Below are 142,870 nucleotides of genomic sequence, written 5' to 3'. Positions count from 1 at the left end.
AGCATTTGTCAAGCTCCTCTTAGTTAGTGGTCAGAACTACCCTGTAAAATAAATACTAGTATCTCTGTCTCTATTTTATAAAATAACTGAGGCTTCGAAAAGTTAAGTCACACAATTAGAACTTGGTGGTACTAAGATTCAAAATCATGCTAACCACTTTTTGTACTATCTCTCATGTATGATAAACTAAAAATATCCTTAATATGTAAACAGCTCTTACAACTCAAAAATAATAACACTTTAAAAATGAACAAAATGTCATTTATAATAGCACTGAATCCCAAAAGTAACACCAGACCATAGAAGATAAAGTCAAGAAGAGCTTGAGAACTTAAAAGTCAATATGAGGGATTTGGGTCAAACTTAAGGAAGAACTAATTTCTTGCCTGGCTGTTGTGGACTGCAAAAGGCTAGGGAGACAAGCCCTAGAATGTCAGCTTTTTTTCCTCATAGTCAGATGGATTATTTTCCTGCTTTCAACACCCAGGAACTAGAGAAGCAATAGGGGAAGGCCCAGCCTAGTCCTGAGAATTAGGTGCATCCTTGGGTTCATCCTCCGTCATATCTGGCGCCATTTCAGGATCTTTCTAATAGAGAGGAAGAACTTGATCTCAGTGCCAATAGACTACTGTGTTCCCTGGCCCTATGAAATGCCAAATCTCTACAACCTCTCTCCCACCAAACATAGGAGCAAGCCCACATGGCAGGTATGAAGCCTCGGGTGGTGTCCCTGACTCACATGACATTCTTGCTTAGAAACTTCTGCAATCAGGGAAGGAGTGCCATTGGCATTTTCATCTGCTCCAGCCCTCAAATAAGCCAAACCAAAGCCATGCTCTGCCCATCCCAGATAGCCAAGCCAGCCCTGGCATGGGGCAGCTCCACCTGTTGCCTTTGGAAGTGATCTTCCCAAAGATAGAAGTGTTTCTCTTTCATCCACAGGGGCCCAAGCAGCCAGGGCTGGGCTCACTTCCTATGCCAAGCTGAGCCCATTTCTCTGGCAGGAAATGTTGACCCCAACCCTTTGCCACCTTCCTTCCCAGATGCCCAGAACTCTGCCAAGTCCTCCTTGCCATATAAAAAGGCCTGACTCATTACCCTGAATCCTGTCGATTAACCCAAACTTGGAAATGCAAAAGTAAAAAGGACTGTATTTGAGGATCTGGGGAATTGCAATTTGGGAGGCGCAGGTCTATGGATTCTGAATCGGTGTTATGAAGAAGGCAGGAAAGTCAGAGCTTAACCGGGAAGCAGGGCTGACTCATTGATAAAACAATAAAAAAACCACTTGGTAGGAATCATCTGTTGAACACTGAAAAAGAACAGAAGGTAGATGATCAAAGAAGATAAATAAAATAATCATATATTTGTCCATAAAACAAGATTCCAACAACCTCTTATATAATTGTGCCTCTGGGCACAATTCTAGCCTCTGGCATGTCCCAGAACTTCCAGATAACTACAGTCAATGCAGCCACCTCCTGACTCCTGTGTGTGTGTGTGTGTGTGTGTGTGTGTGTGTGTGTGTGTGTGTGTGTGTGTGTGTGTGTGTGTGTGTGTGTGTGTGTGTGTGTGTATACAAATGCATGCATACATGTGCAGGTCCTAAGGCTTGAATTCAGGGGCATGGGTGCTGTCCTTGAGCTTTTGTGCCCAAGGCTAGGTCTCTACCACGTTTGCCATAGCTTCACTTTCAGTTTTTTGTTTTTTTTCTCCCCGGTGGTTAGTTGGAGATAAATGTCTCATGGACTTTGCTGCCCAGGCTGGCTTTGAACTACAGTCCTTAAACCTCAGCCTCCTGAATAGCTAGGATTACAGGTATGAGCTACCTCATTCCAGCCTGTCTGGAATTCTGTCTCTATTTTTAAAAGTTCTCTCAGGCCAAGGATCTAGTTCAGTGGTAGAACACTTGCCTAGCATGTGTGAGGCCCTAGGTTTGATGCCCAGCACCTCCCCATTCCCAACACACAGAGAATGGAAAGAGAAAGGATGGGTGAATGTAGTCATAATACTCAATGTGTATACGTGAACATGGGACTAGGAAACTAAATGGGAGGAGGCGGGAGAATCATCCAGGAAGTGCCTCTGACCAAGATGCATTGCACGCACAAATGGACAGCCCAAGCTAATTTTTTTTTTACAGTAAAAAAGAAGAACGAAAAGACAGATGAGAAACACTGAGGTCCAAAGAGCAAAAGGACTTGCCCAACATCAGAGCCCAAGTCACTAATACAGGCAGAACTGGATCCAAAGCCCCAACACGAAAGACCTGCCTTCAGTTATTGCACAAATACCCCAACGGAGGCTCTTAGGCAGGGGGTGGGGTCACGACGAAGGAGACTCATGTCCCTAACCCCACCCCTGCTCCTCCTCCCCTGACTCAACCGCTGTAGCCTCTCTGGGGCTGCAGGTGTTCATTTGAGGGCCTCTGGGCCCTAATCTTATTAGGTGTCGTGGTAGAAACATGAGGATCCAGAGCTACTTCTTTCTGATGATTCTCCTGGCTTTAGGGAGCCAGCTGCCCGGGGTGTCAGGCTGGAAGAAGGGAGGTAAGTGTGATAGCTCCAGAGACCAGGTGGTTTGCTCTGAGTGTGTGTGTGTGTGTGTGTGTGTGTGTGTGTGTGTGTGTGTGTGTGTGTGTGTGCGTGCGCTTGCGCACATATGCTTTCAGGAGAATGCTTTTTTTTTTTTTTTTTTTTTTTTCCGGTTGGTCATGGGGCTTGAACTCTGGGCCTGGGCGCTGTCCCTCAGCTCTTCAGCTCAAGGTGAGTGCTCTACCACTTGAGCCACAGCGCCACTTCTGGTTTCCTGGTTGTTAATTGGAGATAAGAGTCTCACAGACTTTCTTGCCCAGGCTGGCTTTGAACCACGATCCTCAGATCTCAGCCTACTGAGTAGCTAGGATTACAGGTCTGAGCCTCTGGCACCCAGCTGAGAATGCATTTTTCTGGCTGGTCCAGATGCTGTGTCTCTTGGTAAATATCTTCCTGCCAGTATTTCTATGCTTGTCTGTGCCTGTGTTTAGGGGCATACCCCTGCCTCTGTGTGCATGGATGTTTGGGGGCCTGATTGTCAGTGTGAACCTCCACACACATACACTCGTATCCATGTGTGTCTGTGCATGTGTGTCTCTATGCCGCTGAGTGTCCACCCTGTGTCCAGCTGTGTCCCCCACTTCCACGTGGTCCTGTAATTCTCACCATAGGATGTGAGCCTTCTCTGGTCCTCTCTGGCCTGAAGAAGGGACTTGGAGTTGAAGGAAACATGGCTCTTGGAATGTAGCATCTGTTGGAAGGAATCTGCCACTTGGCTCTCTTCTCCCTCCCTCACATGCTGTCCCCACCCCGTCCCCTGACAAGACTCAGGCTGGCCTGTTGGCAACAAGGGAGGTGTGAATGCTTGAGTGGCTAGACAGGTGGCTTCCAGTCTGAGCGAGGCCACCCCTTCCATCCTCCGCTGGGGCTGGAATGCTCTGACCTACATCCACCTGTGCATCCCTGTCCCTGCCCCTGGAGGAGTGGGTAGTTATGAGAATGGGTCCTCTTTCTCTGCAAGGCCCCAGGGAGCAGGTTCTGCATCCTTTCTGCCCCTTGAAGTTCATGGAAGCGCAGGTCTCTGCCTGGTGCATGAGCTGGGATGGGGAGAAGGGATGCTCAGAGCAGCCAGGCTGAGAGAAGAACCACGCTGGCGGGTTCCAAGGCCAAGCCTTGAGGCTGTGACTCATGCCCGGCACCACACACAGGCTCTCTGCAATGTGGTGAGCCAGCACTGTTTTATTCCCATTTTTTTCAGAGGAGGAAACCATTTGCCCAAGGCCAAAGACTGGCTCTGAGTGAGTATCGAAGGTAGCATCTGAGTTTATAGCTTTGCAATCAGAAAGACCCAGCTCACCAACTTCCTCCCTGTGAAATGGGGCCCATGCTTCCCTTTTGGAGTAATAAAAAGCATCCTGAGGATTGAGTACAGCGCAAGCGGGTGATACCAAGAAGCAAAGCAACCAGGAGGCCCAGAAGCCATGTCTCCATACAGCCATGCTTGGCTGTTCAGGGTGGGTTCTGCGGCCTGCAAGTGCTTGGGCCTGCGCAGTACCTCTCTGCTTGCCCTCTCTCTGTGGCTCCTCTGATTCACCGGAACCCACTGTGCCCTGATTTCTTTACCATGAGACAGCTGCCTGGTCCTCAGCTAACAGTAGCACAGGATGCTGGGGTCGAGGGAGGGGAAGCGTTAGGTTGTTGTCTGTGGAAGGTCAGTCACCACTGTTTGTAAGACCCTGCCCCTCCTTGCATTCGAATGTTGGGTGCCTTTGATACAAAGAGCATAGTAAACAGTACGTGCCTAGTGAAATGGTTTCAGTGGTGATATAATATTGGGAGTAAACCTGTGTATGTGTAGCTCTGTGTATGTCAACTGTTGATGGTTCTGTCTACACACATCTGCATGTGATACATGCATGTCTAAGTGTGAAAGTATGTGTGTAGGCATGTGTACATAAATAATGACGTGTGTATATTTGACTGTGTATGTCCCGTTTTATTTTATTTTTTACATAATCTCCTTTTTTATTGTGAAAATACCATACCGAGGGGTTACAATTACATGCACAAGATAATGAGTACATTTCTTATCAAGCATTGTTGCCTCCTCCTTTGTTTCCCCTTCCCATCCCTTCCCATCTCCCCTACCCTCCCCACCTCCCCCACCTCGGCCAAAGTTGTAAAGTTCATTTTTCGACATAACAACTTGTACATCTCATTGTTGCAATGGGTCCACCTGTATCCCTATTTAAATTATTTGGTTTTTCCCTTCCCCTCCACAAATTATACCAACTTCAAATATAATGAAAGCAGGGGTTATACCATGGGAGAGGGACTGTATGTCCCATTTTAAATGTGTGGATGTTATTGCTTGTATATGTGTGAATATATATGGATATACATGTGTGTATGTATATATAAGTGTGTATATATGTATGCATATGTATTTATGTATAGGTGTGTATATACATATATATTCACACATACATATATAAAACTATCTTATGTGTAAGTTGCTCTTCTTGTAGAAATAAAAGGTTGGCTGTCAGTAATGTCATAGGTCAAGCTGACCATGAATTATGCGTGTAGATCTAAATGTGCTTGTGTGTTTGATTGTTGGTGTTATCTACCTCTGCAAGATGATTGTCTCTTTAAACCAGGTCTGGGTGTGGTTACTCACTCCTTGAGTCTACACATCCATGGCATCTATCTATGTATGTGCCTATGCTGTGCCCAGAGTGCCTCTCAGGGAACATAGAACCTGGTTATGGAGGGATGGTTAGGAAGGCGGAGAAACAGAGCTGGTGTGACCACCCAAACCCCTTCACACTCCTCTGCGTGCTGTAGGCCATTATGTCTGGCTCCACCCTGTAGCTTGGTAGTTCTTTCAACTTGAAGTACCAACTCTCAGCCCCTCTCCCTGTCAGCCTATTCCTCAGGGCCCAGCCCCCGGCCACTCCCCCTAGAAGTTCCGGGGCTCTATTCCCTACCCACCCTGTGCCACCTGCTCCTCAACACACAGCTCCCACTCATCTGGCTGTGAGCTCAGGTTGCTCTGTTTGGCCCATTCTTTGAGGCCTGAGCTTGAGTTCAGGACTAAACCCTATACTTAAGACAGTCTCCCAAGGCCCCCCAAGTTCCCCTTAAGAGAGGCTCATTAGAGCCTGGGCTCTCTCCCAGGTAAACCTTTTTATCCAGCAGGGGGCAGCAATTCAACTGAAACGAACTGAAGCTGACACTGAGCACTCTCTTTGTGGGGATCAGATCACCCGCTACGTGTGCAGACGGGTGCAGCCGGCAGCCAGCAGCCAGACAGGGACAACAGGGAACACAGGGGGCCGTGTCACAACCCTGGATCCAGCTGCTATGGAAGGCTCCCAAACGTCTTCTTTGGTGCTAGACGGAAGTAGAGCCCGCAGCCCAGTCTCATCCCTAAAGCCCCAAAGCAACCAGGTCATGGAGGTCATGGAGCTCCAAGGGAAGTCCTAGCTCCTTGGAAGTCCTAGCCTCAGGACTGTGTGGGGCGGGGCTGGCCACTCCCCCTCTAATCCTTGACGTCTTTCTCCAAGTGGAGGGAGATACTGGGTATGGGACGTCTGGGAACAGCCCCAAATCCCAAGAAGAGTGTCTAGGTACAGGACAGACCATTGCACAGCTGGAGAATATAGTAATAGAGTGAACACTTACATCTAAAGCTATGCAACAGTGACAGTGTGACAGTGTGCCAAGGCAGATGTGGCCAGCTGCGGCATGTGACGCTGCGCCAGGCCGGCAGCCAGGTGCCCCACGTGCAACACTGAGTCTCCCTTCAAAATCTTTTCTTTCCAGCAGTCACTGAGCCACGAGCATTGTGCACCCAGTACTAGGCTGGAACCCGTGGTGAGCTGAGGTGAGGGAGAGGTGTGACCAGTCTCAGCTCTGACCGATGCGACGTGCAGACAACTGTAGTCATATACTCTGAGGGGAGGATCATTTGGAACTGTGTAGTCAGTAGTCAGTGTGGGATCAGGGGCAGAGGGTCTTCTGCAGAGGTGATGTGGTGGTGAAGATGAATGTAGGGACTGGGTAAATGAGATACAGGGATCAGCATGAGGGAAAGGGGTGTGTCCAAAACAGAGGCCCTGCTGAGTAGATTGAGGGACACTGACAGTCACTGTGCATTGTGGGTGTGGCCTGTGAGCTAGCTGGGAGCAGATCGGGGGCCCCTGAGCAAGAATGGTACAGAGTAAGACCAGGGAGATTGACAAGGGCCAGACCAGGCATGACCATATTTCCCACATATTTTTTTTTTACCTGCCCATTGATGCCATACGAATCTCAGAGGAAAACTTTCCAGAGAACAGGCAGTGACTAAGGGTTGGAGACTGACCTGTCTCCAGCTACAAGATATGGGGGTTCTTTTCACAGAGAAATCAGGGGGCTGCCCACCAGACGACGGGCCCTGTGCCCTGTCAGTGCCTGACCAGTGCATGAGTGACCGCCAGTGTCCCTCAACCTACAAGTGCTGCTACCGAGCTTGCTTCCGCCAGTGTGTTCGCAGGGTCTCAGGTAAGCGCCTCCCCTACCCGGCTGACCATTCAAGCTCCAGGGCCAGTGCAGACAAGCAGGGCTCACCCAGGCTTCTTGTTGCAGTAAAGCTGGGCAACTGCCCCCGGGACCCACTGCATTGCCTCAGCCCCACGAAGCACATGTGTAACCAGGACTCCGACTGCTCCCGCAGCAAACGCTGCTGCCCCACCGCCTGTGGCCGGGACTGCAGGGATCCCACCAGAGGTACAGCTCCTGGGGCTTCCAGGTCTTCCCTCTTCCAGCCCTACCTCTGACATTTCTTCCAGTTCAACAAGCTCAGCAGGTTACCTCCCCAGAGCCAAGGCCTCCATAGGCCTGAGCTGAAGAAGCAGATGGGGAGTGTAAGAGGTCCTGGGGGGTGGGGGTGCATGTGGAGGAAATGAGTGTGTGTATAAATATATACAGGGGGGGGGGAACTGTGCCAGTACTGGGGCTTAAACTCAGGGCCTGAGCACTGGGCCTTAACTTTTTTGCTCAAGGCTGGCACTCTACCACACTGAGCCACAGCTCTATTTCTGAGGTTTCATTGTTTAATCAGCAATAAGAACCTCATGGACTTCCTGCCTGGGCTAGCTTTGAACTATGATCCTCAGTTCTCAGCCTCCTGAGTAGCTAGGATTACAAGCATGAGCTCTGGCACCTGGCCCTTCTTTTTTTTTTTTTTTTGGTCAGTCGTGGGGCTTGAACTCTGGGCCTGGGCGCTGTCCCTCAGCTCTTCAGCTCAAGGCGAGCGCTCTACCACTTGAGCTACAGCGCCACTTCCGGTTTTCTAGTGGTTTATTGGAGATAGGAGTCTCACGGTCTCTCCTGCCCGGGCTGGCTTTGAACCGCGATCCTCAGATCTCAGCCTTCTGAGTAGCTAGGATTACAGGCGTGAGCCACCAGCACCCGGCTAACCTGGCCCTTCTTGATTCTCTTAATGTGCTGCAACTTAGAATGGCTCTGAGCTTCACTGTGCCCTTTTGAAGGACACAGGGAGCCCTGCTTTGGTAGTCACCAGAGCTGGGATGATGGGGCCTGGATGGGGGATTGACTTTTCCTTTTTTTCCTCTCTCTCTCTCCTCAGGCTAATTCTGGTTTAAGATTCACGGCTCCATATCCAGCTCAGGGTCATAACAGAAAGAGATGACAGAAGGATCCATCCCTGCCAGGGGTAGATAAACATTCACTTGCTGTCACTTCCCAGCAACCCTTGCTTCTCCTCCTGAGAATTAAGGTTCATCATGGGACCTCAGAGGGATTTGTCTTTACCAGCCCAGCGCCCTGAAATGGCCACACTGAGCTTCCCACCCTGACCAACACCCGTGTTTACATCTTTTTGTGTATCTTGTTCCTCTCCTAAAATGTTCAATTCAGGTAACCCTACCCCCTAAAAATGTATGTCCAGCCAGGTCCCAGTGGCTCATGCCTGTAATCCTAGCTACTCAGGAAGCTGAGACCTGAGGATCATGGTTCAAAGCTAGCCTGGAGAAGAAAAGTTTGTGAGACTCTTATTTCCAATAAACTACTAAACAATCAAAAAAAATGGAGGTATGGCCTTTTTAAGTCTTGAGGAAAAAAGAAAAGAAAAAAGCTGCCCAAACTGTGAGTTCAAGCTGCAGGACTGAAACAGAAAAAAAAAGTATGTCCAGCAGAATTTTCCACACACCAGTTCATTCATAATTTCAGTTGTACCTGTAAAATAGCATGATGTATTCAGGCTACCTGTAATGCTGTGTTTCCCTTGAGATGATTCATTTTTGTACGCAATGAAACCCATTTCAAAAGCAAATCTGACCTCACTACTATGGAAGTGATAAGCAAGATCACTGGCCACACAGAGAGAATGTAAGTGGGAAATCAAATTCGACCAGAATGGCTCAGTGCCATTCAATTAATTCATGTCCAATTAAATAATATTATTAAACTCTAGCTAGATAAGGCTCCTTGCCAAGACTGAGCCTGCAGCCCACTCCTTGTCTCTGCTTTAATAAATGGGAGATTAGCAAGGGCAAAAGAGCTGTCAGTGCTCTAAGTTGAGAATCTCTGGCTGCCACAAGCAGGACTGAAAAGGGAATCAGTCTCACTCCAGGAGTTGATGTTGTGTCATCTTACATCCAAGTGCTCACTAAGATCATTTGGGACTGTCCTACATTAGGAGACACGATGCTTGGACAGCTGGGGTGACATGTTTAGAGTGGGTCCCCTCCTGATGTTGAACTATACCTCACTTACTTCAATTCCCCCAGACTCCTGCCTACAGTCAGGGCCTAAGGAGAGAAGGGGATGAGCCCAAGTAAAGTCCTTTATCCATCTGGTCTTCTGGTTGGGAGGTGGAAAGAATTCCACTTCCTGGCTGCTGTAGTCCTTCTCACAAGATTCAAATACTTGAACTGTGGACTCAAAGTAACCAGTGCAGCAACTTGGGTTCAAGGTGATGCCGGAGAGAGGAGATAGAGAACAGAGAGTCCTTTGTGGGAGTCCCTGAGCTGCTGGGACCTGGGCTCTATCTCTGGATCCTTCTGGGTCTCAGATTCCCCACCCAGATCCTCCAGGAGTTAACACGGAGAATGCTGAGGATTGTGTGTTCTATGACTGCAGTTGCCTCCTCCCTCCCACGTTCCCACCTTTCTGGAGCTTCCCCGGGGAGCCCTGTGCGTCCCCGCCCCACAGATGGAGGGCTTGCTTAGGGACCTGCTTTGGCTGATGGGCTGTGGGTAGAAATGGCAGGGTGCAGTTCTTCAAGACAAGGAATTGATTTACCATAGTAAGAGCCTCGTGCCAATATCGATTATTCATCTATAGCAATACACATCTTAATGCCTTCCACTTTAAAACACCACCTCATTCATCCACCCCCTAGCCCTGAGAAAGGTAGGCAAATTGTTATTTTGATTTGACAGTGGAGAAGCAGTAGCTCTGAAAGTACTGAATTGGCCAAGATCCCTAGCAGAAAGGAGAGTGAGAGTGAAAGAGAGAGAGAGAGAGAGAGAGAGACAGAGACAGAGAAACAGAGAGACAGAGAGACAGAGACAAAGAGACAGAGAGACAGACAATGAGACAGAGAGAGACAGAATTTCAAACAACATAGGTCGCTCACGTGTTATCTGTGGCATAGCACTGGCATAGGGGACAATTGGCAGAGGAACCGTGCTTCTTAAACTTGTCACTTCTTATCCGTGAGGTTGTATGAGAACAGCACCCTGCAGATGTGCTTGCAGCCTGAATGAGACGAGGCCCTATACTTGGGCCAAGTAACTTCTCAACAATGGTAAATATGCTCATTTAGACCAACAGCTGTCAACCCAGGGTCTAGTCTTCAGTACCCTGTCCCAGCACACCCACAACAGCCCTCACTCACAGATCACAGCTGTTTGCCCCCTAACCCTTCTGGAAGGTGGGACTCAGGACTCCACCTGCAGGTGAGGATGCTGACTCCTGGGGCACGCACCTGGCTAGGGCTGGACTGCTCAGGCACAGGCCAGGAGGCCCCTGGGATCTGAAGCTGCCTTGTCCAACTCCTTCCCCTTCATCCCGACAGGCTAGGCAAGAGCCTGGGTCTCCTCTGTACACTGCAGAGCACAGAGCCTTTGGCCCTGGCCAAGTCTGTGTCAGGAAATGACTGAGCTAAGTCTCCTGTCACAGCAGCAGGCACTCCATGAAGCAAAATACTGCTACTGCCACTCCTGGGCCGGAGACAGAGACTTCTCTCCAGAGGGGACACCATCCCTCTAAGTGGCCCATCCTTCTGCGCCCCTGATTTGTGGACATGGCTGGGTTGTTGGGCGCAGTCTCCAGACAACACCCCCCAGCTCTCACCCGAGTCAGGAATAGAAGCCACCGCCTCCGGCCGCCCCGCGGCCTCCCTCCCTCCGCTGGCAGCGATCGATGCGGCCTCAGCCGCGGGGGACGGAGGAACAAGAAAGGAGGGGGCCCGCAGAGAGACGCAGCGGGGCTGCGGGGCTGCGAGGAGGCCTGCACCGGCCCGGCGGCTCCCCTCCGCCTCTGCGCCTTTTGGAGACAGGCGAGCAGGGAACACAGATGCCCAAAAGGGGGTTCCCCTCAGCCCGCCGACTAAGTCTGAGTCCTGCTTGGGGAGAGGCGTGGTGCTGGTAAGGTAAGGGGCTGAGGGAGTGGGAGGCATGGACTGCCCAGGCGGGGGCAGTGGGCCGGCCAGGCTTTGGGGAGACTGGAGTGCGTCCTGCTTGCACATCTGTAAAATGGGACTAATAAACCTCCCTGGCTGCCCTGGTTAAGAGGATTCACGGAAGTGCAGCTGGTGGGGTGGGTGGCGCAGGAAAGTACTAGATAGACTGGAGGTGTTCGAAAATAAGCATCCCAAGGCTCCAGCTGAGGTGGGCTGTGAACCAGCTGGGTAATTTTGAGCTAGTCCCCCAACCTTTCTCACTGATCGCCAGATTCTTGTCAAGCCACATTTGTTTCACTAAGTACCTCTGCTTCCTAAAGCAGGAAAGTGAGTTGTAGGCAGATAGAGGGATTTGCCGGAGATCATGCTTCTAATGGATGATGGAAATGGCCTGGGAAGTTTTTCACCTCCTGAGGTGGAAGAGGCCAGAGTAGACCTGCCCCCCTCCCACTCATCGTTCCTGTGCACTGATTATGCCCCAGGACCGTGCTGCCGCTAGACACACTGCAGCATCAACTCCTCAGCCTCTGATAGGAAGAATGATGGTTTCCTGTTTGCAGATAGAAATGTGAGCTCAGAGAGGGCAGTGGATCCACTCAAAATCAACAGCTGGCCCATGACAGACTCATCAGAATTTGAACTCATGTTTGACCAAAGAGAAGCCCAAGGAATGGTTACTATTCCCGTAATTAAGGGAATATTAATGCACTGAGCTCCCAGTGTATTCCTAAGGCTCTGAACACCATCAGGAAAACGGTTTATCCAAAGTTCATCTAGGCTAACTCCTAGAACAGGACCACAAACCTGAGGTTGCACAAGAGACAGAGCTAAGGGCAGAATCAGATTCCAGCCCATCTAAACAAAGCCAGAGTTAAGTGAAAGGCAGCCAGGCTTGGGTGCTGGATGTACGGGAGATCCCCAGGCCCACCATGGATGAGCTTATATCGGTCAGGAGTCAAGACATCAGCCCTTGGTTCCAGCAGAGGTGGAAGTCTTTTTCTGTGGAATTATCTAGTATTTCCTGACTACTCATCAAAGCCAAGCACTTCCCATGGCCCTCCAGTTAGCCTTGGAGAGGGGTGCTACTGTCTGCATTGTTCAGGAATCAGAGACCCAGAGGGGGTGGGGGAGAAACTTATTCAAGGCTCAAGTGCATCATGGGTGTGGTTAAGCCCAGGTTTGCCTGACTCCAGTGTGAGTGGTACTGGTGGATTTTTCAATAAACTCTTTATGTGGGCCAGGTCTAAAAAGGACACTAGGACACATAATCATTGTAACCGCATTTTGAAGTAGATCTTTTTTTAAAATCTCCATTTCACAGAGGCTCAGAGTCACTCATACACACAGAGAAGGTTCAAGGTCATGTCTGAAGGACTCTACAGATGCCTTACATCATCTAACCCAGTAGATCACAACTTGACCAAGTATCAGAATCACTCTCCTTGTCTTTAAACACAAGGCTATTTGCTGTGGTGGAGGCCAGCCTGAAATCCCAGCACTTGGGAAACTGAGGCAGGTGATTTCAAGTTCAAGGCCAGCCTGGGCTACCTTAGCAATTAAGCTACACACACAAGCAGAGAGAAAGAGACAGACAGACAGACAGAGACAGAGATAGAGACAGAGACAGAGACAGAATGGAGAGGGAAAGAGGGACAGCGGGAGGCTGGCTGCTGGCCTCCACTCCATACCCCCGTTCTGATTTGGCAAATCTAGGGCAGACTACAGAATGGGAATTTTTGACCAAGTCCCAAGTGAGCTGATGCTTTGTCCAAGGAACATACTTTGAGAACCACTGTTCTCAACTGATTTTCATGACCATCCTAGGTGGCAAGTATTCCCATTCCCGTTGCCAGAGGAGGAAACGGACATCCCAGGTAACTCGAGTCTGGGGGGGCACTTGACATCTATTGAACACCTACTGCATACCCGGCGCTTTGCACAAAGCCCCCCTTCCACCCTCCCCCGCCCCAGGTGTCCGCGGGGTGGCACCCCGGAGTCATGGTGAGCGAGTCCTCAGGGTCGGGCGCCGGCGCCCCCTGGCGGCGACGAGACGAGGCGCTGCGCGTGAACGTGGGCGGCGTGCGGCGGCGGCTGAGCGCACGCGCCGTGGCGCGCTTCCCGGGCACGCGGCTGGGTCGCCTGCAGGCCGCGGCGTCCGAGGAGCAGGCGCGGCGCCTGTGCGACGACTACGACGCAGGGATACGCGAGTTCTACTTCGATCGGCACCCGGGCTTCTTCCTGGGCCTGCTGCATTTCTACCGCACCGGCCACCTGCACGTGCTGGACGAGCTGTGCGTGTTCGCCTTCGGCCAGGAGGCGGATTACTGGGGCCTGGGCGAGAACGCCCTGGCCACGTGCTGCCGGGCGCGCTACCTGGAGCGGCGCGTGGCGCGGCCTCGCGCGTGGGACGAGGACAGCGACACGCCGAGCAGCGTGGACCCGTGCCCGGATGAGATCTCCGACGTGCAGCGCGAGCTGGCGCGCTACGGCACGGCGCGCTGCGGCCGCCTGCGCCGCCGCCTGTGGCTCACCATGGAGAACCCGGGCTACTCGCTGCCCAGCAAGCTGTTCAGCTGCGTCTCCATCGGCGTGGTGCTCGCCTCCATCGCCGCCATGTGCATCCACAGCCTGCCCGAGTACCAGGCCCGGGAGGCCGCGGCCGCCGTGGCCGCCGTGGCGGCGGGCCGGAGCGCCGAGGAGGTGCGCGATGACCCGGTGCTTCGGCGGCTCGAGTACTTCTGCATCGCCTGGTTCAGCTTCGAGGTGTCGTCGCGCCTCCTGCTGGCGCCCAGCACGCGCAACTTCTTTTGCCACCCGCTCAATCTCATCGACATCGTGTCCGTGCTGCCCTTCTATCTCACGCTGCTGGCCGGGGCGGCGCTGGGCAAGCAGGGCGGGGCCGGCGGCGAGGACTTGGGGGACCTGGGCAAGGTGGTGCAGGTCTTCCGTCTCATGCGCATCTTCCGCGTGCTCAAATTGGCGCGCCACTCCACCGGGCTCCGATCGCTGGGCGCCACGCTCAAGGTAGGATGTTTGGAGGTGAGGTGGGGGGGGGGGGGGAGGGTTGGGATAGAGGAGAGTGAGGGGAGGCTGGGGCAGGTTAGCTGGTGGATTTGTCAAGCCTCCAATGTCCAGGCGCACATCTGGACTGAGAAGCCAGGCCAGGCGCAGAGCTAGATGCCAGGCGGACATTCACATCCAGTCTGACCTCTTTCCAAAGGCCCTGTAAGGAAGGGCTTACTGTTACCCCTGTTTCTGGAAGAAAAGACGGAGTCATTGCTTGGCTTGGCTTTCTTTTTGCAAAGGAGAAGACAAAGATCACTCCTCACCTCTCTATTGCCCACCCCCACTTTTTTTGTGTGCATCCTGGGGCTTGAACTCAGGCCCTGGGAGCTTGTTCCTGAGCTTCTTTGGCTCTAGGCTAGCCCTCTACCACTTGAGACACAGCACCACCTCCAGCTTTTTCTGAGTAGTTCATGGGAGATCAGAGTCTCATGGACTTTCCTGCCTGAGACCTCCATTCTCAGATCTCAGCCTCCTGAGTAGCTAGGATTACAGACATGAGCCACTAGTGCCTGGCACTCTCCCCCCCCCCCTTTTTTTTTGAGACAATCTCACCATATATAGGCCAGACTAGCCTTGAACTCCCTACATAGTCAAGTCTGGCCTCAAACTCTTTGGCTTTCAAGTGCCGTGATTACAAACATGGATTATCAGGGACAAAGTTTACTTCTGGTGTATCTACCAAACTTCAGTTTATAGAACAAAAATAGCCTTTCTTCTGGCATTATCAAAAGGCCCAGGTAGTCACCCTTAATAGGCCAAACCTAGGAATATAGCCCTGGAGCTAATACTTACTGAGCACAGAACCTATTCTGTGCCAATTTCACATCTATTATTGATTCGTCCTTAGGACAACTTCCTCAAGAAGATGCTGTTATTCATTTTCTTCCCGTAGATGAAGATCATGAGTTTAGAAGGCTGGGGTTTTGTTTTTTTTTTAAAGCCTAGTCACAACTTATTGAACACATTATCTTAGTGCCAGGTTCTGCCCAAGGGGTGTAATTAGCCTGGATGAGAAAGGAAGGAAGGCAATGTGAATAACTTGTAACAAGGTTTGGCCAACACACAGGATGAATGCTGGCAGAGGGGACACAGAGGGGATGGGGGAGGGGGGAATGTGGTCTAAGAAATGCATGGGTCATGGTACTCAAGGCATGAACTCTTGGCCCCTTCCCCAGAGCATAGAAAGCTTGTGAAGACATATATTGTCACCCCTTTGCAGATGTGGAAACTGAGGCTCCAGTGAGTGACAGGACTTACCAAAGCTTCTTCAGTAAGTAAACGGCAGAGGCCAGAGACTAGCCTCACTGTGCCCAACTCCAGCCTCAGGCTCTTTCTCCTAAAGCATCATGCAATTCTGTGAAGGATCATTGGAAGGCACTCAAAGGTCCCTTCCACCTTTGCTCAGTAAATCCTGTTGCCTGTCCTCCTGGCAGGGAAGTAAGGATTCAAGACACTGGTAGGTGATCTAGGCAGAATCCCAGGGTAATGATCCAGTTCAGAGAGTTCTGCTAGCCAGACCCCTTAAGTGCAGTGTCTGTCTAGGAAAGATCCTTATGCCCTACAACTCCAACTTGCCTCTACCATGGGAATGATGCTATGGCAGAAAATCATGGCTTGAGGATCTTAGCTTTATGTGCAAGGAGGAATATAATAGTGATCCAGGCTGTTAGGGTCAAGATTCAAGTGTAACGTTGTCCAGACCAGACCCTTGCCATGACTCAGTGTGAGGCCCCAGGCTGGAAATGGCTCTCTGAACACATAGAAGCTTGCCAGAAAGGTATTATCTGTGGCTCTACCACAGACCTACCTTAATTGAGTCAAATTAAATGGTACAAATTGAATTAGTTGGGTTCTGACTTTTAAACAAGAATTATATGATGTTGGCACACATTACAGTTTTCTCTAAGTTAAGTCCTCTCAGCCTGGCATTAATAAACATTTGGAGTCAAATAACTCTTTATTGTGGGTGCTGCCCTATACACTGTAGGACGTTAAACCACACCCTTCACCTCTACCCGTGGCATACCTGTTCCCACTACAATAACCAAAAGTATCTCCAAATAATGCCAAATGTCCCCAGGTGGGTCCAAAACCACCCCATTTGAGAACCCCTGTCCACAGTCTTGACTTCACAGTAGAGCAGATGTATATATCCGTAAGCAAATGTGATGTGTGTTTTGTCTGGGGAACCCATATCTTCTCAGTTTCCTTGAGGGGCAGAAAAGGTTTGTTTTCGTACCTGCCAAACATGATCGACCAGTCAAAAGGACACAAAACCTAACTAACTGCATTGTAAAACATAAACTATGATTCTTTTGGTTTTGCAAAGGAAAAAAAAAATCAACAGGATCTCTGAGTTAAAAGAAAGCTCAGTGGCCAGGCAAGCACCTTTGCAATAGAAATTAGGCCTGTATTCAATCCCAGAGAGTTTTGTTGCCCTATAATGAGAAGACCTTAGAGTTAGGTTACTTGGGTCTTGGTGCTAGCTCGACCTTACTCTGTGACTTGGGACCCAGTCAGTGCTATACTCTCTGGGCCTCAGTTTCTCCTATGCCCATCTAGCTGATTCAGGTTCTTGCATTGTCTTCCAGCACAGCTACCGCGAGGTGGGCATCTTACTGCTGTACCTGGCCGTGGGTGTGTCAGTGTTCTCCGGCGTGGCCTACACGGCGGAGGAGGAGGAGAACGTGGGCTTTGACACCATCCCGGCCTGCTGGTGGTGGGGCACGGTGAGCATGACCACGGTGGGTTATGGGGATGTGGTGCCGGTGACGGTGGCTGGCAAGCTGGCGGCCTCGGGCTGCATCCTCGGAGGCATTCTGGTGGTCGCGCTCCCCATCACCATCATCTTCAACAAGTTCTCCCACTTCTACCGGCGCCAGAAGGCTCTGGAGGCAGCTGTACGTAACAGTGGCCAGCGGGAATTCGAGGACATCCTGAGTAGCATGGATGGGGTGTCTGAGGGGTCGCTAGAGACATCCCGAGAGACCTCACAGGAGGGGCGGTCTGCAGACTTGGAGAGCCAGGCCCCCAGCGAACCTGCCAAGTCTCAGAGTTATTAAAACCATAGTTCTGCATCCCTGGTCCACAGCCAGCTGGAACCCAGCAGAGCCCTCCCTGCCTAAGTTCCTCTCATGACCATTTGTGCCCAGCCCGAAATCAGACCCAGGGACTGCATACTTACTTCCAAAGGCCCAGGGTGGTGGAGGACAGTGTGCCCCCACAAAGTGGCTCAGAGCCACCTGAGAAGCAAGCATGAGTCAGGAACAAGGGGAAAGCAGGGGGGTGATGGTCTTGAGTACCGCCTGTGACTCTGTGCTGGAAGATGAAAATCATCCCCATTTCACGCATGACAGAACTGAAGCCCAGAAAGGAGCAACGACTCACACAACATGTCATAACTAGAAGTTAGGGAGTCCAGTCTGGAGTCCTTGCTTATGGTCTGCTCACTCTGTCATCTACCCTCTACAGTTTGCATGTGGATTTTAGGAGGGGTATGGATCCTAATGGAATAACCATCTATCAGAAGGGATTGGGACACAGGAGCCCTGGACCCCAGCTGTGGCTTTCAAAGTGCTTCTGGAAGGAGTGAGCTTTCAAGGGGGAGTCCTTGCTGCCTCCTTAGCGGCTCTGCGAGTTTGCTGAGGGATCATCTCCTGCACCTCCCTCCTAGGGCTGACTTAGGACAGAGCAAACCTGACAGGGTGCTGCCTGAGTCACAGATCCCGCTCTGTACCTGCTGTGGGAAGTGAGCCAGCCCTGTGCTCCCACTTCGGGATCCCAGGCCATCCAGCAAAGGGTCACGGTCTGTGACCCAGAGGGAGGTGAAAGCCAAATGGAGCTGAGGAGGCAGCTCAACTCTGAAATGTCAGTGACACAGGACTGCCATGCACGAACCCCCATTCCAACTTGGCAAGGTCCCTTCTGCCCACTACACACACCTCTAGTCCTGCCTGAGTAACCATCCAAGCAAACGCTTGAGACTTAACATCCCTTTTAGTAAGCTATGACCCTGTCCTCCTTGCTGGGGGTACATCTTTAAATTCTCCTGTCAAATCTTCTGTCTGCTGGCTGAGCAAGGTGGAAAGGGTTCGCAGAGCCCTTTCATACAGCATGGCTAGAGCACCAATCACCATGCCGCCATGGCCTGCCTGGTTCCTTCTGTCCCGTCACACTGGGCCTCAAAATGGAAGGCACTGTGTAGCTGAACCCCAGACTTGCAGCAGGATAGGACTTTAGTACATGTTGTTTACATCAACCAGTTCCTACAACCTGTCAGGCTTTGAGGGCAAAGAGGAAATCACCAAAGACCTTCCCTTAAAAGGGAAAGAAAGGTTTATTCAATTTGGCCTCCTTGGCCCTGCTTGGTTTTTGAAGTTTTTTGTTTGTTTGTTTTTCTTACCATAACCCTCTTACAAGGTCTTCACTCAGTCATTTACGAACAGAGGTTTTATGTGTGGGTTACAGACAGGTTTTCGTGTAGTTTAAGTTTCTGAATTTCTTTGGAGGAGGTCTGTGCACTCTGGTTTCTCATAGCATCTCCTCTGTCCCTACAAAGACACATGCCACCATGTTATACCCACCCACCCACTTGTCAGATTTAGCCTCCTAGTCTCTGAATCATTGACTCTTCATTAGATCCAAAAGATAATAATGGCTGGGTCTGGTGGTACATGGCTATAATCCCAGCAGTTTAGGAGGTGAGGGCATGAAGATCACAAGTTTGAGGCCAGCTTGGGTAAAAATATAAAAGCAAACTAGGGATTTCACTCAAGTGGTAGAACACTTATTTAGCAAGTACAAAACCCTGGGATCAACACCAGTATCAGAGGGAGGGGAAAGAGGGAAGAGATGGGAGAGATAAGAGCAAGGAGGGAAAGAGAGGGAAGGAGGGGGAGAGAGAATGATGGTAGACAAATCAGATATTGCTGTACTCATGATGCTACTTGAACTAGTAGGAAATAAGGACTTTAATCCACTAGTTACAAAACTATCCAATAGTGAGCTCAACTAAATACAGAGAACTATAAGCACATACAATGTGTCACGATTTACTACCCAAGAAGATCAGAGACAGCAAGTAATACTGAACCTGCCATTGTAAGGATGAACAGCCAAGTAAGCAAAGGAGATTTGGGGTGGGGAATGGCATGTGGATAGTACATGGTGGGCTGCCAATACACACGTGGTGTCCAGATTGGGCAGGGGCAAGAGCTAAGCCAGAGCAGCTGTCAGGAGCCTGCCTCCCATACAGGCCTTCCTGCACATTCACCTCTTCACAACCAGTCCAGCTGTGACCAAAATGAGGAACAGAGGTATCTGAAGGGCTTTATGCATCCCCCCTTTGATTTGACCTAACACACTGAGAAGCCAGATGGCTTCTAGACTTCCTGCAGTCTCTAATGCTGCTGTGGGAACAGCTCAGGGAAGAATCATCCGACTCAAGTCCAACACAAAGTTGTGTGTAATACTGGCCCAAATGTCACAATTCTTTCCCACCCCAGTGTATTAAAGAAATGCATCATGCAAATAAAGAGCCATGCCTAAGTACCTGTTTCTGTTTGCATGGAATTGCTTCTGGGTAGCTGGGGAGGGAGGATATGCAGAGTGCCCTGGAATCCACATCTTTTGGGTCTGCTCTTAGATTTGGCCCACAAAGTATGTTTGTAGCCAGTGACAAGAGGCCAGTTGGAATTAACTCAATTACAGTAAATAGTGGAAATGAACAACTGTTAGAATTAGGGTTATTTGGCTGCAAGCAACAGAAACTCACTGAATACTTTCAGCAAAAGTAAATATTTTGAGGATTATGTTCTCTTTCTGTTTCTGCCATAAATAATTACCTAGCTAGGTTCTGGTGTCTCATACCTGTAATCCTAGATATTTGGGAGCTAAAACTAGAGGATCATAGTTCAAAGCTAGCTTAGGCAAAAATGTTCCTGAATCTCTTAATACCAAGAAACCATCAAAATGTTAGACTGGAGGTGTGCTTCAAGTGGTAGAGTACTAGCTGTGAGCAAAAAAATCAAGTATAGCCCCTGTAGTACTAAATGACTTTACGTGGCAGAAATTTATTCTCCTACCGGTCTGGGGTTCAGAAATTCAAAATCAAGGTGTTGGCAGCACCCTGATCATTTCCAGGGATTTAGGAGAATCCTCTCGACTCCTCTGGATTTTGCCAACAGTGGCATTCCATGGCACATAGCTCCATCTGTCTCTGTCCATGGTGTCCTGTTATCTTTGCCTCTGTGTGCCAAATCTCTCAATAAATCTTTCTCATAAGGACATTTGTGATTTTAGTTAGGGCCTACTTCGATAGACCAAGGTGGCCACTTCTCAAGATTCCTAATAATATTTTGCTAAAAGACCCTGTTCCAAATAAGGTAATATTTACAGGCTGTAGAAACCTAAATGTGGGTACATGTTTGAGGTCACTGGTAAGCCTACCACAAAAGGGTGTATGAAGTTCATCCAATCAAAGGAAGAACCGACTGACAAGGCTTCAGGAAGTACAGAACTTTTAAGAGTTACCTACACCATGAGTTCTTGCCTCATTCAGAGCCCTCTGAATATTATGGCAAACTTCTGAAAATGAAATGCCAATGCCAGGGTTCTTGCCCCTCTGTGTTCTTTCTCCACTCTAAAATTAGGAACCCACTTCAAATTGCAGCTTCTCCCAACCTGCTACTCCTGATCTAGACTTTCTTCAAACCAGGGAAAAGCATGCTGGGTTCACTGGAGGCCATCGTAAGAGAATTAGAGGGGAGAAGTCGCAGTATAAAACCAATCTAGCATCTTGTCTTCAGAAATCTTTTATCCTCTTCCTGTTTACATGAGGCCAAGGGATTTGGGCCCTGCAGGCTCCAATTTCTGTGGGCCATCATTTGGTCCAAGTTTGTATTAGCCAACTCATCAAATTGCCTAGAGCCCAGCCAGCTCTTGGAGCTAGCATAGAAGGCAGAATCCCTGCTAAGTGCATCCATCTCAAGAAGACCAGCCTGGTCCAAAATTCCACTTCCCCTGCATGATCAAATACCACAGAAATCCATTTCCACAAAATTTCCCCACGTTTCCAATGGCATTAATTAACAAGTTTCTACAATTTTGTATGGGTCCAAGGTTCTTTCCTGCTCAGTTTACTTTTACTCTCCAAACCAAATTGGTCCCTGGCTCCCAGCTAAGCAGCCCTGAGGAGTGGGACAAATAGGAAGTCATGAGGTTTCTTTCCTCTCTAGGGTAAGTTGTGAACGACTTACATCAGTGTTTAGAGAACCTTGGTTTTTTTTCTCACATGCTCTCATGCTGCATGAAGTGTAACATTGAACTTCATAACTTCAGCAAGACTGAATTCAGGAACCTGCACAATCAATTTTGGTTATTTGGAGAATTCAGACTGCAAGTCATGAATAGCTTTTTTTTTTTTTTTTTTTTTTATGGTCAGTCATAGAGCTTGAACTCTGGGCCTGGGCGCTGTCCCTCAGTTCTTCAGCTCAAGGCAAGTGCTCTACCACTTGAGCCACAGCACCACTTCTGGTTTTTCTGGTAGTTTACTGGAGATAAGAGTCTCACGGACTTTTCCTGCATGAGCTGGCTTTGAACTGCGATCCTCAGATCTCAGCCCCCTGAGTAGCATGAATAATTCACCTTGATCACAGGAATGAAAAATGCTCCACTTTTCATTTTGTGTTACTATTTGGGTTTGCTTTATTGATTGACTCTTTTACATTGCTCTATGCAGTTACTAAAAAAAACATTTTATCACACAAGCTGGGTATTCCTCACTTCCTTAAAATTGGACTGTGATGGATGCCACAACCACCCGCAGAAACCAAATGATAACAAATAATACAAGAGATAGCTCCTCATCCACAGTCTGCCACTTTACCAGGCCAGAGCATGAGATGAGCACCCCAAGCGAGGGGACATTGTGTCCATGACAATTTAGCAGTCACCAAATTGATCCTGTTACTGCTGTGAGCCCAGCAGTTCCCAAAACAGGAAGGGTAGGGTTGGAGATGGGGCTCAGTTGGTAGAGCATCAGCCAATAAGTCAAAGTGTCAGGTACAGAGTTGGAGTTCTAGTTTCTGACCCCCACCCGCACCCCCACCCCCAAAAAGAACCAAAAGAGAAAAGGAACTTGGCAGGTGCCACAATTACAATTGTCCGTTGCAGTCTTGTGAGTCTTGGTTTCAGTCTGTAAGATGGAGAGATGATTTCTAGAATTTCTAGAAATGTTCAGGATACTGAGTTGCATGGGCAAGCTCAGAATATCTGGATCTTCTGGGGGATATGGTGTTAATGGTGAAGAAATTCTGATAATTTCTCCCTCTTTGTGGTGACCTTCAGATTGGGACTTCCCTGATGAGTGAAATACAGTTATTACTTAAGGATAATCAGACTTAGTATCTGCCTCTTCACAGCCCCATATTGCAGCTTCAAACAGAGAGATCCAGGGAAGTCCAAGGTTACATAGAAAGCCTTTGGTTGAGAAAACGTTTCACCTCAATTCAAGGCCCTGATTTCAAACCCCTTATTACCACCCTTCCTTCCATGTCCCCCCCACCAAAAAAAGCAGATCATGGGTTTAAACCTAGAATATCTAATACAAAATTATATTCATGGAGTGTATTTTAGCCGTGGTGATACTGTATTCCTACCATCAGCAGTTTGGAAAACTTAACTCCATAGGCCCCACTAGAAGGAAATGCTTTGATGTGTGGGCCTGATTGAGTTGCTTCTCTCCTCAGCGCTGAGCACATCTCTCAGGTGTCAGTGATGGTCCTCAATGACTGTAAGTGCTCATACTTGAGGCCAACTAAGTCCTGTGCACGGGTGTGGAAAAAATTCTCTAGGAAATTAGGAAGCTGAGAAGCTAACATTCTTTGAGTTGAAAAGCTGTTTTGAATCCTGTTAGTAATAAGGAAGAAGACAGATGTTGACTGATGTTTAACCTTGTGTAGAAGATCAGTTGAGAACTCACAGGGAATTTGTTAAAGGAAAATTGCACACACCTTGGTCTTACAAGTCAGACTTGGGTTCAGATATTGGCCTTGTTGCTTACCACTTGCATGACCCTGGACTGGACCTGGGACTTGGAAGCAGCACCCTCTTAGGGCAAACCTCTGATACCCATAGCCCTCCCCATCTTGTCCTTACCTAATGAGACGGGGCAGGATCTCTCAGTGCCAAGTGACAGACCTGACTTCACTCAAGGTGGATCCAGAGGTTCACCGGAGGTCATCACCTCCCTCCCGCGCTTCTCTCTGCTCTGCATTACTGGGCTGGCTTCATTCTCAGGCAGTTATTAAAAAAAATATTTGAATGTGATGGGAGGACATGAGGGATGCCATGTGGTGTGAGACCAGATGGACTTGGGCCTGAGCCTCCGTGGTGGGATCTTGATTGGGTTTCTTGTCCTCTCTGAGCCTCAGCTTCTGCACATGTCTCTCACAGCGTGTTAATGTCAAGTTCAAGTGAGATAATGTGGACATGCCAGCACAGTAAACACAAAAAACAACACACACACTCTGGCAGGAGCCTCCGAAGCCTCCAACAAAGGCCTTGATTCCCTCACGACAGCTCAGACAACTGGACGGAGGGTGTTAGGAAATTGTTTGCTTATCCACAGATTGCAACTTTTATCTACATATTACAAATTAGACTCACATATTTGATGCTACCGTTGAATGAACGGAAGGTATTAGGAAATTGTTTGCTTACCCACAGATTGAAACTTTTATCTACATATTACAAATTAGACTCACATATTTGATGCCACTGTTGAAGGAGCACCAGAGTCCAGAAGCTTGGGTACAGGTTGGACTTGACATTGCCAAAACTTCGGGCCTCAGCTGCGTCATGCCAGAACAAGGTGCTGGCTGAGGTAAATGCAAGCAGGCTAAAAGGAACCACTCCTTAACTGACATAGGCCTGGAGAGGTTCCCATCCATGACTGGGAGACCTGCAAACTCAGCACTGGGGACTAGAATTTTCTGTTTATTCCCATATAAAATGCGTAACTCATGATGCATTTTCTCATCACCGAACAACCTCATGGAACAACCTCATGTACTGAGTACTCAGATAAAGAATGAGAATGTGACCACACCCCAGAGGCCTTCCTCATGCTCCTCCCTCTGCATACCTCCACATCCAACAAAGGGAAGCTCTATCCTCACTCTGCATATCATAGATTACATTGCTGTCATTTTGAATTTTATACAAATAGGGTTGTATGGCTTTTTTTTGCTGTAGAAAAATATACCTAATGTACCATTTTTAGTGTATAGTTCAGTAGCAGTAGGTAATTTGTTGTAGATCATCACACATCTCTATATTCTGTCATCTTCCAAACTAAACACTAGCTAATTAAACACTAGCTCCCCATTCCTCCCTTTCCTACAGCAACCAGCATTCTGCATCCTGTCTCTATTAATTTGCCTACTGTAGGTATCTTATATGAGAAAATGTATTTTTTTCTTTTCTGACTGCCTTATTTCACGTAGCATTATATTTTCAAAGTTCGCCCATGTGAATGTCCTTCCTTTTTAAGAATTGAATAGTTCTACACATAAACCATACTTGTCTCTTCTCTCATTATCATTCAAGTATCAAGATGTATTACCTCTTCCAGAGAGCTTCGTTGGAGGCCCCTGCAGCACGGCCACTCCATCAAGTGTGCTGAAAGCTGTGTACTTCCTTCAGCCACAGCATTCACAAGGTTGTAAGCTTCTGTGTTGTACTGACTCCTCACAAGTTCTGCACACACTGTGCATCTTTATGTCCTGGTCGACTAGCTCAGTCCCTGGCACAAAGTACATGTCCAACGAAAACTCACCTGCTTCTTCTCATCCTTGGATCCTGGAACACAAACTCTACACAGGAGTCAATGTCACTAAAGCTTACACCACTACTATGCAGGCACATATACAAGACCTCATTTTTTTTACAAAAGGAGTCATTTAAAAAAGAGTCCATGGTCCAAAGGACAAATTTATTTAAAACAAAGGTGACATGGTATAGGGAGGGAGGGAGGGAGGGAGGGAGGGAGGGAGGGAAGGAGGGAAGGAGGGAGGGAGGGAGGGAAAAAGGATAATTCTAACATAAAAACACATACGAATCATCTCAAATTTTAAAACCCAAACAAAAGGCAGTGGAGGAAGCTATGTCTCACCCATATACAAACTGCTGACCTCAACCAATTATTTACATCCAAGCCTAACAAAATAGCTTTTCAAGTCAGCACTTAAGCCAGTGTGTTTAGTTTTCATTACAAAAAAAAAAAATTAAAGCTACAAACTTCACATTTTTAAATTGTACATCAGCAACAGCATTTAAGTTTTTATTTTCCAAGTTGGTCCGAGTGCAAGCTGGTAGAAATTTCTTTTTTCAAACATAAAAATGTGGATTCCAAAGACAATGAATACAGTCATAACATCAATGTGGTGCTTAAAGGTGGGCAGGTGGGGCTGGACAGGAACAATTTCCCCCTAATAAGGAGCTTCAGTCTTTGGAGGCAACATGGAATGTTAGAAAGGACACCAGAAGTACCAGGATTTGAATTCTGACTCTTAAGTTATATTCTAGTACTATGACTTTGAGTAAGACTACCGCTCTGAGCCTCAGTTTTCTCATCTGTAAAAGGCAGACAGTAATGCCCCCCCCCTTTTTTTTTTCTCAGAGCTCTTTTTTCTTCTGAACTTTTGGTATATTTCCAGGAATGTATCTACTTTATTTAGGTTGTTGGGTTTATTAGCATATAGTTGTACATAATATTCTGTTATTAGCCTTTTAATAGCTATAGGATCTATAGTGATGTCACCTCATTTCTATCATTCCACTGAACAGTGTGGTTCCTCAGGGAAATCTCCACAGCCAGGTCAGCTACTAAAGATTAGGCAAGGCCAGAGTTTAGTCTCTGTGAGCAGCGCTCCTTGGGACAACATGACCAAAACAGACACAGATCCCACCCCTTAGGAAAGGGCTGCTCAGTTCAAGTGACCAAGGAGTTTTAAATGATATAAATAAGTTTTGGCATCTGGTAGGTGTTAAGTAAATGTTTCCTGGTTTGGAACCTATAGTCTTAAAGAGTCAAGGTTATAATTTTTTAAACTGCTTTAAATTGCTCTATCTATCTATCTATCTATCTATCTATCTATCTATCTATCTGCCTGCCTGCCTACCTACCTACCTACCTACCTACCTACCTACCTATCTACCTACCATCATTCAACCACTTCTCCTCACTCCCAACCAAAATCTCATTATCCTAATTGGTGGTTGGGAAAAAGAATACAGGAAAAATAAAAAACAGAAATTCAGGTCTCTAGGAGGAAGGCAGTCAAAATGTTTTAGAGTAGAATTTTTCAAAAGATGCAATTAGGTCATGGTTTCTCAGAAGCACAGAGCCATAGAGTTCCTTGGAAGCTTATAAGTCACAAATACTCAAGCTCAGTGAAAGCAAGCTCAAGTATCTTGAATGCAGCATTCAAGGAAACAATGACTATGGTTTTCTTTTCTTGCCTTTCTGTCTCTAGAAAATAAATATACCTTGCCAGGAAAACTATCTGAACCAAAACAAACTGACTGTTGGCCAAAAAGCTCTGTTGAGCCGGACTGATGAGCAGCAGACTTTGCTAGATCAGCCTGTAGGGTGCATACATGCTTGAAATAAAATTAACTCCAAATCAAAGTTCATGGCCTAAGAGTACTTACGGGAAAAACAGCTTTCCTTGACTTGGATCTTGCTTAGGAAAAGGAGAAATGGGCCCGTCCTTTCTACTGGGCCAAGAACAAAGTTTTATTTGCTTAAAGGGGAAAGAGACTGAGACAGAACTATTAACACACATGTGCATGTGCGCATGCACATGTGTGCGCACATGCACAAATGGTGTGCATTCTCATCCTTTGGTTTTTAAAACTTAATTGGCTGTTACAGTTGACTCTTGGTTTAGTTGTTTTCCACCTAAAAATTCAATTTAGAGTTAGTTTGTGAGAAAAGATGGGCACTTCGTTTAAAAAGATATATGAGTTTCCTTTTCCTGTAAATACTAGCCCCACACAAGGATGCTGTGAATCCTAATTCTATGACTTCCTGGTTGTACTGCTGAGGAAATAAAATTGTCCCCTTCAAGCCTATTTCTTCATCTATGAAATGAAGATAAAGTACTCCCCCCACAGGACTACTATAAAATTTGGAGCCCACCTAGCTTATTGCCTGAATATAACCCATGGTCAGCAAATGCCAGCTGCTGCTCTTACAAGATCTTCAGATTGTCCTTTATTTTCTTTAGGCCAAGCATCGGAGACCAGTTGTATCTTGCATTGTTAAAAACTTGCTGTAATTGCAAAGAAAAGAATCTTGTCACACAGAGGAACATCACTGCCTTCACACTGATTCTGAGGGCTAGGGAGTGAAAGCAATTATGGAGTCAAGTTACAGCATCCTCTGGTGCTACTCAATCATGGCTTCCCATCTGAGGGAAAAGACATTAGAAGAAAATAAAAAGACACTTGTCTTTCTCAATTGTCTTTCTGCTGTGTGACTAAAGGAGGCTTTGAGCCAAAGTTGCAGGAAGATGGCTCTTTTGCAAAGCCTCTCCTCTGCTTCGAGCCTAAATGTGCCTCCATGGGGGTTGGTGTGCATCTACAGAAACTGTAGAGGCTCATGGACTTGCTGACACTGAACAGTATGGTTCCTCAGGGAAATCTCCACAGCCAGGTCAGCTACTAAAGATTAGGCAAGGCCAGAGTTTAGTCTCTATGAGCAGCGCTCCTTGGGACAACATGACCAAAACAGACACAGATCCCACCCCTTAGGAAAGGGCTGCTAAGTTCAAGTGACCAAGGAGAAGAGCCCCAAGTTCCAATCTCTGTTCTTCTTCTAAGTTGATTTGTGCTATTCCCCAGGTAACTTCCCTTCTTAAGCCTCAGCTTTCCCATCTGCACAACATGGAGTCAGACCGGATGATCTCTATGGTCCTTCAAGCTCTGGCACTGTGTGTCCTTGACTGAGCTCCTAGATAATAAATCTTAGTCTGGTATCCATTTATCCTTTCCAGACCATGCCCCTCCCAATCACCCCCCCCACACACACACACAGTAAATGAAGAAGAAAATGGTCACATATCTGAATGTGGGTCACAGAAGCAATGCCCTCTACCCTGTCTGTAAGGAATGCAGAGTGAAATGACACATGCGTGATTTGCACAGGAAACAATGAGAGCTTCAAAAACCCTTCCCCTTCTGCTAATGGAGCACAGCCCTGTGTTTGCTGAGAGCTCCTGGTAGGCCTGTCCCTTTGTTGGATCATGGTCTCCTCTTAAGGCACTAGGCAGTATCTGGGATGTGACTTTAGGCAGTTAGGAGAGAGGAGATAGATGAAGACGTTGAAACAACAAAGGCCAATTTGCAAAGAGGCTTCCCCTGGGACTCCAAGAGCAAATGCAAATCCTCAAGGCTTTCCCTGTGCATCACTGACAGCTCCAGAAGTCAGTGAGGGCCACACAAAGCTGAAAATGTGAGAGGACTGTCCGGGTCCTACTTTTTCAATGCGGCCTTGCAAAGGTGAGGTTGGCTCCTGCAGTCCAGTGACTCCTTATGAGCCTCCCTCTGTCCTCTGTCCTCTTGTTCCACAGTACCATAAGCTTACAGAAAGAGGCAAAAATGTTCAAAACTGTACCTGTACAGAGATGCCACCACATGGAGTGGGAATCTATTTATAATTTATATATATGCATATTTATATTTTTTTAAAAAGTCTTCAGAAAGAACAACCAAAAGCTATTGGGAAAAGAAATCCAAAAAGATAATGTAAAACTTTCCCAGCTAGACTCAACTAGGAGTCTCTGTTCCTGGGATTTAAAACTCTGAGTTAAAAGCGCCCATACAAATCTTTTGAAATAGTAAATCTGGCCAGTGGAAATACTCACATCAAGATAACACAAGTAGCCCCTCCAGTGGCGCATGTTCCTGAGTTCACAAAGGTGCTGTGGAGAAATGACAGAGCAGATGCTGGCTAACAAACATGAGACATGTGATCTAGAGTCGGCCGCCTGGGCCCAGCCTCCCTCAGAAGTTTTGTTGTCGCCTCTTCTTAGCTTCAATGGCATCCAGGATTGGCTGCCGCTTGGACTGGTACTTCTGCCGGATCTCTTCAATTTCCTGTTCCATCATGGGGTCAAGGGCCAAGAGCCTCTTCTGAAGGTCTTCCACTGTCCAACTCTTAAGCTAGGAGAGAAGGATAGAGTAGTCATGACCAAGCCTAGGAGGATTCTGTGCTCAGACCAAGCATGGGCTGGTGGCAACTAGACAGAGAAAGCTCATTCCAGTGAATGGCACACCACAAAGCTGTCCAAACGCGCTAAGTCCTAATTCTTATTGTTTTGATTTAATGTGTCTTAATCAGGAATGAAAAAGTTTCACCTCCCCATCCTTTTAAATTTTATCTGTGTGTGTATATATATGTGTATATATATATGTATATATATTTCATTGCTAGGGCATTAAAATAAACTTGCTGTGTGCAAAATAATGGCCACCTCCCACTTGCCCAATTTGTAAGAAGAGCATATGTGCTCATCTCTCCTTGAATCCTCAGCCTAGAGGATAGTGCTGATTAAGGGCAGATGTCTCACCACTTCTAGCCTTAGTGCCTTAGCAATGTCATATTAATCACCACTAACAGTTACCAGGGGTGAATTATATGCCAGGCACCACTAACAAGTTAAGGGGGGGGCTTGTGGGGGCGGGGGGGTGCAAATGATATGCCAGGTACCACTTTAAGCACCATGTATGGATCAAACACATGGTTGTTGAACATATAGGTACAACAACCTTTGGGGAGACCCTGAAATTTCCAAGACTAAGTTTACAAACAGAGAAAACAGTACTTGATATGTAAAAATAAGTACTAGTACTTATACTAGAATTACTACTAGTATTTATATAGTGCCTGTGCACCAGACACCAAGTATTTTATATGCATTGATTCATTTAATTCTCACAACAAATGACAGGAGCTATCACTTGCTACAGATGGACATGCCTAGGAAGAGGGCAGCTCTGTAGCCCATCTACTTCCTACCTCCCAGTGGCAAAGTCAAGATTCAAACCCAAACAGCATAGCTCCAAAATCCATGTTCTTAACCTGCTTTGTGGGGAGCACACTGGCAAAGCATAGGCCTTAGTATACAACCTGTGTGTTTAAAACACAGCTCTATCTATTGCAAAGGCCATAAGACCCTGGCAAGTTACCAACTACCCCAGACCTTCGCAGTCACAGAAGCAGGAGAGTGCTGTCTGATCATGCATATTAGAGATCTTCTGCCATATGTGTGGAGGGCCACTGACTCCGAGCAAGGCCCATCTTGGCTGGTGGGGTTTGAATGAATGCTGACATTATCCACGGTGGGAAAGTACAGTGTTTCCAGAACACAGAGGTTCAACCAAGTCTCACAAGAGATCTACTGTGTCCACATTTAGAAAGCCATCATTTTCCTGTTGAGGCCTCAACAGGGAAGTGTTAGAGAAGGTGGATGAAGGGGCCCTTTCTGTCTGCCCTTCCATAGGGGTGGGTTGTGAATGAGTGCCACAGTGGCCTCCCTAGAAATGGATAGTGTGATCTGTCACCACAGGAATTTTCCTTGGCTGCTTTCAGGGAGGTTGTCCGAGAAGTAAGAAAAGCCTAACAGTCTAAAATGTAAGTGTGTGTGTGTGTGTGTGTGTGTGTGTGTGTGTGTGTGTGTGTGTGTGTGTGTGTGTGTGTGTGTGTGTGTGTGTGTGTGTGTGTGTGTGTGTGTGTGTGTGTGTGTGTGTGTGTGTGTGTGTGTGTGTGTGTGTGTGTGTGTGTGTGTGTGTGTGTGTGTGTGTGTTGAGAATGGAAAGATGTGAGGTATAAGGAAGTACTGGAAAGTTGAGCTGAAATGCACCTTTCTTTCCATCCTGTGGTTTTAAACCACCTTGGACGTTGATGTTCTTGGCCCAGAGATACCCCAAAAAGCAATTCTCACCTAGTCTTCAGCATTTTTAATTTCTCCTTCAAAAGGAGAATATCTCCAACCCAATGCTGAATGTTACTGGTAGCTAACCTTATTCTTCAGTGTATACTGGCTGTGAAGAAGTAATTTCACCTCTTGAGCATCCATCTCCTATAAAACAGACCATATTCCTGTTCTGCCAATCCTGGAAGTCAGGAGACTTAGAAAAGATCATGAGGTGGCATTCCTGGCTCTGAACTTCTTGTGTTTGGGGCTATTGTTATTATAGTTACTATGTTATTATAGTTACTATTAATATTATTAATATTGTGGGGAGGTCTTTCATTTCCCAAACACAAACTGTTTTTGAAAACCCTGATTCTAGCAGAATCAAACAAAGAAGAAAATATTCTACTTTACTTTGTGCTAACCATGCCTAAGAGCTGGAATTTTCCCACAGTACCTACTTAAGAGCAAAACAAAATATTTTTTCATCTATTTATTTACAGTCATGAAACTTGCTGTGGGTCAGGGACTCTTTGAAGCAGGGACTCTTCAGTGAGCCACTACCCCTGTAAAGTCTGTATTTTAGTGAGACAAATACAAGCATGGTAAACTAGAAAGTTAGTCTCATGTTAGGCAGTAAGTGCTTTGGAAAAGAAGAGAAAACACAGAATGGAAGAAGGGGAACTGGGAAGTGGAAAGGCAGGTTTGCTTTCCAGTCATCCAGCAGGACGAAGAGTAAGTAAGCTAGTGAACTAACAGCACTGACATTCCAAGTTGCTCCATGACTTTGGGCAAACCCCTTCTCCACGAGTGTCAGTTTCTCCATTTGTAAGGCAGGGCTGAGTAGATGGTCTCAGACATTTTTCTTGTCTCCCTGTTTTTCCAAATAAGATCTATGGATCACCTGTATCAGAATCACTTGTGAGCCAGGGAGACAAGAAAAATGTCTGAGACTATCTACTCAGTCCAGAAAGAATGACATTGCCCCATTTGTTAGGAAATGGAAAGACTTGGAAAAAATTATATTAAGTGAAGTAAGCCAGGCCCAAAGAAACATAGGTCCCATGGTTTCCCTTATTTGCAATAATTAGTATATGTCTGAAACAAGCAGAAAAGGTCAGATAAGTTGATGTTAGGTGAAATGAACCCCAAGATAAGTATTCAAATGTTTTGCTTTCATGCAATTATTTCAAACATATTTATAAGATTATTTCTTTGTTGCTTTGTATGTCCCTCCCCCACGGTGTAACCCCTGCTTTCACTGTATTTGATGTCGGTATAATTTGTGGAGGGGAGGGGAAAAACAACTCATTTAAATAGGGATACAGGTGGACCCATTGCAACAATGAGATGAACAAATCATTATGTCGAAAAACAAACTTTACAACTTTGGCGCGGGGGGGTGGGGGTGGGGGGGGTTGGGGGGTGTAGGGAGGGCCTGGTGGGGGGGGGAAGATGGGAAGGGATGGGAAGGGGAAACAAAAGAGGAGGCAACAATGCTTGATAAGAAATGTACTCATTACCTTGCCCATGTAATTGTAACCCCTCTGTACGGTATTTTCACAATAAAAAAAAAAAAAAAAGAATCACTTGTGAGAAATACAGTCCTGAGTGGGAGCTCATAGCTACTCTGACTCTCTGGGAAGAAGCAGTTCCTGAGGTATTTTTTATAAATCCTCAAATTTGATAAGTATGTTTTTACATCTTCCTTCTTAGCTTGTCTATTAGCAAAAGTCTCACAAAATAACTTGTGCTTGTCTCTGCAGTCTCTGTTAGATTTCTAATTCTAGGCAACTTTGTTGTCCTTGATTCTAATCTGGGGCAAAGGCACTCTTGCTTTATCTCAGCCACCTTCAGTCTAATTTACGATTTCCCTAGGCCTCTAGGGCTTAAGTTACACCTGACCTATTAGAACACAGCCAAGACTGCTGAGGACTTGCTCACGTCATCCAGATATGGATTTTTGTGAAAAACAAGCACAGACAATGGCGCCAAGTGTAGCATTTCACCTTCCTGGTCCTTGGTGACATAAATAAACTTCAAGTGACTCTCTTGGAGTAAACAGCTGTGGTTCTACAGATCTGCTGCAGCCAACATCCTGAGCAACATATCCTCGAAGCAGTCATGCAAACAACTTGAGCTCTTTTCACTAGGTGACAGTGAAATTTATCCTAGGGATACTAACCCGAGAGGTTGGGTACCTCAGTCTCTGAGGTCTCATGGAAATGTGTACCTTATATTTGAGACAAAATACTAGAGTCTCATCCTTTTTGCATATTCCAACCTCTTCTCTTTACTTCCAGTCTTCTCCACCCCAAGAATTGTACCACCAAACTCTCAATTATCCTTAACTCGGAATTATCCTGTCTTTCCCTTTCTCCTGCTGCCCTCCTGCCCACATCCAAGAATTAGCCATCCTAGAAATCTAATCTGACATATTGGTATGATTCAAAGCCAGTCATGGTTTTCTGTTTCCTTCTCCAACTGCCTAGATTGTAATTACACTCACTCACCATTGCCCTTCGTCCTGTTTAATGGTGTATGATGTCTGTTAAAGGATGTCTGAGAATGTAAAGGCAACAGCATGTGTGTGTGAGGTTTCTCTTAAAATTTAGGGCTGCTGGAATATGACAAAGTTCAGACTCACCCCTTTTCAGCAAGAGACAATGCCTTACTACTAGATTTTACACATACATATGGAAAAAAAATAGGTGAATGACTTCAGCAGTTACCAAGTATTCTGTACTGACTAAGCGTTTCATCTGAACTACTGTGTTTACTCCAACTATAAAGTGAGTACCAGTTACCTTCCTTTTACATATGAGGCCAATGAGAATAAGTAGGCAAGTCATTTGCTTCAAATTACTTCAAATCCTAAGTAATTGGAAGAGACAAGTAAATGAAAACAGCCCAAGGTTTCTGGAAATGGGGCTGTGTTTGGTAAAATATGTGGGAGAGATTAGAAAAATTAGGAATTTAACGGACATTAAATATGTTACATGGTTTACATATGTGTTATATATATATGTTACATATATATATATATATATGTTATATATATGTTACAGTTTAAAAAAAATGCCACTGGTAGCAGTGATAGGTGGCTGCTGGCAAGTTACCTGACCTCTCTGGCATTTATTTCCCCTATCTGTAAAGTAAGTACGCTGCTTGCCTCTTACAAAAATACCAAGTGCCTACTTCATGAATGGGATGCTGCTAAGAAGCAGTGACTCAGATGTACGTGGCTGAACATTCACAGCAAATCAACACATTTGTGGGCAACATGAATGTGAAGAGTGAAATATTAAAGACATGGCTAAGCTTAGGGGCAAGAACACTGGCTTTCAGCTCTGCCTTGGTATTCCAGTGTCAATGGGCAGGTCATGTACTGTGTGCCTCCATCCCTCACTTGTTAATACAGAGTATAGTGCTTGTCCTATAAGGGACAGAGCATCAGAGATACTGGGCAAGTATAGTGTCTGGTGCATATAAAAAGAGAATGAATAGGTGGGAGCTACCATGTTAAATCCCCTTGGAAACGGGGGAAGTATGTAATATAAACAGTGGCTGCTGTTGCTGGTAGATGACATCACAATAAATTGTAGAACAGACCATGTGCATAGAAGCATCGCTAGTAAACTGTGTAGGATCCCAAATCAGATGGACCTGGTTTATTTCTGCTGGGCTAGACCAAGAAAAGTCTTCAGATCTCAGTATCAGGAATACAGAGGCCGATGGGAAGATTTCTGGCCAGTTTAACCTTAGCAACTCTGATTGCAGTATTCTGAACCACATCTTGTCAATGTCACTGCACAACTGGCCCAGAGACTAACTGAGAAGCTTTGGCTGATGCCTCATTGCAAGAGATAACTGACAAGAATTACACTGACAGGCTATTGTGAATCAGCTGAGACAAACAAAACTAAACACATGACAATACACAATATAGCTTTATTTTGCCTTGGCCAACAAACCCCATGGTAAGCAAACAGATCAATCCAAGGTATAGGCTTTAGATCTATTTCAAAGCTCTTCTCTGCTGCTACAAACACTCACCTTACACATCTGTTAAGGAGCCACTTGCTAAAAATTTTAAGGATAAACTTCCATTCCTCACATACTTGAATATTTGTAATATTGTCTCTAATTTTATAGAATTTCTCAAATACATCATCCCTTCTGCAGGGTGTAAAAGCTGATTTTGTTACAGGCCATGTCTTTCTTACTTATGGACAAGAAGGAGGAAAGAATACACCTTTGGAATTTAGTGAGATAATAGGCAAGTTTAACAGAAGCAATATAAAGTTACCAGTATGCCATTCCATACCTTCAACTAGACCAGCCCATAGAAAGCCATGCAAGTACAATAGAGAAAAATATACAAAGGCCACTCAAAAGGCATCTAAGGCCAGGTGCTGGCATCTCATGCCTGTAATCCTAGCTACTCAGAAGGCTGAGATCTGAAGGTTATAGATCAAATCTAGCCTGGGCAAGAAAGTCCGTGAGACTCATCTCCAATTAACCACCAGAAAAACTGGAAGTGGAGCTGTGGTTCAAAGTGGTAGAGCACTATCCTTGAGTGAAAGAGCTCAAGGATAGTGTTCAGGTCCTGACCAAAAAATAAAAATAAAATAAAAAGGGCAATTTAGGGACTAATTTAGTTCTACCAAAGATACTTCCCTGTCTTGATCTGAATCTGTCTCTACCTAGAAGAAGGAGAGGTGACTCTAGTAAGATAACAACTCTCATCAGATGAGAAAGAAGATAGCCAAGCAGAGAATCAAGGAGGCTGATAATCAAATCACAGTGTGGATTAAGTAAGCACCATACCATCAATTTCCAAAGAGTCTGCTCCTTAATGAAACTGGTAAAACCATTAATGAAATATTTCCTCTGATTCAAATTATGGCCATTCCAAATAATATGCCATCATTTCCTTCTAAAAATTATCAGCCTGGTGGCCAATGCTTCTAATCCCAGTACTCAGAAGGTTGAGACCAAAGAAAGGATGGAGCGTTCAAGGCCAGGCTGGGCTACAAAGCGAGATCATGTGTACACATGCACACACACGCACGCACACACACACACACACACTCATTCTAGCCCTGATTGCTCTTTAAGAAAAATTCTATTTTAAGAGTAGTTCTAAATTGGTATATAAATTTCACACTTACAAAGTTAAACTGTAAAAGGAAAATCTTCAGGGAGTTAATAAACACACATTAAGCTTCCTAGAATAACTCTAAATGCCTAAAGAGGATAGAGTTTAAGAATAGATAGACCAGGATGTAAAGCTCTTCATATCTGATAACACTAAAGGGAGACAGAAAGTAACATCACTCTTGTAAGGATATTAATGTTTCAGAAGATGGAAAAAGCTAACCATCAAGTGCACCAACCTGCAGCTGTAACCAAGCTTAATAATTTAGAAAAAGAGCTGGCAAGTCACATGACAATCCCTACAAGATATGTGCCTTCTGTATTCTCTTGGGCTGGAAATTTCCAAGAGAGCAAAAAGATATCTTCTCTCCCTCCTCTCTTTTTTCTTCTTTTCTCTCCCCTCCTCCCTCTCTCTCTCTTCTCCCTGCCGAATAAAAGAAGCCCAAGCAAATTTTGTAATTTAAGATGAAAACTGGTATCATTGTATTTAACATAATCTTTAAAAGGCATATAACTGCACACCAGGGGCTCATAGCTGCAATCCTAGCTACTTAGGAGGCTGAGATGGACAGGACTGCAATTCAAGACAAACCTTCAAGACCCCTTCTCAGTCAGTAGTTGGGTGTAGTAGAACACATCTGTCTTAGCTACATGGGATGCTGAAATCAGGAGTATCATGGTTCAAAGCCAGCCAGGACAGAAAAGTCTATGAGACTCCATCTCAACAGAATAAGCTGAACATGGTGGTGCATATTTGTCATCCTAACTACAACAGGAAGCATAAAACAAGTGGACCATGGCCCAGGTACAGGCCTGTGCAAAAAGCAAGGCTTTATCTAAAAGGTAACCAGTGCAAAATGGGCTGAAGTTATGGCTAGCAGTAGAGCACCTGCAACAATAAGTTTAAAGCCCAGTACCACCAAAACAAAATGTTTTAAGGCATATTCAGACTAAATGGAATCCAGCTACAAAGATCGCTGGATATGGTGACTCTTACCTGTAATCCTAACTATTCAAGAGCTTGAGATCTTAAGGATTGAGGTTCAAAGCCAGTCCATGTGGACAAACCTGAGACTCTTATCTTCAATTATCTACAATTATCTTCAAAAAATCAAAGTAGAGGTATGACTCAAGGGATAAAGTACCAGCCTTGAGTGGAAAAAACTGAGCAAGAGTTTGAGCCCCACTACTGGCACAAAAACAAAACATACATACATTAATATGTATGTGTCCCAGATATTTTTGAAAGTTCTTTACTCTCTTCCACACATTTAAAAGGCATAGTCAAATGTGACTTAATTTATGCCATGGTAATACTTAAAAATGTGTATAAATTCACAAACCAGTAAAAATGTCTTTGAAAAGACCGTGTGTCTTCCCTTTTTGGTTCAGAAAGTATGACTGCCATATTAACCAGCAATAAATTCATCTAAGCTTAAAGTTGAAAACAGTTCATCTGGTATATCTATTCTTTAAAATGGTATCCCAAATAGCTTATAATAAGCATCATGAAAACAGAAACACCAATCTGGAGGCTGACTTACAACTTACAATCTGGAAGGAGTAGGAGGGAGGGAACAATGAAAATGCCACACTTTGTTTATAGAAGAAGCCAGGTCCCATTGGAAGTTAATTCATCAATAAACACTTACCTAAAAATTGTAGGATCACCTAATTTTCTTCTCCCCATTAATGGTCTGTTAATTGTATATTTACTGCTGCTTTAAATTGACAGTATTCTTTAAAAAAAAAAAACAACAACAGGGAGAACACACTGGAAGTGTGGCTCAAGTGGTAGAGTGTGTGCTTAGCAAGTATAAAGCCCTAAGTTCGAAACCTCAGTTCTACCCACTCTACCCTCCTCAAAAAAAAAAAAAAAAAAAAAAAAAAGAGGGAGAATGTATCAGTTATCATTTTACTGCCTTAAGCTCCAAGTACAAACTTTTACATGTGTTCTGCAATGCTTATATCATAGGAAATACTTCTCATATTAAATGTGCACTGTTTAATCTACTCCGTGTTTTCTATCTCCTTAATGGACCAGACCCCAGGGAGGAAGGATCAAGCACATGCTTCCCTACTAATGAAAACAACTTCCAAGACACCAAACCCCAAATAAAAAGTTAAAGTTTAAAAATGCTAAGATAATTTAAAATTCATAGTATGCTCACACACACACACACACACACACACACACACACACACACACACACACACACACATCTTCCCTGGGCATGGGCTGGGGGGAGGGTGGCTGACTAGTTGTCTGTCCTGGGTAATTAGCAAGGCCTGATGTGTGTGTGTGTGTGTGTGTGTGTGTGTGTGTGTGTGTGTGTGTGTGTGTGTGTGTGTGTGTGTGTGTGTGTGTGTGTGTGTGTACATATAAATATGTATGTATGTGTGTATATTTGTATGTATATATCCATATATAGACAGAGAGGATGGGGGAAGCCTAAATCTCTCATTTTCTTCCACTGAAATTTACTAGTGAATAAACAAATTCTGGAATCCATACAATTAAAGCCACTCAGGAAAAACAAACAAGAACAAACTCCAGATATATGCAATACATGAATGAATCTCAAAGCAGTTAGCTATGTTAAATAAGCCAAACACAAAAGGCTATATAGAATATGATTTCACTCACATGAGGAAAACTCTTCAAGGGTGATAGAATGTTCCATCACTTGATTATGGTGACATACTATAATTTTACCTTTACATCATATATGTATATATATATATAAATATATATATATATGAATGAGACAGTATTTATCTTTCAAAGCTCATCAAACTGTACACTTAAATTTTGTGATCTGTCAAATCAATCAATTTGACTTTCAAAACAAAAAAAATAAAATAAAAAATTGAGGGTGATGTTGTTACAGCTTTGAATAAATATATTAGAAAAGGATGTTTTAATACAAACTAAATTGTTCAGTGGGGAAAAAAATCAGAATAAACTCACAGAAAGTGAGGATAAGAATATAATAAAAGAAAACAGCACAAATTAAGCCCAGTGCTAGTGGCTCCACACCTGTAATCCTAGCTTCTCAGGAAGCTGAGATCTGAGGAATGTGGTATGAAGCCAACTCAGGCAGGAAAGTCCATGGGACTCTTTATCAGCACTAAACTAGAAAAAAAGCCAGAAGTGATCTGTGACTCAAGTGGGAGAGCAATTTCCTTCAGCAGAAAGCTCAGGGACAGCTCCTAGGCACAGAGTTCAAGCCCCAGGATGGACACAAAATATAAAAAAATTTCAAAAAGTAAAAATGAAGAATATAAATTAATTAGAAAACTAAAGTTCAATATAAAGGTTTGACAAAACCAAAAGCTGGTTTGGGCTACACATTTGTTAAATACCTGGTAAGTTTGATTTAAGAAGGAAGAAGAACAGACCAACACTAGAAAGGAAAAGCAAAGTGCTATTTTTTTTTCCTTCAGTTTTCCATTTCTAGAGATCAAACCTAGCTAGGTAAGCTTTCTACCACAGAGTTATACTCAAAAATCCTTGGTACTACAAATTTTAAAATCTAAAACTTTAATGCCAATATATGAAAAACCTTAGACAAAACTAGAATTTCTATAGGGAGTAACCTACATTAATGTAGCACAAAACCAAATAAAACTATGTCTAAAAATTGGAACATAGCACCAAGTGAGACTTTGAAAAACATGTTCTCAATGCAGGAGCCACAGAGGATGAAACAATCTTTACAGACAGGGAAAACATGGTATTACTGAGAGCAAGGTGTTTTCTCTATAAGCAGGAAAAAGTAATGCCTAACTTCCAGCTCTGGTCATATACCCCACTACTAACCTAAATGAGTTCCTCCTGTGAGACAGGGGTCCAGAGAACCTGTGTGCACCCAGCCCCAGCCTCCTCATAATGCTAACTCTGCTGGCTGTTCTTGGTAAATCAGATAACAGAGACACCAGAATAGCCCTACACAGAGAAAAAAGAATCAAAGGATTGAAGAAAGAGCAAGCAAGCCAGGCATCAGTGGCTCACGCCTATAAAGCTGCTACTCAGGAGGCTGAGATCTGAGGATTGCAATTCAAAGCTAGCATAGGCAGGAAAGTCCATGAGACTCTTATCTCCAATTCAAGCCCGATGACCCAACCAAAAAAGGGAAGGGGAAAGGGAAGGGGAAGGGGAAGAGAAAGGGGAAGGGGAAGGGGAAGGGGAAGGGAAAGGGGAAGGAAAAGAAGAGCAAGCAGAAACCCTGCCAGTGCAACCCTGGTGATTCAAGGACCTGGCTACGGGATAATTATAGGAATAGTAACAAAAACTCAAACTCAGGCTTTAAAAAATGCATATTTAAAAATATGCCTCCCATATACGTTAATTTTATTTGTATTTCACCAAATCTTACAACTCAAATGATTAACCTGATTGTACAGATGGAGAATTTGAGGTCTGAAGAATTACATAATAAAATCTGTCTGAGGTTTCACAGTAAGTAAATGGCAGGGACTAAAATAAAATCTGGTTCTGTCTGAATCTGGAGGCGGCATTTTCAAAGAGACATCATCCAACACCTACTGTCAGGTGCTTCCCCACTCACTGCCCCAGAATGTGCAAAGACCCCAGCAAAGCCCAGAATGTGCAAAGACCCCAGCAAAGCCCATAGGCTAAGCAGAACTGCAATACAAGAGGATCTTGATGTAGATGCTTGCCCTGGTAACAAAAAGCAAGACAAGGCTTCTAAGTCTTACTCAAGCCAGATTATCACAATACTAAGGACAAGAGAATGTCTTTTTCCAGCTACAAAGTTGAAAATCTGCCAGGCACTGGTGGCTCACACTTGTAATCCTAGCTTATTCAGGAGGCTGAGATCTGAGGATCGCAATTCTAAGACAACTAGGCAGAAACGTCCCTGCAACTCCAATAACTACTCAGAAAAAGCCAGACATGGAACTGTATTTCAAGTGACAGGGCGCCAGCCTTGAACACTAAGAGGCTTAGGGACAGTGCCCAGACCCTGAGCTCAAGCCCCAGGACAGGCAAAAAACAAAAAACAATAAACAAAACAAAGCAAAAAACAATTGTTATCCAGGTTAGCGATGGTAGCTAACCTGCCAACTTTGTGAGACATAAGCAAAATTTCATGGGATAGAGTTCCTAGGGGACAACTTTTGGCTGAAAATTTAAAATGTAATTCTCTTCAGAGCTCCTCAACAATGATATGAACTATCTCCCAACTTGCAGAATTCTCCCTCTTCTCAGAAATGAACGAGCTGGGTGTTGACGGCTCATGCCTGTAATCCTACGACTCAGGAGACTGAGATCTGAGGATTGAGGTTCAAAGCGAGCCCAGGCAGGAAAGGCAGGAAGTCCCATGAGACTCGTATCTCTAATTAACCACCAGAAAACTGGAAGTGGTGCTGTGGCTCAAAGTGATAGAGCACTAGACTTGAGCAGAAAAGCTCAGGGACAGCACCCAGGCCCAGAGTTCAAGCCCCACGACAGACAAAAAAAAAAAAAAATCAGAGTGGCCAAGAAAACATAGAAGGCAGGTGACCCTGTTGGAGACAGCAGGAGTAGAGCACATGTCCTTTAAGTCGCCTTTAATCCTGAAGTGCTATTGCAGATGGGATTGAAATACCTCACTGAGAGGGCAGTGACTTCTAGGGATTCAAGGCATATGCTCATTTGTCACCTGCACTTCCTATGAAGCATGTGGAAGTGACCTTGGAAGAGGCCCTCCAAGAGCCCAAGGTGGCAAGATACTTCTTTGTAACTCCTAGGATCCATTTCTTAGGATCCATGTCTGAGTCAGTCTGTCTACAGGTGTGAAAATGTCTCCATGTAACTCCCTTTAAGATAAACATATTAATTAATTAATCACTTTAAAAAGTTGACATAAGTGTTGGAAAAAAGGCGGGGGGGGGGGAGAAGGAGGGGGGGAACCAGGCTCAGATCAACTAGTGCAGTTCACCAACAGAGCCGGGCTATGAAGGTTCTGAGACAAAGACGACATTCATATGCCATGTGGTTTTCTCAGAAAGCATATCTACACAGCAGGTTTCCCTGGCAATTTTGGATACACATGTCTTTTTATAGACTGCTATTCTTGGCCAGTTTTCTGAAAGTAAAAGAGTACAAGATCTCATTATACTATGAAGTACAAATGAATTCAGTCTCAACATAGTTTAAACCTGGCTTTACAGGAAAAATAAGAAGTTGAAACAAAAATAGTATGCCCAGTCAGGAACAATTTAGGACAGTCTTCTCAGCAGAAAGAGCTCAGCATGATTACCTCTGTAAAGACCCATTAACATGCAATGGTGTTTACCCTGGCTTGCTGCAGGCACACATGGCACCATTGGGCCAGAGATCTCAATACTAATGACAGTCTTCATTCATCCTTCTTCTAGCACAGGAGTATAGAAAGAAAAAAAGGTTAAAAGGAAAATAAGCATGGAGAGACCCAGAAAGACAGTAGGAAGAGTTTAAGAGCAGATTCTTGTGGTTCAATTTAAATCTTGGCTTAATTCATTTAATGCAAAATAAATAATAAAATAAAAGCAAATATGAAGCCCCAACCCCTAACTTCTCATGGACAAGATGAAAACCTAATTTACTAGATTAGGATGATCTAAATTCCCTCTGTCAAAAAGAGCCCCAAATACTAAATGCCAAATAAAAAACAGAATGAGTAAGCCAAACAAAATAATATAATGTAATGGACAATAATGTGACCATTAAAATTATATATATATGTAGATATATATATATAGTTGTACACATCCTGACTGTATAACCTATGCACATCAGCATTTCAGTAGTTGAGGTAGGAGTATTATGAGTTCAAGACCAACCTGGGTTCTATGTAGCTTTAGTGAGACTCCTGACTATAAACATCTTATTAAAAAAAAAAAGTCACTGGGCATCAGTGGTTCAAGCCTGTAATCCTTGATACTCAGCAGGCTAAGATCTGAGGTTTGTAGTCAAAGCCATCTCAGGCAGGAAAGTCCATAAGATTCTTATCTCCAATTAACCAGCAAAAAGCCTGGAAGTAGAGATGTGGCTCAAGTAGTAGAGTACCAGCCTTGAATGAAATAGCTAAGCAACAGTGCCCAGGCCCAGAGCTCAAGCCCCAGTTACCAGCACCAAAAAAAAAAAAAAAAAAAAAGGAAGGAAGGAAGGAAGGAAAAAAATGATCAAAATATGGTAAGTTAAAAAAATCAAGAACTATTATACATTCAAAATTGCTTCAGCAGTATAAAATAATACATTGAGTATGTAAATTATGATTATTGGTGAGGGGTGGTAGAATTATAAGAAACATTTTCTTTAGAAGCTTTCCTGCAACCTAAGCTTTCCACAATGGGCTTTTTAAAATTTATCTGCACTCGGGGCTGGGAAAGTGGCTTAGTGGTAGAGCGCTTGCCTTGCATGCCTGAGGCCCTGGGTTCGATTCCTCAGCACCACATAAGCAAAAAGAAAAAAGCCGGAAGTGGCATTGTGGCTCAAGTGGTAGAGCACTAGCCTTGAGCTGAAGAGCTGAGGGACAGCACCCAGGCCCAGAGTTCAGGCCCCACGTCCGGACCCCCCAAAAAAATTTATCTGCACATATACATATACATGTATAGATACTACTATATATATATATGTATATATATATATATATATATATAAGTATTAGGAAGAAAAAATAGCATTGTTAACACCCTAGAAGTTCAAACCAACACTAAAATAGAAGAAATATCATTTACTGTAAGCTGAGAATTGGCAGCACCTTCCTATAATACTAATTACTCAGGAGACTGAGACCTAGAGGATTGAGATTCGATGTCAGCGTAGGCAGACAGCCTGAGACTTACCAACTAACCAACAAAATGCCAGGTTGTAGGTGTACCATGAGCAAGCAAGCTGAGCAAGAGCATAAAGTCCTAGATCAATCCCCAGTACCAGCATACACCCAAACAAAAACAGTATTAAGTGCAGGCCAGGGACACCTAAATGTTTTACATACATTATGTCACGTGATACTCATTCCAGCCTCATAGTGTAATTTCGTCCATAGTCGACAGATACGAGAATAGATAGGTAACAGCGATGATCAGATGAGCTATGAATCCTACAGAATGACTCCAATGGAGTCATGAACAGAATATCACTGTGTATTCTACCTTGACCACGATTGCAAAACCCACCGCCCTACCTACAAGTGTGACTGAAAAACAAGCCTCAGTGCCAAAGTCTACTGTAAGAGGCACTAGAATAACTGAGGAGATGTGACTACAAAGGAGGACTTTACCAAGATCCTAAGATACTCAAGTTAAGTGACACGGACTAAAAAGCTCTCACTGAAGCTATAAACAGAACCTGTCACCAAGTATCATTGTGTTTGAAAACATGACAGCAAAACAAGTTCAATCCACTAAATGTCACAAGAGAAAGCCAGAGATAATTGTCCAAGATCTTAGTACCCACTTAGAGAATTGTCAAGAAAAAAAAAAAAAAAAAAAGATAAAGACACTACTACTAGCATTTTCCAGGAAGGAAGGAATTTGCTTCCCAAAACATCCTCCAGAAACAAAAGGCATGCACCACTAGGAAAAAAGAACACAAGAGAAAAATAAAAGGCATTGTATTTAATGCCAAATTATATAATCTGCACCTAGTCTCAGAGGCCCTCTTTACTTTTTTTTTTTTGATTGTTTCAATCCAGTACTGAAGGCCTTTTGGCTAGAAATAATCAATTTTGTTTGGCAAAAAGGTATTAAGACACAGAAGTACTCTGGATCAAATTCTGTAGAATCAGCCTATTTGAGATACATTAAGGTCACTGCCAAAACCAATATGGTGTTGTGTTCACAGTTCCTTTCTAGAGGCTTTTAAAACAGAAAAATACAGAAACTCAAGGTCTGAAGTAGAAACTTTTAGATACAGAAGAAGCTATGAGATTTGGTAATTGTACATTAACTGCTTATTTAAAAAAAAGAAAACACCTTGGTTGCTAGCAAAAGTGATTGATTACCTGTTAAGAAAAATATAAACCTAGATTGCTACCTTAGGCTGTACAGCAAGGCAAATTCCATATAGATTACATATTAAAAGAGAAAAAACAACAACGAAGGGTTAACATTTTTACAATCTCAGGATATGAAATTTTTTTCTAAACATGACATGGAAGTCCAGAAACCAAAAAGAAAAAGCTAATAAATTAAAATAGATAGTTTAAAACACTATATAAACATGGTTTCTGAGAAAACGTCTTTATCACATTTCTGAAAGGTTCATAATCTTGAAAATCATTAAGAAAAATGAAATTTCTATTGAAAAATAGCACCAAACAGAAATTCACATACCAAAAACAATAGAGAAATATGACAATATGTATAATTTCAAACTAAATAGTGTGACCTAATAATTCTACTCACAGGAAGTAATTCTATAGACTTGCTGTGCAAAGATGTTCATTAGAGAATTAATAGGATTATAATACGCTATACACTGTATCAAATTTTATAGATATTACATATTATTTATATAGTATCAAGCTATATATTATAAAATATGAACATAAATATTATAAAGCCTGGAGTCACCTAACAAGTCCATGAACTGAAGATTAGTCAAATCACAGGTCACAAGCAGCAATGTTTTCAGGGGCTTGCACAGGCAACAGCTCAACAAGCCAGTTAAAAAACCATTCACAGGAGGTAATGGGATTTGTGGCCCATTGAAGATCTCATACCCATTTCTGTGGTTGAAATTACAAAAAAATTCAGTGTCAGAGACCACCAACTAGCTCTCACCTGGCCCACCTTCTCCATCCCTCTGGGGTATGTATGTAATCTATAGGCCAGGAACAAGGGCTGCTTGCCAATTTTCTCTGTAAACAGCGTGAGGAATCCCTTTACACTGCATGCTGAATGCTCAATGGTTCTATCAAGTCCGAGTAACCACAAGAGCTCTCTGATATGGAGTCACAGACCCTGAGGACAGAACCAAACCTTAAAGATCATCTTGTCTGCCAGGAAGCTTCCTTCCAGACTGTTTAGGCTTACATAAAGAACTTAGTTGGGGAAAGAAGGGAAAGTGATGGAGAGGAATTCCTGTCGGAATTTTGATTTTCATAAGCAAAAATTGAATTGGGAGAAGAGGTTGTAAGAATGAAAACAGGTAAACTCCTGCATATCATGGGCCTTCCATTTAACTAAGCATATGGCTCATACTGAGACCGGGTGCCAGAGGCTCAAGCCTTTAAATCCTAGCTACTCAGGAAGCTGAGATCGGAGAATCGCAGTTTGAAGCCAGCTAGGCGATAAAATCCCCATGAGATTCTTATCTCCAGTTAACCACTCAAAATTCAGAAGTGGCACTGTGGCTCAGGGGGCTAACCTTGAGCACAAAAAAGCTTAGAGATAGTGCACAGCCCCTGCCTGAGTTCAAACCCCAAAACTGACAATTTAAAAACAAAACAAAACAAAAAACCCTCACATATTGACTAAAATACTAAGAACTTAGCACTATTTTTATATAAGTGATGAATTCATAGTACCACTGTGTTCCTTCAGCAATAAACTTCTGGACACTGACACCTTCCTTAACCAGGCTGGCTTGGATAAAAGTTGCCACAGATAATATGATACATTGTATATGGTATTTTTATTGCAAGATCTTAATTCATTCCATGAACTGTTTTAAATTAATCCTAGAATGGTTGTGGTTTATAATTACAGCTTCAGCGGCACTTCCAAAAGTGGAAAACTTCCACTTGAATCTGGAATGGATCGCTTCTTCCCAGTGTACAAGAATAACCTCATGCTTTGTCCTGCCTTATCTGGAGTCAGGGGGCTTGGGAGGGCTTAACCAGTTTCCTGACTTTACTTGATTTTAAACACCTTCCCTTAAGACATCCATATCTGTTGGCTTTGCCATGATTTTCCTACAAAAAGTAATTGGAAGTGCATCTATAGTGAACATGAGCTTGCCTTCTTCTAGTAGTTGCTCACCTTCAGACCCAAGGGTGGTGCAAAATTCAGAAGTACAGGCAGAAGCATGGGACAGCTGACTTGTAGCCAGTCCCCTGTTCTCTCTTCCACTCCTCCTTCTATACACACACACACACACACACACACACACACACACACACACACACACACACACACACACACACACACACACACACACACACACACACACACACTTATTTGAGCTATCTTACATTAACAACTGTATCACTAGGATTCAAACTAGTTGAAAAGAGTATCAGTGTAGGAACTGTTCAGGTATTAGTTTCCAGGGTCAAGGATAGAAGGAAAGCAATTTGATCAGAGAAAACAGTCTGCTGAGGTTTCAATCAGTATACTTAAACCTAAGAATAAGAAAATCACAACAGAATTGAGCTCATCTTAAATACTAAATAAAAGCTTCTGTATGTCAGGGATACAGCTTAGTAGTACAGCATTAACCTAGTATGAATAAAACCCCATATCTGATTCCCAGCATTGCAAAATAAATAAATGTTTCAAAGCAAACAATATTTGAGTTAGAAAATAGGAGCCGCAATGTCAGGACCATTAACAAAATGTAAAATTAAGAATTGGGTTTCCTCCTACCTCTCTTTTTTTGGGCAGCCTACCTTATTAACCTCTTTTCTTTTGCTGGTAGTTTATCTTTCTTCTCCTACCGTAAGTGCTATTCATATACAAAAAAATGCACCAAATGCTCATTCTGTTAGTCACAAGGCTAAGTGCTTTAAAAGCATTTTAAAACTTAATCTTCTCAGCTGGGCACCAGTGGCTCATGCCTATAATCCTAGCTATTAAGGAGGCTGAGATCTGAGGATCACGGTTCAAAGCCAGCCCAGGAAGGAACGTCTGTCCCTGAGACTCTTGTCTCCAATTAACTACCAGACAACTGGAGGTGGCCTCCATCCTCAGATCTCAGCCTTCTGAATAGCTAGGATTACAGGTATGAGCCAGTAGCACACACACTTCCTTAAACTTTTAAAGGGCAGGAAGAATACGTTACAAATACTAAGCATCGTTTGCATGCTATCTGTTTTAGGCTAATATAAATCCTATGATTAACTGATGGATGGATGGATGGATGGATGAATAGATGCTCCATTTTAAAGACCAACAAACAAAAACCAAGACAGCTAGAGGGCTTTTGAAGACCTTTTAATACCATCCTTGTCTGATGAAGAAGCAAGCCCTAGAAAGGCCTAGTTAAGGCCTCTAAACTGGTTACTGTCAGACCTGAGACCTGATTTCCAATGCACTGCAGAACCCACATATTAATAATACAGTAGGAATGCCTGGCTCTCTGCTAATGCTTAATATGTTTTGCCCAATTTCGATTTAGGGGATTCCTAACACTGCAGTTCCAATTCACGATTTAGACTAAGATTGTTCCAGTGAAGGGAGGGAATGATTTACATTTCATCAATCATATTAAGTCTAATTAACATGTTTCTACACACATAGATGAGCAGATATTAAAGAATGAAAATCTGAAAGGATTTGGAAAAGTCAGCAAAGAATACACAAGGGGTTCAAATGACATCCTGAGCACCTGTGCCTTGTGGCTATTTGCCAAGTGCTGGGCATATAGAGAAAGAAATACATGACTCCTGAATCAGACACAAGCTCCCCATCAGTGTATATATAAGTCCCTGTGCAGACCAGTGGTGTTATATAGAGAACAATAATGATCCTGATATCAAAATATTCGATTTAAAGCCTAACTCTACCACTTATTAATTGCATGTTGTGGACAAAGCATGTGATCTATTGTCTCTAAGCCTTGCTGCATAGACAGGAGTTCTATCATGCATCTTATGCATGACAGGAGAAGTAAGGTGGACAAGAAATTCTGAGACCTACACATACTAAGTCTAAGTACTCATGCTGTCTTATCCTTCCCTTCCTGATTTCTACAGCCTAGTCTAATGGCTGCAAGTACTCCTGCCAATAGGACATAAGCCCAGAAAATGAGCAACAAGTCAACATGAAGATTATGTAAAACAGGAAATGCATATCATTAATACTAAAAAAAAAAAAGTGCAAACTAACAGAGATGCCCATACTGATTAAACAACAGATAACAAGAGGATGAGATGAGAACTTCAGGAACAAGTGCCTAAATGAGACTGACAGGCCACACTAAGGCAGATAGCAGCAGAAAACACAAGTGCTTCCTGCAGCCTTTGTTAAGACTCCTCTGAAGCAGATACTTTTGTTTTCAGAGGTTATAATAGACCAAAACCAAGAGTGTGCTTAAAATAACAATGCCCTTTTTGTCAGTGTGACATTATCTCACAATGACATAACTATTCTAAACCCCAAGGTTATAAAGTAAATAGTAAAAGAACAAGCCAAGCACTAGTGGCTCACCCCTATAATCCTAGCTACTCAGGAGGCTGAGATCTGAGGATCACGGTTCAAAGCCAGCCCAGGCAGGAAAAGTCCTCAGGAGATCCTTATCTCCAATTAACCAGAAGTGGAGCTGTGGCTCAAAGTGTTAGAGTGCTAGCCTTGAGCAAAAAACAAGTTCAGGGACAACACTCAGGCCGAGTTCAAGCCCTGCAACTGACCAACAAAACAAACAAACAAACAAACCCAAGAGAGGTGACTGAAATTAAATTGCTCCAACCAAGGAAATTATTTACCTTACAAATGAATAAATGTGGGGCTGGGAAGGTGGCTCAGTGGTAGAGCACTTGCCTTGTATGCATGAGGCCCTGGGTTTGAGTTCCCAGCACCACATAAGCAAAAAGAAAAAAAGCCGGAAGTGGCACTGTGGCTCAAGTGGTAGAGCACTAGCCTTGAGCTGAAGAGCTGAGGGACAGACAGTGCCCAGGCCCAGAGTTCAGGCCCCATGACCGGACCCCCCCCCCAAAAAAAAAAAAAAAAGAATGAATAAACGCAAAGCCTGTGTGTCTGTAGTATACTCTGAAGAAGCATAGGGCTGGGGTGGGGGCGGGAGGGAGTGTGGGTGGGAAGGAACCAATGGGGAAAAAATTGAGTCAATAATACTCTTCTAACTTCATGAAATTCCCAGGAAGATACCCTGAAATCTGCTTTTCCTGATTAGTCTTCTGTCTACCACTATTACTTTTAAATGATTCATTTTCCTGGCCTGGAAAACAAATTAAGTACCTAGTCTGAGGCTCACAGCATTGTGCTGTGATTTTCACCTGAGAAAACACCCAAGAGTTAACAAAGCTAGGAACAACGTGGGGCTCTGGGTTCTAGACATGATTCTGGCATGAAGAGAGAAAAGTGTCTTTTAAACAGGTCTCTGGACTTCCATTTCTCCAGCTATAAAAAAGAACTAAAAACGCTACCTTGTTCCCTCCCAAGAATACTACAAGCATCACTGAATAAGGCAACAATATGTTTTTATTCTTATCTGAATTAAATATACCCATAACTGTATTAAATGCTAGTTATTAAGCAATGATAATATTTTTCTGTTTTTGGGGGGTGACTACCCTGGGCCTTGAATTCAGAGCCTAGGTACTGTCCCTGATTTTTTTTGGGGGGGGGGGGCCAGTCTTAGAAGAATTCAGGGCCTCGGACTATCCCTAAGCTTCTTTTACTCAAGGCTAGCACTGAACCATGTGAGCCACAGTGCCACTTCCAGCTTTTGCTGTTTAGTTAGAATTGAACCTGGGGCTTCATGCATGCTAGGTGAGCACTTCACTTAGCCACATTCCCAGCCCCTGAGATTCTTTTGCTCAGAGCTAGTACTCTTACCACTTGAGTCACAGATCCACTTCTAGCTTTTTTTTTTTTTTTTCTCCAGTCCTGGGGCTTGAATTCTGGGCCTGGGCCCTGTCCCTCAGCTCTTTAGCTCAAGGCTAGTGCTCTACCACTTGAGCCACAGCACCACTTCTGGTTTTCTGGTGGTTTATTGGTTTTTCTGTCCCAGCTGGCTTTGAACTGTGGTCCTCAGATCTCAGCCTCCTAAGTAGCTAGGATTACAGGCGTGAGCCACTGACGCCCAACCACTTCCAGCTTTTTGATGGTTAGAGATAAGACTCTCACAGACTTTCCTGCCTGGGATGGCTTCAAACCTTGACTCTTAGATCTCATCAGCTTCCTGAGGAGCTAGGATTACAAGTATGAGCCACTGGCACCAGGCAAGCAATAATAATAGTTCTACCAGCAAATAAAAACATACCAGAAGTCTGGACTTAACTGTTCCTTTGGCCTTTTCCTGCCTCTGGATTATTGGCCATTAGCAAAGAGATAATGACCTTTTTTTAAACAAAGGTGAAGTAAAATAATAAAATAAGTAATATTATTTTAATTCATAGTGGACCATAAACAGATACAAACAGCCTAATAATTATCTAACATAATTTTACCAGGATTCTGAAAATAAATTTGGTTCAAATAATCCAAGCTACATTTCATTTGATCCTTTCTCTAACCCTGTGGGAAAAGTAAGAAAGGTGGTATGATGTTTGATGTAATACAAGACCACAAATCTGAAATTCAAACCAAAGGGTCCAGAAAAGGCAGCTAGGGCTGGAACCCCTCTTCTGTTATAATGTGATGTTCACTGAATTGGTTGGTGTATGTCAGGAGATACCCCTATTCTCAAGAAAAGTCACTTCACATACTGCTCAAACTTCTAGGCTGGTGACCTGATATTACCACCCATTGTACACAGCTGGCCACCACTCTGTGCTAAGGATATTCTATAGCACACTGCACACAAGCAGTGAAAGGGCGGCACCTACTGACCAGAGCACTGTGTTGCGATGCAAGTGCTCAGCTTCACAATTTTAAAATGATCAGGAAACACCAACTGTTCATGCAGTGAGAGGGAGCTAGAAAGTGATACTGTACTGAACAGTGATATAAGGAGGGAAAGAGGGACTGGAAAGTCCCAAAGCTGACATGAATACTTTTGTAACCAATTTGCCAGCCGCAGTACTTTCCATTTCTTTTTGGGGAGCAGTTTCGGTTTTTTTGAGGGTTGTGGGGCTTGAACTCTGAGCCTTAATGCTGTCCCTGAGCTCTTCAGCTCAAGGTGAGTATTCTACCACTTGAGCTACAGCACACTCCTGGTTTTCTGGAGGCTAACTAGAGATAAGAGACCACAGATTTCCCTGCCCAGACTGCCTTTGAACTGCAATCCTCAAATCTCAGCCTCCTGAGTAGGTAGTATTATAGTTGTGAGCCACTGGCATCTGGCTTTAGAGCAGTTTTTAAATCAGTCCCTTTAGGAATGTGATTTCTTTGGGAAAGTATCTCTATTTTGATATAGGGGGAAGATTTATATAACTGAAACTGACTCAATGGACAATGTTTCAAGAAAGGAAGGGCAGGTGTAGGGAAAGAAGCTGGCATGCCTGAAGTACTTAATGCATTACCCCATTTAACTCTCCAAACTATCTATCCTTTAGGGTCTATTACACTCTATCCTTTAGGGTCAACCTCATATTCTCCCCATTTTGCAGATAAGGAAACTGAAGTCCTGAGAAACAACTTGTCTAAATATACCAAGAAGATGGCAGAAGGGATTCAAACACTAAAAGCTTGATTCTAGTGATCTTAACAGCCTGATGCAATGCCACTCAACTAAACCAGCATAACCCACTTCCATACAAAGTACTTCTAAACAAATATGAAATCTAACATTTGTCAGTCAGAAAAAAAAAACATGTACAGAACTACCCAAACTGTGTCATTTCCCTAAAAATACTATAAAAGGCCATCAACTAGCTTTTGCCTTCAAATCACCTCAATGCCTTTTCTCCCCATACTATCAGTTCATCAGTAATCAAACTCCAACAGCAAAACAAAGAAAGCAATGGAGATAAGAACCCCGACTTGCACTCAAGAATTGTCAGAGCTTGAAGACAGAGCTATCAAAGACAAAAGATGCTGATTTGTATTAGAAAAAGGTTCCATGTTATTTTTTTAAATTTCCTCTCAAAACCCCTTACAGCATAAGAAATACTACTTTCAGAGTTCTTTTTGTTTCTCTCTCTCTCTCTCTCTCTCTCTCTCTCTCTCTCTCTCTCTCTCTCTCTCTCTCTCTCTCTCTCTCTTTTGAAATAAAGTCTCAGTGTACAGCCATGGCTGGCTTTGAACTCTCTCCTCCTGCCTTTCAGAGTCCTAACAGAGATTCTCACTTTGGATGAGAGTAAGAAGGCTGACATAAGTCTTTTATTCTCACCTCTCACATCCAAGGAATGTGAATTACTGAACTGTCAAGAGCCCATATAAGAAAAAAAGGAGGGGAGGGGAAGCAAAGAAAAGCTATTGAATAAAGGATGTTTGACAGCTCAAAGAAAGTAGGAAGAGAAGCAAACAGGAGCACAGGGGTCTAAACCAGCTTTGGGGGCGGGGGGAGTGAGACATTATCCAAAAATACACAAAGCAGAAAGAACTGGGGACATAGCTCAAGTGGCAGAACACATATAAAGCAAGTACAAGGCTCTGTGTTTAAGCCCCAGTACTGTCCAGAGAGTGTTTAAACAAATCAGATAACTCAAATTCATGGCTATATTTGCAAGACTGCAGGTATGACTTGAGCAGTATAGCACTGACCTAGCAAGCACAATGCCCTGAGTTCAAACAAGCTCTGGGCTTGAGCATGGCTCAAAAGCCTGAGGCCCTGAGTTCAAAAGAAAGGAAAGAGAAGAGGGAGATTTACATTTACCTCAGCTGAAAATTAAACCTTTGCTTTCTAGGTTAATAACTAATTTATATATTTTAAATATTTCTCTGACTCCAGAACCTTCTCCTTTTGTTTTTTGTCAGTCATGGGGCCTGAACTCTGGGCCTGGGCACTGTCCCTCAGCTCTTCAGCTAAAGGTTAGCGCTCTACCATTTGAGCTACACCACTTCTGTCTATTTCTGCTTATGTGGTGCTGAAGAATCAAACCCAGGGCCTCATGCATGCAAGGCAAGCCTCTACCACTGAGCCACCTTCCCAGCCCTGGAACTTTCTTGATGAAGAACAAACTACTGAACTTACAGTTGTTTTTCTTTTCTGACTTCAAATTATGACATAAAGTAACTGAACAAATTTGGCCCTGATTGTAAAGGGATTCAAACTTTAAAATGTCAGGATTTGATTATAGCAATCAGTAACCCCAGACCCCAGGGACTGCACTTTTTAACACTAACTTGGCACCATCTTGATACCTGGGGCAGACTAATAATGCTTGGCCAAGAAATGGACTGCTTACTCTCTTATGACATATGATGTTATGATTACATTAGTTGTAGAGAATAGTTTATATAACCAGCAACAAATTGACAGAAAAATACTTCTACTCCTTGCTTTAAAAAAGGGGAGGAGGCATAGTATGTACACACCTCTAATTCCAGCTATTTAGTGAGCAGAGATTAGAAAGACCTCAGTTCAAGGCCATTCTGGGCACAAAGTGAATGAGACACCCGTCTTAACAAGTGCAGTGGTTAATGTCTATGGCCCCAGATACTAAGATATATAAATAGGAAAATTTCAGTCTAAGACAACTCTAAGAAAAATGTGAGACTCTATCCAGAAAGGAAAAAAAAGCCAAAGAAAAAAGATGGGAGATATTTATGTATTTAGTTACTGAGCCGGTCCTGCAACTCAGGGCCTGGGTACTGTCTTTGAGCTTTTTTGATCAAGGTTACTGCTCTACCATTTGAACCACAGTTTCACTTCTGACTTTTTGATGGTTAACTGGAGATAGAGTCTTATAGCCTTTATTGCTCAGGCTGGCTTCCACTATGATTCTCAGACCTCAGTGTCCTCAGGTATGGAAATACACTTTTTTTTTCTTTTTCTTTTTTGGTCAGTTGTGGGACTTGAACTGTGGGCCTGGGTGCTATCCCTGAGCTCTTCAGCTCAATGGCTAGTACTCTACCACTTGAGCCACAGTGCCACTTCTGGTTTTCTGGTGGTTAATTGGAGATAAGAGTCTCATGGACTTTCCTGCCAGGGCTAGCCTTGAACAGCGATCCTCAGACTTCAGCCTCCTGAGTAGCTAGGATCACAGGCGTGAGCCACTGGCCCTCTCCTATGTAATACTTTAAAAAATCATATTCTTCTAAATTGTAACCAATCTTATCAAGCAATGTATCTAAGTGTAGGGAAGCTATCAAGTTGATGGTGGAATCAAGTTTTCCAAGATTCTATTATGCTGAAAGTTTGAATTTTATCACTGGCAACAACTCCTCAGCTGTCTTAAGTTATAGGCTTATCTTTTCCAATTTTAGAAAACGTGTACTCTATAGAATTCTGAATAACCAGTTAGTATTTCTTTCAAGGAGAAATGATGCCCTGGAAAAAGCACTGGTTGATCTTATAGCTCAACTGCAAAGTGCTTTGCTTCAAGACAACCATGTATTTCAGTTACAGTAGAAGTGTTAGGTGCTAGTCTACCTTTTACCTATGTTCTAAAGTCAAAGGTTTATGTGAAAAGTTTTCCTATTTTCTAGCAACCTTGTTAACCTTGTGTTTTGAGTTTTGTCTCACTGAAACATCATCTCTCACTACCCTTTATTTTTGGTACTGGGAATAAACCCAAGGCCTTGTATGTACTAACTACATGCTCTACCAGTGAGATACACACCCTTAGCCTGAAATGTCTATTTTTTAAACTTGCATTTGTGTATGTACAAATTGTAAGGCTTGAACTAAGGGCCAAGGTGTTATCCCTGAGTTTTTGTGCTTAAGGCTAGCCCTCTACAGCTTGAGCTGTCACAGATTCACTGCTTTTTTTGGTGGTTAACTGGAGTCTCATGGACCTTCCTCCTTGGGCTGGCTTCAACTGTGATCTTCAGTTCTCAGATCCTAAGTAGCTAGGATTACAGATGTGAGTTACCAGCACCCAACTGAAATGTCAATTTTTGAGGAAATATTGATATTTTATATTTATATATTTTATATTACACACACACACACACAACTTCCTTTCTCCCTCCCTACACACACACACACACACACACACACACACACACACACACACACACACACACACACACACACACACACACACACACACACACACACACACACACACACACACACACACACACACACACACTTCCTTTCTCCCTCCCTCCAGTCCTGGGGTTTGAACTCAAGACCTGGGCACTGTTCGAGCCTCTTTGTGCTTAAGACTAGTGCATATCACTAGTGCTACCTCTGGCTTTTCCTCAATAGTAGCTAGGATTACAGACATAAGGCCACTGGTGCCTGGTTGAGGAAATATTTAAAATATTTAAATAAACTATTGTTTTCTCAATGATCCTTGAATTACCAATATTTTAGATATTTTTTTTCATGTAGGTTCACAACTTGGATCTCCTGAAGCAAACTGCATTAAAACTTAAGGCTTTTTGTGGCATTGGGAATGGTGAAATAAGAAGATCTGAGGTCTCATAAAAGTAATACTGCTCAAAAATATGATTTGATTATAGAGTTTTAGAGAACACTGCATTTTCAAGCACCTTTTCTCACTTTAAGTACTATATATCTTAAACATTAAAAGGAGTTTGGGTGTTTTTTTAACTTGGTAAATAAAGTAATTCAATTTTAGAAATGGGGTATTCAGTTTCAGATGAAAATTTGAAGCTTTGTCAGACATGAAATTCAGCCACTTTTGATTAAATTATTTCCTATTTGCCATTTTAGGCAAAAGGTTCATTTCTAAATAGCAACTGCATTCACAGGAAGAAAAAAAAAAGTTTCATTTTATCCTAATCAAATACTGCTTGTCTGGAATCAGAAAGTGTCTCCATGAGATGACTGAAAGAAATATGTTAGCTAGTCTGACACATCCTTCTTTAGTTAAAAGAGAAATTCAGGACTTTCTCCACTCAAAAGATTTCTAAAATAGGCGTGATTTATAGATGGAATAGTTTCCACAGTCTATGTACTTTGACATCTTCAATATGACATGAAACTCAAAAAGGAAAATAAACCCCTCTGTACAGTATCTTTACAATAAAATAAAATTTTAAAAAGGAAAATTAAAAAAGGAAAAATAATATTTTAATGAAATATGAACATGCTTACCTAATTTATAGTGGCCAATAGGAATGAAAGCAGAAACTTGTGAGAAGATATACTATAACCGTGAAAACCTTTTTTTGGCCTATCCTGGGTCTTGAACTCAGGGTTGGGTACTATCTCTGAGCTTCTTTTTGCTCAAGACTAGCACTCTACCACTTGAGCCACAGCACCACTTCAGGCTTTCAAACCCAGGGCTTCATGCATGCTAGACAAGCACTCTACCACTAAGCCAAATTCCCTGCCCCCTGTGAAAACTTTTTAGATCAGACTTTTGTGGGTTAGTCTCTAAGGAGACAGGTGCTCTCCTCATTACTGGGTGTTCTCACAGATTTTGCTTTAGTACAACTAGGACATGGTTTCCAGGCAAGGTTGACATTGATGGTCTAGGAACAAGATTCAAGACCAATTCTTTTTTTTTTTTTTTTGGCAGTCATGGGGCTTGAACTGTGGGCCTGGGCACTATCCCTCAGCTCTTCAGCTCAAGGCAAGCATTCTATCACTTGAGCCACAGAGCTACTTCCAGTTTTCTGGTGGTTTATGGGAGATAAGAATTTCACAGCCGGGCGCTGGTGGCTCACGCCTGTAATCCTAGCTACTCAGGAGGCTGAGATCTGAGGATTGCGGTTCAAAGCCAGCCCGGGCAAGAAAGACCGTGAGACTCCTATCTCCAATAAACCACCAGAAAACCAGAAGTGGCGCTGTAGCTCAAGTGGTAGAGCACTCGCCTTGAGCTGAAGAGCTGAGGGACAGTGCCCAGGCCCAGAGTTCAAGCCCCACGACCGACAAAAAAAAAAAAAAAAGTTTCACAGACTTTCTTGCCCGGGTTGGCTTTGAACCGTGATCCCCAGATTTCAGCCTCCTAAATAGCTAGGATTACAGGCATGAGCCCCCGGTGCTGGCTTATCATTTCAAATTCTTGTGGCATTAAGGTAAAGAGTATATATTAATTATTTCAATGTATAAAGGCATTTTTTAAATTTGATCTTTTGGACTATCTGATGTAGCAATTTGTGTATATCCTACTTCAATGTTCTTTCATTGACTAATACGGAATGCCTTTTTTTCAGGGGTGGTCATGGGCCTTGAACTCAGGGCCTGGGTGCTGTGGCTAACATTCTACTACTTTAAGCCAGTGCTCTTACTTTGAGCTACAGTTCCACTTTCCATTTTCTGGTAGTTAATTGGAGATAAGAGTCTCGCAGACTTTCCTATCCAGGCTGGCTTTGAACCACAATCCTTACATCTCAGCTCCTGAGTAGTTAGGATTACAGGCATGAAGGACCAGCACCTGGCAATATGAAATGCCTTTAAATGAGAGTTTAAAAACTTGAAATTCTTTTTTTTTTTTTTTTTGTCGGTCGTGGGGCTTGAACTCTGGGCCTGAGCACTGTCCCTCAGCTCTTCAGCTCAAGGCAAGCGCTCTACCACTTGAGCTACAGCGCCACTTCTGGTTTTCTGGTGGTTTATTGGAGATAGGAGTCTCACAGTCTCTCCTGCCCGGGCTGGCTTCGAACTGCAATCCTCAGATCTCAGCCTCCTGAGTAGCTAGGATTACAGGCGTGAGCCACCAGCGCCAGGCAAAACTTTTAATTCTGAAGGCAAAATTAGAATTTTACATAGCAGGGTGGATTGGCTCAGGATATATAATTTATAGAAAGAATCTCAATTTCAATGCCTGCAAGTGCCAGTCAGGTAAGACTGGAAAAATGAAGTAGGCTAAATAATATGGAAAACTGAAGAGGCAACACCTCCTTCCCCCCCCCCCCAAAAAAAATTCTAGAATCAGTGGCTTAAGTGGTAGAATGCTAAACATGAACATTAAAAAAACAAACAAAACAACTCAGGGACAGTGCCAGGTCCTGAGTTCAAACCCCAGGACCAGCACAGAAAAAAATGTTACATAAATACACTCCTCACTCTCCTTTTCCCTCTCTCCTCCCTCTCCGTTCCCTCCCATGTCTTCTCCTATCTTACTTCCTTTTCACTTTATTCTTTCCACAATACTGACCACAATGTGACACACTATTTATTTTCTATGAAGGATGGGCTTTTGCTATGTGTTCTGCTTACTTCTATATCCCTACAACAGTGTTGAGTACAAGATGGCATTCAAAGAACAGTGAGTAAATGAACAGATGAATGAACAGACCATACAGCAAATGAACCTGGGCCCTGACATAGGGTTAGTGGCTAATCACCTAAATAAACACAAGCAAATAATTCCTCAAAAGATCTCTATCCTATATGATAGCCCTTTACAAAAGCACAAGTAAAGTCAGGAAAAATGTTATCATTTCCTTTATGGAAGTCAACAGGAGAGTGGAGAGCCCGGACTACAAAGACCTCCAGAAATCAAATATAGTAACTAACCTAAGTTTAAACACAAAATAAGTAAGGGAAAAAAAAGAGCTATGAAACTTCAGGATTTAAAAACATAAATTCTAAAAGGAAGTTTTTTTTAAAGAAATGTTCACAAAAGGAATATGAAGTCTTCTAGCTTACTTTTCCACCATTTTTCTATTGTCTCCAATTCATTAAATCCCAATGCACATTACTAAGTATATGTGGTTGAAGGAGAATGTTCCATAGTATAGGAAGAAAAACACACCCTGTTTCTCATAAGAAACTTTGGAATAATTTAAAATTTATCCTCTGAAAAGATTCAGAATAATCCTCTTAGCTAAAATCAGGAGAACAATTAGAAAAAACACTGAAGATACTACAAAGCAATGTCAACCTCCCTTTGATCTAATTCCTAAACATAAAGTTATAATTCTAAATAAACTATTAACGACAGTTGCATCTTCATTTGGTAACCATGTTATTTCTTTTACCATTAATTATTTTAAACTGAACAACAAAAAGAAAAAGGGCAGATAAAGGATTTTAACACAAAATTGATACCTCTCATCAGAGGCCCCTACAAGAGCAAACACCAAAAATATTGCTGTGTCTGGTCAGGCACTGGTGGTTCATACCTATAATCCTAGCTATTCAGAAGGCTGAGATCTGACTATCTTGTTTGGAAGCCAGCCCAGGCAGTAAAGTCTGTAAGACTCTTATCTTCAACAGACTACCAAAAGGCCAGAAGTAGAGTTGTGGTTCAAGTGTGAAGAGACCTAGCCTTGAGCAAAAAAGTTCAAGGACAGTTCAAGCCTCAGGACTGGCGCGCGCTGCACACACACACACACACACACACACACACACACACACACACACACACACACACACACACACACACACACACACACACACACTATCTATCTATCTATCTATCTATCTATCTATCTATCTATCTATCCATCGATCGTTGTCTCAAACTCATGAGGTCCTTGGCTCAGGAGCTGCTACTGAAGGTACTTACAGATAGATTAAACTAAAAAAATAAAATTAAAAAAAAGCAACAACATGCTTACTTGCTCAGGGCACTGTCATGAAATGACAGGATTGGATGGGTGATATTTCAAATAACTTCAGAAGACATAACCATTTAATTCTGCCATTACTCACAAACTCATAGTCTCCATCCTGTGGTATTTTCCATTCCGAAGAATTTTTTAGCGGGCCAGGTATACTCTTGCCAAAGCTGTTGATCTGATTTTCCTTTTCCTTTTGCTCAAAGTACTCAAGGAAAGATGGTTTTGCAGGCTGCATGGTTTCATCCCTTCCTGAAAACCAAGAAAAAATAAAAGGTGAAAAGAAATCTTACATTTTAGGTTAAGTTTAGTAAACAGATCTCCAGGGAGATAATCATCTCTTTATCAATAGGCCTTTCTGAGGTATCCTTCAGAAATTCAGAGAAACTTCAGAAAAATGCACAAATGTACAAATGCTCACTCAAAATATTTCTCATAGACCTGAATAAAATCTAAGGTACCCCCTGAAACATATGTGAAACCCAGGGTCTCTTTTTCTATACAGAAAGATGTGCACGCTCCAATAACTGAGTAAGCTGTGAATAATACATTTTTTAGTTTTCTGTAACAAATAATCCCTGTGTTATTTGGACTAAAAATAACTGAAAAGCAAACAAAAATATTTGTTTAGAACTGCCATACACACTTCTTTCTTTTTTCTTTTTGGGTCTGGTCGTGGGGCCTGAACTCTGGGCCTGGGCACTGTCCTTCAGCTCTTCAGCTCAAGGGTAGCGCTCTACCACTTGAGCCACAGCGCCACTTCCAGCTTTTCTTTTCTTTTTGCTTATGTGGTGCTGAGGAATCGAACCCAGGGCCCCAGGCATGCAAGGCAAGCGCTCTACCCCTGAGCGACCTTCCCAGCCCCACTTCTTTCTACCATAGGTAGTTAGGTGGATAATAGAGTGAGGTGCCTTTTCTTGATAAATTCAAGATCTAATTAAAAGAACAAGAAAAATATGTACACAAAAAAATTAAGAAATCACAATCTATCCACTCTGAAATACTATGTAATTGGGTTTTTTTGAGTTTTGTTTTTTTTTTCTGGTGCTAGGGGTCAAACCTAGACCTGGTATTTTGTAAACTAAAAAAACCTAGACCTGGTATTTTGTAAACTAAAAAAACCTAGACCTGGTATTTTGTAAACTAAAACACTAACTGTTGTTTATTGTTTTGTTTTGCGAGGGGGTATGTGTGGCATTGTTTGGTCATGAGGCTTGAACTCATGGGGCTTGAACTCAGATGCTGTCCCTAAGCTTTTTTGTTCAATACTAATGCTCTCCAACTTTGAGCCACAGCTCCACTTCTGGTTTTCTGGTGCCAAGGCTGGCTTCAAACCATGATGATCAGATCTCAGCCCTCAGCCTCTTGAGTAGCTACGATTATAGGCATGAGCCACTGGTGCAGCTGCATTAATTTTTTTTAAATCTCTTTCAATGGTTAAGAATCAGAAATCCCATATAAAATATTTCTGCTTTCATTTTGATGTCAATACCTGATGTCTGTTAGACTAAATTCAAAGTTCTAAAAACTATAATAAGTTTTGGAATTAGATCAGTTTTTAAAAATCTCATTGCCTATTCAAACATAAGCCAAGAGTGAAATTCACACACTTCTTAGATGATTGCTTAAAAGGTTACATATATCAAAATACCAAAGACCTAAAGTTGATTTTAGAAGCACAATAGAAAATCCCTAGAATTTTTTTTGTGTGTGTATGTGTGTATACATACATATTACCATGACTTTTAAATATTAGAAGTAGAACTTCCTATCCTGGGACTGGGGCACTGCTCTAGTGGTAGAGCACTTGCCTAGCATGCACAAGGCCCTGGTTTTGATCTCCAGTACCACAAATAAAAATCTATATCTTTGGTCCTAATTACGGCACAGGTAAGAGTTTTTAAATTCTTGTGTATTCTATTATCATGTAAATAAAGCAGTGAGTTTGCTAGATGTAAAATACAAAATACCATGTGCAGGAGCCTGGTCCTTGGCTGCAGCCTGAGGCCTTCATCAAGTCAGTCCTAGCTGCTATTCTACCAGCTGACCACACAGCAAAGCTAAGCAGACCAGAACAAAAGAAATATCTAGCTGAGTGCAACTTAGCATCCAATCTACAGAATCATGAATTAAGTAAAATGGTTGCTATTTTAAGCCATCAAATTTTTAAGTGCTTTATTAACCAGTAGATATAATCTGGATATAGTCCATCTGTCTTTACCCCAGCCCCTCATTCACACATACCCTATATTATCCATAAAAAGAGATCTACCCTCAAGGAACTCAATTCAAATTCAATGAACACTAACTAAATCGAGTTTCAGGCTTTCTACTAGGTGAGTTCGTGAGTCTCAGCCAAACCTATGACCCACCACAAGAACAGAAGAGGGGAAGAGGACCTGTACTGCTTTGCACTACAAAGAGCCAAAGCACTACCTCACTTAATCCTAAAAGAATCTTTTGAAGTACATGTTATTTTCCCCACTTTAGAAGTGAGAATTCTGCATTAGATTTCATAGCTAGTAACGAACAAGGGTAGGATGGAATGAAATGCCAGCTGTCGGGTTTTAAGCCTGGTGAACTAAACCTTTTATTGTAAATGCTCTGAAACCCAAATGAAGATTCTTGACATATATTACTGCTGCCATTGAGTGCAGAAAGAGTGAGGGAATGGAATTTCCCAGGAACTTTATCTTTGAACTTTTCTTTCAGCATCCTTTAGTTAGATGATCAAGTGCTGGACAGCAGCCTGACTGTGCTGAAAGGCTTAAGACAATCACTCCAAGCTGATTAAAGGCTACGCCGTCCCCTGGGCTTCAGCTGGTGGGCTGACCAGTTTTCTGTTTCAACTTGAACTAGGGTACTTTTTTCTGATGTATCTCAGGCAAGGAAGACATTCAGTGAAATGATAATAGAAGAAACCTGAAGCCACAGGGAGACTGGACTGAGGAAAGCCTTAAAAATAGCCACATCTTGCTGATTCTGTTATCTGATGCAGGAAATACATGCACTCCTATACTGTCATTGGCCTATTTTTCTCTGTGCGCCACATTTATCAAGCTAAAAGGACAATCTGACTAGGCCTACAGGCAAAGGAGTTAGTTGAAAAACAATAACTTCTGCTAATTTTTTGTTGTTGTTGTTGAAAAGTGCTACATAAAAGCAACAATCCAAATGTGGGAAATAACCTATGTAATTTGTGGGCAGGGATGGGAAGGAGAAACTGAGGGAAAATGAAGGAAATGGTGACATTGTCCAAAAAAACAAATGTCCACATTACCTGACTTAATGAAATGGCAATCCCTCTGTACAACCCCTTAATAATCACAATCAAATTACATTAATAAAAAAAAAAGCAACAATTTAGCTGGGTGCTGGTGGCTCGTGTCTATGATTCTAGCTACTCAGAATGTAGAGATCAGGAGAATCACACTTCAAGGCCAGCCCAAGAAAACAAAGTTAGCGAGACCCTCATCTCAACCAAATAAGCCAGGTGAAGTAGCATGTACCTACGTCCCATATAGTCTTCCCATGTAAGAGGTCATAGATAGAAGGATTGCAGTCTAAGGCTAGCACTGGGCAAAACCCCAAGACTAAATAACTAAATAACTAAGAAAAATAACTAAAGCAAAAAAGGACTGGGTGTGGCTCAGGTGATAAAGTGGTAAGAGTACCTGCCTAGCAACCCCAAGGCTGATTTCAAATCCCCAACCCTTGGATGAGGACAGCAGAATAAGAGGAGGGGAAGAGGGCTGCACAACCATGAATATGTTAAAAAAAAAAAAAAAAAACAAAAACACTAACTAAGCTGGTGGCTGGTGGCTCATGCCTGTAATCCTAGCTACTCAGGAGGCTGAGATCTGAGGATTGTGGTTCAAAGCCAGCCGAGCAGGAAAGTCCGTGAGACTCTTATCTCCAATAAACCACCGGAAAACTGGAACTGGCCCTGTGGCTCAAGTGGTAGAGCACTAACCTTGAGCTGAAGGGCTGAGGGACAGTGCCCAGGCCCAGAGTTCAAGCCCCATAACTGACCTAAGTAAATAAATAAATACATGCTCCTAAGTGATGCCTACAGTTTGTAAATCACATGTCATTAACTCAATTTTCAAACAAATTAGCAAGATCTCTTTCCTCTACTGTTTGCTCTTAAATTTGTATTTATATGAACTAGAACATGCTCATGTCAGGGCCGTGCTAACTAAAAAGGAGTCTGACTTGATGATCTTCCATTTCAAACTTCCATTTTTCAGGCTTGCTACTAAGTAAAACCACAATGGGCAACCTATTCTTTCCTTAATTCTTACAATAGTTCTTTTCTACCTGAATGGTAATTAACTGGGTAAAAGCCTACATTTTCTTCTATTATACATAAACATTTGCAAGGAAAACCTCCAGTAATCCCTCCGTGTTTCCTCCTGGTTTAGACTACTATGCCATCGTGAAAACTTTTCTTAGGGTTTTTAGGGGTTTTTGTTTGGTTTGGGTTTTAATGTTATAATGTTTTAATCGGTTTTTACGTATATAATTTTGGTTTTATTCCTTGGCACCTAATTGTTTTACATGTACCAACTCATTTACTTATACAAGTTATCCAAATTGTGCTGGGTAACCATAATATTCCTTTCAAAGCCAGGTGCCAGTGGCTCACATCTGTAATCCTAGCTATTTAGGAAGCTGAAATGTAGAGGTTCACAGACCAAATCCAGCCAGGCAGAAAAGTCAATGAAATTGCATCTCCAAAATAACCAGCAAGAAGCAAGGCTACACGTATAGCTCAGGAGTAGCACACCAGCTGAGCTAGCAATGTGAGCAAGTGTAAGGTCCCAAGTTCCCACCTCAATACTACATATATACACACATACATACAGCCTGATGCCAGAGGCTCATGCCTATAACCCTAGCTATTCATGAGGCTGAGATCCGAGGATCACAGTGTGAAGTCAGTTTGGCTGACTTTAGGAGACTCTATCTCCAATAAATTACCAAAAAAAATTGGAAGAAGAGCTGGGGCTCAAATGGTAGAGCACTAGCCTTAAGCAAAAGAAGTTCAGGGACAATACCCAGTCCCTGAATTAAAGCCCCAAGATTGGCATGTGCGCGCATGTACACGGGCGGGCCTGTAACCCTAGCTACTCAGGAGGCTGAGATCTGAGGATCGAGGTTCAAACCAGCCCAGGCAGGAAAGTCTGTGAGACTCTTATCTCCAATAAACCACTAGAAAACCGGAAGTGGCACTGTGGCTCCAGTGGTAGAGTGCTAGTCTTGAGCTGAAGAGCTGAGGGACAGTGACCAGGCCCAGAGTTCAGGCCCCACAACCGGATTTCCCCCCCCCCAAAAAAAGAAAAAAGAAAACCAGAAGTGGCGCTGTGACTCAAGCGGTAGAGCACTCAGCTGAAGAGTGCAGGGACAGTGCCCAAGCCCAGAGTTCAAGCCCCACGGCTGACCAAAAAAAAAAAAAAAAAAAAAAGGAATTTCTTAGTTACAAGTTATACGATACTAGAGAAAAACTTCCTTCTAGTTAAGCAGTACAGGTAAATGCCTCTATGTGAACTGACTTGACTTCTGGACAGTGATGTACTAGTTGACTTAATGTTGGAGCTCTACATAATTTAATACATACTACCTACAGTGATGGGGGCAGCACATGTACAACTTCACAAGTGACAATATTTTGTACCACAGTTATCTCAATAATTTCCTAAGGTCTTTTGAGAATCCCCACTTCCCTCCCTCCCTCCCTCCCTCCCTCCCTCCCTTCCTCCCTTTCTCCCTCCCTTCCTTCCTTCTCCCCACCCCCCCTTTCGTTATTCATGGGGCTTGAACTCTGGGCCTGCAAGCTGTCCCTGAGTTCTTTTGCTCAAGGCTAGCACTCTGCCACGTTGAGCCACAGCATCACTTCTGGTTTTCTGGTGGTTAACTGGAAATAACAGTCTCATAGACTTTCCTGCCTGGCCTGGCTTTGAACTGCAATCCTTAGATCTCAGCTCTCTGAGTAGCTAGGATTACAGGCATGAGTCACCAGCACCTGGCCCCACTTTCTTAATGAAAGTATCTTCACATATCATCTTATCAATACAATCAAGTCCAAACATCTTGTTTTAGCTTTCAAGAGTCTTTAAAATTTGACCAAAACCCATATCTGCTTCAACCAAACTGAATATTCAATACACATTTCTACCTTTCTGACTTAGCACCTGCCTGGAATATCCTCCTCCAGCCTTCATGCCTGTCTAAGACCTTACCTTCCCTCTCACAAACTTTTTTTAGATGCTTCTGTACCAGTTACCCAGCATTTTCTTTCTTTCTTTCTTTCTTTTATTTCTGTCAGTCCTGGGGCCTGAACTCTGGGCCTGACCACTATCCCTCAGCTCTTTAGCTCAAGGCTAGCGCTCTACCACTTGAGCCACAGCACCACTTCTGGCTTTTTCTGCTTATGTGGTGCTGAGGAATCGAACCCAGGGCCTCATGGATGGCAAGGCATGCATTCTACCACTGAGCCACCTTCCCAGTCCTCACCCAGCATTTTCTTTTCATTTTTTTTAAATATATATTTTTATTGTGAAAATACTGTACAGAGGAGTTACAGTTACATGGGTAAGATAATGAGCACATTTCTTATCAAGCATTGTAGCTTCCTGCTTTGTTTCCCCTTCCTATCCCTTCGTATCCCCCCCATCCCTCCCACCAAAGTTGTAAAGTTCGTTTTTTGACATAACGACTTGTACATCTCATTGTTGCAATGACGCCCAGCATTTTCTAGTACTCTGTTATCTGTGTCAACAGAGGTCCTTTCTCCTCAACCAAGTTATAACACTATCAAAATCACTATCTGGATCATGCTCCATACATTTGAAAAATCACATAGAAGGGCTGGGAATATGGCTTAGTGGTAGAGTGCTTGACTAGTATGCATGCATGAAGCTCTGGGTTCGATTCCTCAGTACCACATAAACAGAAAAAGTCTGAAGTGGTGCTGTGGCTCAGTGGTAGAATGCTTGTCTTCAACACAGAGAGGCTCAAGGACAGTGCCCAGGCCTTGAGTTCAAGCCCCAGGACTGGCAAAAAAAAAAATCACAAAGAAAGTTATAGTGTCAGGCATGCCATAAATATTATATAATGGAATGATAAATGCCATCTTCCTTTTATAATATGTAAGTTTTTTGTCAGCAGTGAACACCCCATTTGGCTTCTGGATACTCGACAGAAATAACACAGTAATTACTTAATAAATACTTCTGGGTTGGCATTAAACACTTTTTAACAAACACTGATCCATAGGTGATACTTCTTAGAACAGATATACATAAAGAGAATCATCTACTTCCTCTTTATAGATCTATTCCATCTATAAATTTACTTCCATTTCTTTCTGAACAAAAGCAAGCTGGTTCAGAACAGCTTAGGCCATCAAACAGTTTTCAATAACCGATCAAGACTGATTTACCTACCACTTAGGCAGAAGAGCCAAAATAGATCTTTTGGACTTACTTTCCTTTGTTTATCATACTGTTGTTTCATTGTTTTCACAGGGAAAACATTCTTGGCTTTCCTCCTACCAATGTAACTATATTGCAGGACCTTAAATTCCCCAAAATACAGACCATGAGCCTTCACCCCTGTCACACTGAGATGTGGTATGTTCATGTCTACTATGACGTGGTCTAGCAGGGTGTTCTGAATAAATTTTCAGGCACCAAGGTGTCTAGGCTTTTTGGCTCATCCAAAAACAAATTAAGAATGTTAATGGCTTCCAAAGATAAAAATGGGCCCAACATCTGGACACAATAAAAAAACCACACAAACAATTAGGATTTAGTCTCTACTCTGGCAGGGTAACCTTGACTATTTGTGAAACTGTGAGAAAAGTCTAAGTACCAAGATGTCTGCTTTTCTATTGTAAATGTCACCTAAGCGGGAGCTTCTGATAAAATACACAGTGAACCACAGAGATTATCTTTCAGGGATGGAAAACAATCCAGTCAGTAATAAATTCCACAGTATTAAGATAAGAGGCTGAAACTTCACAAAAGAGGGCTCACGGGGATCCGAAGTCTGGCCTCCTTTAGAATCTGTCATCTGCTATGCTGAGCTACTTAACAGATTCTCAAAAACATCTATCTTCTTATTGCCAAGGAATTTAAAACACTCTCTCTCTCTCTCTCTCTCTCTCTCCCCCTCCTTCCTCCCTCCCTCTCTCCCCATCAGCACATTTGTAAAACATTACTGAAATGGATTAAGTGACCTTCCTTTAATTCAATCATTTTCATGCCAATGCTCAGGCACAGTTAAGGTAGCACTTACAAAACACTGTTAATAACCAAGAGTAGAAACTAAAATGCATAACTGTCAAGAAAAAAGAAATGAGGATGGAGATAAGTAGCCTCTCTGTGGGACTGTTCAAGTGCAACACAAAAGCCACTCATATATTACAATACTCATAAATACTTAATATAATAGCAACCATTTTTTAGTATTTAAACACAAAGTATTTTCTGTATATCATGGCAACTACAAAACAGGAACCTTTCTACGCCATTTTTTTCAGACTAGGTAACTGAAGGCCCAAAAAGGGAATCATTTTTCCAAGGAGACTCAGTGTAAAGGCCTGGAACCCAAGTTTCAAGCCAAAGACTGATTCTAAAAGTCCTACCAAAGAAAGTTTTTCACCCTTACTCAGAAATATGATTCCAGTCAGACAAATGAGTGGCAAATGCCACTCAAGAGACTGAGATCTGAGGACTGTAGCTAGGCAGGAAAATCTTGAGATTCTTATCTTCAATATTCTACTCAAAAAAAGAAAGAGAGAAAGAGAGAGAGAGAGAGAGAGAGAGAGAGAGAGAGAGAGAGAGAGAGAGAGAGAAAGAAAGAAAGAAAGAAAGAAAGAAAGAAAGAAAGAAAGAAAGAAAGCCAGAAGAAAGCCTGTGGTAGAGCTAGTGTTCAGTAAAAAAAGGAACAGGTCCCAGGCCTTAAGTTAAAAAAATAAATAAATAAAAATAAAAACACATATATATAATTCCAACAAAGCTAAATGTCCTAAACTTAAGCTGTAGTATATGCACGCGCACCTGTCTTATGATGCTTACTGGGAATGACAAATATTTATACAGAGAGACACTTTAATACTCTGATGATAGTTTTTAAGATTCTGAAGCAATCAGAAAATGGACAGTTAGGTTACAGTGGTTAAAAAAAGTGTTAAAATGTTTTATGTCCTAACTACCAAAACTGCAAATGTTTTAATCCCAGAGTATGAAAAAGATAACACACAAAAGAGGCAATGTTTATAACAGCAACCCCCTTCAGATAACTGCAGGTGGAAAGAAAATAGGCCCTGAGTCAAGAATTTCTCTTACGCAGTTCTGACATGTGTATCTGATGGACAGTGTTGAATTAAAATCTTTTCAGTAAGAGCCTGACCTTTGGTTTCAAAGGAGGAAACTTACAATAGTGGGTTCCTTCAAGCACCTGAGGACTTTCTAAAACTCTAAACACATATTTTCACACATAATACTATTACAGTAATTTATCAGAGTTGCTTTAACTTAAGTATGTCACTACACCTTAAAATTCTATTTTAAAGAGATTAATGAGTCTAGACTTTAGGTTTGTTTTTGTTTTGTTTTTTTCCTTTTTTGCCAGTCCTGGGGCTTGAACTCAGGACCTCGGCACTGTCCCTAAGCTTCTTTTGCTCAAAGGTAGCACTCTACCACTTGAGCCACAATGCCACTTCTGGCTTTTTCTGCTTATGTGGTACTGAGGAATCATACCCAGGGTTTCATGCATGCTAGGCAAGCACTCTACTACTAAGCCAAGCCCAGCCCTAGTGTTTTTGGGGTTTTTATTTAATTATTTTTTTGGTCTTTTCTTTTCTTTTTTTTTTGTCAGTCGTGGGGCTTGAACTCTGGGCCTGGAAGCTGTCCTTCAGCTCTTCAGCTCAAGGCGAGCACTCTACCACTTGAGCTACAGCACCACTTCCGGTTTTCTGGTGGTTTATTTGAGATAGGAGTCTCACGGTCTCTCCTGCCCGGACTGGCTTTGAACCATGATCCTCAGATCTCAGCCTCCTGAGTAGCTAGGATTACAGGCGTGAGCCACCAGCGCCCGGCTGGTCTTTTCTTTTTTGTACTGGGGATTAAACTGAGAATATTACACTTCCTGGGCAAGCACTTTGCCACTGAGCTATATCCCAGCCCCTAAATGCAAGTTTTAAAGATAAATCACTTTCTCCTTGCAGTTCACAAAACTCTAACTAGAAAGGCTCAAGTCTGGGGAAAGAACTTTGTATTTGTCATCTACCTCTTGCCTCCATTAGCTTAACAAGCCTGGAAGGATCAGGGAAAAACAGCTGATCTGCCATGCTTAGACATGTGGTAGACTGGAAGGATCATGGCATTATAGTCACTAAGCCTCACAGACAGAGAACTATGGCATAGCAAGACTTTGTAAATAGGTACTTGACTATTGTGACTGTCATCATTCCTCCTGTCACTTCCTCTGAAAAGCAAGTGTGAGGGCCTGAGTTCAAACCCTGGTACTGGTAAAATCAAATCAAATAAGTAAAATTAGATTTAAAGGTATAGCTAAATGTTAGGGTAACATGCACAATGCCATGCACTCCCCTGAAAATATAGCAGGCCAAAAAAAAAAAGGTATAAAATTTTCCTTATTTTTATACATAAAGTAACATTCCCCCAAATCAATTCTACCCAAGAATTATTATTATTTTTTTTTTTTTTTGCCAGTCATGGGGCCTGAACTCTGGGCCTGGGCGCTGTCCCTCAGCTCTTCAGCTCAAGGCTAGCGCTCTACCACTGGAGCCACAGCACCACTTCCGGCTTTTTCTGTTTATGTGGTGCTGAGGAATGGAACTCAGGGCCTCATGCTTGCAAGGCATGCACTCTACTGCTGAGCTACCTTCCCAGCCCCTACCCAAGAATTATTATTTTTACTTTTTATTTTGTTAAATTTCTTGGTTAGGGGGCTGGGAATGTGGCTTAGCGGTACAATGTTTGCCTAGTATGCATCAAGCTCTGGGTTTGATTCCTTAGTACCACATAAACAGAAAAAATGAAAGTAGTGCTGTAGCTCAAGTGGTAGAGTGGTAGCCTTGAGTATAACGGGGCTCAGGGATAGTGTCTAAGCCCGGAGTTCAAGCCCCAGGACTGGCAAAAACAAACACAAAAAACAAAAATTTCTTGGTTAGGGCTATTTAAGCTAATGAAAGCTCCAAAACTATATTCAAAGTAGCATGCTGTAGAAAGAAAACACCAATTCTGGTTAAGGTCTACTAAGAAATATGGGAAAGGAAAAGTTACTATGTTGAGATGTTTTGCTGACATCAGTCTTCCTTGAATTTTGACAAGTATGAGGCATCCAATATCCTAACTAAATAAAGACACTGATCTAGTGTTGCTATGCTTATTTAAAATTTATTTAAAGATAAATAAATAATGGTCTTTACCAAGAAAAAGGGCCTTTGTGAATTGGGATAGAATTTAACTCATAACCTATTGCAGAGCTCCCTCTGCTGGCCAGAGAAAAAACAGTGATTCCCAACTAACAACCTATCAGGATCACTTCCAATAGGATAATTTGCTGCTCAGTTCTTGGGGACAAACAAGGTTTTCCTAGATATCTTATTCAAAAAGGAAAAAAACAAAAAGCATATCTGAATGCTTGCTAACATGTATTAGGCCCTGAGTTCAATTCCCAGCACAAGAGAGCAGGGACAGAAGTAAGTAGCATGGACCAAGATTTGCTTATTTTTCTTAACAAGTGTTCTTGATAAAGCAATTTTGTCTGTGTGTGTGTGTGTGTGTGTGTGTGTGTGTGTGCGCACGCGTGTGTGTGTGTGTGTGTGTGTGTGTGTGCATGTGTATGTGAAACATAGCTCTCAGATATAACAATATCATCATCTATCAGAGGCATGTCCTCCTTGAACACCATCTATTATTTCCTTCTGGAAATCCTAAGAGCATGCAGAGGAGCTAATTACTGAAACCAGCAAGGAGAGGCAGATCACTACAGGCTGAGACTATATTATGAGCCTTAGTGTGGACAATGAACAAAATGAGCTCAGCTGAAGCAACATAATTTAATGGTTAAGAGTACAAATTATGCAATCAGGAATATCTGGGTTCAAATCTTGGCTTTTCTATTATATATTATGTAATCAGAAGCAAGCTACTTAATCTCTCTGTAACTCAGTTTCAACTGATTATATATATTTACCACACCACATGGCTATGATGATTAAAATAATGTGTAATATCTATAAAAGATTAAACACAGTGACTGGTATACACTGTGTCTACTCATGAATTACTATGAATAGTGTTAACTCCCATCCTATTGAGTATAATAATAATACCTTGAAAACACATGCACAAACAAAAGACATCCCTAGAATCTAATCAGAAGACAGCACAAGTCTTACTATTAGTTTCCCAAAGTTTTCTATTATGAATTCAGTGCCTGGAAGCACAGGCAACCAAAACAAATCAGACATTGGGCAGAATGACAATAGTACAGTCTCTACCACTGGCTAGACACTGGAGCATGAGGAAGGAATAATCTAACTCTATCACTATTAGCCATGGGACTACGAAGAAGGAACACACTCTCTGAAGCTGTTCCTTTACAGAGAAAGTGCAGAAATGTCATCCAAAAAAACCTCCATTACAGCAAGCTGTTAAAAGATATGCCACACAACAACATCTTCTGAAGACAGAACAGCATCCAGTATTATTTGTAAATATATAGAAATGTTGCAAAAATACAGACACAAAACAGCAGGAAAAATTATACACCAAACTCATGATTAATGCAACTAGAAAAAGGCATTGGGGAATCTTAAACTTTTATTAGTAAAGTCATGAGTCATTCATATTCTTCTTAGAATATGTCGTGTGCACTTAAAAGAAATCAGTATGTTAAATCTAATCAGTAAACCAAATCTTTTTTAAAAGAGCAAAATAAATATTCAGGTAATAGGCTATTCTGTTCTGCATGTGTTCCATAATAAAATAAATAAATAAATGAAATAAAAAAGGGAGCAATTTCTAGACAGGCACAATTGGTAATCTCCACTTGTCCTTTAGATTTCAGTTGAGATTTCAACCTTCTCTCAGATTCTATTCAAGACAACATCAGCAGTCAGGGATAAACACTTTAATATTTGCTTTCTTTCCCTCCAGGTTTTTTTCCTTTTTTTCTCTTTTCAGTACTTATTATATATATATATATATATTTTTTTTATATTTATAAAACTGTAATCATGCTATTAATTTTCACTGAACTACTTCCTCAAAAACAAGATTTTTTAAAATGTTTTCCTATGCATAGTATTTCATCCTGTAGATATATACCAAAATTAATCTGGCCAATCATCTGCTACAAAATAATTAATCTAGTTTTTAAAATTATAAGTACTGTACTTGGAAATATTCTTAAATATAACTTCTCTGTGTGTGTATGTATGTATGTATGTATGTATGTATGTATGTATGTATGTATGTATGTATGTGTTCAATATATATACAATTATTTTCTTGGACCAGATTCCTAGCGATAGAATTTACTGATTCAAAGGTTTGAATTTTTCAAACTCTTGAAACATTCCAAAAAAGGCTTACTAATTTAAGCATCTACCAGTATTGCTACCACTATTTCACCATCTATAAAATTTAAGTCAGAAATCAGATAATGAGCCTGGATCCCAAAAAGAAAAAAAAAAAAAAAACATTTTCCCTTTGAAAATAAGAGGCTGACAAACATACAGACCTTGCCTGGGAAGCTGGAGATGAGAAAAGCCTGAGAACCCTGCCTCTGTCTATGCCTGCCACAGTGAAGTTCCCTGGCCTCCTCCAGCTCTTTCCCAGCATCTTCTCTACACTGCTCTCTGTGCTAGAGCACCTCTGCCTACTCTGTATGCGGCCAATCTTGCTGTGTTTTTCCTCTAGACATTTTTCAGCGAGGCCTGTCTAAGTTCTGTTCTGACAACAACCCCAGATTACTCCCCTGTTAGAACTCACTTCATATGATGAACTGTAATTAGTGGTCTTTTCCTAGACTAGACAATCAGTTCATTCAGGGAAAGGACTGCTTCTTCATTCTCTATTGTCCTCAGCGTCTAGCAAAGTCCTTCAGAAACAGTAGGCACTGAAGAAAAATTTACTGAATAAACGAATCACAAAGGATCTATGACTAAGAGAGCAACCTCTTTCTGTCTGTCAGGAGCCAGAGAACCACTATTTTAGGCCTTGTGGGCTAGATGGTCCCTGTTACAACTACTTAATTCTGCCTATTTAGCACACAAAAAAGCCATAGACAACAGCACATAAGTGAATGGCCATGCATATGTTCCAATAAAAGTCTATTACCAATAGCAGGCACCAGGCCAGATTTGGCCAAGGACCACAGTTTGCTGATCCCTGGTTAAGAGGAAGGTATACTGAACTGTTGTTTTTCAAAATAAAACAAAACAAACAAACAAAAAAAGGCAGGAGGGGGAGATGTAGCTCAGTGATAGAATAATTGTCTAGTCTACACAACTCCTGGGGTTAGATGCTTAGCAATGCTAAAAAAAAAAAAAAAAAAGATTAACAACAAAAAAGAGGATGAAAGACTTCATGCTTTAAACCTATGTTTAGCTAAATTGTACCTTACAACTAGACTATTATCATTTTGTATTCCCCAATTCCTTTCCTCTGAGAATTGGTGTGTAATGTTCAAAATAAAGGGAAGGTCAATAGCTGAAAAGGAGAGGAGAGTGTTACCTTATGATAAAAGCTAGGCACAAGGCATGAGGCAAAAAAGATCAGCCAGATAATGAAAAGAAGCAGAGAATGAGGCATGGTGATGGGGCCCTGCAATCCCAGCTCTAGGAGCTGGGATTAGGAGGGTCACTTGAGTCCAGGAGTTCAGTGACTTTAGGGGACAGAGATCACCATCTCAGCAAGAAAGGAAAGACGCAAAATGGATACTAAAGAGACTTGATAGAATTTTAAACTTGGGGCGGGGGGAGAGGGGGATGGGGGGTGGGGAGAGGATGGGGGGGCGAGGATGGGAAGGGAAAACAAAGGAGGAGGCTACAATGCTTGATGAGAAATGTACTCATTATTTTGCCCATGTAATTGTAACCCCTCTGTACAGTATTTTCACAATAAAAAAAAAAAAGAAAGAATTTTAAACTTGTATAGCCATCCTTGTGACTACTTGAGTGCTGGTAAGCCTTGGCTAGATACCAAACTATCTTGAAAATGAACTGAAGACATGTACAATATATAGGACAACATTCAGAGAGAATAGTTGTTTGGGTTCAAAAACAAAATCCTTTCTTGTTAAAGCCTGCTTGCCTCTTACTCCACTTGCCAGCCTTCTCCCACTCAGCCCTCCAATGTAAAGCTTCCTTTGGTTGAGGCAACGTAAAGGTAGACTCAAGACTCAGCCTTCATGAACCATGAGAAACCATCTTTTCTGGAACGGGTATGTCTATTTCATCAGAGCCTTACTTTTCATAGTCCCTTCCTCTTCCTCATCCTCTGCGTTGATCACCATGGTGCCCAGCTGTGATGGCAATGTGTCATCGTGCTCAATCATGGTATTGGCTCCATCACTCATGGTGTTGGCTACTCGGACGGTCCCCATCTCGTCACCTGCTGCTCGGACCATCGTGCCAGAATCCATTTCATCCTCCTCCTACAAAAATGACAAAACCTCAAAATGGGGCTACTGTGATCAAAACACTTTAAGTTTCATGAATTACTGTTTCTCATCTTAGCACAAATGTTTCTGGATTTGCTATGTCTTCAGGTTAATAGAAATGAAAATCCTTATTTATCCAAAGAAAATCACAACTCACCCAAGTGGGAAGAGATATTTAACCTTAAAGGAACCTCTTTTAACACCCTTCTCATTTCTTTATTTTATTTTTTGTCTTTTCCTCTTTGGTAATGGGAACTGAAGCCAGGACGCTGCACTTGCTGGGCAAGTGCTTTGCCACTGAGCTACACCCCAGTCCCTTCTCCCCTTATTAGACTTTTGCAAAAATAGATCTAAGCAGCTCACATAAGCACCCTTGAAATCTCAAGATTGTGAGAGTCTGTAAGTATAAAGTATATACATCTGAATATAGATCCTAGATTCACCCAAAAGGGCTTAGAAAACCTATCTCAAACCTGTCTCAAATAAAGTTGAATTCAGGGGCTAGAGGCATGGCTCAGTTGGTAGAATACTAGCCAATAAGCAGAAGCATCAGGTACTGAATTCAAGTCCCAGTCTCAGACAAAAAAAAGTTAACTTCAATTAAAAAAAAAAAAAAAGTAGTCCGGCACTAGTAGCTCATGCCTGTAATCCTAGCTACTCAGGAGGCTGAGATCTGAGGATCATGCTTCAAAGCCTACCCAGGCAGGAAAGGCCATGAGAGTCTTATCTCCAATTAACCACCAGAAAACTGGAAGTGGCACTGTGGTTTAAGTAGAAGAGCACTGCCTTGAGCTGAAGAGCTCAGGACAGCACCCAGGCCCAGAGTTCAAGCCCTATGACCAACAAAGAAAAGTTATGGGGTAGGAATGTGGCTTAGTGGTAGAGTGCTTGCCTAACATGCATGAAGCCCTGGATTCAATCCTTCAACACCATACAAGCAGAAAAAGTGGGAAGTGGTGCTGTGGCTCAAGTGGTAGAGAGCTTGCCTTGAGCAAAAAGCTCAGGGACAGTGCCCAGGCCCTGAGTTCAAGCCCCAGGACTGGCAAGATAATAATAATAATTATAATTATTACTATTATTATTACTATTATTATTTCAATAAAAGATATGGTGGCAAGAGTAAAATGTGTTTTAGGAAGCACTGGGGAAACAAGTTTAGCAAGTTTCTATGAGCCTGGGTGTAGGTTAGGGCACAGTCCTTCAAGAAGAATCTCCAGTTGCAAGCTAATCCAGAATCATCTATTCATCTTACAGTCTTGACAATCATGAGATAACAAGCATTCATAGACTGAGCCCCACAACCCTGCCTGCCACTCACTGAGTTTTCTTCATCATCCTGGTCTACTTCCCGCTGCTGCGCTTCCTGGCGTTTCAGTTTCACATCCATGGCTTCATTAATTAAGTCTCGTAATATCGACACTCCTTTGGCACTCTTTACAAATGGGTGCTAAAACAGTAAAGAAAAAAATGCTGGAAACAATTTATAATTTAACTTAGTGCAGGAGACATACTAGGTACTTAATAAACTCTGAATTAATAAACTTTCTCTTCATATTTTTGGCAACAGCTAAACCACACTCACTATCACTCTAGACAGATGTACATTCAGGCTTCGCTCATTTTTATCTGTGTCCTCGAAGGCATGCCTATATCATTTCTCTCCATCTAATCTAAAATTCTCAAAGCAGTGGTATCACTTCCTATAGGAAGTTTTCTAAATGCACTGGGAGCCTGTTGTCGTAATGTTTCAAGAACACATATGGGAGCTGGGAAGTTGGCTCAGTGGTAATGTGCTTGCCTTGCATGCTTGAGGCCTTGGGTTCGATTCCTCAGTACCACATAAGCAAAAAGGAAAAAGCCGGAAGTGGCACTGTGGCTCAAGTGGTAGAGCGTTAGCCTTGAGCTGAAGAGCTGAGGGACAGCGCCCAGGCCCAGAGTTCAGGCCCCACAATCGGACCCAAAAAAAAAAAAAAAAAAAGAACACATATGGCAGATGATGAGAGATGGAGACACTTGCAATCCTGCAAACTATCAAACAGTCCTGAAAATTCTGCACATTTTTCAACTATCTCAGACTACCTCTTACACTGTAATAAATAATATCGTTGTTTTTTTTTTTCAAGAGAAATGCAGAGTCTAGTGATTTGGGAGGTAACTTAGGAGAGGGGCTCTTAAATGAAATAAAAACATTGTTTAGAAAACTCTGCATATTTACCTATTTCACTTACTCAATACGATACATTATAAATTTCCAATCACGTATTTTGCTAAAGTGGATTTTAATGCAAAAACAGTTTCTACGTTAACTGGGTGCTGACAGCCTGTGACCTTAGACAAGTAATTAACATGGATCCTGAATTCAAACCACAGTAGTATGACTTTTGAATCCAAGCCTCTAGCCACTGGGCTACACAGACCATCTGCCAAATCCTATCTACCCTTCCAGGCCTAGACACAGACACACCCTCCTCCTCCAAAGAAACACTTCTAGTGTCTCCAAACCAATGTAGCCTCCTCCTACCCTGAGTTGAGGTTAATTCTCTCTCAGAATTGGATAGACCCGATAGCATTCCTGCTTTCAGAAAGACTCAGGTTTCTGCCAGGCATGATGGTGCATGCCTGTAATTTCAGCATCACAAGTTCCAGGCTAACCTAGGATATATACGTAAGACAAAAGGGAGGAAGGGAAGGAAAGAAGGAAAGAAAGCAGGCTACCAGACTCAGGTTCTATCACTGGACATCCTACTGTTTACCAGATGAACAATTTTTTTTGTGTGTGTGGGGGTCCGGTTGTGGGGCCTGAACTCTGGGCCTGGGTGCTGTCCCTTAGCTCTTCAGCTCAAGGCTAACGCTCTACCACTTGAGCCAAAGCGCCACTTCTGGCTTTTTTCTTTTTGCTTAGCTGAGGAATCGAACCCAGGGCCTCATGCATGCAAGGCAAGCGCTGTGCCACTGAGCCACCTTCCCAGCCCTGAACAACTCTTAAGAGGAATAACCTAACCAGTTCTCACATATAAAATGGACATGACAGCCACCTCTCATAGGGTCAAATGATGATTAAATGTGGAGAGCATTTGGCACACACTAAATACTCATCAATATGTATTTCCTTTCTCTGATCTCTAATTCTCTAATCTCATGTGGCCCTATATTTTCTTATATTAATTCTGTTCAATGAATTAAGATTATTTTCTATGTCTTTCCTGCTCAAATAGGTTTACTACAAGCAGGTGACTTAACAGCATCTTCTGGTCAGTCTGTGAGTGAAATAGAGAAGCAGCCTCACAGGGTGACTCATACCTGTAGGAGCTGAGTGGCTGTGGCTCTCTGCTCAGGGCTTTTTACAAGACACTGCTTCACAAAATCCATGAAGTTATCTGACCATAGTTCTGGCTTGCGGAATGTGGGAGGAGGGTTTGTAGGAATCATGAAGATTGCCTGGTCAAAAGAAACAAAACAAGATTTGGTAAAAATAAAAGTAATGCCCAATACAAACAGGATGAGAATTGTATCTGAAGCTTTTCAAATGATTTTTCTCTTCTCCACTGGTAAGTCTGAGAGTTAGGCACCTATGGCTCATGCTTGTAATCCTAGCTACTCAGGAGGTTGAGATCTGAGGATCACGGTTCAAAGGCAGCCCACACAGAAAAGTCCATGAGGCTCCTCTCTCTTGTCTCCAATTAACCACCAAAAATACCAGAAGTGGCAGAGTACTAGCCTGGGCAGCACCCAGGCCCTGAGTTTAAGCCCCAGGACCAGCTAGCGCGCTCTCTCACTCTCTGTCTCTGTCTCTCTCACTCTTTGTCTGTCTCTGTTGCTCTCTCTCTCTCTGTCTCTCTCTCTCACTCACAAAAATACTTTGCATTAAACAAATTGTATCATATGAATCTAAAAATATAACCAGCAATTCTCTTTCTCACTTCTGCCCCTGCAAAAAAGAGGGAAGATTGTCTTGGGGTACATGAATGTTTTTTAAACAATTCAAGGAGCAGGGTGCCGGTGGCTCAGGCCTGTAATCCTAACTACTCAGGAGGCTGATATCTGAGGATCGTGGTTCAAAGCCAGCCCGGGCAGGAAAGCCTGTGAGACTCTTATCTCTAATAAACCACTCAAAACCAAAAGTAGCTCTGTGGCTCAAGTGGTAGAGCATTAGCCTTGAGCTGAAGAACTGAGGGACAGTGCCCAGGCCCAGAGTTCAAGCCCCATGACCGACCAAAAGAAAAAATTCAAGGCTTTATGGGAGAAGAGATTTCTATGGGAGGTATAGAGAGGAAGGCAAGGTCAGGGTCTTACAGCAGTGCTGTAATAAAGGGTTCTTTGCTAAGTAGTCTGGGAACTCCTGAAGGTGTCAACAGTGAGAGCAGTTTCAATAGAGATGCTGCCTATGAGCCCACACACAGTGAAACAGATGGGAAGATGCTATAAAGAAGACAATCAGTACTTATCACTGGCTAATGTTATATTAAAATGTGGATGACAAAACTATTTTTAAAAAATATAGGCACATATAAAAAAAAGTCAGACTAAGAACTTCTCTAGCCTATGTCCTGCCAGGAGATTATTAAGATATGATCTATTGTCAGCAGGTCACATATACCTATACAACACTAATAAAAACACTAGACACTAGGTTCTGGTGAGCTAGACACTAGGTTCAGGTCACAGTTATGACCTGAATGTCCCAAAACGTGACAGTAATTAAAGGTGGGAACTTCAGATGATTAAAACACAAGAGCCCAGCCTTTGTACATGGGAGTTCAGAAGTCCATGTAAAAGAACTGCTCTCGGGGCTGGGAAGGTGGCTCAGTGGTGGAGCGCTTGCCTTGCATGCATGAAGCCCTGGGTTCGATTCCTCAGCATCACATAAGCAAAAAGAAAAAAGCCTGAAGTGGCACTGTGGCTCAAGTGGTAGAGCGCTAGCCTTGAGCTGAAGAGCTGAGGGACAGCGCCCAGGCCCAGAGTTCAGGCCCCACGACTGGACCCCCCCCCCCAAAAAAAAAAAAAGAACTGCTCTCCTCTACCCATCAGCTATGTGAGGGCCTACACAGTTTGACTTATAGAGGAACAGTCCCTCACCAGACTCTGATCTGCTGGTTCCTTGATCTTGTACTTATTGGTCTGTAGAACTGAGGGAAATAAACTACTCACGTACGCGTGCACACGTGTGTGCGTGCTTGTGCAAGTGTGTGTGTGTGTGTCAGTCTTGGGGCTTAAACTCAGGGCCTAAACACTGTCCCTAAGCTATTTTGCTCAAGGCTAATACTCTACCACTTGAGCCACAGCTCCATTTCTGGCTTTTTCAGTAGTGCCCAGCCTGGCTTCAAACTGTGGTTCTTGTTTTTTTTGTTGTTGTTTTCTTTTGGTTGGTTGTGGGGCTTGAACTCTGGGCTTAGGCACTGTCCCTGTGCTCTTCAGCTCAAGGCGAGCGCTCTACTACTTAAGCCACAGCACCACTTCTGGTTTTCTAGTGGTTTATTGAAGATAAGTCTCACAGACTCTCCTGCCCCGGCTGGCTTTGAACCGAGATCCTCAGATCTCAGCCTCCTATGTAGCTAGGATTACAGATGTGAGCCATCAGCAACCAGCTATAAATTTATAAATTAAAGAAAAAAAAAAAGGACAGTCTCTGGAGTGAAGAGAGGTGGGTTATACTCACATTAATTAATAATGGAAGAGCTTTATCTATGGGAACACATCAATTATATACAATCAGTTCATTTACTATTTGGATTGTAACCAAGTATATCACTGCACTAACTTTGTAGTGCTGATAATTATCCATGCCCTTACCCTCATTGGATGGATATCGGCATATGGGGGCTTTCCTTCAGCCATTTCTATGGCAGTTATTCCCAGAGACCAGATGTCTGCCACACAGTTATACCCAATTTCCTGAATCACTTCAGGGGCCATCCAAAATGGTGTTCCTATCACGGTATTCCGCTTGGCCATTGTATCCTAAAGTAGAAAGGGGAAAGACCAAATCTAGTCATTAAAACTACTAAGCAAAAGAGACTTTTTTTGTTGTTGTTGGTCATGGGTCTTCAGACCTAAGCGTTGTCCCTGAGCTCTTTTGTTCAAGGCTAGTACTCTACCACTTTAAGTCACAGCTCCACTTCCAATTAAATAATACATTTTAAAAATAAGTATTTTTTTTAATTGCCTCCTCAGGGCAGATCTGGAAGTTTAAAAAAAAAAAAAGCAACAAATTTTTCTTACCGTAAGCTGGCCTGCTACTCCAAAATCTGCAAGTTTTGCATGTCCTTCTGTATTTAGCAAAATATTTCCTGCTTTGATATCTCGGTGTATTTTTCTCATAAAATGAAGGTACTCCAGGCCCTTAAGAGTTGACTGTAATATTGTAGAAATTTCATCTTCTGTTAACTAAAAAAAAAAAAAAAGTTCAGATTCTGTTTGCATCACATTAACAGAAAAACTCTTTTTCTTAACTGCAAACATCCTATTCTAACTGCTTAGAGTTCCTTCAACATGGTAACCACTCCTTGTGGTATTTCTTGACTATATCTACCCCAAAATATGAAATTCATGTATATGCTGACAATATCTCTAACTGAATAATACTTCAGAAGCATTACAAGCAGAAAATGTCAAAATCCAATTCTTTATTTTGGGGTTAGGGCTTTTCTAGTAAGCATGAGGCTCTACTTTCAATCTCCAGTACTAGTCCACTCTATCCCTTCCTCCTTCCCACCAAAAACTACTCTGCTTTTCTCAGTGTTCTCTCAGTAAAAATTGACTTCATTCTTTCAGTTGCTCTAGCCAAAAACATTGAGGTCATCCTTCACTCTTCTCTATCTTCTGTAATTACATTCAGGTTGCCATAATATCCTGCCTGCACTATTCTAATAGCTTCTGAAATGGTCTTACTGCCTCTGTCCTTGGCCCTCTATAATGCATTTTTCTTTTTTTTTTTTGTCAGTCGTGGGGCTTGAACTCTGGGCCTGGGCACTGTCCCTCAGCTCTTCAGCTCAAGGCGAGTGCTCTACCACTTGATCTACAGCGCCACTTCCGGTTTTCTGGTGGTTTATTGGAGATAGGAGTCTCACAGTCTCTCCTGCCCGGGCTGGCTTTGAACCGCGATCCTCAGATCTCAGCCTCCTGATAGCTAGGATTACAGGCGTGAGCCACCAGCGCCCAGCTTATAATGCATTTTTCATTTTAAAATATAAGCCAAAACTGTTCAAAACCTGCCAACAGCTTTTTAAGTCACATGACACTATTTAGCTCCTTATTAGCTGCCTCTTCAACTTTATCTTCCAGGATTTTCTACTTTCTTGTTCCATTCCAGCCAGATTGGCTTCCTTGCTGCTACTTGACAAATGGAAGAACACATACCCATCCTTCTCCTGGACCCCTTTATGTGTTATTCTCTGACTATAGGACCCTTCATCTAATGTCTATACCACTTGTTTTCTTACATCACTTACTTTGCCCAAATGTCATGTCATCAGAAAAGCAGAGGCTGGAGCCGGGCACTAGTGGCCCACGCCTGTAATACTAGCTACTCAGAAGGCTGAGATCTAAGGATAGCGGTTTAAAGCCAGCCCAGGCAAGAAAGACCATGAGACTCCTATCTCCAATAAACCACTAGAAAACAGAAGTGGCACTGTAGCTCAAGTGGTAGAGCGCTCGCCTTGAGCTGAAGAGCTGAGGGACAGCACCCAGGCCCAGAGTTCAAGTCCCATGACCAAAAAAAAAAAAAAAAGAAAAGAAAAAAAAAGCAGAGGCCTTTCTTAGTCCACTCTTAAATCATTCTCTACTTCCTCACCTCACCTTGTTTTTCAGTGCAGTATATCAGACATACCATGAATTACTGGAGTACCTATTTGTACCATGTCTTTTCTATTAGAAATACAAGCACCAGGGGCTGGGAAGGTGGCTCAGTGGTAGAGCGCTTGCCTTGCATGCATGAGGCCCTGGGTTTGATTCCTCAGCACCACATAAGCAGAAAAAAAAAAAGCCGGAAGTGGTGCTATGGCTCAAGTGGTAGCGTGCTAGCCTTGAGCTGAAGAGCTGAGGGACAGCACCCAGGCCCAGAGTTCAGGCCCCATGACCGGACCCCAAAAAAAAAAAAAAAAAAAGAAATACAAGCACCATTAAAAATGTCTCTTTTGAGGGCTGGGAAAGTGGCTCAATGGTAGAGTGCTTGCCTTGCATATATGAGGCCCTGGGTTCGATTCCTCAGCACCACATAAGCAGAAAAAACCGGAAGTGGTGCTGTGGCTCAAGTGGTAGAGTGCTAGTCTTGAGCTAAAGAGCTGAAAGACAGTGCCCAGGTCCAGAGTTCAGGCCCCACGACCAACAAAAATAAATAAATAAACAAATAAATGTTTTTTGTTTCTATTTGTACCTTCAACACCAACAAAGCTAGTTGGCACATACTGGATGCTGAAAGATGATGGCTCAATGTAGTTGAGAATGCTGGAGACTGGCATAGAAACCACCTGACACCAAATGTTGACTCTGTGCAGAGCTACCCCAAGTTCCACTCAAAATCCATCCACCAATAGCTCTTTTGTTGACATTTAGAAGCAAAAGAGCTGTGGTGAAAAAAAACGTGTGGAACTTAGAGAAAGACCTAGCCTTTATTCTTAGGGAACAATTCTTAAGAATAAGTTATTGAGCCTCTCAATATCAGTTTCTCAATATTCTCCAACTAACATGTACCTTTGAAAGTCTTAGCTCAGCTGGGTACTGGTGGTTCATGCCTGTAATCCTAACATTCAGGAGGCAAAAATCTAAGGATCACAGTTCAGAGCTAACCCAGACAGGAAAGTCCAATTAACCAACAAAAAGCTGGAAGCAGAGGTGCAGTTCAAGTAGTAGAGTGCCAGCCCTGAGCAAAAAGCTAAGGGACACTGCCCAGGCCAATTCTGACATTTATTCTTTCCCTCAATAATAAAGTAGCAAAGCATACTTTGGGGGAGAAAAAAAATCAGTTTTTGTTTTTGTTTTTTTTTTATACCAGGTAAGATGTCAAAACTGAAGAAGAAGAGGAACAGGAGGAAAAGGAGGAGGAGAAGGAGCAGCAGCAGCTTCTGCTACTGCTTCTGCTACATTTAGGAGATAAAAAATAAATAAATGCAAAGAACCATAGAAAAGGGAACATGTAAGTCATCTCTGTAGATATGATAAAAGAACTAGCACAGGACTAAAAGTCCAAGGAAAAGAATACAGCTCAGCAGCAATCTTTTAGAAGGTAAACTTACCGTCTTATTTCTTAATCGAATGATGTCAGATACAGAACCAGCCCCACAGTACTCCATAACGATCCACAAATCTGTGTTCTTAAAATAACTGCCATAATATTTGACTACATGAGGGCTGGAGAGATACACAATACAAATTAATGGAATGGTCTTCAAACATCTCTATTAACTAATTCTGTTAAATACATGAAAATTTATTATTCATCTCAAAAAATCAATTATTCCCAGTTAATGCTAAAATGAGTGCTCTTCTGACAAAAACATAAAATGTGATGACCAAAGCATACTAGAAAGTGCGAAAAATGGGTGAATACATTAACTAGTTTCAGATTTACAATTTGCCCTCAGAAAATAATTATAAATATTCAAAAAGTAATAGGTCCCAAGCCTGGTGTGGTGGCATGGACCTGTCATCCCAACTATGGAGGAAGCATAAATAAGAGGCTTACAATCCAAATATTCCAAAAATTAATTAAAACAAAAACATGGCCAATGCAGAAAAGCACCTATCTAGCAAGCACAAAACACTGAGTTCAAGCCTCAGTACTGCTGGAAACATGGCCAACGCAGAAAAGCACCTATCTAGCAAGCACAAAACCCTGAGTTCAAGCCTCAGTACTGCCAATACAAAAGTAGAAATGAAATGGACATCAACATAAAAGTCAATGAAAGTGAAAATTTAGGTACCATTTAAGTGTCCATCCAACATTAGAGGGTTTACTTAAGGAATACATATCCATATAATAAACATTATGAATCCATGAAAAATGTCATAGGGGAATATTTGGTAATAAGAAGATGTTCTGTTTTTTATAAAAGAGACATAGATATGCATAGCAATAAGTTTTTAACAATGGTTTCTCTACAGGGAAAAGTTATTTCCTTCTTTTCTTTCTTTTTTTTTTTTTAAACTTTTTTTTTTTTTTGGGGGGGGGGTCCGGTTGTGGGGCTGAACTCTGGGCCTGGGCGCTGTCCCTCAGCTCTTCAGCTCAAGGCTAGCGCTCTACCACTTGAGCCACAGCGCCACTTCCGGCTTTTTTCTTTTTGCTTATGTGGTGCTGAGAAATCGAACCCAGGGCCTCAGGCATGCAAGGCAAGCGCTCTACCACTGAGCCACCTTCCCAGCCCCTATTTCCTTCTTTTCAAAAAAGTCATACATATTTTGTAGTAATAGAAAGTATCTATTACAAAAAAAATATATTCAAGCTTAATTTGTCCAGGTTCTGGTGGCTCACACCTGTAATCCTAGCTACTCAGGAGGGTGAGATCTGAGGATTGCAGTTCAAAGCCAGCCCAGGCAGGAAAGTCCACGAGACTCTTATCTCCAATAAACTACTCAGAAAAAGCCAGAAGTGTCTCTGTGATTCAAGTGGTAGAACACTAGCCTTGAGCACAAAGAAGCTCAGAGACTGTGCCCAGGCCCTGAGTTCAAGCCATAGACCAGCCAAAAAAAAAAAAAAAGGTTAATTTGGAATTTCAGTTTTTTAGTTTCAAAGCTTGTAGATAGATATCAAGCAAAAGATTTCAGAGAGAAGTCATACATCCCAGTAAATTAAATAATCTGTCCTTTTGCAAGCTATTGGCTGTAACGAGGTAGGTAGACTGCTACCAGGATCAGATGAAACTCCCTAGCAACCAAAGATGCTAAAGCCAACTTGCCTTTATTAACTCTCAGAATTTCCTATATCCCTTAATCCTTGCAAGGATAGAGGAAACACACACACACACACACACACACACACACACACACACACACACACACACACACACACACACACACACACACTAGAGGAAACACACACACACACACACACACACACACACACACACACACACACACACACACACACACAATTAAGAAATGGTTAACTAAATCTCAAGTTTCAGATGCCCATTGTGCTCCCTTGTCAATTCCTGTGGGACCTACTTTCTCCATGAGGCAATGTACATTTCTATCTGGACTGGTACTGTCATCTAGATTCCCTATACATATGAATCCTGGTCCGACTAATTCATCTATAAACTTCCAGAACACAAGGCATTTGTCCTACATCTTAGCAGGATCTTCAAAATATCTCTTTATTAATTTCCTAATATCCTTCATTAATTTCCATACCCTATGAACCAAGTCCAAGTTTATAAACCGTAATGGTTTATATAAAGGAAAAGAAAAACTGCTAACTTAAATCTGACCAATCAAGAAAAATGAGAATTTTATTTAGTAAACAGTAATCACAAAAACAGAAAAAAGAGAAAAGAGAGTACTTCTGGACAAATTTCCTGGAAGACTGCCTTACTTTTTCTACCTACAGGCTCACACCTATAATCCTAAACTACTCAGGAAACAAGAGATCAGGAAGGTCATGGTTTAAGGCTAGTCTAGGCAAAAAGTTTATGAATCACCAGAGCTCAACAGAAAAAAAGGCTGGGTGTATTGGCACATGCTGGTCATCTCAGATACTGTAGGAAGCATAAATACGAAAGATGGCTCCAGGCAAAAAATAAGACTCCAACTTAAAAATAACCAGAGAAAAAAAGGGACAGAGGCATGGCTCAATGAGTAGAGGGCCTGCCTAACAAGCATGAAGTACTGAGTTAAAACACTAGCACCCCTAAATAAATAAATAGAAATAAAGTATGGAGCCTCAAGTGTGAAACTTTTTGAACTACACTTCTAACTCCCTAGCACTGGCATTCCCCTTAACTTTTTCTTTCAAATCTATAGAGTGCTAAAAGTCTGTTCCATCACAATGACCAACCCCTGCTGTCACGGAATTTCAGCACATACCACGTGCTTTTCTGTGGTTAACTTTTAGGTCAACTTCCTGCTTTCTGCATTTGACAAACCTAGTTCCTCAAAAATAAAATGCTTAACTATTCTCAGCTTGAATACTTAATTTTTAAGGCAAAGGAAGGAATAGTAACGCCTAAGTAAATATCTTTTCATAGCCCAACTTAATATTTGAAGATTTCTAGATCAAAAAGCAGTTGAATTTTCTGTCTTAGCTATATCTGCAGAAAAGGTTTCTCAATAGGAAGAGATCATTATCAAAAAAAAAAAAAAAAAAGCCACACCTGTCTCTTCCTCCTAGTTTCTAAAAGGGCTTACTGACAAATAAAAAAGTAAACCTATAAAAGCCAAGCTTCAAAACATTTAAACATTTCCTCTTATTTTTTCTGAAAAGAATATGCATAATAATTCCATCAATCTCCCCTTTCTGCAAAATATCTAAGTAAATAAATTCTAGGTGTCCAATTCTAAATAATCACAGAAAGTCAAAATCACATTCTCTCCCAAGGAACCTTCTCAACTCTTTACCTGTCACATTGTTGCATGATAGAGATTTCTTTGATTATCTCCTGCAGGTCTGATTCCACTGGAACTTGTTTAATAGCAACAATCTGACCCGTCTCTTTATGAATAGCTTTGTATACACTGCCATAGGACCTACAATTGAGGGAATGAGAACATTCACAAAAGCAAAGCAAACCAAGAAATAAATAGTATAATGCAAGTAACTCACAGTTCTAATATATATACATATATATTTGTAACTTATATATGAATATTGTGAAATAACTATAATTTTACTGGATCCTTAGTATCTGCTAGAAACTGTACATTATCTGAGTTTATGTCTATGGAAATAAAGCAAACAGTAATCATTTTTATTTGACAAGTAAATGTAAAAAAAGTTCAGGCAGGTTACATGATCTGCCTAAGGTCACATAAGTAATTAACAAGTGGTTCAATATTTGAACCCAGGGAAATGAATATAACACTTGTTTCCTCTCCACACTTAGAATACAATATGGAAGTTTGTTTTCTTACATTCACTCAAGTACCCCATGGTTTATCTCTCCTTGTTCCTCTTATGTGCAATAATGATTAAACATTATGGAAAACTCAGATCTAAGCCTCTGTAGTGCCATTATCAGATGAATAGTACATATATAAACATTTTGCCTTTTATTCCACCTTTCCTAAAAACCTGACATCAAAACAAATTAAGTTTCTATTTAATTTGGGAGCTACAAGAAACTTAGATTTAATACATAAAGACCTAGAATTAAGTCCTACCATCAGGACATATTAGCTATCATTTTTAAATGATATTTACTTTTTTTGTACCTCAATTTTTTCATCTCTAAAATGACAAAAGTACAATTATAAGACAGTTACAAGCCAGTCACTGGTGGCTCATGCCTGTAATCCTAGCTACTCAGAAGGCTGAGATCTGAGGATTGTGGTTCAAAGCCAGCCCGGGCAGGAAAGTCCATGAGACTCTTAGCTCCAATTAACCACCAGAAAACTGGAAGTGGTGCTGTGGCTCAAGGGCAGAGCGCTAGCCTTGAGCTGAAGGGCTTAAGGTCAGTGCGCAGGCCCAGAGTTCAAGCCCCACGACCAACCAAAAAAAAAAAAAAAAAGACAGTTAAAAAGTTCAAATGAGACATTATTATAATCTTACACAGGCTTTTCATTAGAATCCTGGGTGGGTCTCAGTGAAATAATGACTAAATTGTCTTTCATATTTCCCAGACATACCTGCTTCTGCATACAACCTAATACATACCATACCAACTAACATGTCAAACTAGGAGAACACTCCAGATACTTGAGATTTATCCCATCAACAGTGGTTCAAACCTGTATTCCCAGGTACTCAGGAGGCTGAGATCTGAGGATGACAGTTCAAAGCAGCCTGGTCAGGAGAGTCCATGAGACTCTAATCTCCAATTAACCACCACAAAGCTGGAAATGGAGGTATGGCTTAAGTGATAGAATGCTAGCTTTGAACAAAAAATAATAAACTTAGGAGCAGCACTAAGGCCCTGAGTTAAAGCCTAAGGACTGACACCAAAAAAATAAAACAATGAAAAACAGAACTATGCAGAGCACATAAATTCCACCAGAATCCCCTATTTCACAAACTAGTAATAACGATGTTTAAATTCAATATCAAATACATTTTTACCATAGAAAGGCATATGTGAAGACCTAACCACTGCCTTTTCTTCTTTGCTAAAGTACCTCTGAGTTAGTTGAGATGGCCAATCTCTTGGTCCCAGGGTATAAATCATGGTACACTAAACGCCAGTGCCAGCCTGCTATTTCTCTTTGCCACAGCCTGAACTAGCAAGCATTTGACCCAGTTCTAACTAACCAGTGATATTTGACTGGACATCTGCTGACAGGTTTCGGGGAAAGATTTTCTTCCCAGATTAAGACAAGGACCATTTTCCCCTGCCCCTTCCTTCCTTGTATTGGCTACTGTCAGGTGAGGGATGATGCTTGAGACTATGAGAACCCAACCACTACTGAGTTCATCACCTAGTTCTGGACTCCCTTACCCTGAAATGGATCATTTGGTCATTAAATGCCTTTACAAGTTAGTCACTGTTAGTTGGATATTCTGTTATTCCCATCGAAAGGTACTCTTGATACACATGTGCACCCAAAATTGTCTTTATTTCAGCTTTACGCTGGAACTGCATTTTTTTTTCCTGGAGAATTCTGCTTCATCGACAGCTTTCTCTTAGCACTTCGATTTGCATATCTATTTACTGAGAAGGATACTCACTGGATTACCATTCTTCATTGGTAATCTCTCCATAGTCTCTAATGTCTTCTTCATCCTCAAATTTCTATATTTTTTTCTGTAATTAGGATTTATTTTGCACTTCCTATGTGTCTTCAAGCTCATGTAGTTCAAGTATGGAAATTTCTCAACATTCCCTACTTCATATCTTTTAATACCTTCTAGAATTTTTATCAAACTTACATTGTCCTCCTAGCTTCTAACACTGAAACTCCAATTATCACAGTTTTCATCATCAAGATTCCCAAATTTTAATTTTTTCACTGGGCCAAATTTTTATGTTCTTTTGAAGTTACTATTTCCTTGTTTTAGCTTTTGAACATCAAAAACAAACATTGTTTATGTGATTTCTATGGCAATGTCAAAATCCCTAACATAAACAACTGAAAGGAAGGAGTTATTTTTTTTTTCCACTTCACAGTTTCAGAAGTTTAGGTCTTGATTTGCTTCTCATGCTTTTGGCTAAGATCAAGTAGAGTACCAGTCCTTGTTCATTTGGCTCTACTTCTATTAGGTCCATGGGTGGTTAAGACAGAATAAAATGGCAAAGAGCATGTGGTGGAACAAAGTAGCTCATTTCATGATGGGAGGAAAAGAGAAAAGATGGGGCCCAGGACATGATATATTTTCCCCTCCTTATAACTTAACTTCCTCCAACTAGACCCCACTTCTTAATAACCATTGCTTCCCAATAATGAATCCATCAGTGTATTAACCCAGACTAGTCACAGCCCACAGGCTTCAAACACTTCCCAACAAATCCTTCAGTTGACAGCCAAGCCTTTAACAAATGAGCCTTCAGGAAACATTTCAAATTAAGACCCTAACAACCATATTAAATCTCTTTATTTCTATTTTTAAAACATGTAGCCTATTAAATCTTTTCTCTCATTAGTTCTATTTCCTTGGGTATGAATTCTCCCATTTTTTTTAGGTCTGCTAATTATCTAACAGCAGTTCACAGCTTTGTATGGATTTTCTTTTATCCTAAATGATTTTCCTCCACACTATACTCAGTAAGATGTCCTCTGTGGTCCACAACTTAAACCAAGTGTTACTATGGGATTCTGAGGATCTTAACATTCAAATTACCATACCTAAATGCAGTGCATTCAAATTGTCATACTTACAGTCAGACCAGTACCTCCACCTTTTCCTCAGGCTACAAGCAAATGACATATTCTATAGGAGGAGTCAGGCAAATTTATTTCAGCTTTAATTCAGATAGAGAACCTAACAATTGCTTACAAGTTCACTTAGGAAGCCCAAATGCAATCTCCAGACAAAGACAGGGAATTCAAGTCCTTCTCTTCTTATGACAAATACTTCCTTATCCTTGATGAATAGATCCTTTAAAAGAAAAGATCTATTTATATAAAGTATGTATATAAATATTTTTATAATAGGGATTTCACTATGTATTAGAAATGGAAGAGATGTTGAAAATACTCTCTCAGCGATCAAGACCAGAACAATCTTCATACTTCCCTAAGCCAGTTTGTTAGCAAACACAACTACAAAAGCTTACACGCGCTCTGTACACTATTTTTTTTTTTTTCTGTAATGAGGCTTGAACTCTGGGCTTGGGTGCTGTCCCTGTGCTCTTCAGCTCAAGGTGAACACTCTACTGCTTGAGCCACCATGCCACTTCCGGTTTTCTAGTGGTTTTATTGGAGATAAGAGTCTCACAGCCTTTGCTGCCTGGGCTGGCTTTGAACCGCGATCCTCAGATCTCAGCCTCATGATAGCTAGGATTACAGGCGTGAGCCACCAGCACCTGGCTCTGTACATTATTTTTATAATAAAAAACATTTTTTTAAAAAAAGCCTACAGGAAGGCCCTTAAGGCCTGGTTCCCTACAATAAAAACTAAAAACTCAATGAATTTTAATGGCAAAAAACAAACGTAGACATTTCTCTTTGTAGAGAAATGGGAATTATGCATTATTTGTGGTCAACCTAAACAATATTACTCATAAGATATAAAACCATGAGCACAATGCTTTTTTTTATTATCCTATGATTAAAAGTCAATATGTAAAACTTTAAGTGTAACAGAAGAAAAAGGAAGCAAGCTTCTAACTTAAGAGGCTCTCCAAGTGCTCTCCACTCATTCTTGGTTTCAAGCTGTGATTCTCCTACAGATCCACAGGATTTCCTCACAACAATCTCTGACTGCAGCCTCCAGAATCCAGTATAGTTCTTTAGCAAGAGCTCATTTCACAAGAGCTCATAGAGTTCACAATCCAATCATTCAACAGAAACATTTAAGGACAATGTGGCATTTTGAATTTAAGAAGGAAGTGCAGTTAAGGTCTTCCTGCAGGATCTTGCTAGTTCCAAGAAATTTGCTCAGATTCATTAAATCAGGGTAACAGAAACCCAAGTATCTGTCATATCATTTAAAGGTGCAATGAATAGTATGAGAAAGATTTGAAGCTTTATTTTTTTTTCCTCCCTGATGAAGTCATTATGGGAAAATCTCCAAGTTCTTTGTTGTAGCCATCCATAGAACTAAAACACAACTTAAAAAAAAGAAATCACCTGTCGGGTGCCGATGGCTCATGCCTATAATCCTAGCTTCTCAGGAGGCTGAGATCTGAGGATCATGGTTCAAAGCCAGCCGAGCAGGAAAGTTCGTGAGACTCTTATCTCCAATAAACCACCAGAAAACCAGAAGTGACGCTGTGGCTCAACTGGTAGAGAACTTGCCTTAAGCTAAATTGCTCAGGACAGTGCTCAGGCCTAGGGTTCAAGCCCATGACCAACAACAACAACAAAAAAAAAAAAAGAAAGAAAGAAAGAAAGAATTTCATTGGCTTAGTTTGCTTTATCTTTTACATTATATTCCTGCATATTCTGTCTATAGTTTCTTTTTGACACTCTTCAAACCCAATAAACTCAAACATGGTAACCTATTAGAACATTTAAATATACTTTAAGACTTAAGCTTTAACTTAGATTTGATGTGATGAGATCTAAAAAAATTCTTTAGTTGAAACACTCAAAAATAAAATAAGCCGGGTACACCTATAATTCTAGTTACTCATCAGGCTGAGATCTGAGTGTGGTGGTTCAAAGCCAGCCCACAGCAGGGGGGTGGGATCTGTAAGGCTCTCATCTCTTTTTAATCAACAAAAACCTGGAACTGGAGGTGTGGTTCAAGTGGTAAAGCACCAGCTGTGAGAAATAAAAAGCCCAGTAAGAGCAAAAGGTGCAGAGTTCAAACACCAGTACTGGCACTAAATAAATAAGTCAACATAAATAATGCTGGGTGCCAGTGGCTCACTCCTGTACTCCTAGCTACCCAGGAGGTCTGAGGGTTCCTGTTCAAAGCCAGCCCAATCAGGAAAGTCCATAAGAGTCTTATCTCCACCAAAAAGCTGGAAGAGGAGCCATAGTTCAAGTTTAGAGCAAAAAAGCTGAGAGACAGTATCCAGGCCCCGAGTTTAAGCCCCAGTACAAGAAAGAAAGAAAAAGAAAGAAAGAAAGGAAGGAAGGAAGGAAGGAAGGAAAGAGGGAGGGAAGGAGGAAGGGAAGGAGGGAAGGAGGGAGGGAAGGGGAGGGAGGAGAGAAAGAGAAAGAAAAGAAAGAGAGAGGGAGGGAGGGAGAGACAGAGTGAGAGAGGGAGAGAGAGGGAGAGAGGAAGGAAGGAAGGAAGGAAGGAAGGAAGGAAGGAAGGAAGGAAGGAAGGAAGGAAAGAAGGAAAAGAGAGAGAGAAAGGGGGAAGAGAGGGATGGATGGAGGGAGGTAGATGTTGGTGCTCATGCATATAATCCAAGCTGCCCAGGATGCTTAGATCTGAAGGATCATGGTTCAAATTATGGCTTAAAGCCAGCCTGTGCAATCAAGTCCAGGAAAGTCTTATATCTAAAATAACCCACAAAAAGCCTGGCTTGAGGTGCGGCTCAAATAACAAAGTACCATTGGGCAAGCAAGCTAAGCAAACACTAGGCCTTCAATTAACACCCTAAAGCTGACAAGTAAACAAATAATAAAATATCCTAACAACTAACTGAGCTCTTACCATGTGAAAAACACTGTACTTAGTACTTTATTATTTCATCTACTTGCCATAACCTTATAAAGTAGAGATTACTACTACCTTCATTTTATAGAAGGTTATATGGTTACAAAATACTAAGCTCAAGCTTACTTGTTTAGATGACTAATAAATGTGGAGAAGGCTTTCAAACCAGGTCTAAGTGTTTCAGAGTCTATGATCTTACTATAGTAACATACTGTCATTAAAAAAATGGAAAAAAGCTGGGCACTGGTGGCTCACGCCTGTAATCCTAGCTACATAAGAAGCTGAGATCTGAGGATCACGGTTCAAAGCCAGCCCAGGCAGGAAAGTCCATGAGACTCCTATCTCCAATAAACCACCAAAAAACCAGAAGTGGCACTGTGGTTCAAGTGGCGCTGTGATTCAAGTGGTAGAGCACTCACCTTGAGCTGAAGAGCTGAGGGACAGCACCCAGGCCCAGAGTTCAAGCCCCATGACCAACCCCCCCCCCCAAAAAAAAGGAAAAAATAGGGCTGGGAATGTGGCTTAGTGGTAGAGTATTTGCCTACCATGCATGAAGTACCACATAAACAGAAAAAGCTAGAAGTAGTGCTGTCAAGTGGTAGAGTGTTAGCTTTGAGCTTAAGAAGCTCAGGGACAGTGCCCAGGCCCAGAGTTCAAGCACCAGGACTGGCCAAAAAAAAAAAAAAATAGCTGGACACTGGTAGCTCATGCCTATAATCCTAGCTGAGATCTGAGGATCGTGGTTCAAAACCAGCCCAGGCAAGAAAGTCTGTGAGACTCTTAGCTCCAATTAACCATCAGAAAATCAGAAATGGTGCTGTGGCTCAAAGTGGTAGAGCATTAGCCTTGAGCAGAAGAGCTCAAGGACAGAACCTAGACCCTGAGTTCAAGCCCCATAACCAACCAGGAAGGAAAAAAAAGGAAAAAATAATTTAATTACACTAAACATAAATGTTTATAATAAACATAAACAATTATGTTTACTAGTTTTCTTATTGTAAGTATTAACCTATGAGCATTATTGGATTAAGGCCATGGACACAATGTGTTGAGGAAAATAGCAAGGATGCCAAGCTAAAGCTGAACATAGCAAGAGGTGGTGACAGTCACCACCCCATACCTTTAACAATGACAACCAACTGGCAGTCTTCAGTCATCCTGGACTTGTCATGTGGCAATACAGCTGGTATTCTCTCCCATTCTCTGCTTGATTTCTCACTGGACTTCACACAAGATTTTCCCAATTTACAGAAAACTGAAGACTAATTTTTTTTAACAAGGAAGTAATAATCCATGAATCTAAGATAGAACTTGACATTACTGCAGAATGTAGGCAGAAATTACACTAGCCCCCAAGACAATCTAATCTAATCATCTATAAACTGATTTTAAAGAGCACAAACTCATTACAAACATTAGTCATTTTTAAAAGTTAGTATGTTCTGTTGGTGGGAATGTAAACTAGTGGTTGTACAACCACTCTGGAAGGCTGTTTGGAGGTTCTTCAAAAAACTAAACATGGGGCTGGGAAGGTGGCTCAGTGGTAGAGAGCTTGCCTTGCATGCATGAGGCCCTGGGTTCGATTCCTCAGCACCACATAAGCAAAAAAGAAAAAAACCAAAAGTGGCGCTGTGGCTCAAGTGGTAGAGCACTTGAGCTGAAGAGCTGAGGGACAGCATCCAGGCCCAGAGTTTAGGCCGCAAGACCAGACCAAAAAAAAAAAAAAAAAAAAAACTAAACATAGGGCTGGGAAGGTGGCTCAGTGGTAGAGCACTTGCCTTACATGCTCGAGGCCCTGGGTTCAATTCCTAAGCACCACATAAGCAAAAAGAAAAAAGCCGGAAGTGGCGCTGTGGCTCACTCAAGTGGTAGAGTGCTAGCCTTGAGCTGAAGAGCTGAGGGACAGCGCCCAGGCCCAGAGTTCAGGCCCTACAACCAGACCCTCCCCCCCCCCAAAAAAAAAAACTAAACATAGAACTTCCCTATGACCAAGCCATACCATTCCTGGGCATCTACCTAGATCATTACCAGTCAGGATACCATAAAGACACTGGCACATCCATGTTCACTGCTCCATTACTCACAATAACCAAGTTATAGAAACAGCCCAGATGCCCTACAACAGATGAGTAGATCAATTAAATATATACACAACAGAATTTTGCTCATTCATTAGAAAGAATAAGATTATGTCATTTTCAGGAAACAAATCATGCTAAGTGAGGTAAGCCAAGCTCAGACAGACATGTGGTGCATTTTTTCTCTTGATGTGAAAGTTAGATCTAAAATAAAACTGGACTTGATAATCTACACCGGACTCTTAAGCATTCATCCAGAAACATACTAAAGGAGGATACCCTTAGGGGAGGACTCTAAAGATATAACTCCTCTGATCATTTAAAATACCATTTATCAAAATGAATTCCAGGAAATGGAAACATGGATGGGTTTTTTGTAGTTCTTGTTATTGCTGCTGGTGGTACTGTTTTACCTTTGGGGTTTGATTTTTTCTTTTTGGGAGGACAAAGATGGGGGTGCAGAAAGGGAGGGTGGAGGAAGGGTAAACAAATACAATCATGGTATTTAGTATTAAAAAAAAGTATGTTCTCTTGAATATAAAGTACTCTTCTTTGTTGTTGTTTTTTGTTTGTCTGTTTGTTTTTAGCACAGTGGGGCTTGAACCTGGGTCCTGGGTACTGTCCCTGAGCTGTTTTGCTCAAGGCTAGCACTCTATCACTTGAGCCACAGCATTATTCCCAGGTTTTTATTGGTTAATTGGAGGTAAGAGTCTCACAGACTTTCCTGTCCAGGTGGGCTTGAAACCTTGATCCTCAGATTTCAGCCTCCTGAGTAGCTCTGATTACAGGCGTGAGCCGCCAGCACCCGGCTCTAAGAAGTACTCTTGAAGGATGAAAAACTCATATATATGAGTACATCCTTATATACGTGCACATCAACTACCTCTGAAATGTGGATTTACTATTATTCAAAAGTTAACAACAAAAACTTAAGAAAAGATATTCCTAATAATTTAATGTTATAAAAGAAGGAATCAATATACACAACTAAATGCAGAAGATATGCAAAGAAAAGATATGTGAGGAATTATTAATACAATCCCTACTCTGGAAGTCAATGATAGCACATCTGCCAGTTAATATCATTTGTGCCCTATTTCATTCACTCTTTCCAAGTCTGTACTTTAAGAGACCCAAACTGGATTCCCAACAGAAAGTTCTGGATCTCCTAGGAACCTGAAAAGGATAGCAAGTCTTTGACTTATTTATTATATTCCATAAAACTTCAATAACTAAAATGCTGAATTACATTGCTTTTTAATGAGACCACAGTGACTGCATATCAATCAGAAGCTATGAGCAGCAAATAAAGTACCTATGTTTGATTACTAAAAATGCAATTAATTATAACCTAATTAGTATTATCTGATAACCACATAAAATCATACATACCATAGATTCAATGGGAGAGGAAACAATAGGTGCCGTTGGTGTTAATGCCTCAGAGTCACACTAAATTTGTTTAGAATAGTGATGAAGGCTAAGTAGTGAAAGGATTTAAAGCAACAAATTTACCTCCTACTCCACCTACAGCCAGGTTTATATGAATATTACTCTTTCTTTTACTCAAGCTTCAGAACTGACACCAATAGAAAATTCACATCCTTCAAGTAGTAGGGGCAGGAAAAAGACCCTCTGAGCTACCTTTATTTTCTCCAGACTTACCCTTCTCCAAGTTTCTCTAAAACATCAAACACTTCTTCTGGTTGTTTGGTTAAACTATCTTCGTCCAACTTTTTCAGCTGCCTGTCAATGAAGAAATACAACACAAAATACCATTTTACTTCCTAGCAACTAAAACATAAAATACATCACTTATTTTACAACTAACCAGCATCCTAAGAATTTCTCTACAGTTTTCAGTGGTAAACAACAAAAGCAAGCTCTCATTTTTCCCTAAGTCTTACTATGTAGCAAGGGCTGGTCCTTCTGCCTCAGCCTCTGAAGAGGATATACCTCCCCCCCCCCCACACACACACACGCATGGGTACTGGGGCTTGACTCAATCTCTTACTCATAAGTAAGAATCTCTCAGATTAGTCTGCCTGGGCTGGCTTCCAACTGGGATCCTCAGATCTCAGTCTCCTGAGAAGCTAGAATTACAGACACGAGCCACCAGTACCCGGCTCTAAAAGCCTAGTTGAAGACAGTGAAGGATTGTCCTGTGGGATGATTAAACTTGTTCTGGGTCACCTGAGGAGCAAAATCACAATCAGAAGAAGAGCTGCCAGGATTTTGACTTTAGATTCAACATGTACAGACATTCTCTGACAACAGAAGTTACCCTACAATGTTTAGACTATCATATGTAGTCCTAAATTTCTCATGGTTGGAAAATTTAAACAGAAAATGGAAGAAATGTTATATGGATGAAATGCTGGAGAGTAGGTTCAATCAGTAGATAAAACCTTTAGAATCATTTAACTCTGGAGAATTCATGAACTGAAAGGACAGCTATCTCTTCAGGAAAATAAGGTCAACAATGTAGTGATACATGAACTGCACTGGTGGCTGGAAGCCACAGGATCCTTGCTCTCTATTAGCAAGATTTTGGAAACTGTCAAAACATCTAAAATCTACAGGATCACAGAAACAGAGAATGGAAAATGAATATTTAGGCATGAGCAAAGTAAGAAATAATTTGGCAACTGGGAGTTTAAACAGTTTCTAAGACGCTCTCAAGAACTGCTATGTACGTTTGACTAGTCTCCAAATCAGAGTTACATCGCTGGTCAGAGCCTCTAGACAATTCTTATTTTACTGACAATGTTAAACAGTGATAGCAACCATGAGATTATAAATTAACAACATTTTAAAAATTCTGAAACCTCTGAGAATTGCCAACAAACTTAAAAAATCTTCTGGGGAGAGACAGAAAGAGAGAGAGAGAGAGAGAGAGAGAGAGAGAGAGAGAGAGAGAGAGAGAGTGTGTGTGTGTGTGTGTGTGTGGAGCGTGTGTATATGGAGCGTGTGTGTGGAGCATGTGTGTGTGTGTGTGTGTGTGTGTGAATGCGCATGCACGCAAGTGGGTCTTTATGTGTGTTCAGTCAACACAATGGCTTCCTGAAATGGCAAAGGAAAAAAAGAGCTCAGGAAATGGTGAAATATGGAAGTAGTCATTCTGTAGATTTCTTGTAAAGAAAAAGGTTTAAGCTAACAAGACAATACCAATTCTTATAGTTGAATTTATACACACACATACACACAAACACACACACACACACACACACACACACACACACAAAACACTACACCTTCCTAAATAGCAAGATCAAAAGACAAAAAAAAAAAAAATCTTGACCACATCAAGTATAAATACCAATGAAGCCTGAACTCAAAAAAAATCTTAGATTTTTTCCCCTGGCCCCTAAAAGATTTTATAGTCAAGAACTACATACTAAAGAAATGGAAAACAAAAAAGGTCAATGCCTTAATTGAAGATCAACAGAACACAGTAACCACGTTGACCTTTGAAAAAAACAAAAATCCTAAAAATTAAATTCCAATGACAGCATAAAAATTCCTTGTTTCAAAAACATCAAAGAACTGAAGTGAAACTCCTCTAAAACTTCAGACTGAAATTTCTATGAACTCAGGAATTACAATGAACAGCTCAAATGCCAGGGTATTTTGGTAAAGCTCTGAGTTATATAAACAAAAACCTCATTAATCAAGTAAAATTGAACTTTTATAAACAGTCTACATAAAGATCAAATGTGTTTCTTTGAAGTGTTGTTTCTTGTAGTTTACAGAAAGCAAAACTCACTATTTCAGCTGCCACAGAGACCACAAAATAAAACAAAGGAAACTGCCACTGCCATTGGAGACAGTTGCAAGGCTCTGATAATACTGTGACAAACTTTATATAACTGCTTACATGCTTCTTTCAAACAATCTAAGTGTTTTCTTTGTTTTTGAGCAAGAGCAACTTAAAACAAATTATCTCTGTGCCTGATAACAAAGGGGTGGTCAAATAATAATAATATTATCTGTTAAATGTATCAACAAATGTTATGGGAATCCTAACTGTGCAAGTTGCCAAAATGAAACAGAAATTCACCTAAAAAGTATTATGGGCCAGGTGCTGGTGGCTCATACCTGTAATCCTAGCTACTCAGGAGGTTGAGCTCTGAAGATCATGGTTTGAAGCCAGCCTGGGCAGACAACTCCATGGAACTCTTACCTTAAACTAATCACCAAGAAGCCAGAAATGGAGCCACGGCTCCAAGCACTAATCTTGAGCACACAAAGCCAGGGACAGTACCCAGGCCCTGAGTTCAAGCCCCAGGATTGGCAATAAATAAATAATAAATAAATAAAATGTATTATGAGGTTATCAACAAGTCAAAATTGCTATGGAAAAATCTATTGAAAAGTGACTTGTACTGGTATTTTATACCATGAGTCTTCATGGAACAAGTACAATAACCACTACGGCATGACTTTGGTGACTCTTTCACCTGGGACTTCCCAGGTCTGAGTTTCAGCACTTGCTCACAATGAACAGATTACATGCATTGAATATTGGTAGATGTCCTTCTCCTGCCAGAAACATCTGAAGAGCCGAAATCCCAGGAATGCCCTCCATGCCTCCTACCATACCACTACCTAATGACAAGTCACTTTTTTTTCTTTTGTAGGTCATGAGGCTTGAACTCTAGGCCTGAAGGCTGTCACTCAGCTCTTCAGCTCAAGGCTAACACTCTACCACTTGAGCCACAGCCCCACTTCCAGTTTTCTTTTTCTTTTTCTTTGTCGGTCGTGGGGCTTGAACTCTGGGCCTGGGCACTGTCCCTCAGCTCTTCAGCTCAAGGCGAGTGCTCTACCACTTGAGCTACAGCGCCACTTCCTGTTTTCTGGTGATTTATTGGAGATAGGAGTCTCACGGTCTTTCCTGCCCGGGCTGGCTTTGAACCGCGATCCTCAGATCTCAGCCTCCTGAGTAGCTAGGATTACAGGCGTGAGCCACCAGCGTCCGGCTCCACTTCCAGTTTTCTGTGTGGTTTATTGGAGATAAGAGTCTCAAGGACTTTCCTGCCCAGGCTGGCTTTGAACTGTGATCCTCAGATCTCAGCCTCCTGAGTAGCTAGGATTACAGGTATAAGCCACTGGTGCCGGGCTGCAAGTCACTTTTTGAAACCATGACCCCATTAAGATATCCATCTATCATCATTCACTTAGTCACATAAATGCCATCCTCACAAACATACAGAGCATTTCCTTCATTGGGATTGTTGGAAATGCATACCATCTGAAGCTGTCAGACACCTGTCAGAGGTCATTCAAAAGTCTGGATAATTCTAAAACCTTTATTTCCCATGTCAAAACTATAAAAAGGCTCATTTTATTTAGGATACTTATCATTCATTTTAAATAGAATCACAGATAGGTTACAACAAATATGTATGGTATAATTAAATGTTTTAATTTAATTTTAAATTAACTGTGCCAACCACCATGTTGAAATCCTAACTCCTAGTCCTTCAGAATTTGACGGTGTTCAGAGACAGAACCATTGAGTAACACAGGCAGAGGTCATATGACCAGGGCTTAGTCCAGTATGGGTCTGTATCCTTATAAGAGGAAGAAGTGTGAACACAGGTATAAGGAGAAGACCATACGAATACGTAGGAAGAAGGCAGTGAAAGTTCCAAATTAACCACCAAAAAGCTAGAAATGGAGCTGTGGGCTCAAGTGGTAGAACACTAGCCTTGAAGAAAAAAAAAAAGCTCTGGGACAGTTCTCACATCCTTATTTCAGAGAGGATGGAGACAAATGAGAAAGTGAGAGAGAGAGAGAAAGAGAGAGAGATACAGAGGGACAGAGAGAGTGACAGAGAGAGAGAGACAGAGACAAAGAGACAGAGACAGAGAAATGGACTTTAGATCAAACTGCTTGGACATTAAAATCCCAACTCTGGACCTCAGGAAATCTCTAACCTCTATACTTGTTTTATTATCTGTAAAATACAGATAATACAGATACGGGGACATCCAGTTCATTCAACAGCTGTGTGTGAGGGTCCAATGAGTCCAATCAATAAGTTGAACTATATGGAACTACCATTTTTACAGCTAAATAATGATCAAATTGCAGCAAATTCACATAACTCAACAGGAAACATGGCAAGCACTTACAACAGTGCCTGGCAGCCTGTAAGTGTAAGAATCATTGCTATTTCAGTGGATCAAGAAGAGCCCAGTCCAACAATGTTCGTGCAGTGTTTGTGCACTTCAAACAATCCCCCTAGGAGTGCTGTCTGGGCTGTGAATCCCCTCCCTTCACCTCTCCCAGCACTTGGGCACTCTCAACACTTCCTACTTCAGGGTGAGCATTCTGTAACAGGAAGCCAAATGTCTTCTCTGTGAGATAGAAGTTAACCATGCTGCACCTCCTAGAGGGCGGCACCTTCAGTCTTATTCCCTGCTTTTCTCCAGATGTGGCAGGTCTCCTCAGACCCTTGGTGCCCACAGGGGAACTCAGTGGCACAAGTGCAACCAATCAGGAGTTCAGACATTTTAGGATCAGCCTTCTTGCACTTGACCTAAAGCTATTCCAGGTACCACTAGGATCTGAAGCTGATAGCCACAGATCAACAGAAGCTTGAAAGGGGGCATGGAGTAACTGGTAGTCGCACAACGACAGAGACATGGAGTGGCTTGGCGGGGTCCATTTATCTCTAGAATCTTCTGGACCTCCTGGCTCATCCTGAAAGTATCTTATTTCTTTATATACCTCACAGTGTGGGTATCTGAAGGGGGGGGGAGGGCTGGGGCTGTAAAGAAAATCAGGATGGAAGACGTTACCGTCACCCTTGAGTACCACCAAGTACATCCTCCTAACGCCGTCCTCACCAAACCTCGCGGCTGGTCCGGACTCTCCACCAGTCCTCGCACGACTTCAGCCTCCGAGGCAAAGCTATGAGTGCAACAGATCTCCCTTCCCCACCCCCCACCCCCGCTGCACCCTGAGGTGGGACTTGAAGACTACTTTAGGAAAGTCTTGCCCTCTGCGAGTTCTCGTCCATCCCCAGAGACCGACCCGCCCAGGTCCTCCCCCGGACTCCGCACACGCCACCGCCTTCGTGGGTCTCTTCTGGGGACAGCCTTCCTCCAGGGGCCCCGGCAGGCGCTCTCCCTAACTGGTCCGCTCGTTCCTGAGCGGAGTCCCCCCTCGTTCTCCCCTCGCAGCCGGAGCTCCCGCAGCCCGCCCCCTGGCCGCCGGACGGCCCCTCTGACCAGCAGGTGCCCCGCCAGCCAGGTCGCCTCGCCTCGCCTCGCGGGTCCCTTCCCTCCCGGGGGGCGCCCACACAAGTGTCCCCCCCCCACACCTCATCCAGTTCCTCCCTAGTCTTCCCCCGCCCCGCTGCCCTTCCCCTCACCGGCGCGGCGGGTTCCTCAGCTGCACCGTCTCCATGGCGCTGCCGGCAGCCACCAAACTCAGCTCACTGCTCCATCCTGCTTCGGACCTCCCGGAGCCAGCCCCGCCCCGCAGACCCTCCCACACTTCCGCTTTCCGCCCCTACCGGAAGCGGCGTGAGCGCGCGAAGTGGGCGGAGCCGCGGTCTCCGTCACGTCGAGCTGGTGCCGCGGCGTGCGCGAAGCCGGAACCAGGAAGCTCTGGAGGGAGGCCCGGCTTTGTCGGGAAGCCGCAGCCTGGTCCCTGTCTCCGCCTCTGGCGTCTCGGGTCTCGGGTGGAAGTACTGGGGCTCCGACTTAAAAAGAACTGTTCTTTTTCTTTGCTTTCACTTGAGATCTTCGGGCCTCAGCCCACCCAGTACTGGGGTGACAGGCAGCCAGCCCTGCCCTAGTTCAGAATACCAGCTGTTAATAACTAAGGTTTGGTTTGGTTTTTCTTTTTGCAGTTTGGGTTTGGTTTTGCGTCCAAGAGCATTGTCCATGCTAGGCGAGTTCTCTACCTATGTGCCATACCCCCAACCCACTATACCTTTTCCATCTCTCCTTTAAAAGCTCTGTCCAGTGTTAATGTCTTCCTTAGTTGAGAAAACACTGGCAAGTAAAGGGATGTTAAGATCAGAATCCCAAATCTTAACATGTCATTGATTGAACCAGGCTCAACCAATACATTCATTGGCTTAAACCATTAGGCTGAAAAACAAGACATATAACTAGCATCATAATTGGTCAATTTATACTTCTGAAGTTTTCTCAACTCAGGTTTTCTTTGTGCGATTTGTTTAAATAGCATAAAAGTATAACATGGACACAGAATTCTCACAGGTCTAGAAGCTGGAAACAAGATGGAGGCACCTGCAGTCTCTGCTGAGGGCCTCCTTTCTGGTTCATAGACAACACTTTCTTGCTGTGTCCTAACATCTTAGAAGCCTCAACATCTGGTTGGCATACCCCACATCTAGTATGCCTCTTTCATGAGGACATGGAATCTATGATCCTAGCCCTCCATGAGGGCTCTGCCTCTGAATTGCCTCTCAAAAGTCCCCACTTCCTAAAGCCATCACCTTGGGGGGTAGGAAGGCTTGCAAAATAGGCTTTTTGTGTGTCTGTACCAGGTCTTAAACTTGGGATCTCATGGTCTTACTTGGCTTTTCTGATTCAAGGCTAATGTTCCTCTGATTCAAGGCTAATGCTCCATCAATTGAACCAAAGCTCCAGCTTTTTGAAGGTTAATTGGAGATAAAGAATATCACAAACTTCCCAGGCTGGGCTGTCTTTGAACTTACACCCTCAGATCTCAGCCTTCTAATTAACTAGGATTACAGATGTGAACTACATACAGCTTTTGAGGGACACACTCATGCCAGATGGTAAACTCCTGGAGAGACAAAGACAACGAAGACCCACCTCTGCTTCCACCTGTAAACTAACAAGCCCAATGATAACTGATAAACTGAGGATCAATCCGCAAACCAGTAGCTGAGGAGGGGCATAAGATCAAGAAAGGCTTTTGGAGCTGATGTTTTGAAACTAATACTATAAATTGATTCAGGATTAGGAGAGAAATATTCCGAAGGGAATTCCAGAAGAGGATAACATAAGTCAAACTAGAAGCCAGAGAAAGAATTTAGTGTTAAGTAGTAAAATGAAGTTTAAAAAGAAACTGGAACTTTAAAAAGAAACTGGTCAAAGGGAAATCAGATGAGAATAAACTGAAGTCACCCTTAATGGAAACTCATCCATCAACCTATCTGTGCATTTACCAACTCAGTATACCAGGTGCCAGAAAGCCTCAAGACTTTGTACTTGCCATTTCTTTATTTGGAGTGTTCTCTAAATCTTCTCAGGTTTCAGACCCATTATTACCCTCAAGAGTAACCTTCCTTGTCACCCCTCTAAAGTAGTCCCCACGCGGCCACTTTCCGTGGCATTACTAGTGTTTCCTTGGGGGCTTGATGTGTTGAGACGTAGTCTTGCTACCTCTTTCAGGCAGGCCTCAAACTCCATCCTCCTGCCTCAGCCTCCAGATGGCTGGAATTACAAGCGTGTACCACCATCCCAGGAAGTTTCATTTTCTTTGCATGAAAGTAGGGTCTTCACTGGGCCGGAAGTAAATGGCGTGTTGGGCCCCCTCCTAGAGATGGAAAGCGAGTTCCTTCCTCCCTCTCCACTACACCCTCCCAGCTGCTCCTAGGCACCCAAACCCCGCCCAGCATCAAGCACACAGCAACCACTTCTGGGCCGCCGAGGTGCAGACTGAGCATGAGCAGAGGGCCGGGCCGTCCGAGCCTCGGGTGCGCGGAGGCCCCGCCCCCTCGCTGCCGCAGAAGGGGCGGGACCCAAAGGCTCGCAGTCAGTGCTTCCGCCCGGACGCGGTTTCCTCCGGGACTCTCTTTCCCCGCCACTCCGCCGGGTCCGGAGTCGCTCCCTCGTTGGCCCTCCGGCCCCGGGATGGCCCCGAAACTCCCGGACTCTGTGGAGGAGCTCCGTGCTGCCGGCAACCAGAGCTTCCGCAACGGCCAGTACGCCGAGGCCTCCGCGCTCTACGGCCGCGCGCTGCAGCTGCTGCAGGCGCGAGGTACGAACCTGCCCCCCATTTCTCCCCCGGTCTCCCCCACCCGGCCTTCCCCCGGCCCCTCCGCTGCCTCGCTCCCGAGCCGGCTTCCAGGAGCTTCCCTCCCCTGTGGCCGGCCATCCCCGCCAGCCCTTCCCGCCCGGCTCTCCGCCCCCGCCGGAGCCGGGCATCCTACGAGAAACTTCCTCGGCCCCCTTTTTATTTTCCGCGTGCTGTGTTTTTGTTTTGTTTTTTTTTTTTAACTGCCTTCTGGATTCCCATCCTCAAGTTACTCAGGCCTCTTTCCCATGATCCCTGAGCTGAATCCTCCTTCCCCACAACTGTTTGTTGTTTTTAATTAAATGTCTGTTGAGCACCTGTTGTATCCCTATTGTATACCCATTCCCTAGTGAACTTTCTGCGGGATTTGGGGAGGAGGGGAGAGGGATGGTCCTTAAGCTAGTAAGTACATAAAGACACCTGGGATCATTAAAATCTATCAAAAAGAGATCCATACCAGCCGGGGGCTGGTGGTCACGCCTGTAATCGTGGCTACTCAGGAGGTTTAGATCTAAGAACCGTGGTTTCGTAGCCTGCTCAGGCAGAAATGGCCATGCGACTCCAATTAACCGCCTGAAAACCGGAAGTGGAGCCGTGGCCTTGAGCAAAAAAAGCCCAGACCCTGAGTTCAACCCCCATGACCTACCCCAAAAAAATAATAATAATACCGTGAGGTGATTCAGTTCTCTGTGGCACCCCTTTACGGTGGGAAGTCCAAGGCAACTTCAAAGAAGGGATATTCCAGGAGATGGCTGAATGATGGAATTCCAGTGCACAAAGGCTGGGCTCTCCATACGGAGGAAACAGCCATTACATAGGCCTTCAGAGCTGGGCACAAGTGGCTCAAGCCTGCAATCTTTGCAACTCAAGAGTCTATAATCTGAGAATCATGGTTTGAACTGCCCGGGCAGACAAATCTGAGAGACTCTTAATTAATTGGAGCTAATCTCTAGCAAAAAGCCCTGAAGAGGTGTGGCTCACTTGGTACAGTGTCAGCCTTGAAGCAGAAAGCTTCAGAGTTCAGTACTGGCATACACAGATACCCTCAGAATAAACAGTGTGCTCAAGACTTCAAGCACAGTACTGGCTTTTCTGCATGAGAGAAGCAGAGTCTTGTAGGTGTGTTAAGCCCTAGTAAGGAATGTGGATCTTATTCCTTGATGGAAGGGATAGGAGAGTTTTAAACCATTCCCCTAGCCTCCAGGTCACTTGTAATCAATGAGAAGCCTTGGCCCAAGGCCTTCTCTCCATAATATTTTATCAAAGAGCCCCCATTGGATAAAGCATTTAATTTGACATTTTCAGTTTAGTAACTATTTCCTTTTGCCTTCCTCCTCTTACTTTCTTGGTTAGCATTTGTTGAATGCTCTATTATATAGACATTACCAATATCTATATTATAACCTTACTGAGTTAAGACACTTAGAAATGAGATATCTAGAAGAATTAATTGCCTACCCTAAGGTTAGACAGTCAAGATGTCCAAGGCAGGATTTGGATTTGTGTATGGATCTGTCTGATAGCTAAGGCCAATTTTTCTTTAATCATTTAGACTTCCTCAAGTCTCTAAATTAAAACCTTTTTATTTGTAAAGTGTTTACAGTGGTAATCTACTCTTCCACCCCCCCCCCCTTTTCTCCCCTGGAAACCTCTTTTGGCTTACCTGCTCAAACTAGCATCATTTGAAATGGCTCAGAAATCTGAGGTGTTGATGCCTGTGCATTTTTCGTCCTTGCCACCCAGCTGGTCTAGAAAAGCTGTGCTTTTGTGTGTTTATTCCCTAGAAAAACTGGTCCTATGTTTAAATTTATCAGGGACCACAGTTTGTTTCTGATCCAATTACTGATTTTGTGGTAATCTGTGGACAAATTTTTTGGTTGCCCCGGTCAGTTTTCTTGCTCTTGGAAGGACACAGGGAGCAACCTAATGCAAGGAACCTTCTCAGAAGTCTGTGAAGTGATACTTTCATGTGGTAGGTGCATCCACACGATCAAGTGACTTGCTCACACTGGCTGGATGTAGGTTCTCCTGGCGTTTTCACATGCCATTGCTATTTCTGAACAGACATGCTCTAGTGACTTGGGATGCATTACAGACTGTACTTGCGTCTCAAGAACAGGGCTTTGTTTTATCTCCGTACTTTCTGGCTCAGGGCCCACAGCAAGATAAGAATAAGGCTGTTTTAATCACGAATGATATTGTTGAATGAAAGATATCAAATATCAGCATGGTATCATGATGCTTGGTGAAAAAAAAGCAAGTTACTAAAGGATAAGAAATATGATGCTACTTAGGAAATGCTGTAGTAGACATAAATGATACTGTCTCTTACCTGTGACTACATGTATAATAAAAAAAAAAAAAAATAGCCAGGTGCCATAGGCTCATACCTGTAATTCTAGCTACTCAGGAAACTGAGACCTGGAGGGAGATAGCAGTTCCAGGCCAGCCTAGACAGAAAAGTTTGCAAAACTCCATCTCCAAAATAGCCGGGAAAAAGTAGTGAAACTCAAGTAGTGGGGTACCACCTAGCAAGTACAATGTCTAAACCCCAAGAACAACTCCCTAAAAAAGAAGTAGTGCTTGAAAATTTATATAGGAGTTTCAGGATTGTACTGGCCCCTGAAAAGGGAGCACAAGGGGTAAGGATGAGAATGATTAGGACTTTAGGCATATCAAAAATAAAAAGGAAGGCAGGCATAGTTCCATATACCTGTAATTCCAGCACTCAGCAGACTGAGCAAAAAGATAACTAGTTTAAGCTAATTTGGGCTATAATATATATCAAGATCCTCTCTCAAGGATCGCGGTTCAAAGCCAGCCCGGGCAGGAGAGACCGTGAGACTCCTATCTCCAATAAACCACCAGAAAACCGGAAGTGGCGCTGTAGCTCAAGTGGTAGAGTGCTCGCCTTGAGCTGAAGAGCTGAGGGACAGCGCCCAGACCCAGAGTTCAAGCCCCACGGCCGACAAAAAAAAAAAAAAAAAAGATCCTCTCTCAAAAAAAAAAAAAAGTAAATTTAAGATTGAAAACAAAGCTGGGTACTGGTGGCTCATACGTATAATCCTAGCTACTCAGGAGGCTGAGATCTGAGGATCTCCATTGAAAGCCAGCCCAGGCAGGGAAGTCCATGAGACTCATCTCCAATAAACCACCAGAAAACCAGAAGTGGTGCTGTGGCTCAAGTGGTAGAGCGCTAGCTAGCCTTGAACTGAAGAGCTGAGGGACAGTGCCCAGGCCCAGAGTTAAAGCCCCACGACCAACAACAGCAACAAAAAAGATAGAAAACAACCATCAATATGCTAAATATAATAAGTACTGAATATCATATAGCATTCCATGTGTTTCAAAATTTTCAAAAAGAGCATGTTTTCAGGTCTTTGGGATATATACCTAGGAGTAGAGCTACTGGGCCTCACTTAGTTTTTGTTTCTTTTTATTTTCTTTTGCTTTTTCATGTTTTAAAAGAGCATACTGTTTTTATTTGTGGCCCATACTAGTCAGTAAGAAGAGATTGAGATATATATGTGGGGGAGGCAGTACTTGGGGTTTGAACTCAGAGCCTCAGTTACCAGAGTGCCTATTCTGTGTCTTAAGCTGTGCTCTTGGTCCTACCCATTGTCTTTAAAATTGAAATCACGGCCACAATGAAGAGACAGTTGACTAAGAATAGGATTTTCTTTAGAGAAATAATGAATAACTCGCCTACCTTTTGGATAGCTGGGATTCCTTTGAGTTCTCCATCGTCTTATCAGACCCAGCTCAGTTACTAACTGGCAGAGTGAGGCAGGAGCTAGCTGTTTGTGTTTTATTTTTTTGCTATGGGCCAGTTCAATGCTGAAGTGAATAATTGAGAGGATGCTTTCCCTTTAATGGCAAAATGGTCAGTCATTGCCCAGACCCAGTCAGTGCACGTAAGAATGACAAACATGCCAGCTAGTGAACAAGCCTGATCAAGCTAAAGTCATCTCTGCTGCCTTTCCACAGAGCCTAAAGAGCTTCAGGTGTAAAATGTATCCATTGTCCCCTGACATCCATTTCCCAAAGTGATGATCTTCTCTTCCTGCCTCCACCTGGGCAGGTTCTGCAGACCCTGAAGAGGAAAGTGTTCTCTACTCCAACCGTGCAGCATGCCACTTGAAAGATGGGAACTGCACAGATTGCATCAAAGACTGTACTTCGTAAGTGACCCAGGGCGACTTTTGGGTTCCTGAGGATCTGGGTTCATCTGGTTTATTTCTTCCTTGGAAGGATCTTACCAGTTATATTGGTGGTAGACATTAGGAAGTATCATCAGGCCTCTGAGAAAGACAGGCTTTATTAGTCCTTGCGCCTTTGACTTGTGTCTTTGGAGTTTTAGCTCTGCTGCTGTTGAAAAGGAGTTGGGTGGGAAGTTAGAGGTAGGCCTTAAAGCCTTCATGAGTCTTGGAACTTGTGGTAAGGTAGAGTTGCAGATCAATGACAGGCTTGCTGAATTTTTTTTTTTTTTTCTGGGATGGATATGAGGAAGAGGGAAGGGAGGAAACAAGGAAGAATTGAGAGTAGATTATCATCAGAGAAAGAAAATGGGTATCCATTAATGACCAATGATAGAGGACACTGAAAAGTTTCTTCAGCAGGCTCACCTCTAAACTATCCCCTCCTGTCCTGTGCCTTACATGTGTGCCCTGCTGGTAGATGGGAGAGGAGTATGTGGTGAGCATGCTGGTAGAACCTATACTAGGTTTCCTTAAGTGCTCATGACCATCCTATGGGTTAAGTTTACCCACCTTTCCAGGTAGAACTGAGTTACTGAATTTCCTGGGGTTCCATTGCTAGGATAGTAGAGATAGCATCCCAACAGAACCTCAGCTGACTCCAAAGCCTGTTTGTCTCTCATACAGGACTTTGATCTAGAAATAGCTACTAGCTTGAAAGCCATGGGGTTCTTATTCTTTTTAGGGGAGTGAAGCTATGTATATGTATGCAAATTTTTCATTGATGATTCTCTGCCCTCCTTTACCTCCTCACTTCAATCCAAGTTGAAAAGTTCCTGTTTTAGAGAGATTGGCTTTCTGCAGAAATTACCTCTAGTACATGAAGTGACCCCACCTAGAAGAAACTGGATCAGCCCTAGGGTTCCAGCAAGAATATGATAGTTTGCTTTCTATTCTAGAGCACTGGCCTTGGTTCCCTTCAGCATGAAACCCTTACTGCGGCGGGCATCTGCCTATGAGGCCCTGGAGAAATACCCCCAGGCCTATGTCGACTACAAGACTGTATTACAGATTGATAATAGTGTGATGTCAGCCCTGGAAGGCATCAATAGGTGAGCCCAGTTCACTGCAGGTCTTCTCCATGGAAGTTCTCTATCGGCCCACTGCTTTGGTTGTCTTCTGAATGGCCTTCCTTTGACTGGATTTAGAAACCTACCATGTGGGCAAAGTTTGCAAGGAGAATCTATTGTCTTTAATAGGTGTTTAAGGAGTCACATTTCCCCCCCCCCCTTAGATTCACACTTTTTTTTTTAAGTCTCAGAGCACTCAAGAAATGTTAGGTGTTTACCTGATTCTTATATTAAGAAAAGTATAAAACAGAACATTCTTAGGGAATATGTAATTTGGGAAGGGCAAAGTTAAGTATCCTAACAGGCAGCACAGATCACCACATACTGTGACCAGTCCTAAGGGAAGGAGTGTTGCGGTAGATGATCTGAGGAGTAATATATGTGGTGGCAGGCTCTGTCTTGTTCCTCTGTTACAGCCATGTTAAGAGAATATAAGCAGAAGGTTGGACTAGGGGAGGTAATTCTAGCTCTTGTGAAAGGGCCTATCTTCTGAGGTATGTAAAAGGAGTAATAGTCTTCTTGACCTTGCTGGAAAACTTCCTGCCTTCCCTTCCAGAATGACCAGAGCTCTCATGGACTCACTTGGACCTGAGTGGCGCTTAAAGCTGCCCTCTGTCCCTGTTGTGCCTGTCTCAGCCCAGAAAAGGTGGAATTCCATGCCTTCAGAGAACCACAAAGAGACAGTTAAAAGCAAATCCAAAGAAACCACAACTACAAAGAGCAGAGGTAAGCTGTGACTCCCTGCCTAGAGTGTTTCTATACAAATTGATCTTGTTTAGCCAAGTTATAAAATAAAGCTTTAAAAAAGAAAAGAAAAGAAAGGTCTCTACTTAGAGGTTATTTCCTCAGCTGTACAGTGAAGCAAAGAGCAAACCTACTTTGTAGCTATGAGGATTAAATAATATAAGGCATGCAGAACTTGCACATAAGTGTACAGTATCTGTTCCCATCCCTCTGGTGGTATTTGGGATATGTCACTTAGCATAATTTTGGTTGTAAGAACAGAAAACTCAACATGGTCAAATAATACAGGGAATGTATTGACTCACATAAATGAAAGTCCAGAGAGAGTTCAGGTGATGTTTGCCCCAGCAGTTAATTACATAATCAGGTTCTTTCTTTTTTTTTGGTTGTTTATGGGACTTGAACTCGGGCTGGGTGCTGTCCTTGAGTTCTTTGGCGCTACCACTTTGAGACACAGCTCCACTTCAGTTTTTGAGGAGTGAATTGAAGATCAGAGTCTAATGGGGATGTTGCTGTCTGGGCTTGCTTTGAACTGCAATCCTCAGATCTCAGCCTCCTGAGTACCTAGGATTACAGACATGAACCACTGGTGTCCAGCTCATAATCAGATTCTTTTCTCCACTCTTTTCTTGGTTATATGTCAACTTTCCTTTCAGACATTTCCTGGCCTTCAGCCTTATTCCATGCCTCATGACCTAAGGCAAGAACCATCTCTGTCCTACCCCATTACCCAAAAAATTAAAATTACATAGTTCAGGCCGGACACCAGTCGCTCATGCCTATAATCCTAGCTACTCAGGAGGCTGAGATCTGAGTGTCATGGTTCAAAGCCACCCCGGGCAGGAAAGTCTGTGAGACTTACCTACAGTTAACCACTAGAAAACTGAAAATGGCACAGTAGCTCAAGTGGTGGCGTGCTTGCCTTGAGCTGAGGGACAGCACCCAGGCCCAGAGTTCAAGTCCCATGACCAATAGATAAATAAATAGTTAAATAGTGAAAGAGAGGTTATTTTTCCCAAAATGCTTCACTTAAAATTTTCTGAGGCCAGGCGCTGGTGGCTCACACCTGTCATCATAGCTACTCAGGAGGCTGAGATTTGAGGATTGCTGTTTAAAGCCAGCTCAGGCAGGAAAGTCCATGAGACTCTTAGCTCCAGTTAACCACCAGAAAACCAGAAGTAGCACTGTGGCTCAAGTGGTAGAGCTAAAGAGCTCAGGGACAGAGCCCAGGCCCAGAGTTCAAGCCCCACAACTGACAAAAAACAAAAAATTATTCTTGGTTTCTTCTGGTTTGCTCAGGAAATGAGATTTTTATGACTGTCTTAGGCTTAGACCCTCTGTATACCTCCAATATTAGAGGGAGATGCTTCCTCAGGAACTCGTGCTCTGGGTGGATCCTTGGAGAAAGATTAGAAAGAGAAAAGAGGGGCCGGGAAGGTAGCTCAGTGGTAGAGCGCTTGCCTTGCATGCCTGAGGCCCTGGGTTCAATTCCCCAGCACCACATAAGCAAAAAAAGAAAAAAGCTGGAAATGACAATGTGGCTCAAGTGGTAGAGCGCTAGCCTTGAGCTGAAGAGCTGAGGGACAGCGCCCAGGCCCAGAGTTCAGGCCCCACGACCAGACCCAAAAAAAAAAGAGAGAGAGAGATCAGACCAGACCTTAGAGGCCACAAATAAGAGACTAGCTCTTATGTTCTAAGAGAACTAGTGAGGTCAGGGAAGTGTAAGGATCAGGGTTACATTTAGTCCTCTTTCCAGAAGGAGTAAATATCTAGTCATCGGTAGTATTCACTCTGGCTTGTGGGAGCCTGGTAAATTCCCCACTCTTCGTTAGGATGAAATTTGGGATGTCAATCAACTAGATAGCCTCAGGACAGCTGCCATTTACTTTATTCCTTTGGAGTCACTAAGACATTTGTGTCTCACATCCTATGCTAAGCACTGTGACATGGGAGAAGGCAGTCTTGAGCTTTAGGGAACTACTGATCAGACAAGGAACTGAAACAAGGAAACTATTTTAAAATACAAGGAAGAAGAATGAATGCTGTAGAGTCTTCAAACAAGAAACTTAATGCTGGGCTGGTAAGGTGGCTCAGTGGTAGATTGCTTGCCTTGCATGCATGAGGCCCTGGGCTCAATTCCTCAGCACCACATAAGCAGAAAACACCAGAAGTGGCACTCTGGTTCAAGTGGTAGAGCACTACTAGCCTTGAGCTGAAGAGCTGAGGGATAGTGCCCTGGCCCAGAGTTAAGGCCCCACAACCAACAAAAAGAAAGAGAGAGAGAGAGAAAGGAAAGAAAGAAAGAAAGAAAGAAAGAAAGCCTAGCTTACATATATATAGCCTGAGGTTAGGGAAAGCTGGCTATGAAGTGATAGCTGGAACTGAACCTTGAAGGATGAGGTCACAGGTGAGAAGGGAATAGAATTCTTGTCATAGACAGTGGAAGGAGCTGGAGAAGGAAAGTGCACAGGGTAAATAGTGGAAATAAGTGTTATTACAGTGAGTGGTGTGTTCCTCAGCTTCACTTAGGTTGTATTGCATCCAGTGCTCAGAGTCACTTCTAAAGAAACTCTAGAAGTGCGTATCTAGGACATGTACAGGAGCATTCATAGCAACATGTTTGTAACAGCAAAAACAAAACCAGAAATAACCCAAATCTCCACAAGTGAGACAATGAATAAATCCATTGTGGTATTGCCACTGTGAAAATGCATCAACCCACATGAATCTCAGGAGCATGTTGAGTGGGGGAAAGGAAAACCAAATCATAAAAGAATATGAAGGATTATTATTCCTCCATATTAAACTCAAAAATAGTATATAAACAAATTGTTTATTGATATTACTATATATAGTTAAACTATATTTTAAATCGGGGAATGTCAATAGAAAAGCCCAGCATTGGGAGGGCTTATATTTCCTTGTAGAAGTGGATTAAGTTGGAGAAGGGTCCATAGGACCAGGTTCAGGTGTTGGTTTATTTCCTATAGTAATACCTTTGTTGTGAATATTCAGTATTTTAAAAAGTAGTTTTTAAAGATTAAAAAGCAGGTGACATAAAATCAAGGCTGAGGAATTAATTGGAGCCAAGCAGTGAATGGCCTTTTTACACCAACGTGAGAAGCTTATTTACCTTATTCTTTCTCCCTTGAAAAGCTGGGATTGAGCTGCATGTGACAGAAAAAGGAGGGTACTCACAAGTTCAGAACAAGCAGACCCTCGTATGCTCTTCTGAAATCCAGACACTATAGCTTTTTCTTTACTTGATGCTTGTTTAGTAGTACTACTGCTTTAAGTCTGCAGGATATTCTATACTTGCTCATGTATTCTCAGGCCTGATTCTGACATAGCCTCTTGTGGACTAGATGCTCTGCTGCATTGGTGAGGAAACTGAAGAAGTTAAATAGGTCACCTGAGATACATCAATTACCAAGTGGCAGTGTCAAGACTAGAACCTGGGTCGCTTTTATCATATATATGTCATGTGCATGTATAAATACACTGGTAACAGAAGTCTTCAATCTCTTCTGAATGAAAAACTTCCCCAAAAGCCATTAGTTGGGGAACTTATTGATTAATCCAAGAAAAATAATTTGTAACAGTGTGGGTAATGGTGGGGAGGGGGTGAGAGCCTGGTACTCAGTTCTGAAGAGATGATGCTAAAGAGATCTCATTGATCTCATTTGAGCACTGCTGCTCCATGGTTTTTTCCTCTTCTGAATTTGTGTCTAGTGCCTTCTGCTGGGGATGTGGAGAGAGCCAAAGTTCTGAAGGAAGAAGGCAATGAGCTTGTAAAGAAGGGCAACCATAAGAAAGCTATTGAGAAGTACAGTGAAAGCCTCTTGTTTAGTAACCTGGAATCTGCCACATACAGCAACAGGTACCTTGCACATAGCTGCTGGCCTGGGGGATTTCAGAACATTGGACATTTGGTTCCATGGACTTCTGTGATTGATAAGTTCTCCAGTCCCTAGCATTTTGTTGTGTTATAGCTCAGACCACACACTTAGGACCCCTTTCAGGCTATAGGGTAGCCTATGTTTTATTAGCGCCACAGAATTTTTATTAAGTACCCCCAGATAATCATGCAGTGTAGGAAAGCAGTGTGCTTTGCAAAGACAACCTTAAAATATTTCTGTCTCTCCACTCTGCTCCATGTTGCTTCTCTAAGATGTACCTCTTAGAAATACTGGCAGATCCCTTTCTAAGAGTATTATTCCAGAACCAGAGAATGTAGTAACTGTTGTCTGGCCTGGAAAAATGGGACAGAGTGCAATCTGGTGTGAGGGATTAGGCTGGTGGGCCTGAGGAAGACTTCACCAGCCACTGCTATAACTAACTACTGACTGTGAGGGCCTGTGAGTCAGGGCGCCATCTCTACTATACAGGGCTCACCACACAACAATGTTCAGAAGTATACTCTGTAGAGCTTGTCCTGTTTTAAAAATGAGAAAACTTGAGTCTTAGAAAAGGAACGGCCCCGTTGTACTTTCAAATTAGAAAAGGTTTGTCTAAGTTCACCCATCCCAATAAATAATAGTGACAAAAATAGAATCTGGCTTCATTGAGATCCATCTGGGATGAGGAACATTGGGCCCAAAAGCCATACAAGTCCAGCAGAATCATTTGGTACATGATGGGACAGACACATATCCTTGTAATTGACTGCCCATGGCCTGTCTGTCTGTTGATAATTGTATGCTATAAATAGGCAAATGGAGCTGAGGTGGGAAATCTTTTTCCTGCCAAAGACCTTTTGGAAATTAATTAATTATTTTTTGGTACTGGGCTTGAACTCAGGGCCTTGTGCTCTCGTGTAGCTATAGCTACACTTCAATCTTTTGGTGGCTAATTGGAGATAAGAATCATACGGATGGATATTCCTACCTGGTCTGACTTCTGATCTTTTTCTTTTCTCCTTTTGTGCTGGTCTTGGAGCTTGAACATAGGGCCTGGATGCTGTCCCTGAGCTTTTTTGCTCAAGGCTAGTGCTTTACCACTTGAGCCATAGCTCCACTTCCAGCTTTCTTGTGTGCTTAAGTCTCAGGGAGTTTGCTGCCTGGGCTGGCTTCAAACTGCCATCCTCAGATCTCAGCCTCTTGAATAGATAGAATGACAGGCATGAGCTCTTAGCACCCTGGCCTGAAATCTTGATCCTCAGATCTCAGTCTCCTAAGTAGCTAGGCACCCAGCTTAAATACTTCTATATAGGAGGAAAATAAAGCCCACAAAATTTATTAAACTCACAGAAATGTTGGATAGATCTAATTTCGTAAGATTAAAAAAATCTTACTTATTCATATTTATTCATATTTAAAGCAACTAAAGACAGTAAGTTACTATTTTCTTCCATAGTCAAAGAATTGATTTTAAATCCCAGGTTTGCTTTAGTTGTAGGAAAGGAGCCTTTGTTCATAATGTCCTAAAAGTATAACTTTTTGAAGAGAGTTTTGGCAGTAATCAAAATTTGAAGTGCATGGCAGGTACAGATAGACACTATTCCAATTCTACAGTATTTTCCATGAAAAGTGACTAAACCCCTCTAATGGCCTCTCCCCACCAGAGCACTATGCCATCTAATCCTGAAGCAGTACAAGGAAGCCGTGAAGGACTGCTCTGAAGCTCTTAAGCTGGATGGGAAGAATGTGAAGGCATTTTATAGACGGGCTCAAGCCTACAAGGCACTCAAGGTAAACCTGAACATGCTGAAGTAGCTGTAGATAATTATACCAGTACTGCCACTTCAGAGTGCCATTGAAGGTGAGACAGTTACTTCTGGGTTCCTCATTCTGGGCCCCAAGATAGCTCACAACACATACAGGGCTGGAGTTTGAAGACAGTCTGCTGTGTTGCAGCTGTCCCCACCCCAGCTAGATCTCACCTCCAGGTCCCTTCCCCACACTCTTCTCTTTCATTAGGACTATAAATCCAGCCTTGCAGACATCAGCAGTCTCCTACAGATTGAGCCCAGGAATGGCCCTGCACAGAAGTTACGTCAGGAAGTTAACCAGAGCCTGAAGTAAAACCCCCAATGGGCAGCCTGACCATCCCAGAGAAGCCAGGAGCCTCCTTCCCCTGCATCTACCTACCCCTGACACCCAGCATGCCCCCAAGGGAGCTTCAAAATATCCTCCTTAGCCCCTCTGAGAGGCTTTGCTTGTTTAAATTAAGCCCATTGTAGTCAAGCACAGGACATATTTTTGGCAGAAAGGTACCTTCTAGAGCTGAATGTGAAGTTGGAGTCCTGTTCCCATCCATCTGCCTCAGACAGCAAACAATTGGCTTTGTCCTGTGGGCTGCCCCTGTGACTTCCCCAGACAAAGCCTTTCTGCAGTTAAACTGAACAAAACACCTGACCCACCTATACCCACAGCAGCCTGTTGAGCTGGTTCTCCAGGGCTGCCATCTCCCCAAGGGCACAGTCCACTGTGTCTGAGCCCTAGTGCCTTTAGTCGGGCCCTCCTTTGTGGGAAGGCAGAGCCCTGACCTGTGGAGTCTCTGTCCTTGACTCTACGCTGCTGCCTTCTGTGTGGAGTTACCTAAGCTATTTCAAGAGCTCGGTGGTGATGGCTGTTCCTCCTGGGATGGAGAGAGAGGCCTCTTTGAGGCAGTGTCCTTCCATTCTGAGCAGGAACTTGACTTTTTCCCCTCAAATATGGCCCCTCAGGCTTCTTAGTTCTTTGTAATACGTTGAAGTTAATTTGGACTGATTTTGTTGAACTGTGTTTAAGTTCTTGCATTAAAAAGCTTTTACAGGTGTTTGTTCTACTTTCATTTATGCCTCTTGAGCTTTGCACCTGGAACTTTGTAGTGATAATAATAAAGCTGTTAATTCTTGGGGCATTTATCCATTTGTTGAACAAATTTACTGTAATGTCCGCAGCCAAGTGGGAAGGTAAGAAGTAATCAGGTAATGTCACATGCAAAGCCACAGCTGGCTAGAACACCATGAAGGAAGCATCTGACAGTATTGCCTGCCTCTGTGGGACATACCTGGGGATAAGGATCATAGTGTACAATGGAGTATAAAGGTCCCAATGACTTACAGACCTAGAACTGAATTCTAAGGGGAAAGGCTAATTCCAGCAAGGATACAGTGTAAATAAACAGCATCTGCAGAACATCTGAGTTGGAGAATTTTGCTGAGGGAGAATAGGAGTAACATACCCTGGACTTGACAAAACAGCCTGGTTTTAGGATCTGCCTCCCTTTTCTGGGCTGTGTTGTAGTCAAATTACTTTGACTTTAATGAAGTAAAACTTTCATGACTTTACAGAGTAGAACATCATCACAGTGGTGCTAAACAGTGGCATCTGTGGAGAAGTCAGCAACAGAGGCTCAAGGATAAGGCTTTTGCTTATCTCCAATAATCATGAGCTCTAGGATGTTAATCAGACCAGCCCCTCCCCCCACACACACTACCACCCCCACTCCCTATGGGGCAAGGATACTTTCCTCATTGAGACCTGCCCCTGTCCTGCATCCTCTTAGGCAGGCTGACTCCTTTCTGATTGAGTCTAGTGGCAACACCCACCACAACTGACTTAGTTGTCTTCCCTGGCTCTGGAGGGTACATGTCTAGACTTGCCAGACTTGCCAGTGCATATAGCCAGGCCTCAGCCTTTACAGCCAAAGAGGCTTTTGTACTTATGAACACTGATCTTTTTACAGTGAGGCCAGGGAAGGCTATTGCCAGAGTCTGCTAAGTAAGCCAAGACTAGGTTGGTGGTGGCAGATTTAGAGAAAAGTTGGAACACTTACAAAAGGGTAAAGTGGAAAGTAAGGTGGTGGGGTGAGGACCCTCAGATCCTGGCTTTTGCAATAATAGGATGGGAGTAGGACCATTTGCTGAGAATACTTGAATCAAAGGAATGCTGTCACAGGTCTTTTTATTTGTTGGACATGGGGCTTGAACTCAGCCTGAGTACTAATCCCTGAGCTCTTTTGCTCAACTCTAGCACTCTACTTCTTTGAGCCACAGCACCACTTCTGTTTTTTTCTAGTGGTTAATTGAACTTTCCTGCCTGGGCTGGCTTTGAATTGCAATCCTCAGATCTCGGCCTCCTAAGTAGCTAGGAATACAGGCGTGAGCCACCAGCGCCAGGCTATATAAAGATGGGTCTTAAACACGAGCTTACAAGTGTTATTGGGATACCAAGAGAGAGATGATAGCAAGTAGGATATGATATCTGTGGTCTAGGAGCTCCCTAGACCAGCCTGAGCTAAGGAAAAAACAGAAAACCTAGAGTTATCTACAAACCAATATGCTTATGAAAGTGTTAGATATCAAGAAAATAGAAAAAGGTCTGAGGATCACACCTGAACAAACACCAACACTGGGCATTTGGAGAGAAGGGTGTGAGTGCGCAAGGGACATGGGGTTAGTCTGAGCAATGGAGAAGTTTAAGACAGAATATGGTACAGTCTGGAGAATCGGTGGGTGTGTTGCTGGTAAACTTAACAACAGTACCAGTGTGATCTTTACTGCTATCTTTTGGCTGCAGATATAGGGATGGTAAAGAACTGGGGTCTGTCCCTCTGTCAGCTCTGCTTTGAAGAATCTCTCCTTCCCCTTCCCCAGTGGTATTCGGAATTGAACTCAAGAACTGGAGCTTGCTCAGCAAGAGCTCTACTACTTAAGCCATATGCCTCCAAGTCTTTTTGTCTTGATTGTTTTTGAGGTCCTGTCTTCCAGCCCAGGTCAGCCAAGGCTACAATCCTTGTGCTTCCAGGTGACCCTGAGGAGGACAGGCATGCACACTGCACCCAGCTGTTGATTGAGTTTTGGGAGTCTCGAGAACCTCTGACCTATCTCAAACCATGGTCCTCGATCTTCCCAAGCAGCTAAGATTACATATTTGAGCCACTGTCCAGCCTCAAATAACCTTGAGATACTTCCCCATTCCCTACAGGGGAAGGAACCCTTGACCTAGAGTAAAATACCCAAACACATTTCTACAAGGGTTTTTCAGAAAGTATACTGTACAACTGTCAGCCAGGACCTGGCAGCAGTCACTTGCTCCTAGGGCGTTTACCTGCTTCACAGGGTGTACAATTCTGCAGAAACATTACACTTCAAATGTAGGCACCTCTAGCTTTAGTTCATTTTCTCTGTCTGCTTCATGATAGTGCGCAGCTCAGTTTCCTACAGGTCTGTTGTTGAATACACAACAGTATATATCAGTGTGCTTTTGGAGTTCTGATCCTTAGAGCCAAAGCTCAAACCCGACAAAGTAGAGCCTTTGCTCTGTCTCCACCTCCCTGTGGCACAAGAAAGCCTTTTAGGAGGTAAGATAGATTTTGCAGCACTTTTAATACACAAAGCAAAAAGTGGTCAGTGGGAAAGTAGCCTGCCTTCCATAGCCCAAGCTCAAGTACAGATACAGAACAATCAGGAAATAAGTTATCATTTTCAGGGCCTTAGAGCTGTGATCAGGAAATGCTGTACTTGTAGCAGCCAGGGAAGTTAGGGTTCCATTTTCTGAGAGTGAAAAGGAGAGGAGGGGAATACATACTTCTAAAGTATGGAAGACACCCAGTCTTCAGGTAAGAAGGTAAGCAGTGGTCTAGGCAGGCCTTCGGAATAGAACCAGACAGTTCCCAGGGGAAGCCCAACCCATTCTGCATGACGCCAGGCAGCGGAGAGGGCACAAGAGCGCCTTCACTACCATTGTAGTCACAGGTCGGTGTGTCGTCTGTAAGCCTCAGTGTCCCTCACCTCCTTGGCACTTCAAAGCCAGCAATAAGCTGAGAGGCAGCCTCCGGCCATTTCTCTACAGCTTCTGGATTCAGCTGTTCTGTCCCAGTTCCTCACTCCCAGTCAACCTGTTTTCAGTTTGTGTATGCCTTTAGTGGCTCCATAGCCTGGTGCGTGTGCAGGACTGCTACCGCTTCTTCAATCTGTGAGACACAAGTGGGAAAAACTTAGTGCAGCTGCCCCCACAGAAGCTTGGGAGCTGTGACCTCCCCCCATCGTAACTTGATGAAGGATTTGTGGAGTCTTCCACTGCTGCTTACAAGATCCCATGGCCCATTTCATGTTCTCAAGATAGAGGTATACTGGGGAAATCAGCTCCTTATTCCAGACCTTGCCGGTGCAGTGACTGCATTAGTAAACCCTAATGAAGGCCCTCCTACTCAAGGTTCAGCACGATTAGGTGGGCACTGGTGGCTCACCCTGAAATCCTAGCTACTTAAGAGGCTAAGATCTGAGGATTGAGGATCAAGGCCAGCCCAGGCAGGAAAGACTGAAACTCTTAGTTTCACTTTAACTACCAAAAAACCAGAAGTGGAGCTGTGCTTCAAGTGATAGCATGCTAGCCTTGAACAAAAAACAAAAAGAAAACTTTAGAAGAGTACCCAGGCCCTGAGTTGGGCCTAGGACTGGCATAAAAAGAGAAGTCAGCAAGATCAAATTCAATTGTCCTAAACACTTTTTTTTGGTCTTGAATTCAGGGACTGGGTATTGTCTCTGAGCTTCATTTTGCTTAAGGCTAGTGCTCTACCACTTAAGCTGCAGCTCCATTTCTGCCTTTTTGGTAGTTAATTGGGGATAAGAGTCTCATGGACTTTCCTACCTAAGTTGCCTTCAAACTGTGATCCTCAGATCTCAGCCTCCTGAGTAGCTGAGATTACAGGCATGTGTCACTGCCTGGCTCATCTCCTAGACACTCTTGTCCTTAGCTGTCAGGCTGCCCATTCTCCACCGACCTTGGCCTTGAGGGACTCTGGAGACTCCAGCATAAGCAGCAGCTCCGAATTGTCGATCTCCAGCAGCATGCCCGTGATTTTGCCAGCCAGCTGGTTATGAACATCATAGATGAGGGGGTAGAGTCGCTCCCCTGCGTGAACAACCTACAAGTTGATGGCTTAACGCACACACCTAAGTTTCATCCTCATGTCTGGGAGTAGTACCTGGAGTTGGGCTGTGGACCTATCTGTGTTCTCAGAGGGCAGTTTGAAGAATCAAATTTGCTATTATGTGTAAAGTGATCTGCAACACAATGTCAGTTGCTGTTTAAAAGACTACATTTGTTCATTTGCAAGAAACAGTTCTCACTGGACACTCAGATTCTAGGCAGGATATAATACTGAACATGAGATTGTGTGGAGGGATGAAGAGACAAACATGGAATAGATTCACTTTCTACCATCAGTATTTCTAGCAACCATGCCCAGTGTTGGTGTCAACCCATCTCAGCAATGTACAAAGGGCCTGCTAAAGTGAACTCTTCAAGGGGAAGAGTCTATGCATGAGGAAGGTGTTCGTGGAGAATTGCAAAAGCCTTTCTTAAGCATATTTCCATTTTTTCTCTAGTGTTGAAGTGACCAAACCTAATAACTAAGGTAGGGAAATAAATGAAGACTGGCAGTGGAGATTCTGGAGAGCTGACGGCCACCAGAGTGGCCAACCTGCCAGCAGGCAAACCTGCTCATTCCGTTAGTGGCAAGACGTATCACAGACTTGAACTGAAGATGAACATGCCCAGTGGGGGTTCAGAGTCCATTGGAAACCACTGGAACTTAACCCAGTTCAAACTATTTCCCACCTCTAGGCCATTTCCTAGCAGAAACTCAAGGCCACAGATTCCTCCTGGCCCTGACCTCTCCCATCTATGTTAGAATCAGAACAGCAGAGCTGGGAAAAGCCTTGGAACTATTGGTCTAGCCAGTATTTAAAGACAGGAGGACAGTAGCCTATGCAGTAGAAGGAACATGGGGAAAGTCACCCAGCAGCTCCATCAAGAGACAGAGCTGGCTTGTCCTCACCTCAGGGTGCTCCTGGAAAGTCAGCCAGCTCCCCGCCCTCCTCTTCTTGTCCCCATGTAGGAGAGCCAGCCCACTCACCAATCATCTGCTTTTGCTCGTGCAGGGGCGCTGCAGCCAGCATGGACGCAGTCAGGGGCTCCTGGCCAGGGACATACACAGCAGGCTCCTGGACCTGCACAGAGTGCCAGGGACACCTCTTTTAACTACATGGATTGAAAAGACCTCAAATGCTTCCTCCAGGAAGGAAGGCTCTGGAGGAGCAGGGATCTAGGTCTGGTCAATTAAGTAGGATAGCATGGGTTAGAATACTAATTTAAGTGTATTTTGAACCTATAAAGGGCCAGATACACGGGGGGTGTAACAGGTTCATTAAGCCATTAACTTGTAGGTGGCTCACACGGGAGCAGCTCTACCCCCTTATCTCTGGTGTTCACAACCAGCTGGAAGGAAAGAAGGAAAAGAAATAGTTCAAACTAGGTACATTGAAATACTAGATTGTATGACAATGCAGACAGTTTGAGACCTTTTTGGGGGGCAAGAAGATAAAAATATAGCCACCTTTCATTTTATTCCAACGGGAATTTTTGGTTCTATGTAGCCTTTCATTTTATTCCAGTGGGGATTTTTCTGTTCTGTTTTGAACATTAATCACATCTAATACTCAGCATATTCTTAGAATACCTTTCTTTGATGCTCAATAAATACTAGGGAAGTTCAAATTAATTTTGGTAATAACCTAGGCAAAGCAAAAAGTTAGTAACTGAAATGTGACACTGGCTCTTTTTCCTTCTGTAAGTGTGATCTCTTCCTGACTTAACCAAAGCTTTACAAGCCAAGAAAATAGAGAAAAGCAAGGCCCAGAGAACCAACACCTTAGCTAAAGCTCTAAGCCATGATTCCCCAAAAGCCAGAAGCAGGTAGCCTTACCCCACAGGCATTGTGCATAGCTGAGGAACATTTGTATGGCAAGAGAGGCCGGCCTGGTGTACAACAGCCTGTTCTGCTAGAGCCTGTGGTCTGGGTTCCAATGTTGGCTGGAAAAAAAAAAAATAATAATATCACATCTGGAATTCAGGAGGCTGTTATCTTGAGAATCAAAGTTCAAAGCCAGCCTGAGCAAGAAAGTCCATAAGACTCTCCTTATTTCTGATTAAACACTCCAAATTAAAACCTGAGCTGTGCCGGGCGCCCGTGGCTCACGCCTGTAATCCTAACTACTCAAGAGGCTGAGATCTGAGAATCGCGGGCAGCCCGGGCAGGAAAGACCGTGAGACTTCTATCTCCAATAAAACCACTAGAAAACCGGAAGTGGCGCTGTAGCTCAAGTGGTAGAGTGCTCACCTTGAGCTGAAGAGCTGAGGGACAGTGCCCAGGCCCAGAGTTCAAGCCCCATGACCGACAATAAATAAATAAATAAATAAATAAAATAAAATAAAATAAAACCTGAGCTGTGACCCAGGTGGTAGAGTACCAGCCTTGAGAAAAAAAGGTAAAGGAACAATGCCCAGACTAGGAATTCAAATCCAACTACCAGCATGCACGCACGCATGCATGTGCGCACACACACACATATACACACAAACTGAACTACTGCATTATCTATTCCATTTCTGGTTATGTATTGAAATGAATTGAAAGCAAGAACTGAAATACACCAGGCTCAAAGTTGTAGGATTTACCGTAGTCTACAGGAAGCAACCCAAATGTTCCATCCACAGATGGACAAACAAAATTGGTCCATACAGACAACAGATTATTCAACTTGATGTGCTACAGCATAAATGAATCTTGAGGACATTGTGCTAAGTGAAATAAGCCAGTCACAGAAGGACAAATCCTGGGCTGGGAATATGGCTTAGTGGTATAGTGCTTGCCTAGCATGCATGAAACCCTGGGTTTGATTCCTCAGGACTACATAAACAGAAAAAGCTGAAAGTGGCACTGTGGTTCAAGTGGTAGAGTGCTAGCCTTGAACAAAAGTTCAGGGACACGGCCCAGGCCCTAAGTTCAAACCCAAGGACTGGCAAAAAAAAAAAAAGATGGACAAATTCTGTATGATTCCAACTATATGAAGTAAACTACTGCAGTGAGAGTCACAGATGCAAAGTAGAATGGTGGTTGCTAGTGGCTATGGGGTGCGGAGTTCTGGCTTAATGGGTACAGAATTTCAGTTCTGCAAAGACCAAGTTCTAGAGATGAATGATGGGGAGAGAATGAATGCTGTTGAGCAGCGTGCACCTCAAAAAATAGCTTAGAGTAAATTTTATGTGTATTTTCACAATTAATAATCATGAATGTCAGGGACTGATCACAACCAAGGCCAAAGACTGACTGACTCATGCAGAATCCCCAGCACACAGATGTGAAGATCCACTGGGTGACAGAACAGATGTGCTTGCCTTGCAGGGCATACCCCTTGTCAACAACAGTTGCAATACTTAACTAAGGCTAAGTGAATTCACTAATCCTCACAACCAATTGGACATATTCTTTTTTTTCACTGTAAGGATTAGGCAATCAGAAATAGTCTGCAAGGGTCACAGAGTGAGTGGTCAGAGTTAGAGGTCAAACCAACTGCTACATTACACACACCACCTCCAAAGCTGGTTTAGCTCACCAAGAGGGCAAGGAAGGTCATTGTAGAGGTCAGTTGTAACTCTCCTCTAGGGTCAACCCTGGAGACACCCAGACCTTGCTTCACCCTCCTCACATCCCAATTCCTTTGGTCCCACCCACACTCACCCACTCTCTGGGTGTGGGGCACTGGGCGTGGAACCTGGGCAGACGCCCGCCTGGCACTGCTGACTTGGGCCCGGGAGCGCTGAGGCGTGCCTGGTGGCTGGACCACTGAGGCAGCTGGAGGGTAGACAACTTGTGACATAAAAATGGAGAAAAGGTGGGGGACAAGAGGTAAACAGGGTTGTACGCTGCCCTAAAGGTCCCAGAGGGAGGGGGGGATGTAAATCTACAAATGACAAAAATAACTCCTGTGTACCCAGAGCCCCAAGGCGCCGAAGTACCCTGATCAACATATTCAAATCCAAATTAGGAAGAGAGGCAAAGTGGTCAATGCTGGGAAGTGGCAAAGCCAGCTTTGACCCTTGTGCTACACACTGCCTCTCGGGGCTGAGGGCAGAAGGGGCTTGGGTGACTCACATGAAGGTCTCTGTGGCTGGGCTGTCCACCTGGGGGTAGCCTGGATAGGGGTCATGGAGCTAGAGCCATAATATGCCGCCTGGGCTGGAGGCTGCGTGGAGAGGAGGACCTAGAATGAGGAAGTTGGCAGGGGAGCAGGGGGCACCCTGCATCCACTCAGGGATGACCACAGCAAGAACTACCAAGCCCTTCCAAAGAACAGGTTAATAAATAAAGCCAGCAAGAAAGGCTCCTTCCTCCCATCTCATAAATTCTCATTAGCCTCGAACCCCTTAGAGAAAGACAGATTGTCAACCCTTGGTCCTTAGCAGGTCTAGCGCAGTGATCTAGATAAAAAGAAACAATAAGTATCACTGTACCCCAATATGTGCTGAGCTTAGGAACAGCTAGAAACGTTACCAGCCGGGTGGCCTACAATGGCGTCTATCTTTCTACTTCCCCCAAATCACAGGAGGCCTTTCCTAAAGGAACCATGTTCATTAGAACATGAATTGCCAGGGGAATTGTTAATAGCATCTAAGCTGAGGAAATGCCACCAGCTCTACACTCATTGGGAGCTCCATACTAGTCAGGAGCATGTTAGGATGGACAGTGCATACGGTTTAAAAAAAAAAAATGTTGGCTGCTTTCGTTTAATCCCACATCTCCCAAACTTATTTGACTACAGCCTTTTTCTTTATACCATTCAGGAATCTCACCAAGACTGACACCATTTCCAGATGAGGAAAGTTAAGAGCTTGGAACGGTCTGCCTTAGGAATGTTCAGCAGAGCCTACATTGGCCTGTGAAACTCTATCTTCCTGCTCTTCCTGGCTGTCATGGGGGAAAGGTCGTGGCAGGAGCTGTGGGCAAACTGTCACCTGGGGCACAGCGGGCAGAAAGTAGCTGGGCTGCTGAAAGGACCCTAAAAGGGGGCGGTCCAGGGCCTGTACGGTGGAGAGGCGCTGCATGTACTGGTTGGTCAGGATGGCCTTCCTCTCCTCTTTGCGTTGGGCCAGTGCCACATACAGTGGCTTGGTGCCCACGATGCGTCCATTCATCTCTGTCACGGCCTTTGTCGCCTCTTCTGGAGAGGAAAAACACACAAAGCCAAACCCCTTGCTGTGGCTACCCTCTGTCATCACCTAAAAGCAAGACAAGACAAGGGTTGCTGGGGGTGGCAAACTTCTGGGCCATGATCCCCTCCTCCCCTGCCCAGCACCCAGTAGGCCTCTACAAGAAGCCTTTTAACAGACAAACCATCCACCCCACACTTACTGAGGCCTACTGTGTACTTCCCAGGACAGAAAGAAAAGATACAGGACTGACATCCAGGGTCACCCATGTGGCTCATACATACCAGGGCCTATAATGGCATTTGTCACAGTGTGCTAGTGCCTCAGCAAGGCACAGGGCCAGAGGACTCAGAACTAAGTTACAAAAACAGTAAGAATAGCTGTGTAGCTTTTACTCAGCCACCCCTAATGTTATCTAGGGGTATTATCTGTCATTGATGGTACCTTAGCACTGACACAATGCCCTTAAAATATTAGCTCCTCATCACTGGATGGCTATCTCTGAATTCCAGCCTTCATTCAATTGTCACCCTTTGGATTAATATTCTCTTTTCTCATCCAGGATCAGATCCACATTGTATTTTGAACCTCGTTTAGGGTGATGTCCTGTGAGGACTAGATCTCTTGAACTTTCCATCACAGTGACTCTCAACCAGTCCTCACTATAGCTGAGGACCCACAGACTATAAAGGATAGAATTCAGGGTCTGTGGACTTAGATGGGCAAAACTGACATCTTTATTTTCACATGAGCATTCCCTTTTAGTACAAATATGGAAAGGAGGAAAAAAAGGAAGCAGCAGTATTTATCAAGAAGAGAAATCAAATATTTCCATGTTATATCATTAGCTTTAAATATCATTTTTATGCTAATTGCCACTTTGATATGTTTTAGTTCAATGCATTAGTAATGAAGCACATACTATCACTTTTGAATTATGATGTTATATTTCTTTGTTTTGTTTGGGGAAGCACTAGGATTTGAACTCAGGGCCTTGTACTTGCTACACAATTACTCTACCACTTCAACCACATTGCTAGCCCTTTTAGCTTTCATTGGTTTTGAAATAGGGTTGCTTTTTGCCTGCACCAGCCTGGATCACGATCCTCCTATTTACATTTCCCACCTAGCTGGAATAACAGGTGTTCACCACTAGACCCAGTTCTTAGAGGTTAAGATGGGGTTCTTTTGAACTTTTGCTCAAGCTGGCCTCAAAACACAATCCCTCCTATCTTAGAGGCCTCTAGAGTTGCTGGGATTATAGGTATGAGCCTCTATACCTGGTAGGATTGTATTTCAATATAGTTGAAATGTAATGTAGCAAAAACAATACAGTTAGCCAGGCTAGCTACTCAGGAAGCTGAGATCTGAGGATCAAGGTTCAAAGCCAGCCCAGGCAGGAACATTTATGAGTCATCTCCAACTAACCACCAGAAAACCTGTCCTGCCTGGGCTGGGTTTGATTCCTCATTATCACATAAACAGAAAAAGCCAGAAGTGGTGCTGTGGCTCAAGTGGTAGAGTGCTATCCTTGAGCAAAAGAATCTTAGGAACAGTGCTGGGGTCCTGAGTTCAAGCCCCAGGACTTGCAAAAATAAAAATAAAAAGTAAGCCCAACACAAATGAAGCTGCAAAGCTAATACTCTAGCAGGGTCATTTTATTGAGTAGAATAGCCATTATCTCATCTTAGGTGCCTCTTAGGGTTGGGAATAACCACTGTGGACAAATGAGAAAAGAGTAATGCAGTCAAATTTTGATGGGGAAACTGAGGCCCAGAAGGGATTTGTTACTGGCCAAGACCAGATAGCAAAAGTCCATAGAAATATTGAGGCATAGATTTCTGGAAGCTGGTATACAGTAGGCACTCAATAAATGCTTATTAAATGAACCAACATTACAGTACATCCTGGGTCCAGTTCTATAACTGGATTGTATCTACTTCCCTACCAACCAAGACAAGGCTGCAGATGTACTGCAAGCTCCAAGGGCGTAAGGCGAAGTCCCTAAGGGGAGCTCAGCCACAAATTCTCCAGAAGCCAGGCAAGAGGCTGGGGTTCTCAGAGAGGCAGTAAGAGGTTGAAGGGAAGACTTGCTCCCTGGATTGGTCCCTCACCTTGGCACTGGTAATCACTCCGTAGGGAGAGAACACTTTCCTCAGCTTCTCATCAGTGATGGAGTCATCCAGGTTCTTCACATATAGGTTCACACCCTGGAGGAAGGGAGTGCTAGCTTTGAACACAAGAAGGCTCAGGGATAGCACCCAGGCCCTGAGTTCAAGCCCCACAACTGACCAAAAAAAAAAAAGCATAAACAGGTTAAGTTCATTGCTGCTGGCCAGAACCAGGATTAACTTAGGCAGTCTATCCTCAGCCAGGCTCCTCACTACTGAGAGACAGGCGTTTCTAAGACTTTGGTTTCATCCTCCCAGTACCCCTGAGCCCAAGGGTGTGTGTGCAACAGACTCTGTGTGCAGACTGAGACTTCCTTGTTATTGCTGAAGTTGTCAGTCAGTAACTGTGGCCTCTACCCACAAAATGTGGGAACATTTAGATACTGCTGAGAATGTCCTTCGAATGAGGAGGAAAGCTGCCTTTCATTGAACTACTGAGTATGGGGGAAGGGTGCCAGTGGCTCATGCCTATAATCTTGGCTACTCAGGAGGCGAAGATCTGAGGATTGTGGGCCAGAAAGCCCATGAGACTCTTATTTCCAATTAACCAGCATAAAGCTGGAGGTGGCACTGTGGCTCAAATGGTAGAAGGATAGCCTTGAAAGAGAGGGAAAAAAAACTAGGAGAGAGAGAAATATGTAATTTTTGGATATAAGATAGTTGGCTCCATTATTCTCAGTCTGGAAATACACAGGGCACTTTGGTTGTTCATGATTGGAGGATGTAACAGGTACTGGGATGAAGGGTGCCAATAAGCCCCCAACAAGGCTGGCTCTAAAGACCAACAATCTTTGGCCAGGCCCGTGATTGGCTTGTGCCCTTGTCCACTGTTATGAGTCAGGCAGCTGAGACCATCGCAGTGCTCACCCGACTCCGGCCAGAGTCAGGTTCCTAGAAGTAACATGGCGAGAAGGAGTCATACTTGGGGCCCCCCTCTGCCTCCTTCATACAGATGCAGTGGACAACCAGGAGAGCAGGCCTCACCTGGTAACGGTTCTGCCGATCCTGCTTCATCTGCTCAAACTTGCGTTTGAGCTCATTCTGCCGCTCTGCCCTCTTCTGGGCACGGCCCACATACAGCAGCCGCCCGCTCACCTCCTGGCTGTTCATGTGGTCCACAGCCTGGAGAGAGAAGGGTAACTATCCAGGACTGTTATAAACCTAGAGGGGGCCACCTGCAAACCAGCCTGGTCTTGCTAGTTGATAATAATTTATGTCAGGAGAAAGGCCATTTAAAGTACAACCATGGGGCTGGGGATGTGGCTCAGTGGTAGAGTGCTTGCCTAGTATGCAACAAGGTCCTAGGTTCAAGCCCCAGCACCACAAAACAAATGAGTGACTCTTAAGTCCTCTCTTTAGTGGGGAGTTTCTTTTACTACTTTCTTTCACTGTTTTTCTTTTTATATAAGCATTTTCTTATTCAGTTAAAAAAAATAAGTTCTGGGCTGGCAATGTGGCTAGGGAAAAAAAAAATGTCCAGAGTAAACTTTGGGCCTTAAATTTTTTATCAAGACTCTATTTTTTTTTTCCAGTCCAGGGGCTTGAACTCAGAGCCTGGGGCACTGTCCCTGAGCTTTTTTTGCTCAAGGCTAACACTCTATCACTTGCACCACAGTGCCACTTTGGGCTTTTCTGTTTATATGGTACTAAGGAATTGAACCAAAGGCTTCATGTACGCTAGGCAAGCACTCTACCACTAAGCCACATTCCCAGCCCTTTTTTTTTAAATTGAATTTTTAGTTTTCCAGATTTAAAATTTAAATATATTTAAATACCAGGGTTTCAACTCATAGGCCTCTTGCTTGATAGGCTTGCTTGCTAGAATGGCAGTATACCACCTGAGCCACACCTCCAGCCTGCCTTTTTTTGCTAGTTACTTTGCAGATGGAATCTCACAATTTTTCTGTCCAGACTTGGCTTTGAACTACAATCCTTTGGATCTTAGTTCCTGAGTAGCTAGAATTATAGGTATGAGCCACTGATACGCAACTAATATTCTCATATTTGAAATTCATAATACTTAATGAAAAGGAGAAAAGCTACAAAGCATGTAACTTCAACTGCCTAACATTCTGGAAAAAGCAGAACTATGAGGCCAGTAAAATGATCAGTAGTAGGTCAAGGTTAAAGTCAGGAAACGCTGAACAAACAAAGCACAGGTGTGTGTGTGTGTGTGTGTGCGTGTGTGCGTGTGTGTGTGTGTGTGTGTGTGTGTGTGTGTGTGTGTGTGCGCGCGCGTTCCAGTCCTGGGGCTTGAACACTGACCCTGGGCCTTTTTGTCTCTTCAGGGATAGCACTTTACTACTTGAGCCACAGTTGCACATCTGGCTTTTTTGTGTATGTGGTTAAATTAGATTAGAGTCTCATAGAATTTCCTACCAGGGCTGGCTTTGAACCACGATCCTCAGATCTCAGCTTCCTGAGTAGCTGGGATTACAGAGGTGAGTGACCAGCAATCACAGACTTTTTTAGAGGTAAGAAAATACTCAGTGTGGTACTATAATGGCACTTTAGTCCAACCTACATCATGTTCCAAGTAACTCCTGGTATAGACTATGGGCTCCAGATGATAATGATTGTGTTGAGGTAGATTCATCAGTTGTAACAAATGTAGTACTTTGGAGGGGGTGCTTGTAATGGGGAGGCTATGTACGTGTAGGGAGTATGTGAGACATCTGTGCCCCCCCATTATTCTGTGATTCTAAAAATATGAAGGCTATTACAAAAGGTTCTTACAGAGCTGAGAATGTAGTTTAATAGTAGAGTGCTTGCTTAGCATGCATGAAGCCCTGGGTTTGATTCCGCAGTACCACATAAAGAGAAAAAGCCCCAAGTGGCACTGTGGCTCAAGTGCTAGAGTGCTAGCCTTGAGCACAGAGAGCCTCGGGGACAAAGCCCAAGCCCTGAGTTCAAGCCCAGGACTGGCAAAGCAACAACAAAACAAAAGCCCGAAAGGTTCTTACAGAAACTGCTCATCGATAGTACAAACAAAGCAGCAAGTGTAATTGTTCCAAAAATGATAGTAATATAAACAGCTTCCTTCACTGGATGGTATATTTCATAGCACAAAAGCATGTTACCCACAAGGGCCTTCATTAAGTTTCTTAGAAGCAGCTGAATATTAACCCCGTTGATTTTCTTTTTAGATAACTGGCCTAATCCTGCTAGATTTGAAGGTTGGTGGCATTAACTTCTGCATGTTTTACAGGATGTGAAGCTTCTCTCTGTAATCCATTCATACTTGACTGGGTTTTTACTGACTTATCTACAAAAAATTAGCAGAAATCAGACCCAAGCATATAGTCACTCAGTGGTTAAGATTTTCTGCTGATGTTAGGTGAAAGGGAAACAGATTTCTTAAGTGTTTAGTTCGTTAGTGACTATTTTACAGTAATGGAGACTTTTGCCTGGCTCTAGTGGCTCATACATGTAATCCTACCTACTCAAGAGACTTGGGAGTTGAGATTCAAAGCTGGCTTAGGCAAGAAAGTTCACTAGTCCCAGACTTGAGTGAAAAAGCTAAGGGACAGCACCCAGGCTCTATAAGCTTTAGTACTAGCAGTAATAGTAATAGTAGTAGTAGTAGTAACTTTTTTTTTTTTTTTTGTCGGTCATGGGCCAACAAAACTCTGGGCCTGGGCACTATCCCTGAGCTCTTTAGCTCAAGGTGTGTGCTCTACCACTTGAGCCACAACACCACTTCCGGTTTTCTGAGTGGTTTATTGGAGATAAGAGTCTCTCAGACTTTTCTGCTCAGGCCGGCTTTGAACCTGATCCTCAGATCTCAGCCTCCTGAGTAGCTAAGATTACATGCGTGAGCCACCAACACCCAGCAGTAACTTTAAGTTCTCTACCTAAATATTTAGTGTTTTACATCTCAAGTGTTAGAAGCAGACAAGGAAGGACGAAGCCTTAGGCCTCTGCATCACAAGCTGTAAAGACCTGGCTTATCTCGCTCACCGCATGCGACCCAGAGCGAAGAGACCTCCCTCCCCTCCATGAGCATCTTGAGGCCCACTCCTGCTATCCCATCTTTCCAGTCCTGGCTCAGAGCCATGGGGGCGGTACTACCTTCTGGGCTTCCTCGTGCTTCTCAAAGTTGACAAAGCCAAAGCCCCGGGACTGGCCGCTGCTGTTCCTCATCACTTTCACACTCACCATCTTTCCTGGAAAGGGCGGATCTGGCTCAATGGGGAGGTATGGAAGCCCCAGGGTGCTTCCTTCCCTTTCCATAGACCGCAAGGAGTCTCAGGACGCGTCTCCACCACTCCCCCCTGCCCCCACCACCAGATCTGAGTATGGAGGAAGAGCCATAGTGGACCCAGTCCCCCTTTAGGAAATAGATATATCACACTCACCAAACTGGGAGAAAAGATCCTCCAAGCCCTGCTCATCCATGTCTGGATGGAGATTCTTCACATAGATGTTGGTGAACTCCAGGGCCTGAGCTCCCAGCTCTGCCTCCCGTTCCCGTCGAGACTTGAAGTGGCCAACGAAGCTGTGGATGCACTGACAGGGTAGGCAGCTGCCAGTCCACAGCCTCCCCTCCATCCCTGCCTGAGCCTGCCCTGCCCTGGACTACTTGAGCCAATCACTGTCCTCCATATCTCTCACCGGGAGACCAGAGAGATTAGACTAGACAGTCCTAGACTGAATATCCTTTTCCCTTACATAAGGTTCAGAAGACTTTGTTCAGGTGAATGAATGCACACAGAAATACTACTACACAAGGTGGCTGTGACCACAGGAGAGGAGAGCGTGAACTGGAGATTCAGAAAAGAGTTTGAATCCTTACTCTGCAGATGTATAGCTGTGTCATCCTGGGCAAGTTACTTAGCCTCTCTGAGCTTCAGTGCTTATTCCTGCAAAACTGGAATCAAACTCATGAAGGGGCCTTGCTTATTCATTTAACATATACTAGGTAAGCTGGAGAAGCAGGGGTGAATCAGTCAAACACCATTAATGCCAGTGTCATTCTAGGGAGCAGACTGAAATTGAATACAACATTAATTAAAGAACTAGAATCTCCAAGTTCACATAATACATGGAGGAAAGCACCAACTTCTCTTTCAATTTTTTTTTTTTGGGGGGGGGTTGGTTGTGGGGCTTGAACTCTGGGCCTAGGAACTGTCCCTGAGCTCTTCAGGTCAAGGTGCTCTTCCTCTTGGGCCACAGCGCCACTTCCAGTTTTCTGGTGGTTAATTGGAGATAAGAGTCTCACAGACTTTCCTGCCTGGGCTGGCTTTGAATTTTGATCCTCAGATCACAGTCTCCTTGAGTAGCTAGGATTTCAGACGTGAACCACTGGTACCCAGCTTTCTCTCCCTTTTTATTTATTTTTTTGGTCGGTTGTGGGGCCTGGACTCTGGACCTGGGCGCTGTCCCTAGCTCTTCAGCTCAAGGCTAGTGCTCTACCACTTGAGCCACAGTGCCACTTCCAACTTTTTCTGCTTCTGTGGTGCTGAGGAATCGAACTCAGCGCCTCATGTGTGCAAGGCAAGCTGCCCAGAGCTAGCCCGTTTGTTGGTGGCAGCAGTATCATTGCTAATTACTGGTAAGTCTGTCCCTTCGGCCTTGGCCCCTTCCCCAGGCCCAGCCACTCACACTTTGCGGTCGTTGAGCAGCATCCCATTCATGGTGCTGATGGCCTGCTGCGCAGCCTCGTGGGTCTCAAAGTGTACAAAGCCAAAGCCCCGGGAGCCATGCTCGTTGCACACCACCTGGTTCATGGGGAGGAAGCACAGAGTACATTGAACAGGAGAGCAAGGTCATAAAGGCAGCACACGCACCTCTCTGTTCTGTGCATAGGAGCTGGGGTGTGGCTCAGAGGCAGGGTACTTGTCAAGCGTGCACCAGGCATTTTGTGGTGGTGATTATTAGCACAATCTCCAAAAACGAACAACAACAACAACAAAAGAATCTTATGTCTATCCCCTTTCAGAGATGGGGAATTGAAATTTGGAGATCAATTCCCTTGCTTAAGGTATCAGAGAAAGGAAGGAAAGACCCCCTCAGAAAAAATCCAGATTTTATCTGCACCATAGACCAGCGTTAACTGCCTTCCTAAAACAAGGATTAGCCCAACCCCCATAACTGCATCCTAGTTCTAACAGCAAACTAGAAGCTTAGAAACACCTTAAACCTCTCAAGATGAAACTTCTGAGTAGCTAGGATTACAGGCATGAGCCACCAGCACCTGGCTGTCATGTCTACCTTTGATACTGAAAATACAACAATGATTAAGAGCAAGACCACTACTCTTAATAGCATAAGAAAAAAATTAAAAACAAGATGTGGGGGTGGGGGTGGGGGTGGGGCTGGGAGGTATATCAGTGGTAGAGTGAGTACTTAGCATACATAACACTCAAAAGCAACATGTAAAGCCCGGTGCTGGTGGCTCACACCTGTAATCCTTGCTGCTCAGGAGGCTGAGATCTAAGGATCGAGGTTCAAAGCCATCCAGGGCAGGAAAGGCTGTGAGACATTTTTTTTTGGGGGGGGGCACGGTTCGGTTGTGGGCCTGAACTCAGGGCCTGGGCACTGTCCCTCAGCTCTTCAGCTCTAGGCAAGCGCTCTACCACTTGAGCCACAGCTTATATGGTGCTGAGGAATCGAACCCAGGGTCTCATGCATGCAAGGCAAGCGCTCTACCACTGAGCCACCTTCCCAGCCCCGGCCGTGAGACTGTTATCTCCAAAAAACCACTCAGAAAACCAGAAGTGGCGCTGTAGCTCAAGTGGTAGAGCACTCGCCTTGAGCTGAAGAGCTGAGGGATAGCACCCAGGCCCAAAGTTCAAGCCCCATGACCAACAATTAAAGAAGTCTGCCTGGGCTGGCTTCCAACCTTGATCCTCAGGTGTCTCCTGAGTAGTTAGGGTTACAGCTGTGAGCCACTGAAGCATGGTTGCACCCTATATTTCTACTGCATTACCCCCCCCCTCTTTTGGGGTATGGGCTGGTCTTGTGACTTGCTTTGACCAACAGAACAGTAGAAGTGATGGGGTGTCAGTTTTCAATTAAAATCTCAGAAAACCTGTCATCCGAGATCTGCCATTGTCATAAGAATGGCCTGAGCTAGCCTGCTGGTAGAAGGAAGCCCAGATGTTCTAGCTGATGATCAGCCCCTATGATCAGGAATCCCCTGAGGGTTTCCACCAGCCTCAAAGAGCCCAGTTTAGGTCAGAAGAACTTCCCACTACGTTAAGCCAAACCAATAACCAATGATGGTGGTTGATAGTCATGAGTTTGAGGTTGTTTCACTATGGGTTGACCTATACACAGGTAACTTCTGATAGATCCAGCAAGAGAAAATGGAAAGAATAGCTAGCTACTGGTTAACCACTTGTTCTATCTCAAGCCAAACTGTAAAAGTGAAGTGATGCTGGCCATCCCTTTAACACACGAGCCTTTGTCAAACTTTCCCCAAAGAGTCATACCCACCTTGCAAGAGAGGATATTCCCAAAGGTGGAGAAGGTGTCATACAAAGCCTTGTTGTCAATCGAATCCTCCAGGTTCTTGATGAAGATGTTGCCCACACCTGACTTTCGAAGCCCTGGGTCTCGATGGGACCACATGATTCGAATAGGTTGACCCTTGATCACCTCAAAGTTCATAGTGTCCAATGCCCGTTCCGCTGGGCAGAAGGAGAGAAAAAGGGCAAGTTAAGGGAATTTTCTGAACTTAAATTTACATAATGCCTAATTAGGAACAAAAAGGAAAAGAAAGAGATGGAAGGAAGGAAGGAAGGAAGGTAGGAAGGAAGCAAGGAAGGAAGGGGGGGAAGGGGGAGGGAGGGAGGGAGGGAGGGAGGGAGGGAAGGAAGGAAGGAAGGAAGGAAGGAAGGAAGGAAGGAAGGAAGGAAGGAAGGAAGGAAGGAAGGAAAAAGCAAGCAAGCCAGGCCCTGGTGGCTTATGCTTCCTATAATTCTAGCTACTCAAGAGGCTGAGATCTGAGGACTACAGTTCAAAACCAACCTAGGAAGGAAAAGTCTGTGAGACTTATCTCTAATTAAACACTAAAAAAAGCAGAAAGTGGAGCTGTGGCTCAAGTAGTAGAATGCCAGATTTGAGCAAAAAAAGGCTAAGAGACTGCCCCAGTTCAAGCCTCCGTATCTGCACAAAAACAAAAATGGAAAGCTATTGTCTGGGCCTCACATGAGAGAGAAACCTGGAAGTTCATGTGAAATTAATGCGTTTGGTGTGTCTCTCACCTTTCTAGGCCGGCTTACCATAGCCACAAGGGCATGGGTCCCTATCCCCATGTTACAGATGGGAAAACAAGCTGGGAAAGGTGAGAGGTCAGTGACGGAGCCCATTTATTCTGTCCTCTGTAACCAATGGAGTAAATGAGAATATAAAGGAGGGACCCATATGACAAGAGGCTAACAGCAGTTTGAGGAAATTAAACCTGAGGCACTAATGGAGCTGAGGTTTGATCTAGGATGGTTTGGCTTGGGGGAAAGCCACCTCTCCAAGCCCTCATCCTCATATAGTCAGTTGGTTATGGGGCTTAAACTTAGGGCCTAGGCACTGTCCCTGATCTTTTGTGCTCAAGACTAGCACTCTACCACTTTGAGCCACACACAGCTCCACTTCCAGTTTTTAGGTAGTTAATTGGAGACAAGGGTTTTACTGACTTTTCTGTCTGGGCTGGCTTTGAACCCTGACCCTCAGATCTCAGCCTCTTTAATAGCTAGGATTACAGGTATGGGCCACTGGCACCCAGCTCATAGATTTTTATTTTTTTTTGCTCAAGGCTCATGCTCTATCACTTGAACCACACCTCCACTTCCAGCTTTTTCGTAGTTAATTGGAGATAATATCATACTTTCCTCCCCACTAGTGCTCAACTTATAGTAGGTTTTTGGTGGATAACAATGTATCTGAAAACAGCAGCTTTGCCCACCCTCTTGACACACTATATGCTGTCCCCTCTGCTTTGGTGACTTGGAGGGGGTTGGTAGAGGGTGGTAGAGCAGGCCTTGAAGTCCAGTGCTAGCATAAGCGGCCAAGGGCAAAACACTTTTCTCTGCTGTTCAGTTCTCCCATCCATAAACTGGGTCAGGTCCTACTGCACTCACGGGGCCTGCAGAGAGACTAAGCAAGATGCAGGAAATGGGGTAAAGCTAAGAGGAGCAAAAAGTGTCCTGGAATCCAGTGTTATTTCAGTAAATCCCCAACTCAGGGAACCACCTAGAGACCTGGAGTTAAGTGGCCATGGTTCTTTTTATTGTTGTTGTTGTTTTTTTTTTTTTTTTTGGGGGGGGTCCGTTCGTGGGTCCTGAACTCTGGGCCTGGGCGCTGTACCTCAGCTCTTCAGGTCAAGGCTAGTGCTCTACCACTTAAGCCACAGCACCACTTCCAGCTTTTTTTTCTTTTTGCTTATGTGGTGCTGAGGAATTGAACCCAGGGTCTCATGCATGCAAGGCAAGCGCTGTACCACTGAGCCACTTTCCCAGCCCTCTTGTTTTTTGTTGCTGCTGTTGTTTTAGTCTCCACTGGCTTTTGTTGTTGTTTCAGAAACAGTCTCCCTATGGAGCCTGGGTTAGTATCAAACTCATGATCCTCTTGCCTCAGACTCCTGTGTGCTAGTATTACAGGTGAGCCCTACCTCTGCCTGATTGGACCAGGCAAATTTTGCTTATATTTGTGGAGTGTTACAAGGACTATCACTTTTCTTAGATTGTCATTTAAGAATGCTTGCAATGTGCCAAATGTATCTACAGATAATCAGTTCTCCATTCCTGCTTCTGGGAATAAAGCTGCGTCCCATTTTACAGATAAAGAGGTGCCAGGGACGCTTTTATATAAATTCACATATAGTAGCAGAGCGTCAGAAAAACCTAGGGCTCTGAACCTTTATCTTCACTGTCAACTGAAGCATAGACATGCCCAGCTGATCAAGCTCTAGTCAACCCCATGAGCTCGGAGCAGCTCCGAAATGGCTTCTCAGGCTTTGGTAAGGTGGAGCCAAGGCTCTAACACTGGAAGGTAAGGGCCCAAGGCTCACCCTACTCTCCAGCTGTATTACCTTGGTCTCCCTCAACAGGTGCTATGAATCTTTCAAACTCAAGACCATTCACTCCATAGCTATGCAGGGACTCTACTCAAGCCACACCTCCAACCCCTTTTGCATTATTTTTCCAATAGGTTCCTTTTTTTTTAAATTGCTAGGACCTTCCTTGGAACCTCTATCCACAGGATCTTCACTTCCTTAGTGGGGAGGATTACAAGTATGAGCTACTGTGCCAGGCCTCTCAATTCACTTGTAAGAAAACCACTCAATTTCCAGAAAGGCAAATGAGCCCAGAATGGTTAACTAACTTGGCCAACATCACACAGCTGCTAGCTAGGTTTCTATCCTAGATCTGCTTGGCCCCAAAGCCCTTAGCTATTTTCACTTGGCCTCATTTTCTCTTCTCTACGAACAGAAGCAATGCCAGGAAACCACGCAGCCATCACCGCTTCTCCCCCTCTCCCCCTCCCCCCCCCAGGAGCCCTGTGACTTCCAGCGCCCTGTATCTATGGCTGGAGCCCTAAGTGCCTCTGCCTCTGCCAGGCTCAGGCCCCCGCTCACCGTCCGCCGGCTGCTGGAAGTTGATGTAGGCATAGCCCAGCGAGCGCCGGGTGGCCACGTCACGGCACACGCGGATGGACAGGATGGGGCCTGCGGGCGAGAACGTCTCGTAGAGCATGGCTTCGTTCACGTCGGGGTGCAGGTCGCCCACGTAGAGCGAGGCGAGCGGGTAGCCCTGGCCTCCAGCGTGCATGGTGGGCAGGGGGCCGGGAGCCCAGGGCCTGGCGAGCCTGGGCGCTGGGCTCTCCCTGCCGCCTTGCCTGGCGCGGCGGCCGGCTCCTTCCCTTTACAGCCCCCCGGGCCCCGCAGCCAATCGCGGGCGTGGGCGCGGCGCCCGCCCCCACCCACCTGCGCGCCCTCAGCCCTCGCCAAGGAACAGGTGGCCAGTGCCTCCAGTGACCAGGCCTGGGGCAGGGTGGAGCGGCTCGGGAGGGGCGGAGGCTGGGACCCCACTGGGTGGAAAGCCACCCCATGCATTGCTTTCCTAGATCTGTGTAATGGGGACGACTCCCTCTGGCCTGGTCTGGTCTGGTCTAGATTTTGGC

At 43.4% G+C, this 142,870-nt stretch overlaps 5 protein-coding genes across 7 annotated transcripts; 3 read left to right on the top strand and 2 right to left on the bottom strand.

Moving 5' to 3' along the window:
• The first annotated feature begins 2,464 nt into the window (after nucleotides 1-2,464).
• LOC138805158 (WAP four-disulfide core domain protein 5-like) lies at nucleotides 2,465-7,357 on the top strand. Its single transcript, XM_069989743.1, has 3 exons — nucleotides 2,465-2,549; nucleotides 6,942-7,082; nucleotides 7,167-7,357. Exons 1-3 carry the CDS (start codon nucleotides 2,465-2,467, stop codon nucleotides 7,355-7,357), a joined length of 417 nt encoding a protein of 138 aa, XP_069845844.1.
• Nucleotides 7,358-11,114: 3,757 nt separating this feature from the next.
• Nucleotides 11,115-17,980, top strand: Kcns1 (potassium voltage-gated channel modifier subfamily S member 1). 2 transcript variants are annotated; one of them, XM_069990118.1, is made up of 4 exons: nucleotides 11,115-11,199; nucleotides 13,054-13,103; nucleotides 13,201-14,253; nucleotides 16,887-17,980. In XM_069990118.1, exons 3-4 carry the CDS (start codon nucleotides 13,228-13,230, stop codon nucleotides 17,355-17,357), a joined length of 1,497 nt encoding a protein of 498 aa, XP_069846219.1. In that variant the 5' UTR covers nucleotides 11,115-11,199; nucleotides 13,054-13,103; nucleotides 13,201-13,227; the 3' UTR covers nucleotides 17,358-17,980. The 2 variants fall into 2 exon arrangements, with proteins under 2 accessions (XP_069846219.1, XP_069846220.1); XM_069990119.1 differs by lacking the exon at nucleotides 11,115-11,199 and having other exon boundaries at nucleotides 13,065-13,074; nucleotides 13,226-14,253.
• Nucleotides 17,981-25,269: 7,289 nt separating this feature from the next.
• Stk4 (serine/threonine kinase 4) lies at nucleotides 25,270-104,975 on the bottom strand. Its single transcript, XM_069989835.1, has 11 exons — nucleotides 104,881-104,975; nucleotides 99,165-99,245; nucleotides 89,112-89,240; nucleotides 85,793-85,907; nucleotides 82,782-82,946; nucleotides 82,353-82,520; nucleotides 79,863-80,000; nucleotides 77,881-78,009; nucleotides 76,370-76,556; nucleotides 60,952-61,109; nucleotides 25,270-29,523 (listed from the first exon to the last, which is right to left on the bottom strand). The coding sequence occupies exons 1-11, from the start codon at nucleotides 104,913-104,915 to the stop codon at nucleotides 29,365-29,367; spliced, it is 1,464 nt and encodes a 487-aa protein (XP_069845936.1). The 5' UTR covers nucleotides 104,916-104,975; the 3' UTR covers nucleotides 25,270-29,364.
• A 2,290-nt stretch (nucleotides 104,976-107,265) lies between these two features.
• On the top strand, nucleotides 107,266-120,357 carry Tomm34 (translocase of outer mitochondrial membrane 34). Of its 2 annotated transcripts, XM_069989832.1 has the most exons (7): nucleotides 107,266-107,492; nucleotides 111,610-111,709; nucleotides 112,684-112,836; nucleotides 113,411-113,580; nucleotides 117,331-117,478; nucleotides 119,162-119,288; nucleotides 119,517-120,357. In XM_069989832.1, exons 1-7 carry the CDS (start codon nucleotides 107,366-107,368, stop codon nucleotides 119,619-119,621), a joined length of 930 nt encoding a protein of 309 aa, XP_069845933.1. In that variant the 5' UTR covers nucleotides 107,266-107,365; the 3' UTR covers nucleotides 119,622-120,357. The 2 variants fall into 2 exon arrangements, with proteins under 2 accessions (XP_069845933.1, XP_069845934.1); XM_069989833.1 differs by lacking the exon at nucleotides 112,684-112,836 and having other exon boundaries at nucleotides 107,267-107,492.
• Nucleotides 120,358-122,944: 2,587 nt separating this feature from the next.
• Pabpc1l (poly(A) binding protein cytoplasmic 1 like) lies at nucleotides 122,945-142,585 on the bottom strand. Its single transcript, XM_069989831.1, has 14 exons — nucleotides 142,326-142,585; nucleotides 139,190-139,383; nucleotides 137,354-137,469; nucleotides 136,108-136,247; nucleotides 135,821-135,915; nucleotides 132,734-132,871; nucleotides 131,693-131,788; nucleotides 129,384-129,647; nucleotides 128,524-128,614; nucleotides 128,110-128,238; nucleotides 126,295-126,401; nucleotides 125,446-125,539; nucleotides 124,309-124,439; nucleotides 122,945-123,498 (listed from the first exon to the last, which is right to left on the bottom strand). Exons 1-14 carry the CDS (start codon nucleotides 142,516-142,518, stop codon nucleotides 123,430-123,432), a joined length of 1,857 nt encoding a protein of 618 aa, XP_069845932.1. The 5' UTR covers nucleotides 142,519-142,585; the 3' UTR covers nucleotides 122,945-123,429.
• Nucleotides 142,586-142,870: the final 285 nt, after the last annotated feature.

This window comes from Dipodomys merriami, unplaced genomic scaffold, assembly GCF_024711535.1.
Source record: "Dipodomys merriami isolate MVZ:Mamm:240054 unplaced genomic scaffold, mDipMer1.0.p SCAF_39, whole genome shotgun sequence".
Lineage (NCBI taxonomy): Eukaryota > Metazoa > Chordata > Mammalia > Rodentia > Heteromyidae > Dipodomys > Dipodomys merriami.
The sequence above is the reverse complement of the archived record's forward strand: the minus strand, read 5'-3'. Positions and strand labels throughout refer to the sequence as shown.

Excerpts from the sequence above, each read along its gene's own strand:
- Stk4 (XM_069989835.1), bottom strand. The coding sequence starts at position 104,915 with ATGGAGACGGTGCAGCTGAGGAACCCGCCGCGCCG. Across the intron at positions 89,241-99,164 it reads TTAGAGAAACTTGGAGAAGG|GTCCTATGGCAGTGTATACA; the intron begins GTAAGTCTGGAG and ends CCTCAATTGTAG. Across the intron at positions 85,908-89,111 it reads ATCATGCAACAATGTGACAG|CCCTCATGTAGTCAAATATT; the intron begins GTAAAGAGTTGA and ends GTATCTCTCCAG.
- Kcns1 (XM_069990118.1), top strand. The coding sequence starts at position 13,228 with ATGGTGAGCGAGTCCTCAGGGTCGGGCGCCGGCGCCCCCTGGCGGCGA. Across the intron at positions 14,254-16,886 it reads CGCTGGGCGCCACGCTCAAG|CACAGCTACCGCGAGGTGGG; the intron begins GTAGGATGTTTG and ends ATTGTCTTCCAG.
- LOC138805158 (XM_069989743.1), top strand. The coding sequence starts at position 2,465 with ATGAGGATCCAGAGCTACTTCTTTCTGATGATTCTCCTGGCTTTAGGG. Across the intron at positions 2,550-6,941 it reads GTCAGGCTGGAAGAAGGGAG|AGAAATCAGGGGGCTGCCCA; the intron begins GTAAGTGTGATA and ends TTCTTTTCACAG. Across the intron at positions 7,083-7,166 it reads GTGTGTTCGCAGGGTCTCAG|TAAAGCTGGGCAACTGCCCC; the intron begins GTAAGCGCCTCC and ends TTCTTGTTGCAG.
- Tomm34 (XM_069989832.1), top strand. The coding sequence starts at position 107,366 with ATGGCCCCGAAACTCCCGGACTCTGTGGAGGAGCTCCGTGCTGCCGGC. Across the intron at positions 117,479-119,161 it reads TCTGCCACATACAGCAACAG|AGCACTATGCCATCTAATCC; the intron begins GTACCTTGCACA and ends TCTCCCCACCAG. Across the intron at positions 119,289-119,516 it reads AAGCCTACAAGGCACTCAAG|GACTATAAATCCAGCCTTGC; the intron begins GTAAACCTGAAC and ends CTCTTTCATTAG.
- Pabpc1l (XM_069989831.1), bottom strand. The coding sequence starts at position 142,518 with ATGCACGCTGGAGGCCAGGGCTACCCGCTCGCCTCGCTCTACGTGGGC. Across the intron at positions 128,615-129,383 it reads TTCTGCCCGCTGTGCCCCAG|CCTCCAGCCCAGGCGGCATA; the intron begins GTGACAGTTTGC and ends CTCTCCACGCAG. Across the intron at positions 126,402-128,109 it reads GCCCCACACCCAGAGAGTGG|CCAACATTGGAACCCAGACC; the intron begins GTGAGTGTGGGT and ends TTTTTTTTCCAG.